This window comes from Gordionus sp. m RMFG-2023, chromosome 5 (assembly GCF_954871325.1).
Source record: "Gordionus sp. m RMFG-2023 chromosome 5, tfGorSpeb1-WG-v2, whole genome shotgun sequence".
Lineage (NCBI taxonomy): Eukaryota > Metazoa > Nematomorpha > Gordioida > Chordodea > Parachordodidae > Gordionus > Gordionus sp. m RMFG-2023.
Genome location: NC_088779.1, coordinates 30,318,665 through 30,444,248, shown reverse-complemented (window position 1 = coordinate 30,444,248; position 125,584 = coordinate 30,318,665). Strand labels below are relative to the sequence as shown.

General features: G+C 27.9%; 2 protein-coding genes across 3 annotated transcripts; one reads left to right on the top strand and one right to left on the bottom strand.

Annotated features, from left to right (window-relative positions):
• Positions 1–42,633: 42,633 nt before the first annotated feature.
• LOC135929724 (electroneutral sodium bicarbonate exchanger 1-like) lies at positions 42,634–97,508 on the bottom strand. The gene is made up of 24 exons (XM_065466428.1): positions 96,440–97,508; positions 94,174–94,334; positions 88,330–88,518; positions 85,158–85,405; positions 79,754–79,914; positions 74,391–74,478; positions 74,097–74,243; positions 70,593–70,690; positions 68,087–68,264; positions 65,447–65,580; positions 63,033–63,291; positions 62,594–62,767; positions 62,211–62,324; positions 61,828–61,992; positions 61,442–61,620; positions 59,377–59,449; positions 58,749–58,817; positions 54,377–54,553; positions 53,999–54,325; positions 53,622–53,726; positions 51,617–51,728; positions 50,590–50,833; positions 43,556–43,682; positions 42,634–43,376 (listed from the first exon to the last, which is right to left on the bottom strand). Exons 1-24 carry the CDS (start codon positions 97,045–97,047, stop codon positions 43,188–43,190), a joined length of 4,326 nt encoding a protein of 1,441 aa, XP_065322500.1. The 5' UTR covers positions 97,048–97,508; the 3' UTR covers positions 42,634–43,187.
• A 21,937-nt stretch (positions 97,509–119,445) lies between these two features.
• On the top strand, positions 119,446–120,175 carry LOC135929851 (trafficking protein particle complex subunit 6b-like). 2 transcript variants are annotated; one of them, XM_065466581.1, is made up of 5 exons: positions 119,446–119,552; positions 119,591–119,649; positions 119,692–119,809; positions 119,855–119,938; positions 119,975–120,175. In XM_065466581.1, exons 1-5 carry the CDS (start codon positions 119,472–119,474, stop codon positions 120,098–120,100), a joined length of 468 nt encoding a protein of 155 aa, XP_065322653.1. In that variant the 5' UTR covers positions 119,446–119,471; the 3' UTR covers positions 120,101–120,175. The 2 variants fall into 2 exon arrangements, with proteins under 2 accessions (XP_065322653.1, XP_065322654.1); XM_065466582.1 differs by having other exon boundaries at positions 119,896–119,938; positions 119,975–120,115.
• Positions 120,176–125,584: the final 5,409 nt, after the last annotated feature.

Sequence of the window (125,584 nt, the reverse complement as noted above, 5' to 3'; positions counted from 1 at the left end):
TTATTCAAATGCCATTAAACCGGACATATTCTTGATTTAAAAAAAAAATTATTAATAATCTTGATGAATTAATTATTATATGCATGTATAAAGTTGATATAGAGGAATATGTATAAGATCAACGTTCATATGTAACCTTTCACAAAACTTGGAATGAATAGATTTTAATGAATCTTAATCTTGCTTGCGTTTATAACATCCGACACACCAAACTTTTTAAAATATATGCAAAATTATATATTTTTTAATTTTATGATTGAAACTATAAACCTTAATTTTTATAATGATTATAATTAATTTAAGTCGATTGTGTATTTAAAAAGGAAAATCTAAAATTAACTGTTATATTTATTAGAGTAATATATATATATAAAGATGATTATTGGGGGGCCAAGTCTGCTGATGACAGAAAATGTCTTCCTTTAGCAGCACATAACAAATTTAAAAAATATTTGGCTTTTTCTTAATTCGATATTATTTGGTTGTGGTGGTATTATATCTTTCGGGTTAAAAAAATTATCTAGCTTTTATGGAGCGGAAAGGGGGGGGGGAAATATATCATTTGTATAGGACTTTTTAACCCCTACCCCCACATTAGGTATAGGGGGTAACTCGGACTATACGGTAGGTGGGGTAAAACAAAAAAAAGTTGTAGGAGATAGCCAGGGATGTGGTTATGCTCTGGCTCGCGGGCAAATAAAAGATATGAAGCAGGGTTTCGATGTTTCGAACCCGCGAAATTTATTTGACAGGTTCGGTTCCGGTTTTTTGAGCCGATTTTTTCACCCAGAAAAATATTACGCGAGCCTGAAGATCTTACTCGTAGCGTTTAACAATACTAGAAACGTCAATCAAATCTTTTAAAAAAAATGCCAATCAAAATTTAGGGGGGGGGGCTATTAAGAGTTTGAGACCCATCAAAATTTTGGAGAGCTCCCTCAAAAAATGTCTCTTCAACTTTTTTTAAAAACCCTTACCCATTGAGCCCCGCTGAAAAGTTTAATGACACCCCTGATAGTCACGTGATTATTTAAAAATTTTTTTACAAATTAAATGTCCATTATTAATTATATGTGTAAAGAAATATAAGGTTTAAAAAAAAATTTTTTTTCGCGTGAACCTCTGACCGAACTCGAAATTTTTTTACCGCGCCAAATTTTCAGCGTAGAAGTTTCCGCGCCGAATTTATTGGAAAAATCTATAAGAGAATCTCTCATAAAAATCTTTGAAAAATCTTCATTTTAAATAATCTAGAATAAAATTATTATATGTTAACAACAACGGTATCCCAATTCTAGTGTAAACATATGGTAAAAAAATATCCTTAAAAAAAATACGCTTTCTTACCAAATTCGAAGTTATTTATCCCGAATGATTAAAAGGCAATTGTCCGTTCGCTCTTGTTATCTAGCTCGCCATTTTGATCTTCGGTCTCATCCATATACATGGCAATCGCTATAATCGGGCTAACTCATCTCAAATCTCTGCAGGTGGGTGCTAAAAAACCCGCTAAGCATCGAGACTTCATCAGATTTATTTCAGCTTCCTTCTAACTAAGGTTGAGTCATATTTCCTAATACCCAAGGCTGCGATGATGATTTTAGAAACTAAGTTAGGATTGGAGACTCATAAATTCTTATAAAAGATTCGGATATTTGCATTATCCGTGATCGATTAATATTTTTCGAAACGAATAATCGTATTATTCGTATTCGTATGATTTAAATCGTATTTGTGCCGAATAGTATTATTCGATTATATTCGTCGAATATTCGGATTAGATTCGAAAATTTAATTGTTTTTATAAAAAAATATTTTCGAAAGATGAAAAAAAAATGGATTATTAAAGTTTACAAAATAATAATTTTATAAGAAGTAGAAAAAAGGTTTAAAAAAATTAAAAAATTCCTTAATTTTGAATATTTTTTGATTTTCTTTGTTTTGAATAATTTCAAATATTTACGAATAATTTCGGATATTTATGAATAGCAAATATTTACGACTAATTTCGGATATTTACGAAAAATTTTCGGATATTTACAAATAATTTAGGATAATTCGACCGAATAAATAGTTTTAAAAAATTATTCGACGGATAATATTATTTTCCTTATTTCAAATATCAAAAAATTTTGTCGTTCTTATTTTTGAATCGTGAAATACGAATAGAATCGAATAAAATCGAATATCCGGTATCAAATAACGGATAATTTGTTTTAGATACATATACCCAACTGGCACAAGTGGCGAAGGGGAGGGGGTATAATTCAGTATATTATATTTAATTATAAGAAATTGAGAGAAATGACATCGTATTTTTTTTTTTGAGAATATTTTATGACAAGGAATATTCTTAACCAAAAGCGGCAGGTACCCTTATGGACTTGCCTAATTTGATCAATTTTTTTGTATGTTTGAGCAATTAAGATTGGCTGCCACACATAAAAAAAAGGTATATACATATTTTTTTTGCTATCACCTGATTTTTTTATTGATGGCTTCTCTGTTTCAAACTTTTTTTCTGAATAATACTACATTCAAAATTTAGCGCGAACTCTAAGCGGAGTTATACAAAAAAAAAAATTAACGTAAAATTATTATATTTGAAATCATATTTTTAAAAAATATTTTACCGCGAATGTGCTGGAAAATTTTAGTCGAAAAATTCGAGTTATTCGTATTATCGGTTATATTCGATCCGAATAATTCCTTATTCGTATTCAAAAAATAAGACAAATAATTTACTTTTGATTGACATGTTGATAAGTGACAATTTTTTTCGATACAATATATAAAAATAAAGGAATGTGAATAGAGTTTTGCTTAATCAATAAAACTGGGAAATAAGTTTTACAACATGCGCCATTTATTTTAAAACCGCGGGGGAATCAGTTTTAACCCCCAAAATGGGTCCCTTAAATACTCTATCGCTATAACTACAGTTACATTACAGCTACATTACAGCGGAATACGTTTCGGAATACTTTCTAAATTTAATTATTTCGATTCTTATATGATTGTATTGCCTTTGTCCTTTCCTGTCTTTTTCTTTAAAATAAAACTATTTCTTTTCTTCTTATACCCCCTTTTATTCTTAGAAGAAGAAGAAAAAATATAAGCTATTTAAAATGCCAATCAAATGTATCCATTAATTGACGTTTTTTTATTTTAAAAAAATATAATTTTTTATAAAAAAAAATTATAAATTAAAATATTATAAAAAAAATTGAAAAATGTTTTTTATATTTTTTTTATAAAAAACAAATTTAAAAATTAAAAATAAATTAATATTTTTTTTTAAATTTATTTTTATTATTTTTTTAAAGAAATATTTTTTAAAAAAAATATATAATTAAAATCGAAAAAAATTTCAAAAAATTTTTTTTTTCAACTGATCAAATTTCCCGGACAAGGAAGGGATCATATTTTCTCAAAATCCTAAAGCTAAGGTAACAATTTTTTTTGAAAAAATAATATTTAGATTTTGATATCATTTTTTCGATGAAATATCGTATATCTAAAGTGGAATTTAATTAGGTTTTTTATTTAGTTTGTTCCCATTTAAAAAAAAAAAAAAATTAAACTACTAAACCAAAAAAAATAAAAAAATAAACAGAGTTGTTACGGGATCTAGATACAAGTATCTAGCTAGATCCTGTATCTAGATACAAAAATGTGGTGTCCGTGTCTGTAATCTAGATAGATTTTTGATTAAAATATCTGTATCTAGATACTATTTTAGACGATGTATCTGTATCTAGATTAATTTAAAAAGTTCTTTTAACAACTCTGAAAAACAAAATAATCAAATAAATTTTTTTTTTGGGATTAAAAAATATCGATTTAAATACCTATTTTTTTTGTTTTATAAAAAATGATTAATATATTTCCTTTTCTCTAAGATCTTCTTTCGTTCAAGTCTTCAAATTTCTTGATTAACTATAATTAAATGTATGAAAAGATATCGTTTTACTATATGTATATATATTTTGCAGTTTAATAAAAATTCGATATACCTCTTAAATGATTGGTGGAAAACGATATTATTTCCAATTACTAATTTTCTTAGATTTTTAAGTAGAAATATCACTTTAAAATCTATATCAAACTAACAGAAATTAAAACCCTAACCTTAAATATACGCAATAAATAAATTTAATAACGAATAAGCGAAAGACACCGGGGTTATGGTGAGCCCTACGAAGGGAAACGCTAATAAAAATGAAAGGATAATTATTCGTCATTTTTGATTTGATAAGAGAACAGCATCATTCTGTTTTCTTATTGGAGGGGAAATCGGAGCTAATCGGGTTAAGCGGCGGTATGACTGCAAATTTCGATATCTTTTTCACCCCCTAAGAGGATAGATGCCCTGAAATTTGTCCAAATTACAGATTTACATAACGATGACACGAATAAATAAATGATTGAAAGATGGGTATATTATTATGCCAATTGACAGGTTACACAGAGAGGGTGCAATTTTATTTTTAGTGCCGTTCAAATTTTTATCTTTGAAATTACAAAACTTTATATTTTTCCGTATAAGCTTCATTCTCAATAATCCTCCTATTGCATTAATAAGCAGGCTAAGATTTTATTTTTACTTTTAAAAAAAAATATATATATATACGAATAAATGATATATGCATACGTTATCTTTCGAAAAGATGTTAGAATGAGAATTTTATTTTATTCAGAAATTCATTTTTGTGACGATTTTATATAATTTTAAGGGTTAGGGGGTTTAAGGTTTATCTCCCATAAGGATAATTGAATATAAATTATAACATTTATTTTCACGGACAAATGTTTTTATTGATAATAAATATATATACCATTTACAGAAAAAAATAATGTCATATAAAAATTACAAAATATGACATTTATATTCGAATTATAATAAAAATGAAGTATAAAATTTGTAATTATATTAAAAAATTTTTCTCTTAATTCTATAGCATTCTCATCATATGGATGATTTAGATATTTAATAGTAGCTAATGAATATACTTATTTTATATATAATATATTATATAATAGAAGAATCTTCTCTTTCTTAGAAGTCAGCTTCGGTATTGCTACTACCGCTTCTCTTAGGATTAGCGTCGCCATCACTTCTCTGAACCTTAAGATTCATCCAATAGATTATCGTGAAATTATAAAAATTCCGCCAATTAAATTTGGAACTGATGTTAATTCAGTGATATTTCTGATGGGATAAACCTGCCTCGATTACATAACATAATATATCATATTTGTTTAGGCATAATTTGATTGATCCGAACTAGCCCCTGTCTCTACCAGCTCCCCCCCCCTAGTATTATAATCGATACCTTCTAAAAGAAATATTACAAACATTTTTTGTTTTTAATTGGTATACGGGGTAGGAAGGGATTAAGGGAGAGTGTAGGAGGAGGGTTATGATGAGGGTTTAGCGGGGTTAGGCGTTGATATCGTCATCGGCCTTAGGGAGCGTGGAAGTGGCGGGAAAATAATACGACTAGTAGTGTAAGAGCGGGCTTATCTTCCCAGCCATTCTTACATTATCATCGTAAATTGAACTAATAATAATAATAAGTTTAATTAACTTTTTTTTTAAAAAAAATATATATAATATATCTATCTATCAATTAATTATTTTTTTTTTACGTAAAAATATTCAAACATTCTTTTATAGCAAAAAAAATAAAGGATGGTTTAGGTTAAAAATTATACAAAAAATAAAGATTATTATTTTGTGTTTTTAAAATCTTAATCTCTTATATAACTTTATAATTACAAACATATAGATTTGTTTAAGAAAAATTTTTTATATATATAAATATACCTAAAAAAAAATTAATTTTTGATAACTTTAATCCTCTCTACCTTATAACTAACTGGCATATTTTATCATTATCATAATATAAAATATACTATATTAAAAGTTTAGGATTTTTTTTAAAAAAATACTTAATGAATTTCCCATGTTACGATGTTGTTCGATTCGAGTTTTGAGTTAGAGAGGAGGTGTGGTTGTTAATTATCCTTTAATTTATATAAAAAATTCAATTTAAAATTTTCCAATTCAATTTTGGGAAAATTTCTTGTTCATTTATATAACTTGACTTGGATGATAAGAATATTAGGAAAATATTAGTCATTTATATATATAATAATGTTCAAATTAATGGGAACAAATAATTGGTAATATACATAAAATTATAAATAGGAAAGAACATGCAAACCCGGCTCAAGGCCGGACCCGGTTTTTAATTTTTTATACCCGGACCGGACCTGAAATTTTTTCAAAATACCCGTGTCGGGCCTAAATTTTTTTAAAAAAAGCCGGGCCGGGTCGAGCCTTAAAATATAAAAACCGGGCCGGCGTGCAAATGGTACCTCAGCGGGTCTCTGAAATATGGTAATTATTTTTAATCAATTATTTTTATGACTTTGAAATTATTACAACTTCTTCCAACCATTTTTTTTTTGTCTTTACATTTTGTCGAACATAGCGTCGGCCACGTGACATTATAAGTGGCATTTGTTTCTATTTTTTTTAAAAAAAAATAAATCCTATTTTTTAAGAGGAATACAAAAAAAACGAGAAATTAAAAAAAAACTAAGAAATAATGTTATAAAAAGAAGAAAAAAAAAATGTTTTCCTGAAAGATTGTAATGGTTTTAGACAATCTTACGTGCAATATGTCTCATAATTAGAGAACTGTAAAAGTAGTCCCAGGTCCAACTTTAATATTTTTTAAGTGTCGGGCCTTATAAATTTTTCTTAAATTTATCAATTTTTATGTTGAATATTTTTTTTTTTGTAAAACTAAAAATACGTGATTTTATTTATAGAAAAAGTAGACGCCATTGCAACATACATCTTTTAATTTTGAGTAATTATAATGATTCATTTCTATATTTAAATAAATTCGGGCCGGGTCGGGCCGGTTCGGGCTAAACTTTATAAAAAACCGGGCCAGGCCGAGGCTTGAAAAATTAGGCCCAATGCAGATCACTATTCAGAATATCTATGTATCGCATTCAGGGGAGAAGGGTTAGACGATTTATTCTATCTTATAATTGAATTATTTTATATTTTTAGTTATCACGGATAGGGGCATGGGATGGATCATTGGTTGGGGGGGGGGGGTTTATGACTAAAAGAGTGCTCTGATGGTAATAAAACCCTTTACAATTTGGCGGTTTTTGCTATAAAGCTATATTTTTTTTTTAAAAAAATACTTATTTAGCGCTGAGCAAAACCCGTTTATAGTTTTAGAAAATAATTGGGGGTTATAGTTCCATCAAGAGAGTAACCGCTAAAAACTTGACCCCACCCCCACCTATTACGTAGAGCACCACCCTAACAATTTGAGACCATGTTGAAGATCTTGAACCTATAAAATATCGCTCGAGAGGGTTGCGAAGGTATATTAAGCTGACAATCCAAATATTGTCAATTATGTCTACTTCAATATGGTCGAAGATTGTATGTCAGATATATAATTGAAGAGTGTATAAAACTATATAATTCGTTATAAATATAATATTACTTTTAAAATCAATATTTTATATTTTATTTAATAAATATCATTGATTGATTGATTTATTTTGAAAATTAAAACAATTTAATAAAAAAAAAACTTTTATAAAAATTATTTTTTACAAAAATTAAAAATTTTTTTTAAAATAATTTAAATATTTTTCCTATAAAAACTCAAGTATTTTTTTGAAAAAAATATCTTTTTTATTCTCATTACGAATTATATAATTTTTAATTTTAATTTTTTTTTTCTTCATATTTTTCTTATTTTTCAGCTGTCAAAAAAAATATATATTTTTATTTAAAAAAAATCAAATCTTCTATAGTAATATATATAAAATAAATAAGAAAGGAGAATGATAGGCGCCTTTCCATATTCCATAATCATAAAAGCATTCAATACTGATCTTAGTGGAAAGGGAAAAAAATATTTTATTTTATTTAATTTTATTTAAAATAATAATAGTAATAAATATTGACTTGACATAATTAAGAAGAAAAAAAAGATTTTAAAAGATCCCGTGAGAATATTTAAAAGTTCCCAAGGAATGGAAAGATTCGATTTTAAAGGAAAGGGCCGGAAAAATATTGAACGGATATTTATTTTATAATTTATTAAGTTTTTTTTATATAAATTATGATAATATAAAAAAGTTTGTAAATTTTGTATTGTAAGATATATTATTTTATATGTTATTCAGCCTAGGACAAGGTTATATATATATAAAATATTAACACTCACTCATCATCCGTTACTATTTTTCGGAAAGTAACGGTTTTTCTTCTTCTTTGAGAAGTAGCGTTACTTTAAAAAGTAACGATAAGTAAATATATATACTAAGAATACATTCATAATATTATATCAAATGAAAAAATAGTCCTCTGTCACCAATATGAGTCTTATAATCATAATATATTGGTATTTTTTTTTAAAATAAATCTTTTATCACGACTAGGGATTATTGGGAGGGGCATGTATGACCCATTTTGATCAATTAAATACGAAAATATTTTTATCATATTCATTAAAATTTTTAGAGTTTTTAGCGTTTTTTATAAATTAATACGAGTGATAATTTTTTGTTTGTTAAAAAAATAGAATTTTTTTTATATGATCCAATATTTATATGTGGTCCCATGTAACCCCATAGTTGGTCCAAATGGACCCTGCTTTTATTTTTACTTAAAAAAATTATAAATACCATTATATACATCCAGATACATTCATTTCAGTCAGCAAACCATTTAAGGTAGTTGGCAATATTTTGTTGTTTTGATATTATCAAATTTTATAGCGTTTAAATATAAAGGGTAAAACGCTAATTTACGACCGAACCTAAACTTTTAACGAAATAAATCACAAAATTTAAAACCATTTACAGATATCTAGAAACTACAAAAAGGTTTTATTGGTGTTGTTTTAGGATATTGGTTCATTTAAATAAAATATATACATAAATATTTGAAATGATGAAATCTTTTACAAACAAATTTTTTTTTATACAAATCTAAAATGGCCGCCAATAGTTTTGAAGCTACGAAAATTTTTAATTAAATAAATATTTTACAAATTTTAAAATGGCAGCCAATATAATATTGAAGTGTTTAATTATAAAAATAAAACACAATTATTTTTTTTAACAAAGTGAATATGGTAGCTAATATATTTTTTAAGTTAAAGAATTTTTTAAAATTCTAAAGAAAGAAAGAAAGAAAGAAAGAAAGAAAGAAAGAAAGAAAGAAAGAAAGAGAGAAAAATTATAAAAATCGCAATATATGTTATTATAGATATTAATGGAATTCATTTAATGATGGTATGGTAATATTTTTACAATTGTAAAAATTCTAATAATTCTAATATAATTTAAAAAATATATATTTTTAAATTTTTTTTAATAAGCATAAGAAATAATAGATTCTTATGCTCGAGAAACGCTTAAACACTTTTATGCTCTCCAACTTGGCTGGCTAGCTCGCGTTGGCCAAATATTAACTTTAAAAAAATCTGTCGATTTAAATGAAAAGACTCTAATATAATACAGTCATTTAAGTTGATTAAATCCCTTCAATATTAAGCAAAACTTTAATAATAAATAGAATAGAGAGGGGATACATTAATCTATATTTTAAATGTATATAATATGAGCCCAGTAAAGAAAACTATCCGGGTTTGATCCGCTTAAACTCGGGTAGGTCGAAACCTACAATTTAGCGGTCTCGGTCAAAACCTTGTTTTTTTTTAAAGAAATTATTAGGATTCGAATTGGTTGGGGGACAAAGTTTTTAGTAAAAAAATTTTTTGCCGGATTTATATAAATAAATTTTTTTTGGCAGACAATATATATACCATTAACCTCATTATTAGAAAATATTTTAAGAAATAATTTTATTTATTTTTATATATATTATCATTCCCCCCCCCCTTTTACTATTGATTGCTAAATTATATATTATAAAAATTTTTTATACTTTATATATATATATCATATTTTAATTTTTTTAAATATATCGCCATTCTTAGCTATAAAAATCCAAAATAAATAAAATATATTTTAAAAAAATCCGGGCCGGGCTTGAAAATAATTTTTGAAAAAAAAACCGGACCGAAAAGTACAAATGGTACCTCTGCAGATCACTAATATATATATATATACTATTCTACAGAGTTATCCTGTATCTAGATATAAAAATGTGGTATCTGTATCTGTATCTAGATAGATTTTTGATTAAAATATCTGTATCTAGATATTATTTTAGACGATGTATCTGTATCTAGATCCATTTAAAAAGTATCTTTTAACAATTATGCTATTCTATATTAAATTAAATTCAAATTTGATCTATTAATTACGTAATATAATTTTAAAAAATAAATTAAAAATATAACAATTCATAATCATCATAAATTAAAAAAAATTAAAATTAAGTAAAGATACAATCTAACCAAGCAATTAATAATTCATTTTTTTTAATGAATTATATAAAAGAACAATTATAAACTCAAAAGAAATCTTTTTCATCTTTATTTGTTAGATCTTAAAACAAATTTAACGTTTAAATAAAGAGATATAAGATTAATCAATTTATTATACAATTAAAAGTTTTCATTTACATAATCGATTAGTTATTAAATATATATGTATATGAGTTATATAATATTATACATGATAGAGAATGTGCATGGGAGTGTGTGTGTATATGTATAATAACCTAACTTCTTTTAATAAAATTATAAACAATGTCCTTAATAATAACTAATTAAGTGGGGGACGGGATCTAATTTAAATTTATGAATGGTTATATTGCATAATCAAAATGTATAGTAAGTAGGGGCTTCGCACGAAATACCGCTATATCGCTCAAAGGGCCGCTTATATTCGCCGCTAAAACGATAAGTTATAGCTGTATGATTTATCATTTTTTCTCGATATTTTGGCTCTTACAATATAAACTGGACCTCGAGATCCGGCCAAGTTAGAAATCAGGTGAGTTTGAAACTTCTTAGTAATTTCATGATCAATAATTTATTTTAAAATCTCTAAGTAATAAATAAACGAAAGCTTTTGAAACCATCATTGATAAGCCATTTAAAAAATTTTTTTGAAGATCATATTCAACCGGAAATGAATTCCAACACGTGTAGGAGGCAATACCCAGACTGACATTTTTATTCCTTAAAATAGAATTTCGAAGTTGTTTGCATGGGGAAAGAAGAACAAATCAGCTGATTGCATTCCATTTTTGGACATGGGAACTAAAAAAGTTTTATAAAATTTTAATGCGCACGGAAAAAAAACCAAAATGGCATCTTAGCAAACAAGATTATTTTTTGCGAACCGTTTTTATATTTATTTTCTAAAATTTTATTTTTTAAAAATTTTTTATAATATTAGATGATTATAAAATTGCGAGTAAACCTTAGTAATAATAAAATAATCCCCCATTTTCATTGGTTCATCGAAATTTGACATTGATTTTTTTTAAAATATTTATTTGGGGGATATTTTAGACAACAAGTCAATCTTTTTTGTTTCGATTAACCCGTTTAACGAATCATGTGATATAATTAATACAACTTTATTCCCTTCTTATATCGATTTTACACATTTGAAAGAAAGAAAAACAAAAAATTTGAAAAAAACAGTTTTTTTTTTGAAAACCAATAAAACGTTTTGTTTCCCCCCCCCCCCCAAAATGGGCTTTTCAGAATTTCACCCACATAAAACTCTAATTTTTTTTCAATGACGATGCATTCATTTAAAGTGTGTAATATTAAAGAAAAACAGCTAGGGTTGCCATTTTTGATATTAAAAAAATTTAAACTTAGAGGGGCCAATTTATTTCCCATATCTGACGCAAACTTTATTAAAGAATTTTGCCCGATCATCGACATAATAAAGAATACAGCAGTTTTTTAAACGCCAGAATAATTTACTATCCGGGTTTTGCCCGAAATGGCGGCTCCAGCTGATCCGCATTCAACGACGCTTCTCGAATGCCTTATGTATGAATGCTTCGTAAGGTCTAGGTATTATTATTATTTTTATATGTCACTGAATTTTTTTTTTTATATAAAATGCTTTTTCCCAGTTCTTAAAACTATTTCTGTTTTTTTTGTATAAAATATTTTAAAAAAATATCAAATTACCTTTACAAATAAAAAAATTATATGCATTATATATATTTATACATTTATAAGTGTATAGTGTGGTATAAAATCTATGCTTCATTTTTATATATATATTTTGATAATAAAATATTATAAAGGCAATATATACACTCTCTATAAACTAAACCTTTTAAAACTAGTCAAAATAAATATTATATATTTTTTTAAAGTTTTAACACTGTGTAAAAAAATTCATTAAATTGTATTTATATAGTTTAAAGTAGTTTGCTATTTAAGAATACAAATAATATTTTTTATATATAATATAATATACCTTTTATATACATATAATAAAAAAAATAACTTAATTTTTTATATTATAATCATTATAAAAATAATAAATTTAAATAAAGTTTATTGTTGATAATTTGTCACATTTAAAACATTTACACTATCCTAATCACATCTTTTTTAATTCAAAATTTTAAAAATATTAATAATTTTAATAAAAGAATTTATTTTATATTTTAATAATCTCTTATTATTAAATGTATAATTTAATTGTTGTTAAGAAAAATAATGTAATTGTTTAAATAAAATAAAAATTCACTATTTGTATTTCTTAATCTCTAAACATGTTGAATGGGAATTTTTTTTTTTAAATAAAAAGCATTTTGTCAAGTTAATTATTTAAGCTCGTATTTTTAAAAAAAATAAGTGAAATATTTTTTTTATATATATACTTCAATTACTTTTTCGTTACTTTTTTAAGTTTAAGTCCATCTCTAGAGTATCTAACATGCCTATTTATAATCAAGTGACCTGTCAGGTTTTTAACCGGTTTAATAAAAAGGGATTAAATAGAGGGAACCGGTGGCACAGAAAGACTGGATTTCTAAAATTCTTATAATATTTGTAAAATATTAACAAATCAATCATAAAAAAGGACAGGGTATATTGGACAATGTACTGGGGTATAGAATCAAATCATATATTTTTATACAATGAGGTATCCATGAACCATTAGATATTATTAAACACTGAAAATAGAAAAAATTTTATGAAAATATTTTTAAAAAAAATTATGCTTAAAAAGTTATATTCAATCAAAAAATATATCTTTTTTTCTGGTTAGGTCTTACCCTACCCTACAAAATATGTCTCCAGAAAAAATTTATATTTAAAAAAGTAACTTAGATACATATTAATCATTTATAATAGTAACTTAATTATTATCTATAATACTCATTAATCTGATTTTAAGGAACATTATGTTTTAAACGTATCATTACAACCCACCCCCCTCCTTCATTTCTCAAAGCCTCCAGGTCAATTCATACTCTATGAAGTATATCTTAGAAATCTAACAAATCAAATATTTGCTTGGATTCATTTAAAAGCTTCTAGTGTTTTGAACTTAGAATCCCAGATATATTTTTTTTACTATATATTTATCTAATCAAAATTTTTTTTTTACCCCAGCTTTTGATATCTTGAAATATATAATAAATGACTTATTATTTGATATTTTGTATAACCCCTTTATAATTTACTTTTATAGTTAATAATCATTCATTATGCATAATTTTATTTTTAAATCATATTTATTAATATTATAAATAAAAAACAAAAAAAATTCTTATAAAAAAACAGAAAAATTCCTTTAAAAAACAGAAAAATTCTTATATAAAAAACATTAAATTATAGATTTATGATGAAAACTATTCTTTAAACTTCATCGCCTTTCGAAATATATAATTTGCAGAGCTTAAGTTGCATAAAATGAGCTTAAAAAAAATTGCGATTTCAAATCATGGAAGATTTTTTTCCGCATAAAAAATTACAAAAGATTTATATTTATTAGAGTTGTAAAGCGGCTTATTTTGTAATCGATTTTTAAAACGGCTAATTCAATATTTTAGCCAGAAAAATATTGCCTAAGTCTAGAGATTTCGTTGATATATGTCTTGACCTTTGTTTCCTTCTATGTGCAAAATCTTCAGTCCTGTCTATTATTTTTCTCGGTGAAATATTGAGTTAGCCATCAACACTAATATTTATAAACAATCTTTTACAAAAATTCTTAGATAATTTTAGGAAAAAATTGATCAAAATAACTTGTTCTTAGCAAATCTCAAAGAAAAAAAATCTTCAGAGATCTTAATCTTTGGAAGAGCATTTTCGAAGACATCGATATTTTTTGCTTGCCATTAGCCTTCTTTTCTCTCGCTAAAAATTCAGCCTTTCAAACAAAAAAAATTATATATTACAAAATAGAAATCACATGTTTAGTAGTTAAATTAAATTTTACAAAAAACTTAAAAAAAACAATTAGTTTAAATCTCATTACAAAAGTTATTTAATAATATAACATATTTTAAAACACAAAAAAACAAAAATAAAAATCAAAGTAAATATTTATTTTTCACATGGGGCGAAAAATTAAAAAATTTTAAAAAATTTCGAATTAACACACCTATGATAAAAGTCAAGATTTTTTTTACAAATTAATCTGAAGTGTAGTTGATAATTCTTTAATTATAATGCCTTTTTCAATATTGAATATCATTGTATTTCGATGTGTCAACAAACATTTTTTTCTAAAATCATTTATGATAAGATAATTATTAATAAACCATGTTATTACAAGGTAAGTATATAGGTATATGCAAACATACAACTCTCGATAAAGAATTAATATATAATTAATGAACTTTAAAAAATTAATTAATAATTTTAAGTTAATAAGTATAAGGGATTAAAAGGTCTTATTAACAATAACCAAAATACCCCATTTTTTGTTTAAATAAAATAGTACATGTCCTGCTGATATTTTGTATGTAATGTTTATGTTTTTCATCATGAAACAACTTACGTTTGTTTTTCTGTTTTTTTTAATAGTTTTTTTTTTGGTTTTTTAAACATAATAATCACAATTTATAACCTTTTTTTTTAAAATATTTTTTAGTTAATTCAGATATTCTAATTATTAACGAAGAGAAGAGAACAAAACAAAAGAGAAATTTTTTTTTTATTTAATTGATTTTACGAAATATTTATTATATTTTTTAATATCTTTTTTTTTTAAAATTTTTTATAAATATTTTCCCCTCAAAAAATAAATTTAAAAATCGAAAAAATTAAAAATATATAAATTATATATATAAAATATATAATAGAAAACATCTCAAATTTCACATTAACGTTTGTTGAATTATATATATTTTTGTATTATTTAGTAGAGAAATGTATTATTAAATTTTTTTTTTCCCTCTTTTTATTTAAATCGTTATTTAAAGCACTGAATAATTAAATGAATTTTTTATAAAGAAGAGAAGGTTTAAAACAGAAAACAGAGTAGAAGCAACAGTGAATGGCAAATAAATTTTTTCCATTAATTTTCAATTTTTTTCCCATTTAATTTATATACTTTATAACTAACTTATAAGTTAAGTATTGTTGTTTAAAAGTTTCGAATTTCTAGTAACTGCTAAGGCTAAAAACCGAATATTTTAGCCAAACATATCACATGCAAAACCTATTAGATTTAGCGTGATGGTGGTAGAAAGATATGGGAATCTATTAAACCAAAATCTTGTAGAATTTTTTTTAAATTAACGTATCGGGTTAGCGCCGTTTTAACAACACTAACTATAGTTAGAGTCCAAAAGACCCCGTCTCGATATACCCCGGAATTTTTTGATCCATCAAACCTCCTCAGGTTATAGTTAAATGTTGGTTCAATTGTCAAAAACCCGATGCCACTAAAAAAAAAAGAAGATTTAAAATTCTTTAATTAAATTAATGATAATGTTTTTTTTTCGTTTTTTCGCACCCTATATATAATATGGAATGTATGTATATTATTCTGACTGAAATTAATATACGTTTATTAAGTTTAAGATTTATCTACTTGTCACGGGGTCAAAAATGCTTTTGTTTTGCAAGACAATTCCATAATATTTAATCACACAAATTTTATTTTGTGCATTGTACATTTTAACCATCAATCACCCCTTTTATATAATACAAGATTTATTATAACGAGAAAGTAATATATAAATAGATCAATTGTATAATTGAAGTTTATGTGATGACATAACTAATTGTTTGTATCTGTTTTGAAGAAATACAAATAAATTACTTTTGAACAGATATATATAAAAGCTATAATTTAAAAATTTTTTTTTATTCATTAAGATATTTTTTTTATTAAATAATAATTATTATTTATTAGTATATTTAAATAATAAAGGTCCAATTATGCCTTTTGAAATTCCATTCTTTATATAATATTTATAACCTAATAAATATTATAAAATAAATACAATGATTTAAATTATTTTTATTTTTGAATGTGTCAAAAACGTCAAAACTTTTATAATAATTTTACAATAAAATGTTAAAATTTTATATATGGATATACTAAACGAATCACCCAACTGTTATATTTAAGAATGTCAGATATATATAAATGAACAATTTCATTTAAATTTCAAAAAATTATATATATAATTGATTTTAAAGATATGAAAAAGAGGCCGAGGGTGTTAGGGGGTGAGGTATTTGCCTACCTTTAGCAAGTTTTACCAATTTTTTTTGAAATATCAATTGATTAACCCTACTTATGATTTGGTTATAGCTCTAAAAGACTTCGGTTTTTTTATAAAAAAACCGTTATGACCCCCTAATATATTAGCCAAAAAAAATGCGAACATCAAAGATGCCGCTCATAGCTGGACATCGAAAAGGTTCGGATATTCTCTTAACGAAATCTCTGGGGCTTGCATTAATTACGATTGGTTTATAAAAATCTTTTTTTTTTAAATAATATGAATAATTTATATTCAACAAAATCCTTTTTTTTTTGTATTAACTACGGGTAATAAATAGTATATTGATTTTATAATTTAAAATATTTTCTAAATTTATGCAAAAGAACGAAACACCTGGGTCTGTTGGTTCTTTCTTTTCGTGTTTATTTTTGTATCCACTAAAAAAAAACATAAAAATTAGTTTATATATTAACTTTTCTTTTGACTATCTTTTTTATTTTTTTTTTAAAATGTAAATTATTTAATTTTTTATTATTATATAAGGATAAAAAAAAATATTGAAAAATCTAAAAGACTTTTTAAATTTGTGTCCAATTAAGAAATCGCATATATTATATTATTGTTATAAAAAGGACGTTATATTATTTAATAACCTCAAAAAAATAACAATTTTAATTTTTTTTTGAAGAGTTCGTTGAGCTGTTAGAGGTCTGTCCATTAGTGGTTGTTAAATGATTCAATGCTAAAATATTGCCTAAGAATCGAGATTTCGTTCCAAACAGATGTTTCAATCCTATGTGCCATCTACGAGAAAAATCTGTCACTGCTAAATATTGAGTTAGCGTTAGCCGTTTTAAAAAAAACGCTAATGTCCGGTTAGCTTTTTTCTTGCCAGTATACACTCATTATTTAGGCAATTAAAAAAAAACCAAGGGGGTTAAAAAGAGTGAGAGATAACGGGGTTCTTATTAGGAAACAATTCTGAAAAAAGGGCTAACTCAACGTTTCATCCAGATATTAATTATTACTCGAGACCCAAAGATTTTGTTTATAGAAGTAACAAATTTTGCGAAATTTCGAGGCTAAAGCTCAAAAAGAGCCGTTTAACAAACGCTAATGTATGGTTAGAGAGTTTAAGGGGAATTTTATGGTATTCCGGTATTTCCATTATATTTAGAGTGTTGTTAAACGAAGCCCGTTCTATATTCTTGGGGCTAAAAATCCTATTATATGCGTAAGCCTGGGAGATTTTTCTTATAGGTTGCGGATAAAGGGTTAGGAAACTCCATTTGACAAATCTAGGGGTTCACATAGTAGCAGGTAATAAGAACACTAATCGTTATTTCTAGCATGCGTATATCGAGTATACTACTTATTTCATTTATCTTATCATCCCCCAAAAATTTTTCAGAATATCTTACTTTTTATACTGACAAAGTTAGAGATAGAATTTAATTTTAAATCTCGATTTAAAGCCAACTCAATATTTACTTGGGTACAAAAAATTGTCGGAAATTCGTCTCATTACCCATCCACAAAAATATGAGCTCTTTCCAAAAATTTCCTAGAAAAATGTTTCGCTATAAAATATTATGAGGTATATTTTTAATCATTTAAATTTTTTTTGGTGATAAAAATTATATATATATTTTTTTTTGTATCTAAAAATATACATCTTTTAAGAAAAATTCGAAAACGTTTTTTTAGCCTGATAGTTACTTTTCCCCTTACTAGTCACGTGGTATACGAATTATGACATCGAATTCTGTGTTATTGGATATTATAACAAGTTAGATTATATTATATTTTATTTTATTTTATATGTAACGAAATTGAATAAACAACTTCTTATATATATATTTTTAAAAAACAAAAATCAAAAAAATTTAGCCAAAGATTCTAGTTTCTTCAGCAAGAACAACTTTTACAACTCGAACAAATGCCACCTGAAGGATCCTTACTATTCACCCATCAGATATTCCCTGTCATCGGCTAACATCCAATCCACCCTTAAATCCATACCGACATCTTCCCCATTCCTCCTTTCCCGCGATCTTGCAACCTTGAATGGCAATAATGGTACCATGAATATGTACAGGCAATTTATCAACGACCGCCTACTACTCAGCGACGACACCAAAGGATACCCCGTTTGTCAAAACGAACGCGACGATTTCTACCGCCACCACCACCACGTTTCGAATGAAAACGACGAAAATGGTCATCGGGAGCGGGTCAAGTTGGGAGGCGATTCGACCATAAAATACTTCCCCGTCACTCAAACGCAAACCAATTTGCCCCCTAAAAAGTCTTACCCCGGTTACAATGTTTCTAGGCTCTCCGGCACCGAGCCAGGCTTAGTATCCTGCTCAATCGATAATATCAATAATTGTAAATTTATATATTACCGATAGGATTAGGAGAATATTAATATTTAGATTAGACGGATATCATTCAAAAATGTTATTAATTGTTAAAAAAGGCTAAGATAAATATTATTATGTTAAGCATCGAGATGTAGCGAATAGATATTTTCCAAGCATTTCTGCCAGCTATGAGCGCGAAATCCTTTAGGATTACCTAATGTTATCATGGGGTTATAATCATAAACCGGACGGTTTTTCGGACCCGAGTCGGGCCTTATTAACGACACTAATTGTACGAGTGATATCGATTCATTTTAAATGAGATTCGTCTCTTGTTCTAAAAGTTCGTCCTTCATAGGGTATAGGTCGGTGATTTTTTAAAAAAATGGAAGATTTTCTGATCATCACGTGAGCATTCATGATCTATCGTCACTTCCGGAAAAATTTTAACGAACGACAAAATTTATGCCGGAATATAATAAATAACATTAGTTGTCAATTTAATTCTTCCTTAATTTTAAAATACGCACATATTTTAGCAACCTCTTCTTCGATGATTCGCAAGGCTACCGCGAATTATATACCCACGTACTTACCGGAAGACGATAACTACGCCTTTTCCGTCGGCTCGCAGACTCTCAAAGGTTTTTTTTATCGTGATACTTATAGACACCTGTCAATTCTATATTATATCAAGTATCTATTTCATAAACCAATATCTAACCCTTCCTTCGTTTTTTAACAAATAATTAAAACCCAGATTTAACATCTCCCGCCTTCCATTCAGATCCCAACAACCAAGCGTTAGTAGAGGTAATACTATTTTAATTTTAATAAATCATTAATTTAAATTATTTATTAAAATTCAACAAAGACTATCTTTAAAAAATCGATTTAATTACTATCTAAGGAAAATTATGACGTCTCGAAAGCCTTTCTCGCCGAAATAAGTTCCCCCATTTGGAATAATGGCGGAATGTACGATCTGAATAATTCGACCGTTCTTCATACGCCACCGGATTCTTCGCACATCCCTCGCGGCAAAATCGCGGAAAATAACAACGAGCGCGTATCCCCTCGTTACCACGATCTCACGAAACTTAACGGCGCGGGTAACGACTTTTTCGCGCGTAATAATACCAACGCTAAATACGATTACCTGACACCGCCGCCTAATTTTTTGGGACACATGGAGACAAGTTCCAGTTTCGACTTTGATCTTTACGAAAGCGTCGGAGCCTCCAAACCCAATTCCAGGGCCTTGTTCAACAATCATTTTTACGAGAATAATTTTACCCCCGCCGTACAGGTCAACAACGAAGAATCGCGTCATCCCAAAGAAAACGCTTTCAAATCGCGACTCGAAAATTTTTCCGCGAACCTGAACGGTTACCAAAATTCGTTGTCGTCTTCGATATCCAACTTTGACGGTAAAACACGCCTTTTATTTTAAACATTCTAATCCGCGATTAATGATATCAAGGACATTTAAGGGATGATAATTTGCGATATATAAATATATCGATATTTTTTTCTTCTCTTGGATGAAATCGTTAAAAGATTTACCTTCCGCAAAGAATCAGATATTATAGTTTAGTATGTACTCTTAGGACTAGTGTTGTTAAACGGCTCGTTTCTATATTTAGCCGGAAAAATATTGCTCTAAGCCTCAAGATTTCTATAATATATCTAATGAGCAAAATCTTCTGGCTTGGAGAATATTGCTACTATGAATGTAGTATTTAGTTAGGAACGGCACTACTTAGGACTTTAAAAATGGTTAGAATCTGTTAAAAAGGCATTCAATATAAATTAACCGATAAAACTGTCGTTTCCCCTATACCCCCACCCCATTAAGATTCTAATTCGAATCATTTTGACGCTCCCGAGAAGCTACCGGCGATACCCGCTTTACTAATGCCGAACAAGAAAGGAATAGCGCAACAGAGAAAAGGTACATTTTGTATGATAGAGAGATATTGTACATTGAACTTTCATTTATAAATTTTAAATATGGGTTTTGCGTTGAAAGCTGCCCGAAAGGCAGTGTTACCTTGAATTCATAGTAACGCGATCGCGACCGCGATTTAACAGCTGACAGTTTTTTTTTTTACACTTCTTAGATTATTATTATTATGAATTGTATTGTATTGTTGATAAAAATTGATATCAATAAATCCATCAGCTGTTAAATCGTTAAAACCTAATCGATATTTTATATGGACCGAGACCGCCATATTTGATTATTATAATGATATATATTTTTTAAAAAATTCTTAGTTTTTTTCGGGAAGGGCGTAGTAGATTAGAAAGCTTGGCTTGCCAATCCGATAGGTTAGAAATCCGGCATTTTTTTTTCTGAAACCAACTTGGTTGGTTCCTGTAGTTAGGGACGACCACGTGATTCCATGACTTAATATATATAAATAGATTTTATTTACATTTCAAAAAAAATATTTGGTAATATAGGTTTGTTTAGCAAATTAGGATTGTTTTTTTTTTTAAAATGAACATTAACTAGTGCTGTAAACTTTACTACAAAAAAGAAACGCGTTACCGTTACATCTATGGGGTTACAGTTACTCGTTACCACTTTACAAAAGGAACGCGCGTTACCGACTTCTCAAAAAAGTAACGGACTACTCGTTACTTAAAAAAAAATTAAATGCTAAATATAATGCAAAAATTTTTTTTTATTTTTTTCGGACAATATATAATAAAATACAACTATACAAAAAGAACGTATAAGATAAGATCTTTTTATAATAAAATAATTTTCATATATAATTATAATATGAATAAAATTATACAAAAAATGATATATTTTAAGATAACATCTTTACGTAACAATTTTTTATTTATTTTTAACAACAATTGATTTTCAAAATTTTGATGAGATAAACATGAGCGCTTAGTACTCAACACAGCTTTCCCCGTGGTAAACCCACGTTCAATTGGCACAGAGGATGGGAGAGTGGTGTTATGTTTAATAAACAAAAATTTCAATTCGAGGAATTTATTAAAAATATTTAAGGAAATATCTTTATTTTGAAAAAAGCTTGAAAGATCATCTTCACAGAGATCTTCATTCATTTCCTCATCAAAATTTTTATATCATTATCTAAAAATATTCTAGTGTGTGTGTGTTGAATAAAGGAATCAAGGCTGTTCTTTCTTTATCAAATTGGGGCCAGGGAAGGGTTAGATCTTCTTCACCTGAAGAAGTAAGTACTATAGACCTAAGCATTATATTTACTCTGAATTATGATTGAATACTAATTTTGGCTGATAATTTAACAACGAGAATTTAGATAAAAAAGTTGGAAGTGGTTGATATGAATAAAACTCGGCTTAAATTATTAATATTAAGAATTAAAAAATAAATAAAAGTAATTTTATAATACAATAAAATATGTTTTTCTTTTTATCGATATTTTTTAAGAAAAGATATAAAGTAACGAGTAACCGTTATTCGTTACCTTTTGATGAAGGTAACGAAGGGCGTTCCTTTTCTTCAAAAAAAGTAACGCCCTTCGTTAGTAACGACGTTACTTTTTTGACGTTTTACTTCACAGCACTAACATTAACCAATTGTAAAACGTGTGCACATAATTAAAGGAAAAAAAATTTAAAATAAATAAGCATAATTGGCTTAGTATTTTTTTTTCTCATTAATTTTTCTGATTGGGCCCCCCTCGTTTTTAATTTTTAATAATGATATGGGTAATCAAAATGGCGTCCCCAGCTGTTTTCATCAGTCTAAGTATTATAGTGTGTCATTGGGTAAATGATTTTACCGGAAATATATATTCTATTTTGTCTGGTCTGGGATACCTATCTTATGAATTGCACAGAATTTTGCTGCTAACCTTTGAGTTATTTATAAATTAATACAAAAATTTGAATATAAATTCTATCGAGTTTAGAAGTTCGTGGAAAGAATTTTTCTGGCAATTTACAGGTTAGGTATTCAAAAACATGATGGCATTACATTTCCGCTAAGATCAGATTTTTATTCAAAGTTTAATAAAAAATAACACGTTCTTGCCATAATATACAGTTTAGTAAAATCAACATCGCAATTTTGTCATTTATTGATAATAATCAAAAATATACAAAATCAGTGGTTGTTAAATTTATATCTAAAATCTATCCTTTTTTTTTAAAAAAAAATTACAGGCAAATTTAAAAATAAATGCAAGAAAAACGTCGTGACTGACACCTGTCGCGAAGTTCCGACACCCATATACGGTGTTACCAACAACAACACAGAATACATCAATAAATGCCATGATAGGAATTATAACGTTCATGGAATAGAATTAGTCTTCATATGGGATTTGGATGAAACTCTGATTATCTACAATTCCTTGCTGTCTCAAACGTACGCCTCCAAAAATTTTAAGGATCCTCAACATGGCCTCTATTTAGGTTTGAACATGGAAGAGCTTCTGTATAATTTAGCCGATTCCAGATTCTTCTACAACGAGCTAGAAGTAATTTACTTTTTTTTAATCTTTGTTCGTAATAATAATAATTTTATCAAAAAAAAAAATTAGCAATGCAATCATGTCAATATCAATGATATATCGGCGGATGAACTCGGAGAAGAATTAGTGTAAGTAAATAATAATCAAAAAATTAGTGTTGGAACATTAAGAGAATGACACTTAGGGGATAGTTACTTGGTGAAAAATTGAAATAAGGAAATAATATGCTAAATTAGGGCAAGCACGTTAAGGGAATGACTGATAGCAGCTTAGTTACTCGGTTATCTTAAGATCTTTATCATTAGACATCATCCTTCGCAGCTGTTTTAGTATACTTTGATGATGCACTTTCCTCCTTGTTTACCTTGGTTATTTGATGTAAGGAAAATATCTGAACTAGTGTAGGTACATTAAGGGATTGTATCATTTAGAAATTAAACTGTTTATTTTTTTTAACAAAAATCATAGTTTTTCGTCTCTTCCCTAGTAATTTAAATAAAAATGTTGCTAGGGTTTAAGAATCTCCTTGCTTTCACTATAGACTATGTTACGCTTATAATTATATATATAGTAGTTTCATTCCCCTGGCATGTTTTATATCAATTACACTTATGGCCAGATTTCATTTTTGAATTTTATAATTCCAGGAATTACGATTTTGAGAATGACGGATTTACTCACAACGTAAGCATTACGGACAGCCCGACTAAAAGGGGTACCTACAATCACGAACCGGATATGGGGGATTTGGGTAGCCAGAATAACGGAAGTCCCACCTTCAACACCAAATCCATTAATATCGCCAACGTTGACTGGGTAAAAAAATTAGCTATGAGATATAGGAAAATCAAGGTGACCTACGATGCTCATAAAGTCGATCTAGAAGGTATATATTTATAAGAAGATATGATTAATTTCTTCTTTAATAAATTTTTTTTATTTTTTTATTCCCAGGACTTTTAGGGAATGAGAGTCTTAATTCTCTGAATCATTTGTCGGGTGAGATCAATATATATACCGAAAATTGGATAACCATAGCTAAACAATGTTTGTCGCAAATATGTGCCAAGTTATATAATATTTTTTTTAAATGAAATTTCTTTCTTTCTCTTTCTTTCTTACTTTCTTTCTTTCTTTCTTTCTTTCTTTCTTTCTTTCTTTCTTTCTTTCTTTCTTTCTTTCTTTCTTTCTTTCTTTCTTTCTTTCTTTCTTTCTTTCTTTCTTTCTTTCTTTCTTTCTTTCTTTCTTTCTTTCTTTCTTTCTTTCTTTCTTTCTTTCTTTCTTTCTTTCTTTCTTTCTTTCTTTCTTTCTTTCTTTCTTTCTTTCTTTCTTTCTTTCTTTCTTTCTTTCTTTCTTTCTTTCTTTCTTTCTTTCTTTCTTTCTTTCTTTCTTTCTTTCTTTCTTTCTTTCTTTCTTTCTTTCTTTCTTTCTTTCTTTCTTTCTTTCTTTCTTTCTTTCTTTCTTTCTTTCTTTCTTTCTTTCTTTCTTTCTTTCTTTCTTTCTTTTCTTTTTTTCTTTCTTTCTTTCTTTCTTTCTTTCTTTCTTTCTTTCTTTCTTTCTTTCTTTCTTTCTTTCTTTCTTTCTTTCTTTCTTTCTTTCTTTCTTTCTTTCTTTCTTTCTTTCTTTCTTTCTTTCTTTCTTTCTTTCTTTCTTTCTTTCTTTCTTTCTTTCTTTCTTTCTTTCTTTCTTTCTTTCTTTCTTTCTTTCTTTCTTTCTTTCTTTCTTTCTTTCTTTCTTTCTTTCTTTCTTTCTTTCTTTCTTTCTTTCTTTCTTTTCTTTTTTTCTTTCTTTCTTTAAATAATTATTAAATTAAATAGGAAAGGATACGTAAATGTCATCACTGGAAGCTCTCAGCTGATACCAACTATTTCCAAAATATTGCTATTCAATTTGGGCACCTATTTTGACATCGATAACATATACAGCTCCGCTAAGATAGGTTTTTTTGATTTAAATCATTTTTTGATTTAAATCATTTTTTATTATTTTTTCTGATCGCGTTAATTTAAAAAAATAAAATCCGACATTTTTTTCGCACATTTTTATCGTTAACTTGAGTATTAACTAATATAAATTATAAGTCTTAGCACCCTAAGTTCTTAGCAAAGCTTTTCCTTAGAAAAAAAAACACTCATCCTGGGGTCTGATAATTTTGATTTTAAAAAAATTCTAAGGCAAACAAAAAAAAATGGCGTTTAGTCTGAAACATTACCTTGACCTTACCGTGATTTAACAGCTGATCGATTTTTATAAAAATCTAATAATATTAATTTTGTCTTTAACTAAATTCATAATAATAAATAATAATAATAATCCTAAGAAATATTGATTTTTGAAAATAGATTTTTTTTTTTAAAAATGTCAGCTATTAAATTATCGCGATTGCGCCACTATGAATTCAAGGTGCGACGCTAAAGGAAATACTATAATAGTTAGTGTCTGTTAAAAGGCTTCGAAGAGTGGATTTTTTTTTAAAAAAAACTGCTTAATTCAATATTTTATCCAGAAAAGTGTTAAAGTAAGAGTCTGAAGATTTTCCTCATAGATTGGCACAAAGGTTCTGGAACAATCTATTAGCCAAATATAAAGGGTTAGATAGATCAATATTTTTTTCCATCTAAAATATTGGGTTAGCCGTTTTCTTGAAAAAAAATATCAGCTGAGCCGTTATACAACACTAGGTTGTTGTAGTTAGTAGTAAAATATAGATTTATTTTCCAGGGTTCCCCGTTCTAAATTTTCTGAAGCAAAAAATTGGTAAACTCTAGCTTATATCTCCTAGAACATTTTTTTTTGTTTAAAGTATAAATTTTTATTAGAATGCTAAAGGAGTATAAATACTGTATTTTAAGTTAAGGATTTTTTTAAAAAAAAAAATCTCTAGAAAATGGAGGAAGTATCATTTAGTGTTGCTAAACGGGTCGATTTGAGCCGATTTTTAAAAACCGGCTAACTCGATATATTTTATCCGCAAAAATATTACGCAGGCCTGAAGATTTCACCCATAGATGACAAAAAGTCTGTTTAAAATATTAATTTAGCAGCCGTTTAACAACACTAGGATCATCCATATTCTCAGTGTAATTCCCCAAATTGGTTAATCAAATTTGGAAGCAATGGATAAATATTTTTCCACTATTCTTTTTTAGTAATTTTTTTTCAGGATAACTCGAACTTAAAAAATACAAGTGTTTACACACTTTAGCATTCTAATAATTATTTCAAAAATTTACTTTCTAAAAAAAAATTTACTTAGGAAATGTTAGAAGAAATTTTCCAATATTTTTTTTAAGCGATTTTAGAACTTATTTCCCCTTTAAAAAAAAATAAGAAAAATCACATATTTTAATAAATCAAAGATTCTTATCTTATATAAATTTCATTATTTTTTTTTAAGGCAAAGACAATTGCTTCGAAAGAATCTATAACAGGTTTGGCAAAAAATGCACCTATATTGCTGTAGGAGACGGAACAGAGGAGTCTGAGGCAGCGAAACAAGTAATTTAGCCTAAACAAATTTATAGTTCTCTTAACATTTTTTTCTGGCTATATATTTTTTTAATATTTTATAACTTCTTCTTTGTATTTCCCCTCCTTTTCTTTTCTTTTCTTTTCTTTTCTTTTCTTTTCTTTTCTTTTCTTTTCTTTTCTTTTCTTTTCTTTTCTTTTCTTTTCTTTTCTTTTCTTTTCTTTTCTTTTCTTTTCTTTTCTTTTCTTTTCTTTTCTTTTCTTTTCTTTTCTTTTCTTTTCTTTTCTTTTCCTTTCCTTTCATTTCATTTCATTTCTTTTAATTTTTTTTCTAAAATAAAATGTATATATTTCGCAAAAAATAGATGAATTTCCCGTTTTGGAAGATATCTACGTTGTCTGATCTCTTGTCATTGAAACAGGCACTTGAATTGGACTTATTATAAATAAATTATTATACCAAAAATTAAAACTCAATATATATTTTAATTTATAATTAAATCGACAAAACCCTAATAAACCAAAGTATATATATATATATATTTATCGATTTTAATATAATTTTTGAAAAAAAAAACATCCCTTTTTTCCAAATTTTCTTGGATCCCCAATGTCACCCATCTACTGCCTGACAACGATTTCCGCCGATGTTTTCCGTATTGAAAAAAATATCATAATTCCCCCCCCCCCCCAAATATAGCATATTTAATCCCTCAATATAAAAGTATCGTATCTGCCAAATACTTCTAGGGGTTTTCAGAACTTTCAGTTTTAGTTGAAGAAGAGCGCTGACCCTAAGAAGCGGTATTAAATTAGGCTCAAAGCCAAGAATTTTCAGTTGGGGAGGGGGGGGGTGGTGGTAGTGGGTTTGGGAGAATTTTTTTTTTGATATAAAATAAATAGCACCAGAGACTAGTATGAAAGATTTTTTGGCTATTTTTATCGAAAGTGATGAGTGTAGAAAATAATTCTGTTAATATATATATAATACGACTATTTTAGGTTATTTATATTTTTCATAAGCCAATCAAAAATAAACAAATTTCGCGGTTTTTTTTTTCCAAATTATATTTCATCGACTCTTCGGTGCTCGGTACCCTACTTCCTGAGCGCCTAGAATGAGGTTTCCCACCAAACACCAACTTCCGGGTTGGATTATCCCTACGAAATAGCTTGCTGAATCGCGTTTTTTCATGATTTCTTTGAGTGCTATATGATGCGTTTCTAATAGCGTAATTCAGCCTTGCGTTTTTTAAAACCGCTCATTTTGAGCCGATTTATTTTATTTTATTTTATCTTTCTTTCTTTCTTTCTTTCTTTCTTTCTTTCTTTCTTTCTTTCTTTCTTTCTTTCTTTCTTTCTTTCTTTCTTTCTTTCTTTCTTTCTTTCTTTCTTTCTTTCTTTCTTTCTTTCTTTCTTTCTTTCTTTCTTTCTTTCTTTCTTTCTTTCTTTCTTTCTTTCTTTCTTTCTTTCAAGGGCTAACTCAATATTTTAGCAAGGAAAATTAATGTTCTAAGGTCTCGAGATTTTGGGCTAATAGATACCCCAAACTGCCGCCATCTCTGAGCAAACTCTTCAGGCTTGTGAGATATTATTCTGGATAAAATATTGCCTTTTCCGTTTTTTAAAAAAAATCGCCTCATACCGAGCCGTTCGAAATTCAGCTACTTGAGCCGCTAATGATTCCTATACGATTTCCGTTCCGCCATATATAATGTTTCGAATAATTTAAGGGTTAATAAGTACGCGTTGGATGGTATATTTTATCCGAATAATATTCGCGTCAAGAGGATAGCGGGGGCGGGAGGGCTCTATAAAAAACAAGATATACTACGTTATAACGACCATTCTCAGCAAATCTTCCTAAAAAAATATAAAATTAATAAATTATTTTATAACCTAAATTATATTCTATTCTCATCTGCTGCACCAGTTACCGTAGTTGGAACCGAGCCCACGAAAAGTGAACTATCGTTTGCCGAGAAAATGTATCGAAATTAAATATCGATTTCAAATTTTATCGATTTTAAATGATATCAATTATGCTTTCGATTTGACGATTCGTTAAAATTGTCCATATTTTCTGCGCCAGATTGAATTTCTGCAATATTTTTCTAAGAATTTTTTTTACATTTTCCTTTTCATCTAGATTTAGTGGTCAATGACGTAGAGAGGGTGGAATGGAATGGGATGGATAAAAGGGGGGGGAATATAATTATTTTTTTTTAAAATAAAATGTATTCTAGGAATCATTTAAAGATTATTATTAAGTTCGATAAATTTATTTAAGACTAGTGACTATTCTAATATATATACAAAATTTTCAAATAGCTCAGATATTTAACGGGGGGGTTTTTTTTTTTACAAATCGGCTCAGTTTGGGAAAAAAATTTAATTAAATTCCTAACCTATCCATTGCTAAATAATATTTCATAATTGCAATTATCTACCTCAGAGAATGTTTTGGATACTTAAAATAGCTAGCTAACTGTTATCCTGAACATTTAACTAACTAAGATGGCTGAGATCGACAATGGTAAGAGATACAGTGTTATATAAGAAAAGTCCAAACATGAATCGAATTATTTTAGCAACATTAGATCTTAAGTATATGTTTTTTTTTTATATTCATGTTTAAAATGATAAAATGCACTTTCATTGTAACAATTGAAAAAAAAAACAGTCTTAGTGTATTGAAATTGTGTGAAGCTATAGAATTACCTTTTGATTCCATAAGTTCGCAATTCAGCTGATAATGAATGGGATAAGTTAACATCCGATACAATAGATCCTGCTAAATATTAAAATTTTTTTTTCTCTACAAGATTTTTAAACAAGATTGGAAAGTATTCTGCTGTAACAATATGAGTGCTTCCTTATTAATCAAAAACCAATTTTTTTTTTTTTTTGCTTTCACTATTTATATCTGTCAGAACTAAGATTTAATCTTCTTTTTTAAAGCATAGTTATCAAATATAGGTTGCTCTCACTCTGACTGACTCCCGCCTTACTCCGCATCTTCTGTCTAAAATATCGTCAACATCGATATTTATTCCAGTTCCAACATTTAAAACATTCATCTCTGATTTTAATATTCCCATCTTGAGATGTTTTGTATTAGATATACTTATAGAAAGAATTTTAGTTCTAAGAAAAGTTATTGTGTATATATATATATATATACTTTAAAAATAATAGTTGATTGTTCGTTCTTGACAAACACAAATCACAATATCTAATCGGAATAATTTTTTAAATTAAAATGGCCGCAAAATAATATTGAAACAATTAATTTTTTTTAAAAATAATATCAAATCTATTCTAAGATACATGATAGAATTCTAAGAGAAATCACTCGGGGAAATATCCAAAAAAATATTTTTTTGTTCAGGGATCTATCATGGAGTCAAATCAAAAAAAAAAATTCGTTCATAGTGCTAATTAAATTTATTCAGGAGTCTGAGCTCCCAGTGACGCTACTGGTATTGAGCCTTATACAAATAGGCGAGAAAGTTCTGCTGAGGCCATTTTTTGAAGAAGTTAAATATTTGTCCGATAAAAATTACTTATAATATAATAAAATATATTTAAAAAAATTTGGAACTAAAAATTAAAATTTTTTAAAAAACTATCCTTCAAACCTTTAGCTAATCTATTATCGTAAGTGCAAGGGAATAAATGTACTTTGGCCCACGTAAAGAACGAGATGCCTTATTTGGAAAACGGAATACTAATTTAATTGAAATCCGTATAGCTGCCTTTTTCCACAAAATACTTAAAAGAACATTTTTGATGATAATTCGTATTTAAAAAAAATATTTATAAAATTAATTATTCCATTACCTTCAAATGGTTGTGTTGAACGATTATTTCGTAAGGCTAAACTTATATTTAGTGATTGCCGGTTTAGTCTTTGGCAGGATCATATTTGTTACATTTATTTTAACCTTTTTATACAAATTATATATATATAATCAATAACTAATTATATTTAAATATTTTGAAAAAAATGTTGATTTTTTATGTTACAATTACATTATAACCCCCAAAAAAATAAAGTAAATTTATCTGCAATTTTTTTTTTTATAGTTTAGTCTAAAAAGTGGCCAAAGCTACTTTAGAAAATAGTAGCTAATCGCCAGCAACTTTTGATAAGTAGCAGTAGTGGTAGCGCCACACGTTTTTCATAAAGGAGTTATAGAGGTATTTCGATACTTTAAAAAATATGGTTTAACAACTCTGCCAACTCCCCCCCCCCCTACTACTTCTTCATCCCAATCTTCCACAAAAATGTATACAATAAAGCACTAAAAAGCAATAATTTTTTTTAATAATGACTACAATTCAAAATTTTTTAGAAAAAATAAAACAATTTTATTTTAAAAGTATAAATAACAACCAAAAGTCTACAATAAAGGATTTTATTTCAATATTATATCCTCCTCACTTTAACAAAATACAGTCTATAGGTCGAGCTACATCATTTAATTATTTTTTTTTAAAGATGAGAACGAAATTGCATGGACAAATGGTATAAATAATAAAAATAAAGATCAAATCCTATAACAAAAATTGGCAATTTTTCGTGACCTGAGTAGTGTTTGTTAAATTACCTAACTTTAGTCAATTATAAAACAGCGTATCTATGTATTTATCCAATTATATTCGAATCAGTCTTCGAGTTGAAACTCAACTTAGAGGCTTAATTCTATACGATAGAGATGGTCAAAGTTAGTAACAACACTAGACCTGAGAGCCAATTTCGAAAACTGTAATTTTTTTTTTAAAGATGTACTTCTATTTGTCTCACCTTATTTACGACTAAAAGATGTAATCAAAATTTTTTAAAAAAAAAGAATTGACATTTGATAACGCCATTTTAGATATAACGATTCCATTTTTTTTTTTAAAAAAGGTAGTGATAATTCATACGAGGACCAAATTCTGTCAAAATATAATATGACACTAATTCTTAATACATATTAACGAAATCAAGTGTTTGAGTCCGATCTAATATAACCTTTAAACCCCTCCATCCCCCCCTCCTCATATTGGAACCACCAAGTTGGCTTCAGAAAAATGCCCCTATAAAATTAATTATGGATAAATTTGAATTACATATTAAAATAAATCTTGTAAGGCTAATAAAAATAAATTTTACCCGTCAATTCTCAGTTTAAGTTACGCCGTAATTTTTACATATAATTTTACACGTCAGTTATATATCAATTATATTACGACAAAAATTGATATTCTCATTGTGTTTCCATTGAGACATGGCCTAAAAATTTTAAGGTTTTAAGACCTATAACATGATCTTTTAATTCACGATTTTGTCTATACCTTTATATGTTGCGTAAAAATAGGAGGCTTCAATTTTGAAATTTTTTGAGGTGTAAATAAAATAGAATAGAATATGGGAGAAAGAGTAGTCCATAAATTTTAAAATATGTATAGAACATAATATATTACAAAAAAAAAATATAACATCCAATAATAAATTTAAAAAAAACCATAAAATATAAACATCCATAATAAATGATATATTTAATTTTTTAATTAAAAAAAAAATATGAATTATAGGAGCATAATTCTTATTTTGGAGTCAAGCTATATAATCATAAAATGAAAAAAAATTATGTTTCCATCGTTATTTTTTGAGTTATGATGTCAATTCTCAGTTTAGTCAATATTTTTTAGATTTTTAGGATTGTAAAAATATTTTATTTTTCGACTCATTTTGTGTAAACTTACTGTAACATTTAGAGAATTTTTTAAGATTGAGTGATTATAACCGTTGTCAAATAAAGAATGGTTAAAACTAAAATGATACTAAATCAGACTAATATCCTCGATTATATATACTTTTCTATAATATTCGTCAAATAAAGAAAGGTTAGAACTACCGTTGTCAAATAAAGAAAGGTTAGAACTAAAATGATACTAAATCAGACTAATATCCTCGATTATATATACTTTTCTATAATATTCGTCAAATAAAGAAAAGTTAGAACTAAAATGATACTAAATCTTTATTAAATAATAAGATAAAAACATAATCCAAAATAAATTAATATAAATTAAAAAATTTAAAAAAATTAAAGATTAAAAAAATTAAGTTCGTAAAATCATAATCATAATAATAATTATTTACAAGACAAATATCCTCGATTATATATACTTTTCTATAATATTCATTTACATAATGTTTTACAAACAAAGTGAAAAAATCTTGAACTTTATTTAATTTGAATAATAAATCTTTTTTATTCATTTTTCTTTAATTAACATTTGCATAGTCTCAATTTGTATCGAAATTTAATTCTTTTTTCTTGAGTAGATTTGAATATCTTTCGGCTTCGTAATTTGGTTTAAAAGTAATTTGCCTGTCTGGCGTTTTTCTTAATCTAGTAAATTTGCAAGTTACCACAATTACAACACTTAGTCATATAAACATAAAATGAAAAAAAAAATTAAGTTTCATCATTATTTTTTGGAGTTATAATGTCAATTCTCAGTTTAAAATTTTAGATTTTTGGGGATTTTTAAAAATATTTTATTTTTTATTGACTCATAAATAAATGCAATAATTTATAGTTGTTATTGAAATCGGAAAACTAGTTTACTTCAGTTAAAATTTAGGGGCCCTTAAAAGGGCCGTTGGGTATTCTTTGGTCTTAAAAAAGACCGTAGAGTATTTATTTCATAAATAAGTCTAACAATTACGGCTTAAATGTTACCTATATCATATTCCAAACTTCTTATTCACTCATTTATTTATTATTTTGTACCTTGGGTATATTAGGATAAGAAGGATGGAACAATTCTTTTTTGTCTTCATTCCTGCAAATGTTTTTGTATGAATCTGCTTACGGTCAAATTTAATCAATAATTTAGTTTAGATTATAAACGACTTACATAATTATGTTGCATATGGTTTTTAAATAAAGTTAGTTGATAAATTAAACGGAAGTAGGACTTCAGGTACAAATTTCAAAGTTTCAAAAACATAATTATTTTTATAAAATTAGTAAATATGTAATGTATATTACATCACATAAAACGGTACTCGGAATATCTTAGATAATATTCTAAATTCTCAACCATATAAGGTAAAAAATTTTTACTAATTATGTGAGGTTGGTTCGGGCCTTGGAAATATTTTAAAATTTATCAATTTTATATACAATTTTTTACGTCAAATATTATTTATAGCAATATAAGATCTATCTTTTATTTTGAATATTAAATTAACTTTATATTTAAAAATTTGGGTCTGGCTAGCTATACTTTTTTAAAAAAATTAAGGCTAGGTTGGTTCGGGCCTTGGAAATATTTTAAAATTTATCAATTTTATATACAATTTTTTACGTCAAATATTATTTATAGCAATATAAGATCTATCTTTTATTTTGAATATTAAATTAACTTATATATATTTAAAAATTTGGGTCTGGCTAGCTATACTTTTTAAAAAAAATTAAGGCTAGGTTGGTTCGGGCCTTGGAAATATTTTAAAATTTATCAATTTTATATAAAATTTTAATAAAATATTTGTATTTGTATTCTGCACAATTTTTTTAAAGTTATTATCAATGTCTGATTTGTGTAATATATGTAATTTAATTGTTGGAATGACTGATTCTGGAATTTTTTGTGATTTTTGTCGAAGATGGATTCATGCTAAATGCATCCCTAAATTATCTACAAAAATGATGAAAGATTGGGCAAGTTGTAAAGAAAGTTTTATATGCTCATTATGTTATGTCATAGATGATGCTTTATGCCTAGACTAATTAAAAATAGCGATATCAATTTTGCTTTAAATGAGTTAAGATTAGTAGAAATATACATTATAAAGTTTCTGAAAAATATTTAAAAAATAAATTAATAGGTGATGAAGATATTATTTTATTTAAAATTGTAAAAGCTTTTCAACCCCAAATATTAACTCAATTACTCCCCAAGATTAGCTATCGGCGATGGTAACTGTTTTTATCGCTCTGTGTCTTTAGCACTTTATGGACACGAAGATGAGCATTTATACATTCATCTTCTAACAAGCATTGAAATAATAATAAATAAAAAATTTTTATGACATAATTCCAAAATTTTATAATAAAAATAAAACAGTAATTGAGGAACAAATTGTATATCTGCCAACTATATCAATATTTTAAGGGATGTTTTGAACATAAATAGATTTTCCCAGCTCTTGCATCTTTATGCAACGAGTGCAGCTTTAAAACTACCTTTCATGTCTTATTGTTAACCAGGTGTTGGGATAGGACATAGTCCATACACCAAATATATAAAAGGACATGATGTCAAGTGTCTTCTGGTATTAATATAATGTGGACTTGCATGACATACCCAAAAAATTTAGCTGCTTTTTTTCCAAATCATTTTTGCTATTTGCAAAAGAAGAAAGACATCATCATCCAAATTTGTATATGTAGATTTGGAAAGCCAATAAAATCGAAATCCATAAAACTATCTCTTTCTAGAACACCTTCTCCATCTAGAGCTTTCTAGAACACCTTCTCCATCTAGACTAATTTCTCTTTCTAGAACACCTTCTCTATCTAGAGCTTTCTAGAACACCTTCTCCATCTAGACTAATTTCTCTTTCTAGAACACCTTCTCCATCTAGAGTATTTCTACTTTCTAAAACACCTTCTCCATCTAGAGTAATTTCTCTTTATAGAACACCTTTTCCATCTAGAATAATTTCTCTTTCTAGAACACCTTCTCCATCTAGAGTATTTTCACTTTCTAGAACACCTTCTCCATCTAGAGTATTTTTTCCTACTAATTTTGTATATGGAGAGTTAAAAAATCCAATCGAAGCTCAATTTAAAAATTTTGCCGAATATTTATACATACCACTTTATCTTTCCAATCAGCCTTCGACATCTATAGCACTTTATCAGTCTAAAATAGCTTTAGACATTAAAGCTACCCCTATTGAAGAAAGTTCTATGACAGAGGAAGGTTTTAATAATTTTGGTAAATATTTAAAAACTGATGAATTAATGGCTTTATTTTTACATCCTATAAAAGTATTGAATTTCATATCCAATGGGGTAAAAAAATAATAAAGTTTTTTTAATTAATAATAAATTTAAAATATTAAATGTTAGCGAAAAATCAGTCTTAGAGGATGATTGCAGAGCCTGGACTGGAAAACCGAGAGGATCGAATATATTTTTATTTTTTAAAGAAAAGCAAATTTAAAATCATATTATTTTCGAATTACTAGAGTCTCAGCCAAATATTTACAATATGGTAATTCTTCATCGTTAATATAGTGCGTTAAGAAATTGTGAAAAATATAAGAGAAGGATTTCTTATTTGGTCATAACTCAAAAAATAATGATGGAAAACTTGAAATTTTTTTCATTTTATGCTTTAAGTTTACACAAAATGAGTCGAAAAATAAAATATTTTTACCCTTCTGCCTGTTGGATCCAAGATAAAGGACATTAACAACACTTGTCCTCCATAAAAAAGTAGCATTATCTAAGGAAAAATTATTTTTTGAGGTGTGGAAGATGATTGTGGCTTAAAAAGTAGATGACTTGAAATAAAAACAGTAAGGACTAATGAGTAGTGTTGTTAAAAGTTGTACTAGATACTAGTTACAGTTTTTTAGATGTAACTAGTTACGAATTTACACTTCTATATTTCAAAAGTAACTAGTTAATTATAAGTTACTTTATAAATCTTTTATATAGCGCATCATTTTTTATTTATAAAAAAAAATTACTATTTACGAATCTTAATCAAAGGTATTTAAAAAGAAAAAAAATCTGAAGAATATAATATATTTACACCAAATAAAATATAAGAATATCATGTATATATGCACAATATTTTTATCAAAATTCGGGCTAGAAAATTTTTATTTGCCTTTAACGATAAACCATTTTCAAAATTTCTGTCTAAAGGACACTCGTTTCTCTTCAAAAATAAGCCTCCCTAGACTGAGCAAACGTTATACTGGAGCATTTGGTGTAAGTAGGTATAACAATATATTTAATGAAAAGTAATAATTAATCTTTTTTTACTAGTTCAGATGATGACCCAGATTTATTTTGTAAATACCACAAAAGTTGACATTTTGATATGGCAATATTATATGGTTTCTTAGAATGATCATTCTCTCAAAGGCTCTTGTTGGCATCTTGTGTTTCTTACTAAGTTTTAATGTAATACAAGAACATATTCCCTTGGGAAGCAAGTCAAAGTCATTGTAACTATAAAGTTAGTTTAATTTTAATTTGATAATTTTAAATATTTAGCTAAACAAAAATCTTATTACCTGCAATACCTAATAATTAAGTATAATTATTTAAACAAGTTATCAGAAAATAATCGTACAGAGATATGTTCCCATAGCTTGGCTTTTGGATGACCAAAATGCTGCAATATTTTTTGGAAGGCATAGAAATTTTTAAAAACGGGCCGATTATGATTTTAGCAAAATAATATTATGTGGACCCTTTTTACCCAAATCGGGCCATTTAATGTAACACACTACATAAGAGGCACTTATCATTAATATTGTATGTACTAACTGTTGTAATATTCAAATTAGTTAAAGAAAAATGAATAAAAAAAGATTTATTATTCAGATTAAATAAAGTTCAAGATTATTTCAGTTTGTCTTTTAAACATTATGTAAATGAATATGATAGAAAAGTATATATATTCGAGGATATTTGTATAGTAAAAGATGATGATGTTACGAACTTAATTTTTTTATTTTAATTTTTTATTATTTTAATTTTTTTTTAATTAATTTAGTTTGATTATATTTTTAACTTATTATTTAATAAAGAGTTAGTATCATTTTAGTTCTACCTTTCTTTATTTGACAACGGTTCTAATCTCTCAATCCTTTCAAAAACTCGCAAAATGTTACACTAACCAGCCTTCTCTATGTGAAATTCAAAAAATCTTTTTAAAGCTTAGCCAAAGGTATTTTGACATTTAAGTTTTTTTGGTTTGGTAATACTTGTAGAAAGAGATGGTACAATTTCTATTTTAATATACTCATTAAATAATGAGTCAGAATTCATATTAAATTCTGCACATAGGCTTAGCTGGAGGGAGGGGGGGGGGATAAAATCCAATTATCAAATTGTCTGTTCTCACAAATATCCTAAACTAATAAACATCCCCCCCCCCCCATATACATCACCACCAGTTAATTTTTTTAAATAACGACTATATTTCAAAATTTTTTTAAAAAAAGTGAAGATCCAAAAATTATTTTTATAAAAATATAACATAGCCAACGGCCTACAATAAGAAAACTCTACATTATAGTGCTTTCCCCATAGCAAAACCAAAGCTACACCTATGATTTTGTATCTGTTTAATTTTATTTATCAATTTTTAATTGCATAAAAAGACCCACACGCATACAGAATCAGACATTTAAATCAAAATTTTAAATTAGTAAGTTTAATTTTAAAATTAAATTTATTGTAATATGACACATTAATTAATAAAATTAATTATTTGAATATATTTATAACAATACTAGCTAATAACCCGTCAAAAATGACGGGATGGTATACTAAATATGCTATATATTAAAATTTAGGAGAAAAAGAGATAAAATTGTTGCAATGTAACTCGTCGTCAGTATTAAGGGTATTTAGAAATATCCAAATTTAAATTTGTGATAGGAATCATATTGGGTAAAATTTAAAAATAGAGATGCTTCAAAATTGTTGAATTTTAAATATGGGCTAAGACATTGGTCTCAAAATTTTGTTTTGCAGACACAGCTAGGTCTGATCAAAAAACCACGTCCCATGCAACTTTCCCAAAATTTTGCCATTTATTTCTATTGTGTAATTTAATAATAATAATGTCTTAAATTTTAATTTTATATTTAGAATAAAATTTAAATTTGTGATAAAAATCATATTATTGAATAAAATTTAAAATAGAGATGCTTGGAAATTTTTTAATTATAACTATGGGGTAGATATTGGCCTGTAATTTTTTTTTGCAAACATAGCCAGGCCTGATCAAAAAACCAGGTCCCATGCAACTTTTATAAAATTTTGTCACGTTTAAAAAAAATTTCTTATGTCCTTAATTATTATTTGACTAGAATTTTGAAAAATAATAGGTAAATATTACGCCGAGGAAGACCTAAAATCGAAATTAATTGATAAAATAACTTAGTAAATGAATGGCGATAATTAACTATATATTTAAAAAGAAAGAGATGGGAATAAATATTTATTTTTGATATATATCCGGCATCTGCATTTTTTTGGCTTTGAGGAAAGAGCTTGTAACTAGGGCTGGGACCAATACCAATATAATATTGGTTTACAATACCAATACCAATATAAACCAATATATATTTAAATATTGGTATTGCTTTTACAACCAATACCAATACCAATTACCTAAATATATTGGTTTTGATATATTGTTTAAATACAATTTTAACCAATACCAATACCAATATTAAAAATAACATAATTATTTGGGTTTATCGTGGATAATTATATCGTGGTATTTTTTTTACTTTCATTGCAAAAACTGATTACATCTGTTATTTCTTCCAAATACTACTGTGATATCAATATTTCTGTTATTTATAATTATAGTTTATTTTTATTATGGTATTAAATTTTTTACATGATATCTATCAATTTTATCTATTTATTTAGGATATTATAATAAATGAAGACCAAATAGAGTTAATAAATATAGATGCTGTTGGTACTAATAATAATAGCGATAAGGAACAAGAAGAATTATCAATATCTAATAAAAGACGAAATTCAGCAAAAATGGGAATTTTATACTACTTGTGATAATAAAAAAAAAGGCAATTTGTAATAAATATTAAAAAAAAATATCACTTCCCAATTTTGGAACCTCAGGATTATGGACACATCTTAAATCCATCCACCCAACATTATATAAGAAATGTGAGCAAATAAATATTGGCAGTAAAAAAATTAAGACAATAAAATCATTTTTACTTAATAATATAAATAATAAAGCTAATTTAAATAATTTAATTATAAACTTTTTCATTCAAAATAATTTAGCCTTTTCAATAGTTGAGGATATCACTTTTAAAAATTTAATAGCATATTGTAACCCTTCACTAACATTAGTTTCTAAAAAAACACTAAAAATAGAAATTATGAAACATTATCATAGTTCTTTTATCAATTTAAAATCTGTACTTTCTAACATTACATCTAAATTTTCCTTAACAATAGACATTTGGTCCTGTCCAAATAAAATACCCTTTATGGGCATAACAATTCATTATATTGATAATGATTTTAAATTAAATAATCATTTATTAGATTTTATTCCTTTTAAATCAGCACATAATTCTATTAATATTTTTAATATTTTTAATTCTGTATTAAAAGTAAAATTTGAAATTGATTTTTTTACATTACATTAGACAATGCAAGTAATAATTTAGCATTTCTAAAAATTTTAAAACAAAAAGATAATTTTGATAATGTGTGCAAATGCTTTTGCTATATTATACATTTGGCTGTCATGGCTGCATTGGAACCTTTAAATACAACGTTAAAAAAAATAAGAAATTTTTTTAAAATTTTTAAACTTTCTATATCTAAATTTAATAAACTCGAAAAAATATATCTTGAAAAAAATCCACACTTAAAATTTCCTCACCCAATTTTGGATATACCAACACGTTGGAATTCAACATACCAAATGCTTGATAGAGCAATATTGCCCAAACCCTATTTGACAACATATACCAATCATTTACAAAATACCAATCAAGAAAATTATATTAGTGCATTAGCCTAGAATAATATAGAAATATACCGAGAATTTCTGGAATCATTTGATATTGCTACAGAGATGGCCTCATGTGCTAATACTCCAACAATTTCAACAATAATTCATTTATATTCCAGTATTTTTGAGCATGTGGAGAATTATAATAATAATCCTAATTCTATTTTAAAGACAGCTTCTTTAGATGCCTTAACAAAACTTAATAAATACTATAATTATAATAAACACCTCTTTATTATTTCAACAATGATTGACCCAAGATTTAAACTATCAAGTCATTTATTAAAGTATAATAATATGCAAACTCTTATTGGATATCTTACTAATGAATACAATATTTATAAAATAAATAATAACAATTCAGCGGAACTTACAAATGAAGCACAAAATAACAAAAAATTGTCCTTTTATGACAAAATTTATCAGGTGAAACCTCATAATAATAACAACTTAGAAATAAGTAAACACGTAGATGAAGCCACAATTTCCAATGATACAAATCCATTAGAATTAAATAAAAATAGATATCCAGTATTATCAAAAATTGCCAGAGATTATCTAGCAATTCCGGCCACCTCATCTAGCTCTGAAAGGGCTTTTTCAGAAGGACGGTATGTTATAACAGACCAACGTTGTTCACTAAATGAGCATACTATACAAGCTTGCCTGTGCCTAAAAAGTTCGATGCGCATGCAAGATTCTTCTTAAATACATAAAATTATTTCCTCTTCTTATATTAAAATTATATCATTCTTTTGCATTATATTTTGTATAAATAGACAGTTATGTTACATTTTTAGTTTACTTATTTTGCTATGTTCTTTGTGATAAATAAAATGGTTCAAAATCAATACGTTTATTATTGTTGATACAAAAAATACATGATTAAAACAAAATTTTTTATATTCACATCACCTAATAAATTCCTAGTTTAAAAAAAGAATTTGAATTCAGTAAAATTTTGAGAGTTGGTTCTTAGCCCTGATTTTATGGTATCATGATTTTTTTTCCCATGTTTATTTAAAATTAGAAATTAAGGGTTTTATAATCACTATTTCTATTCTTTTAATTAGTAATTTGAATTTAAACCAATACCAATATAAACCAATAGTTACCAATATAAACCAATACCAATAGCAATACCAATACAAGAAATAGAAAATATTGTTTAAACCAATACCAATATTTTAGACCCAATACCAATACCAATACAATATTTTGTTAATATTGGGTTTTTACTATTGGTTCCCAGCCCTACTTGTAACTACATAATCATATATATTGATAATGATGCGATAAATTTATAACAAAATATTTCATTATTTTTTTTTCTATTAGATCTGCGGAAGTGGAAAAATCAACCCTATATTAGCTTTAGTTGAAGCCTACGTTAAGATGAATATCAAATAGTGCCAGTTTTTTCAAGTTGTTCGAAAAAATAATTGTTGATTTTAGCATTTTGATCTTTATTGTTATCACTTTAAATAAAATAAAAGTTATATATATATTTTATAAAATTGAGAACCCTCTAATATTTATCCATTTTTTTTTATTGATTTTCGATACCAAATTTTTATAAATGATAAAAATACAATAACGAAGTGATTTTATATATAAGAAATTTTTTTAAAAAATATTTTTTTTTAAATATATTAATTAGAAAAATCGTTTTGATCCAATAAATTGCACGATAAATATTTTGAAAAAAACTATTGAAGAGAAGAGAAGAGAAGAGAAGAGAAGAGTTGATATCTATATAATCTAGAATCGAGGTGTGGAAAAATTGAGTGCATAAAACTTTCAATGAATTTGTTAATTTTTTTTAGAAAATATGTGGATACGCGAAAACTTATATAATATTATGTATACTTAAAAATAGATACATATTCGAAAAAATTGAATAATAATTAAAATCACATAAGATATTAAATTTTTTTATAACGCGAGTATGAAATTAAATACGAAGGAAGTATTATGTGAGGATAAAAAGAATGTAACTAAACAAACGTTAAAATCAAGTAAAATATTATTTGGACAAATGAACCGAGAGAATTCCTTTTTATTCGACAAAAAATTCGAATAGAAATTTTTAGACACAATTATGGTTCCTTTTTGGGAACTCAATTATAGAATTTTATTTTTAATTATAAAATTAATTATAAATTTATAAATTATTAATATTTTTAATTAGGTTTTATGTAAATTAAATAAGATAATATACGTTAATGAAATTAGTTAGGTAAACAAAAAAAAATAAAAATAAATAAAATTATATAAACAACGGATGCATAAGTTTTGATAGCGATAGGTACAAAATCTAATTTATAGGGCCTAGGGCAACAATGAGATATTCTTGGGGTCAGTATCCCTAGAAAGATCAAAATTTTCGTTATTTCCCCTCATCTCTGGACGTGCCCATTTTGCCATTTGCACCAATGGAGTCTGATCCGGGTATCTTTGATCATGTGAACAAGTGTCGGATTCGCATGAAATTTGATTATTGATTGATATTTTAGCGGGCTTGTAATAACGTGATACAATAAAATGATATTTTAAATAGCAAAGTAAAATATATCGTGTCTTGATGCACTGTTCTATATATTTTTTTTTATAAATTAACGCCTATTTACTTTTACCAAGCAAAGAGCATCATCGAAATTGAGAATGAATCTAAACATGACAAAATAATTATGGATTACATCCAAAATGGCTTTGTTACGATATCTTTGGCCGATCATGACAACACCATCATCCTCACCATCAGATCCTATTCTAATGCTGAATTTATCGGGTGCTTGAAAGTGGGGTTTATTTTCCGATTTAGAGCTTTGATATATTTAAACATATTTTAAAATCTTTTTAACGACTCCCTGGTAAATGTTCCTGCAATTTTTTGGGGAAAAGGCAGGGACCTGCGGAAGTACCGATTGCATGGCCCGGCCCTGTAAATTTTTTTTGCCCGGTCCAAGTTTTATATTTTCAAGCCCGGCCCGAATACTAAAAATTTTACGATCCCGGGTTTATCGTAAAAAATTGGGTCGGATTTTAAAAAATTATACGGTATTTGGCATTTTACGGTTCGTGTTTCAGCTAATATATCATTTAAATGCTATTTAAACTTTACTTTAAAACTATAAATTAATGATTATTTTTTTCAGTTATTAACAGAAAAAGTGTTGAAATAAGTAAGTGGTATACATTTGTTTATATTTTAATGCAATATAAATAAATCATTGTTATTTGTGATAATTTATGTCTAAACATTTATGTATTAAACAAATAATTAAAGTAAATTATAGCAATTGCAACCAATATATCATTTAACGACAACCCAAATATGAGAATTTTCTGATTTCCCTCGTTACTCAAATTTAAAAAGTTTTCCGTACCCTTCAGGAAGGGATGCAGCGGCGATTCAGTAGGTCCCTTGCTCTTTGTATGTATGTATTCATGATTTGATCAAAAATCTAAAGGATGATTCCAAATAGATTTTTGGGGACTCTAGTACGTTGAGATGGAAGTTTCTTAAAATTGATCTTTCCTTAAATAAAAAAAAATGCTTGAAATATCCTTCATCAACAATGAGGACATTCCCTCCCCCAGACTTTAAATTCGTTCCCCAAGAGGAACTGTTATTTAGGCTCTCCTATCTGGTTTTCAAATTCCTTTTGTCAAAATTTTTTTGATTCACTTTTTAATCGCTAAAGAAATCTTCATGACCTAAAAATGCTTTTTCTTTACCGAAATTCTTCCACATCTTTAAATCTTCCTTGGCCTTATAAGTTTTTAATAAAATTTAAACATTTCATCAAATCCTTTCTAGTAGTCCTAAAGCTTTCTTATTTTAATTGGTCCATTTTGTCAGCTTTCAAAGAGAGGTTTGGATTTTCACCTCCCCCCCCCGGAAATGGCAATTGCTTGTTTCCTTTCATCCAGCATAATTTGACTCATTTTGTCGCTTACTGAGTTAAACACGATCCACTTCTAGATACGGCTAAACTATCTTGGATTACGTTAGTTCTCCAAGGTTCCGACGACTCCGTTTCCAGCCATATAAAGAGCTTAACATCCTATGTTTCAATGTGCATTTGAAAAACTTTATTTGCCTCTCTCAAACAAAAAAACTCAAATTGAAATCTTGAAACACTTTACTTTTGTTAGGGTTTTTTTGAAGCAGGGTTTGTACTTTTCCATTTCGGCCAGACATGACGTTTGCACATCATATGCCTCGTTTATTATATTCTATGAATTGACATTTAATTCAATAAGTTGTTTTGAAATTAGTAATGATTTCAGCAGAAAGACATTGTGAATTAATGATTCCTATTAAATATTCTTGGATTTCTCTACAAAAAAAATATAATAAAAATTATGGTCATGTTTTCACAACTTGTTTTTTAAATTTGTATAAATTAAATAAATAATGTTTTCTATATTTATTTTGTTGCATTTTTACTTTTATTTTAGATTTAATCTTTAAATAAAAAGAAATATTTATTTTCAAATTTGGAGGGAAATTTTTTTTTTTGAGGGGCCTGGTTTGGAGACCAAATTATTTTGCCTCACCCGTCACCTATAAGATAAATAAATGCCCTGTATTTTTTTTAAAAACAATATGTTAGCTATGTTTAAAATTTGTTATTTAAATTTAATATTTAATCTGTAATATTTTTACTAATATTACAATGCTTTCTTATATATCACAATATTATATACAATTTATTTCTAGTTTTTCTAGACTACAATTCCTTATTATTGTTTTATAATTTACATTACATTTTTCTACTTGTAATACAATAAACATTACTACAGTTATTATGCCTATATTATATACCTATTTGCATATTTTATAAGTGTAAGTAATACATTAAAATAAAATAAATAGAGATTATTGGTAATTAAACTAAATTTTAAAATAAAAGTATAGGAAATGTATAGATTTTTCAAATAATAATACTATGCTACATAGTAATGCCGCGACTTGTTCGTTTCCCATAAACCCCAAAATAAGGGTCTTCTTGAAAACATATTAAACCATAAATTTCCCAATTCATCTTGGCTTCAAGCCATCCTTCCCAGCAAGTCTGGTGGTATTGGTATCCGATCCATGATATAACTTTCCCTCTCAGCCTTCATCTCATCTCGTCTTGCTGCTCAATTTATCATCGAAGAAAGAAAGAAAGAAAGAAAGAAAGAAAGAAAGAAAGAAAGAAAGAAAGAAAGAAAGAAAGAAAGAAAGAAAGAAAGAAAGAAAGAAAGAAAGAAAGAAAGAAAGAAAGAAAGAAAGAAAGAAAGAAAGAAATAAATAAATATAAAACTGACCTCTCGCAGGCCTTCACCTTTTGGGACAGCAACTGCTCACCCACCCTTTGTCGTCCCGCTTCCAGCATCAAAAAGACTGAGATGCTCCTCTAATTGCCCGTTCCGTTGAATACCTTATTTTGAACAGGACCTTTGAGGACAATCCCAATAATTTAGTATTATATGCAAGCTCAGGTTACGAATGGCTGGAGGCCATCCCCAGTTCCAATCTTGGCCTCCTCTTGACTAGCGAACAGCTATGCATTTTCATAGCCCTCCTCCTTGGCTGTAAAAGTGTGGTTCCCTCCATTTGCATTGACTGCGGCCATCCCATAGAATCGTAGGCTTACCATCCCTTGCACTGCAAGTTCTTCCATGGACGACAACCGCGTCATATATCTATTAACAATCTTCTCCTAGCTGCTCTTAAAAAAGTTATATTCCATCCACCCTCGAACCAGTGGGCCCCTCAAACGAAAACGCCATACGCCCTGATGGCATATCTCATTTCCTGGACCAATGGTCTCCCACTTGCTTGGGACTATACCTGTGTTGATTTTGCCGCCAAGTTCAACCTCCCATTTTCTGCCATCGAAAAGGCCGAAATTCTAAAAAAATAAAATATGCTTGCTTTACCAACAACGTGTTGATCTCAATCGTTACCAATACCCTAGGCATGTTCGGAAGTGATGCTCTCAATAGGAAAAAATATGAGACAGATCTCAGGGGACCCCAATGAAGGATTTCACAGATTTCCCTGGAAATCTGCCGTCCAAATTTTTAAGCATTCACTCTTCTCTATGGTGATTTGCACCGTTTTTTAAAAAAAAAAATTTTTTTTCCCTCAGTTCTTTTATATATATTTTTTAATTATAATTTGTAAAAGAATAATTTGTGAAAATTTGTTTTAAACAAAGTATTTATCTAATTCAAATAATCAAAAATATTTTAAAAAAGTGGGGACACGGTTTGTGAAAAATAATAAAAATAGGAACAGTAAAGATAAACTGCTTCAAAAAATTGGCTGGCATCATAAATAAATACGCATTTTAAATTCGTTCATAATAATATTATATTTAAAATTAGACGCGAAATAAAAAAAAAAATTCTGCCAATACATTTTCGTGTGTGAAATATTTTATATTTAAAAAAAAAAACGAATAATCCGAATCAAATATAAACAGAAAATTTTGTATATTCGTATCGTATGAATAATACCAATAATACACTAATCGATTCTTATAAAGTCTATCGTTCCACATTTTAAAAATCGGACCGGGCTCGAGCCTTAAGCAAGCAGGACCTTGCTTAGAACATAAAAAATTTCTAAAATTAGAAAATTAGAATAAAAAGTTGATGAACTTCACTGGTGTTAGGGTCAGGGTTCAAGGTAGAACCCGGAACTCGAATCTCAGTTTTCCACCCCAAGATCGAACCCGGTTTCAAGAATTTTGGTCATTTTACGATTAATTTCTAACAAAAGTAAAAACCGTTAGGTTACATCCAAACTTGATTTTTTTTTTATATTTTACTCCTAATGCATTATGATACATCTGATTAACTTGATTTATGGGCCCATTCCATGTCAAATCGATCAAAAAAAGGCACATTTTTGGCCGACCCCATTTAAAATTGTTTAAAAATTTCTGGAATTATTTAGATGGGTATATAAATGAGAAAGCCGTTTATTTTAGCTAGCTAGCACACCTGGTTCCGCCACTTTGGAATCTGTAAAATTTTTAAAATGCTTTATATCTCAATAACTATTTGTAGTAAAATAATGTATAATATATCATATTGTAGGTAAAAAAAAAATCCCTAAAGGGCTATCAAAAATATGATATAAATTGGTGCCAATTGGAGTCTTTAACTTCCGGTTTACCCGTCTTGCTTCACCTGTATTTTTAAGCAAAAAAGGGAGTTTGTTTTCGAAATTTTTTTTTGCTTCTTATTTAGACAAAACCATAGCGACGTTATCGACTTTTCCGAAATATACATTTTTACCAAAAATTGAAGAAAAAAGTAGATGGCGCTAATGGTTGAAAAATACTATGTGATAAAATTTTTCAGTTCTGCTCCCCCCCCCCCCCATCATCTTTAAAATGTTTTACATTTTTTAGACCTCTACTTTGATACTATAGCGAATGACTTATTAGCTCGATAATGTATAACAAAATTAGCGAACATTCCTTATACTTCAAATGACAATGTATATAGTGATTCTCCAATATCCTTACAATCAAATGAGGAATCTCTCATTAAAAGAAATAGCTTATGTGAAAAGCAATATTTGATGAAAAAAATATTTAGAGTAAAAAAAAGTTTTAACGATTAAAATTATATACCATCATCTTCATCAAAATATGAAAAATTCGATGAAATTCTAGATACCTTAAAAATTATATGAAAGATAATTATTATTGGAAATTTGTTACATTATTAAGTGTCTAATGGGCATAAGCCCACTCTACTCCTCAAGTTTAATTAGTATATTTAAAAATTCAAATTTTTTTTTAGTATAATAAGTGAAAATATCCGGTTATTGATAAGTTAGCAGCAAAAATTTTACCGATAATTTGTAATTTCATAAAGCGCCATCTATTTCTTTCATCATTTTTTGGGGATGCCAATATTTTATGGTTTATTAGTGTCTAACCACTATAGTAGCCAGCATAAATAAAAAAATTTAGTAACAAAATTTTGGACAAATTTATGATTATCCCCAAAATATTTTTAAAACTCAGCATTATTCTGAAAATTTTATCAATGTTTAGTAAATTGTAAATTAAATCAATCCATTCGATGTAGAAAGAAGAAAAAAATTGCCCCCCCCCTAAACCTCCCATTTTTTATGATCACTCAATATGTTTTATTCTATGTTAAAAAATAATTATTTTAATTAAATTTTTGCATATAAAAAAATTTTGCAGAGAATTTCGTTATAGATTTTATTTATTATTAAAATACTTTAGTTTAAATAATACACCCCTTTATTTAACTATGTATTTATATTTTAATGATAATATACATATAAAATAAATATCAAATGTATAAATTTTATACAGATTATATTAAAAATTTATTCAAAATAACTATAACTATATTTAAAAAAATTACAATAAAATAGAGTAATTCTTATATGGTATTTTAAAAAAAAATCTAATTTAACAATAATTAATACAAATGAGTATATTAATAAAACATAAATAATTCTTATTAGAGATCTGCAAAAGTAGGAAAATCAGGTTCGGCCCTAATATTTTTTTAAATATATCTAAAACGGTCTTCACCGGTGCTATTTCTTAAATAGGTTTCTAACCTTTTCAAAGTTGAAAAAAACCTTTCATTAAAGCAGGTGCTAATCGGTAAGGTAGCTAGGAATCTAAAGTGCAATTACACATGGAAAGGGTCTGAAAGCATTTTTTGGTCTTAAAGAGTACTCTATTCTGTCAAATTTATACCAAAATTCGACATCACAAAGTAACTTATCATAACGATCCTGATAATTCATCAGAATAAAACTCTGAGATTTTTTAAATATCCTCTCGCGTTTCAAGTGTATTCGACTCTAGGTTTAAAAATTTTTAATCCCAAAACATATTAGCGAATGCCTTTACTTTCTTAATTAAAATTTTTAAAACTTTCTAATTAGTTTAACAATATAAATTTTATTATTTAAATTTATAAATATCTAATTTAACTATGCCAGAAAAAATTTACAATATATTTTTATTGTTATTTAATATTTTACATAAAGTTTTTAATATAAAACCATGTAAAAACAAACTTCGTTCATGAAACGCGTTCGTTTACAAGACTATAAAATAGTTAAGTAAGGGGTCAATGAGGGTGTTTAATAAGCAAAGGAAATTAAAAAATTAGCAATTATTTTTAACTAAAAAAATTTTCAGTTAATTTAATTTTTAATTTTTTTATTTTTTTATTTCTTTAAAATTAAAATATTCCCATGATACAAATCTCATCACGTATTCAACTTTTATAGCTTGAGAAAAAGGGGAAATGTTGGAATTTATGAATGTAATTTTTGCTCAAAACATTTTTTTTTTTTCTCCAAGTAACAAGCAGTCTAAATTATCTTTAAACCGTGCAAGATGAATAAATGTTCTAGAAGATACTGACATTTTACTTCTAACATCAACATCATGAGCATGTATCGAGCCCTCACCTAAAAACCTGATTAATACTTATTTATCCCGGACCTCGAGATCGAACCCTAATCTGGATCGTGTCTGCCTGGACTCTTGGCGAAAGCTCCCATTTTAAATCATTTTAGAACCTGGACATGTACCAAATTCCTTTTTTTTTTAAATTTCGAATCCGGACCTATGCCAAACAGCTGTAAATTTTGTCGGGTCCAGAGAACCCAGATTAAGACAAAAGTGATTAAGAATATTTATGTATATTTTTTTACTCGTAATCTTGAACTGCCCATTTATCCGAATGATTTTGATGAGAATGATGTTGTTTTTGGGGGATGTTTGGATTGGTGCCCGAAACTGGGATCATTTGATTCTCCGATACGTTGATAGCGGAAGCTGACGCGTTTGTTATGAACTTTTCCTTAGCTAGTGATTTCCACACTGCCGTTCGTTCAATTTCGCGGGTAATATTCATGGTGTCGGTCAAGAATGACACCTGTGGTAATTTATTTCTGACTGTAATTTTTTTTTTTATTGAGAGGAGAAAAAATAATTTAAGAAAAAAAAAATATAGTTTTTTAAAGCAGTAGTGGTCCAAAATCGTAATTTCCTTCTGACAAAGGTAACCCTTAAATTTTAAATGGTGCTATTAGTAAAAGGATTAGGGCTGTGCCCTGGTTAGAATTATTTTTGATATTTATTGCTATTTGGGCCCAGACTAAACTGCTTTTTAACTAGGGTACCCTATATCTTTTTTTGTTAATTTTTTTAGTTATTTCCATCACTCATAGTTTCTCCTCTTACTATATTGATATATTATATATACAGTCTTTATCTATAAAATTAAATGAGTGACATAATTAAATCTAAATAGTCTTTTGACATTTTAGAACTGTTTAGAAATAAGTCGAACCAGGACACAACCTTAAGGATAAAAAAACTATAAATCAAAGTTGAAAATTTTTCTAAGCAAAAATATTTTTTATAAAAAAAATTGTGATATCACCTTGAAAGATTTTTTTATAATTTTATATCAAAATAAAGATAAAATTTAAACAAGGAAACCATCACACTAGAGAGAAGTGAATGCTTAAGAAATAGTGTAGGCAAATTTCGAGAGAAATCTGCTGACGAAGTTAGAATCCTTCGCTGTGGTTACCTGTAATAAGTCTCTTTTAGCTTTGATGGAAATTACAAAATAATTATTTATAAAAAATTTTTTTGGGAAATTTTAGGTTAAATTTGAAATTAAATATTGAAGTTTATAAATTATTTATATTCATTTTGCGAATTTTAAACCTGAGTTGACGTTTTCCAATAATGAAACTTTAACATCTATACGCGGTGTCAATAAGATTTTAGTATCACTTGATCCGCCATTTAAAGAATTCGTTACAACGTGGGTAGTGTTCTAATAATTTATGAAGATTATTTTAAAAAAAATAATGATTAATTATGTCTTTTCCTATTGTTCTAAGATTAAAAGGACAATTTTTAGATTAGTTGATGCAAAATGTTTACATAATAATACCTATGGATGGTTAAATAGTTGGTTTTAAACCACCACGACCCTGGTTTTTGGTAGAAAAAATGAACCAGAAAATACCCAACCAATTACTATCAAATTTATAAGAATTATATAAGATTTCAGAAAATCAAACTAGTATTTTGTGCATGATCTGTTCCAATTTGGTTTTAACATTTCTAATTATCTTAAAATAAATAATTGTTTTGTTTAAAAAAAATTTATTATGGTTGTCTATTGATAAGATCTATTTTTTTTTATTTTTTTTTAAATTAATGGCCAGTAAAAATTCTAATCAAAAACTATCAAAATCATAAGATTTTGGGGAAAGGTATAGTGTTTCTTATAAGGATAGGATAACAATGTTATACCTAATAATAAATTTATATTTTTTTAAAATTTCTATTTCGTCTCATGCGATCGGAGAAGTTTTTTTTTATAGATCCAAATCCAAAATAATTTATTTGGAGTGTTAAAAATTACGATATTTTCTGATTTTATCGTTATCGACATTTTGTAGCTCTCTATATTATTAGTTTTAAGCCAAAAAATATAATTATTACCGAAATGCAAGTCACATTAAAAGAATTCTTTTAAATTAAGGAGTTCGAAAAATGTCTGTCCCACCTTTTTTGATGATGTCACATCAAAATTAGTACCCCCTTAATGTAACGATTTCATTAAAAATTCATTTTAAGACTATATATAATTATTCACAAATATTAATAACGGATAAATGATCATCAAAACTCAAAGGATAACCTTGTTTAACAAATTTTTATTAAGTTTGATGATTAGAATATCGTATAAAGTATCTTTGTCTAATCGAGTTCGTAATGGGGTTACTTAATCGTAGTGCGAAGCATCTTTCCATCGATACTCGCTAGCAAGAATCGGCTTGAACTATTCGCTATTCGCTAGAGGGTATATAATACAGGTCATTGTAATTTTTTTTTGATAGCCAACATTGCAAAATATTTTGATGGGGAAGGGCAATTTTTCGTTATATAATAAGCAATTAATTTTTGTCGTAATATCCCAATAGCGAATTAGGGTTAAAAACATATAAAAATACATTTTGACTCAAAATTAAACTTGAGTCAACTAACTAGAGAAAAGTAATTAAGAAGAATCCAACTCCTGAACCGATCCGAGCCAAGGCCACCTCATCTAGTCGGCTTGAGCCTAAGCCAATATTTACGACTTTATAGGTCAGACCTCGAGAATTATTAATTAAATAAACATGTATTACTAGCATTTTTTTTTGATGATTTATGAATTATAAAATATCTAAAACCGATAAATTCCTATAATAAAATTAGCCCGGTCGAATTCGATGCAAAATATTTAAATTAATATTGAATTGAACTACTCGTCCTCTAGTTTTTAAATTCGATCAAAACTCTAGTTAACTCGAGTTCCTAAGTAAAAATTATCGAATATAGTATAAAAGAGAGAACAATTTTAAAAAAAAAATAAATAATCTTAAAGATATTTATTTCTATACTAATATTGAAAATACTCGTCCTCTATGCATAAAAATATGGTTGAGCAAAAAAAATTCACAATAAAATAGCATATTTAATAAGTTAGTTTGGGTTGGTTCTAGTTCATTTTTTCGACCAAAAATCATGGCAATTAGGCCCAACCAAGCAATCTAAACACACTACCTATAAATTAAGAAATTTTACGAAATGAGGCATCTGCGCAATATAAAAAATTGAATAAAATAATGTTTGAAATGCCATTTTATATCTTAAACAATACATAAATCTCTACTTCAGCATCACTGTCTTGATCAAAATGTTTGGTTTCTTCGTCAAAATTGTTCGATTCACTATCTAAATTCTGAGGCCTTATCGAAACTTTTACAAGGGAATTGTCCTATATATCGGTGTAATAAATAATTTTTATGGCCCAAACACCTTCTCATAATATCCAATCTCATTCAATTCAATATATGTATTAAAATATTAAGAGAAAAAAAAACAATATTATGGCTTCATATCAATCTAAACATTCTATACAAACTATTAGTTAAACTTTGTAATTAAATGTTTATGAACCATAAAAAGGTCGTTCTGAAAAAAAATACTTATCGAATAGCCCCTCCCGTTACATAAAAAGTAGAATTAGAAAAATATATATAAATTAACAGCATCGCGGTCCCCATCATGGGTAGCTGCGTTGGCTTTAACGGGCTCATATTCACAAACACCGGTTTCAGATCGGAAAAGGCTGAGAATTCTGCCCATCAACCCGCTATTTACAGATCGCCCACCTCTGTGTCTCAAACCAACTCGATTTTTGGCGGACTTTTGAGTAAACCGTGGGTCAGAAGAACCGTTATTGTCGTTTATCAAAGAAACATCCGTACTTTTCCGCTTTTTTTCTGACTCGGGCATTACGTCGTCCAAAACGCCGAGTTCTCTGGCGGTAAATATTTTCTCCATGAGCTTCCGGATGCCAATCAGCGCGACTACCTGTGTGTCATATTATTGCTTAAAAATTAGGACATATTTATGAGTATCTACCATAATGGGGAAGCATATGGAGATGGACTTGTACAATTTAATGGCCCAGAGCGCGGCTAGTGATGACAATTGTATGGCTGTAAACATGTGAACGCGATATGTTTTAACGGACCGTAAAAACATGTAGTCGGGTTGATATTTTTGAGGCATGAAGAATATCGATATCCTTTGTACGAACTGGGAAAAATACCGAGTTGGGCAAATATTTAAAAAAAAAAACTGTACTAGAATTGTAAATATAAATACAATTTCAAAAAAAAAATAATATATGAATATAACTTTTGAATACAAATACGTTTAAAAAGCATTTAGCCAGCTTTACGTTTATTTTCAAATATTATACTATATAAAATATCGATTCGATCAATTATTATTGTTTGTTTGGAAATGAAAAATTTACCGAAAACATACATGTCTTAACCGCTTTAAAAAAAACGTTGTTTGGAAAACGGCTAAATCTTAGAATAATTGTTTGTATTTGAATTTATAAAATTACCATGAGATAGCCCTAACACTTACCTAATTGATAAATTTTTTTAAAATTTATTATTTTATTTCTCAAGAGTGTGCCATGTAAAAGTAGATTTTTTGCCACAACCGGGGCTTGTAGATTCGAACGGTTTATTAAGTCTCCTATAGGATAATTAATATTATTATTCCGTTATTTTTAAGGACAATGTTTTATATACCATTCGCGTACAAATTCAGATGACCCCTCTTAATGGCGATAAAAATTTGTAGACTGGTTATATATATTCACATAAGATCATAAGCAAAACGTTAGCGTGTTAGCAACTTATCAACGGACAAATTGGGGTTAAATGGACCAAAAAATGTCTTTTTTTTCCTCTTTACTGATGTTAAATAACTAGTTTTTAATTTAAAACTAAATAAGATCGAATATTGAATCTAATATTTATTAATAGCTAAGTCAATAGTCGATAATTATGGGGATAACATTAAAACTTTTTATTTGTCATTACTATTTTTTTGATAATTTCTTTAAAAATTAGGGCGACTGGATATTTAATTTTTAAAAAAAAAATAGATGGTGCTTTATATAATAGTTTTAAGCTAATAAAAGCAGGGATTCAAAACCAAACTTAAACCAGTATTTTTTTTATCGAATCCAACATATACATATTAATTTGTAACTAAGATCATAAATTTTTTTTGAAATCTTCACGAATTTTGCCTAATTATGATAGATATAAATTTAATTAAATTTTACTTTATCACTAAAAGAATACAAAGCCTGGCTAGCTTGTGAGATTTCTTCAGGAGATAATAATATATGTTCTTCCGGAGAGAGTAGAAGGATTGATCAGCGAGATAATATGAGATTTGATCAAAACTAAAATATCATCTATGAGGAAATTTAAATAAAACTGAAAGTACACAGGGGGCGGGATTATTCCCAGTAATCAAAATAGACTTTTAAAAAAAAATACATCAACCGACATAAAATCAAGTTTCGTTTTTAAATGAGGAGGAAAGTATATTTAAAAATATTAATGGACATGTGACATGTCTATATGATGACAAATGATGGTTAATAATTTATAATTGATACAAATGAAGAAATTCAGCCTAATTTAAATTTCCTCTGGTAGATGATATTTTAGTTTTGCCCCTTAATCCCACCAGTAGAACATACATCATCTCCTCAAGAATTCTCACAAGATAGATAGGCCTTGTAATTCCTTTTATGAAATATTTTTAGGGCCAAATTCGTGAAGATTTCAAAACTTTCACGAACAATAATGCGTAGTGATTGTTTTATTATATTATATATACACTAGTGATCTGCATCGGGCCCTAATTTTTCAAGCCCGGCCCGGCCACAATACTCAGCCCAGCAAAACCCGAAATTGTTTTAAAAAAGTTTTGCCACCCGGCTCGATCTTTCTTAAAAAATAGTGAGCTCGAATAGTCCGAACCCGGTTTTTAAAAAAATATAAACGCCGAACCTACTTTTGCAGAGCTCTAATATACACACTTAAATATTTTAAAGCGATAAAATGATTGACTTTTATCCAGGTATCCGAATCGAAACGAATAACGGTTCGGTTCGAACCTCTAAAAATCGGTTTACAAACCTACAGAATTAAAAGTTCTATATGGAATATTTGATTTTATCGAGTTCTAGAGAATGGTTTAGACTTACCCCGTTATGCCCCTTCATAGTTGTGTCACAATCGGTAATATTAAATTTCGATGTAAATAATTTATATTGGAATTCAATTTATCTATAGGTTTTATCAGCGAAAAATATTGAAAATATTATCAATTAAATTGATAATAATCTTTAAAACAATTCGATGATAAATTAGAATCTTAGCAAATAAAACTAGTAATAACTTTCATACTATTTAATAAGCACCAAATCATGAGGTTCAACTCTGTCCACATACTTTGTGGTTATACAATAAAATATTTATAAGCAATATAAAAAATGACTTTTATCAGATTAAAACTATTATAATATGACCATCTATTATTCTTAAAGTATAAAAATTGCTATATTTTTAAAAATAAATATCGATTTGTTGAATCAATTATTAAATAAAATAATAAACGGATATTAATTTTTTTTTTAAATTAAAAATTAGACATCATATTCATTTCGAAATATTAATTTCAAATTAAAAAAAAAATTAATTTTGATGAATCTGGTTGATTTGACATGAAAATGAACAAAATATGATATTTTTTGAATTTTAAAATGTTAAAATGTTAAAAAATTTTTATATTTTTTTTTTATAATTCTATTAACATTATCATGTGGAATTGATTTAAATCTATCGTAGTTAGCCAAAGAATACTTATTTTATATCATTATATAAATATATCATATTTTTACATAATTTAATTAATACAAATATAAGAATTTACACAACAACGACTAAATCTAATTTAACCTACCAATATGATTAATACTCTCTAAAAATGTATTTAAACATGATTATGATTATTAAACTTTCTGAAATAGGATGAGAGAGTTTTAAATTTCATATAATGCCAATTTTATTATTTAAAAACTCTTCATATTTTTATGCCGCTTTATATTGTTGTGTAAAAACATATTAATTTTTGACTAAAAAAACACATTTTATCATAAATTTTTTTAAATAACTGAAGGTTATATATATTTTTTTGCCTCAAATATACATATTATAAAATGATATTACATAAATTAAATTTGTATTTCTAAACATTTCTGATTTTAAAATAAAATTCGTTAAAGACAAGCCCCTTGAAGGGACTAGCCCTGGTCTTTTCTATTAATTTTCTTCCCCGTTACCAAAATTTATCTCTATAACAACTTTACTATATTTATTTTACTTCTTAGATATTAAGGATTCAATTTTGTTTGAACCTTTTCGCATATAAAATTATTAGAACTATGTAAGAGAAGCATATTTTTAAAATAGTATCACTAAGAAAACAATGAGCCGTATATATAATTAAAATATTTCCAAAATTCTCTTCTGACAAATTATATATATATATATATATATATAAAGAAAGAATAGATTTTATGGTTGAGAACACATATGCTAATTTAGATATCTGCACCTTCAAATAAGCAAATATACAAGAATATCTAAAAAAATATTTACTGATATTTATCAATTAAAAGTTTATTAATAATCTTCAAGAGTTAAGATATCGAAAAGAAACCTATTTGTAAATATTTTTTGGGGGATAGGTTCAAGACAAACTTTTTAACTGTTTTAGGTTCTGAAATAATAACGTTTGATACCCGCGGTTAGGCTTAGGTCTGGATCACAAAAATTTTGTTAACAAAAAATGTAACACTGTTCCAATATTTGACAGGAGTTAGATAAAGAAAGCCCATTTAAAAGATTGAATTTAATTTTAATGAATGGTTTATTCAATTCACAAGGCTAATTATATTAGCTTCATAGGCAGTCTCTCCCCACAAGATTATCCTTCCTAACCTCAATATTTTTTTTTTTAACACCGTCACAAACATATCCTCCAATACTATATTTATTTATTTTCTTAAAATGTTTTTTTTTTATATGTATATAAATATATATACAAATATTAATTATTATATACAAATAAAAATTTATAATGTATTAATGAATGATTCTGTTTAAAATTTTTTAAAATACACGGAATGTTATTTGGCCAATGTCTATATAAATGGAAGACAACGCGATAATAGAATGCGGCCTCATGAATATTTCATAGGGGGGGGGGGAGGCTTCTAAAGGGTTAGAGAAAATATTTTGGACCAGATAAATCTTGGTATTTTCCTCCAAATTATTTTTTTCTCACGAAGACGTGGAATCGATAATTAGTTTTTAATTTAAAATTAAATATTATATATTTTTTTTACTTGAACACCTTTCAAGGAAGAAATCCCCATATATAGGAAAATGCCGTAAAGAACGGGCATAGGTATGTACTATATTCGTAATATATTTTTTTTGTTTAAAATTTGTATAATCCATGGTTTAGCTATCATAAAATTCTTAATAAAAATAGTAATGTTATGTAGCTTAATGTTTAACTTATAACCTATCACTAAAGCTTAAGATCCTGATATTTGGATAATTCAATTTTTATTATCAAGTGGTTAAAGGTCAGATCAATGATATAACTTAAATATTTTTTGAGATAACGAAGATAATTTGTGCACTTAAATTATAAAAATCGTTAAAGATATAGAAAAGAAGGAATTGTGAAGAATCGTCATAGTATTTGGATATTTGATTATCTTAATTTTTTTTACATTTATAAAATATAGGTTTTTCACATATCGTCCATTTTCAAACTTCCGAATCGGAAAAAGAGTTTCCGCCGTTAGGGGATCCATGCAGTTTTACATTAGAATTTAAGATGAAAGACTCTAATAAAGCAACTTCATTCCTAAGAAAAATTCTAAAACATCTTCTATACCAATTTATTTCCAAAAAAAAATCTGCCTCCTAAATTTCATTAAAATAAACAAAAAAAAGTTAAACTTGCAATAATTTAGTCATCGTAACGGATAAGCCAATGAACACGAATATGAGAAATCCGGTAAGTCTTTGTTCCCTGTAAAGGATAGGATACAAAAAATAAAATATACGTAATCGTATTCATATGAGATAAGCATATTTGAATGCCGTGATAACAATTTTAGTTGATTCAGATTAAAATCCCCTTGCTGCTCGGGGGCCTAGAAAAAAAAACGGGCTAAAAATTAATATTTTTATATTCTCGATTAAAATTTTGGGTTCCGGCCCTAAAAATGTATATAAATTCGTCAAAACTTACTTAAAAAATCGAGCCCGACACTAAGTCAAAATTAAATTTTTAAAAACTTTAATTTCAAAGTGAATCGATAAAATCACTGGACAACTCACTAGAAAATAGTCACACCCTCAGCAGGTTCTAATGAGATAATTACAGATATATTTTTTCTAACCAGAACAAGAAGCCGTAAAAATTTAAGAAAAATTAGAGTAAAATCTCGTATCATGTCAATTCAGCGAAACTTTGATCGGAAATGTTGTTTATCGAGAAGTAGAGCGAATGCGATATCGCGAAAACCAATTCCGCGAAACATTTTAATGCGAAGACGATATCGTGAATTGATCTGCGCGAAAAACTTTGGGAGTGAACACATTTTAGCGGAACTTTTATAGCGAAACTTATATCGCGCCTTCATAGCAGCGCGAATTTATTAACGAGAAAGCCATACCGCGAATCCACGCGTATATCGCGAACGCGTTTATTAGAAGAAAACTAACATATTTATTCAATATATATTTATAGGCCTTTTAAATAATTGCCTAAGTAAGCGAGAGTTGTCTTAAATGTGACCTTTATCTGTTGTTGCGAATTAAAAATAACTTCACAATTTCTTCCCGATCTCTCCCACTCGTGCTTCTAATAATTTGTTTCTCCTTTTATAAACCATCTACTAAAACGGATTAAAGTGATAAAATGTATTAAGTACTACAGAATAATTTGAAGTTTCAGAATCAATGTTCGCAAAATCTTGCTTCATTTCACGATTAAAACGTGACGTTATATTTAGCATTTTGTTCAAAACTCGTTTCTTCCTGGGATCGCAAAACTAGTTTAGGCAATAAATGTAAGCGTAAATAGTACATTCTCCTATATTTTCAATTCTATAGCAAGATGCCAATTTTTTCTTATTTTAAACTTTTTTTTAACAATGTCCACAAATTAAATTAAAATATAGGCTTAAAGCACAAACATTACAACAAATTTTCAGATAAAATGCTTTCAGTCACTTATCAATCATAAGGCTTACTAATAATTTTTTTTCCTTTATATTGCCTACCATATTGGGTAGAGCGTTCATAAGTACTAATAGAGCACCAAGCATCGGCATAAGCGTTAGAATTTGCGTCTCCAATTCGGTTAATTTTAAGTAAGATAATATAGATATTACATATTTAAAAAAGATGCAAATCGAAAATGACTAAGATCGTTTAAAAGGTGGGCCAAGTAAATAAGTTTTAGGGATCGAACCCGCCCCCCCCTTCCTCCTAATAAATTCCTAATCTACCGCCATGGTGCAGTTGTTATATAATTTTAAAATTGTTGGTGCAGTTATATAATTATAAAATATTGTTTACAATAAATCAACACCATAAATTTTTTTTTTATTATTGGTATATTTTGGATAGGGCATATATTCTCAAGATTTTGATAAAATAAAGTGATCCAGATTATAAAAATATGTGCATTATTCCGTGAGAGCTTTGAGTGAATGATTCTTTTGCTAAAAAAAAACTTTAATTACGGATTTTGATCTGTATTTTTAGCAAAGATCGTGATTCGAACCTTTTAAAAGGATCGATTAAAATGTCTATCTAAACTGTGATTGAAAAGTTCTAAGGGATGATGTTTATGAAATTAGTGAAAATATAAAGTGGAATATGTTTTTGAAGAATCGATAAACATTATCCTTTTAACGGTAATCAATAAATACACTCCTAGACTTTTAAAATTCTCTTATAACAAATTTTTTTCTTCTATCCTTGAATAATTTTTTTATATAAATTTAATTACTTGACACCAAGGAATTTGGGCCTCTCTCCTGGGGCCGAACATTCTGTTTCCTCCCGGAGGCTGTTGACATGTGTTATGGAGAGTACGGTGGCGGCCACAAACCAAGGAATTCCAAGCAAGGAACATATAGCCACTAATAGGGACACGAGAAGTAGATCTAGATGGTAACCACATCCTTTCTATATATAATTCATCGGGTCATATATTTAAAAAAAATAGTAAGAAGATAATTACAGAATAGATTAAATGGCGAATAAGTTTATGTTTAAAAGAGTACGTTTTTCAAAATATTTCCTCCTTAGCTATAGATTTCCTGTAACCTACCTTATCTCAATAGAAAGCAGCATAATTCTCTTAATTTAAAAAAGATAACAATAGTATAGCACCTTGAGTAAATTTTCTTTCCGGTTAACAATAACAGCTGTAATTTGTTGGTCCATAAAAATGAGGATGGTTGCCAAAAGTGCCGGGAACACTGTAACTAAGGACGTCCACCAAGGATTTTCGCTTAGAGGGTTAATAAACCACCCTTTTCTCAGAGGAGAAGTGGGCTTAAAAAAAATTTTTTAATTTCAAAATATATCAATTTTGGAAAAGTTAAATATTAATTCTTTCTATTTAAAAAATAATGAAATAGATAAATAAATAACTACAAATATCAAGAACTATATCCATAAAAGATCAAAAACTTATAATAAAATACCTATATTCAGTCAATTTAAAGAGAAAGCCAGGATGGATGATATAATACAACGTGTTAAGAAATTACCCTAAAATTGCTAGGAACCAATAACTTAGGTGTAGCCAATCCGTAATAGAAATCTAGTCCGATCATTATTAGTACCGTAAATAGGACGGAGAAATCGCTTATAGTGTACCTAACCTGTTAGGTTGTTATATAATAACGTTTAATTATCGTAAAATCATGATGTTAAGAAATAATAATTAAAATTCAATTTAAATGAAATTATGTTGACATAACAAACAGTGTAATGAAATTATGCCGATATAACCATTAACCTTATTTATATTCTCTACTTTTTACCACATCTCTATCCGGATGATTTACTCGTAGTCACAACTTTTTATACGCTCGGTTTTATATTATAGAAAAATTTAAGGGAATGTTATTTCGTTTTGAATTTCATTTACTTTCATTGAGAAATATGTAGTATTCCGAAAAGATTTAAAAACAAAGCTCAACAAAAAGGTGCCGAGGAAGAGGATGACGGACAAGAAAAAAACGTCGGAAACATGAGGATACCCGTGATCGCCGTCCGTAAAATTAGCAATGGCAATGGAATAATTCGACGTTAAAGTGGATATCTTGTGAAATTTTGGAATTTATTGGTTAAATTTAAATTATATATTTAAAAAAAAAATTAAGTAAATAGGGCTCGGACCTTTCTATCATATACATTAAACCAAAGAAATTCTTACTTTAAAAAAAATATCGAGATGTTTATTTTGTATTTTAAATATAATTCTCAAACTAAAAACCGTGTTACAAATACGAACAAAATCGCAAAAATTTAAATTTTAAGCAAGCATAGATATATTTCCTTTAAATAACAAAGATGATGTGTATTACGTTGGAAGGCGTTAGAAAAGGGTGTCCTGGAGGTAGGGGGTTCCGTCTAATGACGGGATATTCCTTGCTAATATGGTAAATGTTTTTAAAAGCTTGGTACACAAAAATGAGACTTATGAGAGAAGCGAAGAGTTCTTCCGTGAATCGAGTAACGTATTTAACCAGCACGCTAGCATCTGTAGCTACCATTACGAGTAGTATGAGGCAGGTCCATAGGCCTATACAGCAACGGAAGGATAGATAATTTAGGCCTTTATCTCTAAAAAAAAGAATTATATATTAAATTTGTAATTATTTCAGGATAATTCTCTCACATCCCAAACCATCTTTATTCACAAGTAAACAATTAAGATCCGATGGTTTGACTACCATCTCTTGGGCCCTCGCTAGATCTTAAATACGGGACTATACTTGTGTCTCTTCATTTCCCCCCCAAACACTGACAATCAATCCGCTTATCCAGGTTTAAAAAAAAAAATTAAAAAAATATAAGTACTTCAACAATTTTATTTTTCATTTCAATAGTAACATCCACTAACGGCTCGTTTTTTTTAAACATTTATGTTTTTATAAAGTCTTTGGGGGTAAGATTAGACATATCACCAAGGAAGCGAAAGAATTTTATATTTATTAGACGAAAATATAAAATTTTATTAAATATAATTACGGTTCCTTTATGATTGTTAAATCCATAATTAATTGATTTAACATTTATGCTTTTTTTTTTAATTTTCATTTTAATACAGTTTTTAGCAGAGTTGTGTATTCGACCAGCCAATTATGCTTTGGTCGATTGACCAATATTTGACCGGTCAAATTCAAATAAACGTGTTTTTAAGTCAATATATACTTTATTTTGTATATAATGGTAAAATGAAATGAGTCTATGATATTAATTTAATAATATTTTTTTAAATTCATTTGTCATTCAAAAATTGATGTTTCGCTCTCCATGGCAGAGTCTTGTTCTTATTCATTTTCCTTAATATTTTTAATCCATTTTCCTGTTGTCGAGATCTCTAATCGATTTCTGTTACAGTAAAAATATTAACCCAAATCGACCAATTTCTTTCTGAAGAAGTATAACTAAGAATTGTTAAAATGTCACTTCTCTTATAATGGGCATTGTGGGCAAAGCTCATTCCACTAACTTGAGGCCAGAATTTGATATTTCTTTTTTATAAAAGTTACTGCTTATATAACATTATTTGCTATTAAACATGCCACTTTTACCACTGAAATTTTTGATATCACTTGAAATATTTTGTTCATCCACCACCTTGTAAAACGACTAATTTTTGTATTAATATAACATATTTCATTGAATTCTATTGGTTAGATGCTCCCTCCCGATATTGAGGAACCAATAAATAAGAAGAATTGTGATCACGTGCATTTATATCGTTTATTTTATTTATTCAAACACTTTTTTTTCCCAGCTTTTTTTTTTAGAGTATTTGACCAAAATCAAATACTCCTCAGGTCGCTAACCCGGTATTTATAATGTCAAATTTTTTTTAGTCATATAAAATATAATTCGTAAAATAGGTATAAATGAAGGGTTCTTTCTAGAAGATTGAAGAGGATGATCAATACGATGATTATTTTTGGGAATTTTATTTAAACGAGATAATTAGATAGTGCATTGAAAGGTGGAATTCAAAATTTTAATCATAAAATGGTGGCCAGATTTATTGAATTGTTTACCTACGAATATTTCAATTCTAAAAAAAAAAAAAAAAAAAAATAGGGATAGCCTGTGGTAAAAAATAAATTTAAAAATCAAACTGGACCCGGTTAAAAAAACGGAAATGAATTAAATCCAGAAAGACTAGTTTAATCTCCCCAGGCTCTGATGTATATCATATTGTAAGTCTACGGTTAAGCCCGATCTTAACCTTACACAGTGGCGTAGCTAGGAATTTTTCTTAGAGGGGGTCCATACATATAAAATCCTGATAATAAATAAATGCATGAATAATATGTTATTATAATTTAGTAAATTATTTTCAATGGACTTTATAATAATACTACCCAGAATAATTTCAATGGTAATATAATACCCTTCCACAAACATCAAAACCAGAAAAATAAAAATATTAATGGTATTTATTTGATATAAAGTCACTTTTAAATCTTAAATTTGCTCTGGGAGGGGTCTAAACCCGAAAACCACGCTTGTAGCTACGCCACTGACCTTACACTATAATAATGAGTTGGATCCGAAATTCTGGATTGGGGTATGATCGATATGTAACAAGAGGGTTAGAAAAATACGTATTTAATAAAAAAAATATTTTGCAGCTATTTTATACTAATCCCGGTGAGCAAGTGGAATTTAGATAAATAAATACTACTTTGAAAAATAAAACGAAGATAATTTAGAAATCGTTTAAATTAAATTCCTGGTATACCTGCAAAAGGAAAATACGATGGATTCAAATACGAGTATAGGTCCAGTACTGCCCATTATGGTGAGAGGCTGACCAGCAAAGAGTGCCCATGTTATACCACATATGGCCCCAGATAATAAGCTTTCTATCGTAGCCTGATTGTTTTTTTTTTAAAATACAATTAATCTCTGCATGTGGTAATTGTGGTAATGTAGAAATTACACGAATAATTGCATTACAATACATATATATAGATAATATTGATATAATGGAAATACCTGTGTAAATGTATGGTATTATATTATTTATATATTATGAATTAGTATATTCGTTAATTAGATATGTTTTATATATATTGTATATGCATGATAAAATCGGGTGGTAATGTTTAACTGTCTAACATTATTGCTATGTAGAAATATCTATCATAATTATATATCTGGCCATTATTGTTATATGTCATGAATGATCATCGCTGTACGAATAAATGAATGTGTTATGAATTATCCTACGTATAATCCGTTTATTATAGCAATTATATAGGAGGGATGCATACTAGAATCCTGCAGGGCCAATCTTTGGCCCCAAGTCCGAAAAAATATTAATTTTTTAATTTTCTCGTGGTATTAAATGAATAAAAAAAAACTACATCCTGACGCAAGCGCGTAAAGAGCAAATTCGCGTGTTCTCGTAAATATCTTTTTAAACCAATTAAAAAATTTCATCCTACACACCCCGCACCCCCCTCTCTCTCCCCCAAGATGCGTGCAATATATCATTGTAAGGAAAGATTCGAAAGAAAAATTAGTAGAAGTTAGTTTAGTAACCTTTAAAACTAAACGAGCATAAACCCAAAATTATTTTTATAAAAATCTTAAATAGCTAAACGCCTACAAGAAGTGAACCTAGAAATCTCTAATAAAATTCACGGGGAAAAAATTTATCTAATTGTGCTTCCCCCACCCCTCCCACTCCTTTAGCAAAATCCTGGTTACACCTCTATGTCCCGATATATTATACTCCATTATCATTTTTACATCATACTTTGAAATTGGTTATGAATAGTTTGGTTAGATTTCTTGAATGTTTCCATTTTTCATAATAATTAATATAATAAAATAAAATAAACTTAATATCATATGATTGTCCGAGTGATGGTAATAATTTTAAAAATTTTACGCATAATATATTTATAAAATTGTATTAGCGAAAAAAAGGGTTTTTAAATAATTTATTATTAAATTACTAATATTAACGAATAAAAATATTTTTTTACACTTTTTTCCAGTACAAAGGGGGTAAAAACAATGAACACACTTATGAAATTGTATTTTTATGTTAATAGTGTTTTAAATATTATGATAGATATTTTTAATAATATTTTTTTTAAAGTATTAACTGAAGTCGGACTCAAGTCAAAAAAATATAGACATCGGGCCGAACTTAAAAAAATTATAATAAAAATCATGAATCACTTCTTTTATCAAAATAAATTACTAAAATTAGAATTTCTCTTTAATAAGGTGAGATTAGCGATTTTTACTTCATTTAACTTCATAAAAAGGAGTTTAATTTGTATATATATATATATTATATTAAAAATTTTGGGCTGCTTTGGTTTAAAAAGATAAACAACACTAAAGATTCCATAAAACAAAATAATTATCTAAAATAATAACAAAATAAATTAAATGAATACATTATCTTTTATACAATTGCATCAATTATAGTAAAGAAAGATATTAGAGAATAAAATTAAAATAATATATTCCATAATTCCATTTATATAACAGTCGAAAGTTTTATAACATCGGGCGCGTGGCGGGCTTGGGCTGAAAAAAAAAATCTAAGGAATATTGCACAATCCTTGACTATGCGTGTTTACTTATTTTCTTTCAAATTCATTCTGCCTAACATTTGTTAATCTATCATTTTCTTAGATCCTCGATTGATAACAAATGCGAAATTTAGGTTAGTAGAGAGAAAAGATAAGGTTTACATCCTCGTTAAATATAAAGTCAATTTTTTGATGTTGCTAAGACGCGCACTTATTATAACGGAATTAATATGTTTATTCTAGCCATCAGCTAAACAACTAATTTCTAGTTGGGTTAAAACGTAGTTTGGAACCAATAACAGAATAGCAAGATGATGCAGTCTTACAACGATTGCTTATTTTATCAAAATAACAAATAGTCTTAAAAATTAGATGATTATTAACTGGTTAAAGACCACGTTTTGAACAGTTTCGTTCACAATTCCTATAGAGCTTCTTTTTTTTTATAAGAAAGGCATAAAAGATAATTCTCTAATACACTTTAAAAACTCTTAAAAAAAAACAACTAAATTGACAAAACTTAGTCTCCGATTTAAAGGGTCTCCAAAAATAAGGATAGATGTAACGAAGTAGATAAAAAAAAAGAGACTAAATAAGGTTAGGGGGGGGGGGGTCATTCAACGAGGCGTAAGAATACTTTTATGCGTAAACTCTCGATAGGTTATTCTTCGCAAATAACCATGTTTGTTAACCCTTTATTTTCTTTCATTTCATATTATCTCTTCCATTATTTAATTCCTTTATTTATTATATTTGAATCATGAAAAAAATTCTCTTTGTTAGTTAAAATTAATTTAAACCAGATAGAACCATATGTTACGTACCAAATTATGTCCAGTAGCGTCACCTAGGAGGCCGCCGAAGGTCACGATGGGCGCCAAGCAAGCGAAATAGAGGAAAAAGAAGGATGCCAGACATTGCATCGAAAGTGCGTCAGTTATGTCACTCCAAAAGTACCAAGGCAGTTTGCGCTCTATGTCTTGTTTAAGGCCGCCACAGAACCTGTGTGGAAGTTGTTGGTCGTTTAATATATCCATACAAAATATGTGTATTAATATGCGAAGCATTTTAGCTTAAAAGTTATCAGTGTTATTGACCTTTTTAAAAAAAAAGAATTACATTGGTATATTTAAAATAGATTTCAAATTTTAAGGTGATCCTGGCAAGATCTAATGCAGCAGTTTTATCATGAATCGTCAGCTGTTAGGTTAACTATGTAATATTTATATGGGTAGTCCAATAATATTTTGCTCAAATTTTTAGAGCAAATTTGGAAGGTGATATTTATTTTTAAAAAAAGATTGATTACAATCAATGCTAAGAATCCAGGTAAAGGGGCCAAATATTTGAAAGTGAGTTCTTAGAACGCCTTGCTAATGCAAAAATTCTCAATCTCTTTCAAATGAAAAGATGGCAAATTAATTAAGTCACTACGCAAACGCGATAAGATATACAAAATAAAGGGGTTCCACGTCAATTCGGCGTGTAAAATTCGTCGCACAATTCAGCGCACGGCCATTCGGCGAAGCGTCAACAGGCGCGTATCTATTACAGTTGACAATTTATTATAAATTACTTAGTATAAATATATAAGGATAATTAAATAGACGTCATTTTTGAATATTGGTATATTATTAATTATTTCTTCATATTTATTTTTTACAAAAATCTCAATTTTTATTTACTAAATGTGTAATACAGAAAAAAAAAATTAACTAATATTTATACCTATTTCTTTAATGGGCCAATTTTACCACATTATAAGGTATGTTGATAAGTAGCCAATACCATGCAAGCCTGAAGATTTTGTGCAAAGAAGGAAGAAAGAAAAAGAAAGATTTGACCTCTATCTCTAATCCTATATATTATTTTGGCTACAATCTTAATCAACCGTTTTTAAAAATAGACCCCGAAATAGCCCCCTGATAAGTTCTATAATGTTAAATCTTAAATCCCCTTTTCACGGTTTAAAAAATAATATACTCCCCTGATGTCTTATATCATAAAACGATTGTACCCACAATTTTAGCGCTATTACCGAAATAGATGCCTTTACACATTCATTTTCGCCAATAACTGTAAGAGGGTGTTTTTTTTCATATAACCCAAGCGATTTGGAAACGTATACAGAGTGATGGCGAGTTATTAGCACATTATTTAGATAAAGATGAGACAAATGCTCTCTCTTGCATTTGTTCCCGTGGATGATGTAGTTGATGCTTTTTATGGACTTACACAAACACCATCCTATCAAGATAATGAAAGGGTCTTATACAATCTTATAACGTATTATGAAGCGAATTGAATTGGGAAAATTCTTCGTAATGGAGAAAGACAACCACCAAGGTTTCCAATTACCCTATGGAATCGATATGCTGCTACATTGGAGGGAATCCCAAAAACAAATAATGCAGTTGAAGGTAATTTTTTCCAAAATTTGCTATCTTTTTAATCATTATTTACACAATCATTTTTTTATAACTTTGCAATTTTTTTACTATAGGTTGGCATAGAGCATTCTCATCTCTGCTATCATCGCACCATCCCTCTATTTGGAAATTTTTTAGATGCTTACGGTTAGAACAATCGTTAAGCGAAGCAAAAATTGAACAATATATTTCTGGTACACAACCCCCGAGATCAAGAAAGAGGTATCGGGATACGGCTGAAAATATTATATTAATTGTATCTGACTATGTAAATCGCCCGATTAATGATTATTTAAGGGGGATGGCATATAATTTTAATTTACAAATATAATGTTTTTTTTAATAGCATGTTTTGTATAGTATATTTATATTTTCTATATTCATTTTATAATTTGATTTATATAATAGAAAAGATTAGCCTAAGCATAACATATTTTTTTTAAAAGGATTAATAGAAAATTTAAGGAATTTTAATAAATCTAAAAAATGAGTCAGTTTTAATTTGATTTTTTTTTGGATCATGGCTGGGTCTATTTTTAAAAACGGTCGATTCTAGCCAAAATAATATGTAAGATTCGAGATAGAGGTCCAAACCTTTCTTTCTCTTTCTTTCTTCTATGCTTAAATCTCGGCTTACTTGGCTACTAATCTACATACCTTATGTGGTAAATTGGTCAACCAAAGAAATAGGTATAAATATTGGTTGTTTTTTTTTGATATTATTACACATTTAGTAAATAAAATTGAGATTTTTGTAAAAATCAAAATGATTTCTATCTAATCATCCTTATTTTTTTTATACTAAGTAATATATAATAAATTGCAACTGTATTAGATACGCGCCGAATTGACGTGATACCAAATATAGGATATATAGTAAAATATTTGGTGTTTTCATTACTTGCCAGTCTTAACGAGAGTCTTGTCTTCGTGCTCGAGAATCTTGAATTCGTCTTTTTCAGAACCGTTTTTATCGCATTTTTTGCTAATTCGATTCAGCTTAAATAAAAAAAGGGAAATTATCATTTAAGGATATATCTTCACTGAAGTTTTATTAATACATGTTAACAATACTTATTTTAACCGATTTACGTCAAAAAAAATTAAAAAAACTTTAAAAATAACGATTATGATAATTGTCACTTTTATATGGTGCATCTTAATTAAAATTTTAATTTAACATGTTAAAAATACATATTTTACCGTAAAAAAAATCTAATATGTTTAAAGATACCGATTATAATAATTGTCATTTTTCCAAGGAACATCTTCAATACGAATATAAAAATTGTCAGATTAAATTATTATCCTTAAAAAGATCATATACATAAATAAGTTAAATAAAAATATTTTTAAAAAATATTATTTAGAAAACACACCACTTTTAATATATTTAAAAAATAGATAATTTTACAAAAATGATTATAAAAAAACTATAAAAGATTTCACCTAAAAGATTGTTTATTTATAATAAAATTCACAAAAGAATTTCTCAAAAAAGATTTAAGATTTTAAATTTGTTTAAAAATCTTTTTGAACTTCAAAAATTATTTTTGAAGGTTAAAATTTTGGGCGTGTGAAAATCACTAATAAATTGTAACAAAAATAATATTACAATAGTAGCATATCATTTTTTTAATTAAAAAAATATCAAATAAAAGAAATCCATTTTTCATTTCATAATATAATAATATAAATAAAAAATATATATCATATAATATGTTTATTTGTTGAATAAAATATTAACATTAAATATAAATAAAATAAATTATTTTAATAAAAATTAAAAAAAGTGTAACATTTTGATGTTTTTAGAAGGATTGAGAGATTAAAATCGTTGTCAAATAAGAAAGGTTAAAAGATACTAAATCTTTATTAAATCATAAGTTAAAAATATAATCAAACTAAATTAATTTAAAAAAATTAAAATAATAAAAATTAAAATAATAAAAATTAAAATAAAAAAATTAAGTTCGTAACATCATCCTCTTTTTTTTAAGTAAAATATTTCCGATTATATATACTTTTCTATCATATTCATTTACATAATGTTTAAAAGACAAACTGAAATAATCTTGAACTTTATTTAATCTGAATAATAAATCTTTTTTTTATTCATTTTTCTTTAACTAATTTGAATATTACAACACCCTTCCACTTAGATTAGCCCCCACATTCTGCGAAAGACCAATAGTCGTGGTATGTATTCGATTACTTTTTCTCACCGGTAGATTCTGTTTCTTGCCTTCGTCTGGTATTGATTGCATGCTTTTAAACGATTCACGATCCATCTTTTCTCCTGTTAAATTATTTTAATCTTTTGTGTTTCTAAGGTTCTTCTCTTTTAACTAATGATAAGTGCTTTATCTCGGTCAACGATAGGCGATGCTTGATCTGCGATTAACGATTGTTTTCACGAATTCTTGTTTCTAAGATCATCGATTTTGTATCCTATTCTAAAGTTTTGATAAGCAATTGGCGATAATTTGTCAACGATTAACGATTGCATCCTGGTCTTGATTACTTGTTCTACCTAGTCGCTTGTCCAGATATCCACTTTGCCTTATGATCTCTTATACGATATGATTTCTTCTATCTTTTGATCCAAAATAAAAATCCGATCTCTAATTGAGCTCGATTGCGGCATAAATTTTCTAATGACGAAAAGCCGTTTCTCTTTATGAAGATTTTTTGGTTAATCAACAACCTGATATTTTGCTAAATATTATCAACTTAAATAACAGTCAACCGTATATCTTTAATAAAAATTTATAACGAAATTCTTTTAGCTACATCGATCACTTGTACGTATAACGATCTCTTGTGACGCATTCTTTTTAGCTAAACGACTAATTCTCCGAAATACGACCATTAATATTGATACCATTGTTTTATTGCTCTCATTCTTTGTCTTAGTGTCGATAGTCATCTCATACATCCCCTTCCCCCTTTATTTAGAATCTCTTTTCAGAGTTAATTAGACTGACTTTTGATCTTCTAAAGCCTGGATCAATCGCTGCAAGACACCACTGAACCAATATGGTATTGATATTTATATTGCTGAGGCTAGTGGGAGAGTTAATTAGACTGAATTGTTGAAATTGCCCTGTCGCCTCCACCCTCCAACATCATTGTAACATTTTGATGTTTTTAGAAGGATTGAGAGATTAAAATCGTTGTCAAATAAGAAAGGTTAAAAGATACTAAATCTTTATTAAATCATAAGTTAAAAATATAATCAAACTAAATTAATTTAAAAAAATTAAAATAATAAAAATTAAAATAATAAAAATTAAAATAAAAATTAAGTTCGTAACATCATCCTCTTTTTTTTAAGTAAAATATTTCCGATTATATATACTTTTCTATCATATTCATTTACATAATGTTTAAAAGACAAACTGAAATAATCTTGAACTTTATTTAATCTGAATAATAAATCTTTTTTTTATTCATTTTTCTTTAACTAATTTGAATATTACAACAAAAAGTATTAGGCCGCGTTATATTTCGCGAAATAGAATTCGCTAAATTGTCTTCGCGATTTATGTTTCGCGATATTGACTTCGCTATAAAATTTTTTGCGATTATTGATTCACGATAAAAATTTCGCTCTAATGTATTCGCTTTAAAGGTTTCGCGATAAGAGTTTCGCTTATAAAAAATTCGCGATATTTGTTTCGCTATATTGTTTTCGCGGAAAAATATTCGCTAATGTGGATTCGCGATAAAAGTTTTGCTATAAAATTTATTCGCGATAAAAGTTTTTAAGAAGTGTTTCGCGATAAAAGTTTCGCTGAATTGACATGGAACCTTTTTTTAACGCGTCAATTATTAGAGCTTTTGTTTCACTGTTAATATTTTTCCCCTTGTTTTTACCATTTATTTTTTAAAACAAAAAAAAATTTCTTTTTAAAATATTTATTCATTAAATAAAATGAATGACAAAAATCACTGAAATTCTATAACATTTACCTAATTTTTATGTTTAATTATTCATAAATTAAAGATTATAGTCTTAAATAAAATTATAAAATTACTTACTTGATCAAAAGTATAAATGCGTCTTGCATAAATATTAAAATTTTAAAAATAAGAATTTTAAAATGATTATATTTTATCATTTACATATCGCTAAATATTACAGTTCAAGCTTATTTAATTTTAAAAAGGTACATAATAACCAAACGATTAATTTAATTTAGCAATTGTAATTAAATAATTTCATGTAAAAAATTGTCTGCGATCAAAAATGAGAAGAAAAAAAATTGAGAAAAGGTCAAAAAAATAAAGATTAAAAATGACTTAAATAAAGAGATTGAAAAGGTTAGAAATGTATGTAAAAGATTACAATATAAGGAGAAAAAATCATAAAAAGAATATTGTATGTATGATGGAATAAAACCTGGGGTTGGATATTCAAAGGTGGTTGTATTCTTATGGTAGGATCCCACTCTCCTGGAGGAAGGACTATGACTTGGCCTAAAAATTCGTCTACCCCCGCCAAAATATCCTGGATATTCTTGGCCTTGTAAGCCACGTCGTGGAACACCTAGATCGATTTTAAGCACCATTGAATAAAAACATTATTCAAAAACATGACAGTAATTATTATTATATCCCCTTTCTCTCTCTTTCACTCTTTAGCATTGTAAACCTTAATTAACCATTGTTTTACACAACATAATTTAAGAATAACTTCATCCGACATCAAGGTAGCCAGACATCGCCCAATTTCGTGGTACTTGTCAACGTATCCAACGGGACCGATGAGCAAAAATATAAATCTAAATAAGGTGAAGTATAACAAATTTTAAAAAAAATATTTCGCAAAATAAAATGCAATTTTAAACGCGTATATAACTTTTATCGGCAATGCGCGTAATAGGAAAATAAACGCGATTTCGCCAATTTTTATAAAAAACGGATAAATCAAAATTTTAGCCCAAAAATTAACTTTCTTTTAAATTCAGGAAAGTAATATCTTACACAAATAGTCTATAAATTTATAGAGTAGGTATTCTAGGTATGCTAAGAAACATCTCCGATATTAAATTTAAAAAAACTTGCTTCAGTATCTTAAAAAAAACGCATATACTAATTAGTTAGCGTGTCACGTCAAATATTTTTAAGTTTTAAATTAACTAATTTTTTAAATTAAAATAAAGTTTAACTAATGAATTCTTATTTATAAATTCAAATTTCGAATTTTTTTTTGCTATGATAGACCTATTTGGATCTGTGCAATATATTTAAAGAATCATATCATATATGGTGATACGATTGATTAAGCGAATATACAAGATATTGGTAATGAATTGGGTAAAGAAAAACTGATTTATAACAGGCATAACAAAGAATATAGCACGTCTGTAGGAAGGACGGTGGCCTTGGTATGCATAAACAGATTTATATGGAGGAATAGGAGTTTAATCCCGATTAAAACTATTAATATGCGTTTTCCTTAAAATAATGCCTAAAAAAAATTGATTTTAAGGCGTAAAGTAAATGGAAATCAAGGAATTTAGATTCTGTAATGGGTAATATTAATCACATGTAATATTATAACACGACACTGACAATCAAAGCTTTAAAAAAAGGATTAACCCTGTTTTTAATTTATTATATAATATAAAGTAGAGCCATCGGAATAAGATTTAGTAGTGCAGGACTCTAATAAAATTAAATTGAGCTTGGAAATCAAAAAATAAAATTTAGCTTTTTACGTTTCTAAATTTAATTTTTTATGGTCGAATCACTTTCATTAATCCTATTAAGTAAATTAAACTTGCATTCAATTAGTCCCGTCCAAAATTTCATATTTTAATCATACAATTGTCAGTCTAGTTTATTATTGTAATATAATCCTTTACCTTAGAGGCAACTGTAATATGATTAATTGTATTCTCTACCATGATTAATTGATGTATTTAAGATTTGTCAAATATGTATAAGCAGTACTGAATATATTAATGCAGTTTAAGATATAAATTGTTAAATAAGAGTCAAATATGTCGTTGGCGCAGTTTCAAATGGAGAAATCTAATATAAAATCAAAGATGGAATTCATTTTTAAAATCTCCAAAATAGGAGACAACGAATCGTTTTTTATGAGCAAATATTGGATTAGAGGTTTATTCAAAATTATTTACTTTGTGTTTTACCGAAGATGTTAGATGAAATATCATATGATGATATAATTAAACTTACTTTAAAAAATTATTACTCGAAGAAAACTAATTTTATGCTAGATATTATTTTTTTGGAAAATAAGAACAAGAAAAGGGGGGAGAAAGATTACAGAATATTTAAATAAATTAAAGATAAAAACAAATAAGTGTGATTTTAAAGAGATATATATAATGCAGTATTGAGGGAATAAATAAGTGTCGGAAATTACGAATGAAAAATATACCGAAATTAATCAACACAATCGCGACTTCAATGGAGATAACGGAAATGGAAAATTATCTGCAGGAAAGGAGATAAATAAAATCGCGAAAACAGTGACAAGAGAGCGGCACGACAAAGTGAATCCGGGAAAATAATTCCCCGGGAAAAAAAAATCTCCTTTTTTTTTTATAATAATAAAAAAAAAAATTAGAAAATTAATAAAATAGGAGAAAAAAATTCCCTATAAGAATATCGATTCCGGAGAATTATTTTCTAAGAATTATAAAATGGGGATTTTTTTTCCCCGAGGAATTATTTTCCGCTTTCCGCTTACCAATTTGAATGCAATTTACCATAATTGTCGAATAAAAAGGAGATTTAGAGGAAAATATGCGGAAAAAAATCGTGGTAATAAAGAATATGTTCAAACGATTAGATGTTCCAGAAAAGGAGCTAGAAAAGCTTTAAGGGTTTGGGGTTCTTAAGAGGAGTCGCAAAAAGGAATTTGAGGTGGATAGATAAAATATATATTAATTTTTTTTTTAATTTTGACAAAGGATCGGCAGTCTCCATTTTTGAATATAGAAGACGTGTCCCGTTTAAAAATACCGGTAACAAAAAAAGGGATATTATTTTAAAATCTTGTAATAATGTAATGATCTATTTTCTTCTCCGTTTTATGGCGCATTCCATGTTTATTCAGGTAGGCCAGTTTTCCTCAAAGAAAGAAAGGAAAGAAAGAAAGAAAGAAAGAAAGAAAGAAAGAAAGAAAGAAAGAAAGAAAGAAAGAAAGAAAGAAAGAAAGAAAGAAAGAAAGAAAGAAAGAAAGAAAGAAAGAAAGAAAGAAAGAAAGAAAGAAAGAAAGAAAGAAAGAAAGAAAGAAAGCTTTCTTTCAATTTTTAGCGGTCCTGAGCATCAATATTTGTAAGATTCATGCTTTTCGTATCCGTCGCTATCACATTTGTCCAGGTCAGCCTTCCTCTAGGTCTTGATCCTCCTACTTCCATGAAGGTGCATCTTTTGTCACACGTTCTACATGCCCAAACCATCTTAGTCTATTATCGTCGCATTATCAGTCTAATAATTTCTATACCCAATCTTGCTCGCAATTCCTTGCTAGTTTCTCTCTCTCTCTCTCTCTCTCTCTCAGAGATACCCCACACATCCATCCAATCATTCTCATCTCTGTTCTCTAACATCAAACTTCCCCTTTTCCCGTTACATCTATTACGTACCCATTTCGGGCACCTGGTGTATTGGATTGAATTGCTAGCAACTCCTTTCCATCATACACCACAAGGCCACTTACCGGATTCCTCCATCTTTCGATTTTCCCCACCAATCATCACCTTTGTCTTTGCTGCATTCATCTTCGGACCCTTTGCTTCCACAGCCATTTTCCATTTACTAATTTTATCCCTCGATTCTTCCTCACTATTCGCTAGTGTTGTAAGCCGACTCGCGAGTCGGCTTACCTACGTCAAGTTAAGTTTTGAGTCGATAAGTCGACTCATTTTTACGACTCGAGTCATGAACTGGAGTCGTGAACTCAATAAATAGTTTATTAAATTTTATGAGATACTCAATTGATTATAATGGGTTAATCGCGTAAAAGCATTGAAAAAGGGGGAACGAGTGAACGCTCAAAAAAGGGTTAGTTCTTAATAATTTGAAAGAATTATATAATCATTTTAAGGCGAGTAATTGTTTAACTAAACTCAACACCTAAACTATATTCTAATTCGCAGACATTTATTGTGGAGAATATAGTATATCCACGCGAGGATCCTTGGATCGAGGATCAATTAATCGACTAGATTAGAGGATACGTAACACGTGCATATGAAAACGATTGGTGGTTTAGGATTTGTACAAGAAGTGAATGTAATTAAGAGATGAAGTAAAAATTAATTTTCTTCACCCTAAAGGACCAGCAAATTCTTTTGTTAATCCAGCTGCACAGGATATCCTTTTTCATCCCAAAAAATAATATTTTAACAATAGTTAGTCTATCAACGGCTACATCTTTCATGAATATTTATCTATTATAATATCTATAAAATTTATAAAATTTTCGAAATTAAAATTTTTTATAAGAAAAAAATGATTATAACCTCAGCTAAATAATCTCATTTCATGATATTAATGATAGAAAATCTTGCTATTTTATGGTTTAGAAATAGAAAAAAGTTTAAAATAAATAATAATCTTAACAAAACGCGTTATTTTATAAAGGAGCGCCATCTATTTTTGAAAAAATATTTATTATTTTAATTTTTTAAATTCCAATAACTAAAAAACCCATGGTTGTACCAACCATGAAATTTTTTAATGAATAGATATAAGGTTAGAGAATAATAAAATATTAAATTCAAAAAAATTTGGAAAGCGAAACTGAAGTTTTCATGTTTAAAATTTATAACGTAAATAAAAACGGCAACAATATTATTTCAAAAAAATCCTAAATATTTAATAAAAGCCTTTAATAGATTTACAAAATGACATATAACTTATAACTTATAAAATCATTATAAAATCGTATTTTTCGAAAAAAGGCCATTTTTGGTACTTTTGACCATTGATATCCCAGGAACTATGAGTACTAGGAGGCCTAAATTTTGGATTCGATGCTTTCTAACGATATTCTCTCAGTATGCAAAATTTTATCGAAATTAAAAAGGTCGGGCCCAAAAGTTATCGATTTGGTATGGAATTACCCATATACATACCCCAGTTACCTGGTTATTTTTAATATAAATGAAAAAATATATGCAAAAGATTTAAAAAAAAGATATTCCAGGTATCATCGTTAAAGAACAGGACCAATGACATTTTTAGCTGAGACTTAGTGAGGTTTATAGAGAAGACTAATCAGTTAAAACATAGGTTCGATGAATCGATTTAAAGAATAGAGAGGAAGGAAGAGAAGGAGAAGCGATGCAAAATACACCACTAATGAATGAAATTACTCCTATAGATAGCCAAAGACATTAATCCTATTACCAAAGACATTGATTATATACACGACTTGATGACCAAAGACATTGATCCTAAGACTCAATAACATAAAAAACCATCATAAATGAAAAGATTGAAATCTACAGTACGGATCAACCAGTAGTAGAGAACGAAGGTACAAGTAGGCGTTATCCTTAAACGGACAAGAAAACAATTTATCCCGTTCCAAATCGAAAGCCTGAATAGGGGAGAATAGGTGTAATAGAATCCATTAACCTGAAAGGCAATCGATAATATGATTAATCGTATTCAAATATATTGTTAATATGTATGATGAATAATTGATATATTTATATTGATTTGTAAAAGATATATAAACTGAAGTACAAAATATATTATAAAGCAGATAAAAAATATAATAAATTATTCAATAATTAGTCAAATATACCAATTATATTTAATATATCATCGGGTAATCTATTCTTCTTGTCTATTGTTAAAATTTCGATTCGATTTGAAAAATAATTTATGTGATCACTATATTTGTATAGTAATTATGTTTTCAAGCAACGATATAATCTTAAAATAATTTATAAAACATAATGAAAAGTATAGAGTTCACTTAAATTATGAAAATTTGATAAATGTTGCTTTGTACTAAGGAAATGGAGGGCTATAAAAAAAAAACGAAAAAATAAGATGGAATGAAACCTCGAAGGAATAGGTACTTCGGTCGCGTCGGCTAAATAAACCGCGTCTCGCAAACGAACGAAGGCGATTATAGGTTTCTGCAAAAAGGGGGCTTCCCCTATCAAAACGTGAGCGGCCTCAGCCTTTTCAGGCAACTTTTTCATAAAATGGCAATTGCCAACCTTTAATTTTTTTTTTTTTTAGCAAATATAAAAACATAATAATTTTAATTTATATATATTTTTTTTGTATTTAGATTTATCGGCTCAACAAATTTATTAAGCTCACTTCGAAAATTATAATAAAAATTGTATTATCTAACTAGATAAACTAAAAATAATTTAAAAAAAAATTTTTAAATTGATAAAATGGTTAAATTATTAAGAAATGGATCTTTCATGGTATTTAAAGAAGTCTTGGGCAGTATATGAATGAGCTCAGTGGCCCCTACACTTTTTGAGCGAATGAAGCAGAATACCCCCATGAAAAGTACCCCCTTGAAAAGTATCACCCCCCCCTTCGAAAAATGATAATTATGACACCCATAAATTTCAAAAATAATTTTTATTGCATCAATTTTTAATATATAATATAAATAAAATGCAAAAAATATAACTTTATAAATATTTTAAATTAATAATTTAGATAAATTAGAAGAGAAAGCGAAAGAATTTATAATTTCATCAGTATTTAATTGTTTAAATAAAAAATTTTCCATTGATAATATAGTTAAATTATTGAGAAAAGAATCTTTCATGCTACTACGCAGTCTTGTTTTAATTAATTTAATTTTACTCATGACTCTTTCGGCAGTACATGAGGTTGTGGGAATGGTTAATAGATATTTATATAAAATTCTTAAATTAGGGAAAGCAGAAAAATTTAAAAGTAAACGATAAGGTAAAATAAATGATTAGTTTTTCCAATCTGAATCGTAAGTCCCTGAATTATCATTATCATCAGAAGAAGCTAAATAATGTATTGGTAAAAATATTTTAATTAAATAAATTTACAATTCTCAGAATCTGACAAATCTTTAGATTCTTGAACCTCTAGGTCATGAGTATTAATTACATTCCCCATTTTGTCCATCTTATAAATATTTCTAAACTTCAACATTTCTTCGAAAATTTGACTTGAATTTAAATTGTAAAATTCACAGATATCCTCGATATCTTCTTTAATAATTGATTTTTCTGCCATTCCCTTTGGCGTAAAAAATGATGTTTGATGTAAATATTTCATGGAATCATCATTAAATCTTTCGTTAAACTGCATAATAATTAAATCGAGTGCAGCATAAAACACACCTATTTTAAAGCTAAAAAAATTTCTATATTTATTTGATGATGAAAGTATATATACCATACCTCTCCTTTTTGGATTGTACTTTAAAAATCAAAAGGTAGATTTCTAACATCTTGTGCCTTTTAAAAAACATCCAAAAATTCAGTGTTACTATCTATTAGATTAAAAAATAATTAAGACAATAATTTATATTATACTTCTCAAATTAATCAAGCAATCTTTTGCCTATTGAATTTGATTTATTGAAAATCCTATATCCTTCGAAATGGTTTGCAATTTGTACAAATCAACAATATTTTATCCAAAACACAAAGTGATAAGATAAAATCAAATTTTTCTATTCTAAAGACTATAGCACTAGCCATAGTGGAAGTGGCAGGATCTTCAGATCCTTTAAATTTGTTAAAGCTGCCCTCAAGGCATCATAAAGTTGAAAAAATTTACAATAGCTTTATATGAAGATAGCCAGCTTCTTAATAAAAAAACATTTAAAATTTAAATAAATAAGGAACTATTACCGAGTGGTATTCTTGACGCGTAGAAATCGTTGCGATTTTTTCAGATCATTACACTGAAATTTTTTGAGTACCTCATATCTTTTTACACCATTAAAATAGACATAAATCTCATCTAGTATTCCTAGAACATTTCGAAGTTCTTTAATTGATTGGCATAATTGAACAACGATTAAATTTAATCGATGACAATAACACCAAATAAAAGCTGCCTTTGGCGCCTCTGCTCTAATCAAGGCTTGCACACCATTGATTCTTCCACTCATGTTTGAGGCGCCATCATAACTTTGCCCAACTAGATATTCAAGGGGTAAATTCATCGAGCCAAGTTTGGATATTATATTATGCTTTATATCGAGACCTGTGGTATTTCCCGTACAATATATGTCAATCAATCTTTCAACAGGCTTCGGCGTCTCACTATTTTCAACATATCTTACTATCAAAGCTATTGCTTCTGATTTCGAAACATCGTATGTGCCATCAACTATGATTGAAAAGCACCTGTTAAATGTAATCTCATTTTGAATTTTTTATGCCATTTATCTAGACCTTCACATGCCCATTTTGAATTTGCGTTTGGACCATCAAATAAGATACATGTTAAGCAAAAACTTTATACATTTTAATACTATAAGTAATCCAATTTCTAGGAATTTTGCTATTGTCAATATTGGTTAATATTTTTAGGCATATTTTAAAATTGGAAAAATAATTTATGACAAGAAATTTCGGATAACAAATTTACTAAACATCGACCAAAATTTCCGTCAATACATTAAATTAAATATTAAGTGGGGGGGGGGGGTCTTATTGTTACATTCATAAACCAGAAATCACATGATCATGATGGATGTAAAAAAAGTACCCCCACTTAAATTTACTGAAGCAGTTGCTTCGGACCACGCCCGTTGTAGGGGCCCTGAATGAGGTTATTAAGAATTTATCATCTCTTATATTATGCCATGTGCAATTATTAAATAATCATTTGTGATTATTTTGGTTAATATTTTTAGGGCATATTTCGAAATCGGAAAAAAATAATTTTATGACAAGAAATCCACCTAATAAGACCACCCCCCCCCTCCCCATTTATTATTTAATTTAATATGTATACCGAATCACGAGGTCGAGTCCTATATCATAAACGAGAAATCACTTGGTTATGGATGGGTTGAGTAAAACAATAAAAGAATTAAATATTAGAAGCAGTTGCTTGGAGCCTCACCGTTGTAGGTGCCACTGATGCCCGGGTAGGGTTGACTCTCGTTCCCCAAGAAAAAATTCCAGAAAAAAATAACATTTTGAAAAAAAGTAAAGATATATATTTTTTTTTTTTTAAAATTTAAAACTTCTATAAAAACTAAATAGAGCTGAACAGAATGAGATATTTTTTTTTTTATTAAAAAATGATAAAGTATACTTTTAATTTTAATAAAGGTTTTAGAAATAAATAGAATAAATTATCAAAAAAAGTTTTTAAAAAAATTATAGCGTTAAAGTTTTGAAAAATTTTTAAAAAACACCGGCAACTTTTCGGGCGTGAAATCAAAATATCGCCTTTCGTGAGCGGGCGGGTCGGGTCGGGTCGGGTCGAGTCGAAAATTTTTTAGCGGTAAGCTTGAATATTTTCATTTGCCACATTTATTTTTTTACCATTTAATTTATATAAAAACCATTTTTTTCGAGTATTATAAAGCATAAAAGTAATACATATTCAAAATATCTCTAAAAAATAAAAATTTCTGGTGCCAGCCAGTTAAAAAAAAATTATTTTTGTTATAAATATCCGAACCGTACCCGTAACCGAACCGATATAATTATTTTTTGAAGGAGTAAAAAGAACCTTTATAAAAAACTGGTTTAAACCGCTTTAAACCGGTTCAGTTTTTATATTTTAGAACTGGAAATAATTTGAATATCCAGAATCATATAAACGTGCTCTTAATAGTACTGGCGGTTCCCGCAACACAAGTTTCTGTAGAAAGGGCCTTTTTCGGGGGCTAAAATTCGTGTTATCGTCACGAACAAAGAGGAATCTATTTATACTTGAAAATATATTACTTATACATTTAAATAATATATTTAAAAATGAGTTATTTTGAATATATATAATTTCATAGATGCTTGTAATAAAAAATACATTAGAAGACGGTGTTGCTTCGATAAAAAAAAAAATTTCTAACCGTAATGAACCTTTATAAACCGAGGAGAAAGAGTAATTATATTTATTTTATATTTTTTTCAGGGGGATTCTGAATTTTTTTTCGTGGGGATTCGGAATGTGGGGATTCAAGATTTAAATCCCCACGTTTGGGATTCCGAATCCCAATACGACATATATAAACCCTTTTAAAACATTGGGAATATAATTTAAATGTGTTTAAAATGCAAAGCATCCATAGCATTTTTTGGGACTGCATCAACCATCATAGGTTAATTTTATGGACATAGTTTTTCAGCTAATAAAGCATCATAAGATACTTTAACATCTTCATGATAAAAATTTAACAAATATTTGGTAAGTCTTTCGTGGAAGTAATATCTGCAGATTGGTAAGTGCTGCATGATGAATTAAAAACCATTCATTTATTTAGCTTATAAATGTATCTAAGAGAGGAGACATTTGTTTTATAATACTCTTCTACTGAACCTATATTAATGTATTAACGATGAGCTTGCCTCGCTGCAAGTCGAAGGAGACAAATATTAAACACGTATAGCTCTGATTTTGACTCAACAATAACATATAAAATATGAAATTTTTCATCAACATTAGCTCTAATTTCCTTGAGTTCTAATAAAATGCTCTCCGCTATTCTCATCTTCTTAATCAAGTCAATATCATGTTTTTGAAAAGTATTACATAAAATAGTTGTATAATTAAATAATACATTCTAATGAGAAAAAAAATTTGGAATAAGCATTGAATCCAATAATTTTCTTGCTTCTGAGGAAATATTTCTTTCAGGCCATTGTGATATTTCAGTGATAGCAAATAATTGGCTCTTCTAACCCCATAAAAGCTGTTACTGCTTGATGGCGAAGACACTGTCTCGTTGGACAAGCTTGCAATTTCTTTCTCCCTGTTGCACAAGGAATTTCAGAAATAATTATTATTTGACTAGAAATTTGAAAATGTTAGATAAATAAAATTTGAAAATAAAAAGTAAATATCACCCCGGAAAACTTGAAATCGAAATTAAATGATAAAATAACTTAAAATATATCCTGCATCTGCATTTTTTAACTTTGTAGAGGGGATTTGTCCCCCTGCCTCCCTCCCCCCCCCTACTGCTTAGGCGCCTGCTACTAATTATTTAGAATTTTATATCAGTATGCGTAAATTTTTCTTTTATTATTTCTTGATCTTACCCATAAATGGGTGAGATAAAAATTACAAATCAATTTTTAAAAAAAATATCGGGATCGTTTTAAGTGAATACCGACAAATATCGGGTTCAAAAAAATTGGTAGATCGATCCGGTGATGCCCCTACAATGATTAGAAAACTTAATTATATTATAACATTATTATTTTTAAATGAAATAGGAGAGCAAGAAGAGTTGATAGCATCGCATTCTTCCCTCGTATATATTTACCGCGGGCGATATTTTTTTGGAGTCGTTGTCAGATGATTCAAGGTTATCCGTCAATTTGTGAGTGGGAGACAGTGGACCGGGGGAAGTCTTGCTTTTAGGCATAGAAACCTTTTTAATTCGCTTAACCTTAGTTAGCTCTCCGTTCGAAGCGAGCGCCTTGTTTGTGGGGGAAGGTTCTAACTGCGATGGTTGGTTAGAGTAATTGTTTGAAGAAGGGACGTTGCGAGACGTTACGTTGTTAAATTTGGCTGAGTATATTATACATATAATTATATATATAATGTATATATTAGAGAACTGCACGGGCTGTCCGTAGCCCGACCCGAAAATAAATAATAATATTAATATCTTAAATAGTCAGTATAATTTATAATATTAATTATAAAACCATATTATTTAATATTTATCACATTTTAGGATTAAAATGTCAATCATATTAACATGTCATGTCATTATTAATTATTATTTTATAAACCTAACAAAAACTATTTTATCACTAAATTGTGTGTTTCCCGTGAATTATAAGATAAGACATATTTTATGTACTAAGGATAAGTTTTATTTATTATTTATCTAGCCTATACATTGTCTTTTTTAACATTTGTTTCAAAAAATTTCCATATAAAATTTAAGATTGGGATTTGATTCAGGGGAACTTTTTCTATAATTTAAATTTCACTATCATAAATGTTAATCATCCTAGAAATTAAAAAATATTATATAAAATTGGTAATGATATTCTAAGTTACATTTATATATAAAATATAATCTTTACTTATTTCGTTTTGGTATTATTATTTTTTTATCTATCTACCTTAATATGAGTTGTAAATTTTCCAGCTAATTTTGGTTGTCAATATTTCAAAATATGGCAGAAAAAAATTAGGAAATTAATACAAGATTCTCAAAGAAAATAAGATGTATACCCTGATATGTAAAATTTAAAACATGAATATTAAAAAGAATCGGTATCTGTATCTTTTGTCAAGAAAATGAAAAAGATACAAGATTCTTTTCAGAATTAAGGATCTTAGATACAGATATTAGTAACTTATTAAAAATGTCAAAATATACTGAGTACAAGATATAAAGGGATCTTGTATCATGTATCTTAGATACAAGTATTCGCAGTACTGCCCAACTCTGTTTATTTCAATCTAATTGATTAAAGTCATTTTAAATATTTTTTTTAGATTTTAGACACAGCAATATTAAAAAAAGCATCTCAATGGATGCAAAATTAAAAAGAATTGGTGAAAAGATTAAGACAAAAGAATATGAAGTAAGGGAGAATCTTAATGGAAAATCCGATGTATGGAAGAAATTTTCATTTATATATGATGAAAATAAAGAAAAGCTTAATTATGTCATTTGTATTATATGCAAATTTATTTATGTATATAATTCAATAACAACAGGTTAGATATTTATACATAAAATATGATCTTATTAAATTATTTTAGGCACAAATCAACTTAAAAGACATAAATGTGTATATACAAATACAAGTACAACAGCAGAGAGTAAAAATACACAATTAACAATTGATAGTCTTTTTGGTACTGATCCGAAAAAACTCAAAAGTTGTACAAAATTGAAAAAAGAGTGCACAAAGGTGCTTACTATGTTTTGTGGACGTGATTTGAGATCATTTGATACAATTCATGGGGAAGGCTTTGTTGATTGTTGCCAATATTTTGTCAAAAGTATAGCTCTTAAATTCCTAGCTATCCCTGTTTCGTCGGCTAGCAGTGAAAGGGCGTTTTCAGCTGCTGGTAGGGCCTTTGAGGAGAGAAGGACTCGTTTAAAGCCAGATAAACTGGACGCCTCTTTATTTATATATCATAATTATTCACTTTGTGATAATTTTTATAATGATATTGATGAGGTCAATATAATATAATATGTTCATTATATTTTTTATATATTTATTAACTTTTATATCATATCTATATTCGCATAAATGATGCTTATTGTATTATATAATCGTTATAATTTTTAAATTCGCTTGTATATTAATCGTTTTATAATATAATATATATCTTGAATAGATTATGGCCGTCAAATAAACTTTTATTTAAGGTGGCTGAACTGAATAAATACACATAAATTTTTTTTGGGTTATTATAATATTAAAACTTAAATTGCAAAATTTTATTCGGGTCGGGCTCGGGTCGGGCTCGGGTCGGGCTCGGGTCGGGCTCGGGTCGGGCTCGGGTTGCGAAAAAATTACTTTGCAGTTCTCTAGTATATATACACAGAAAAAAATGATAAACTTAAGATAAAAAATCTACCAGGTTGTGAAACAAGGATTTTAATTTCAACTGCGGTATTTTTGGATATATTTTATTTATATCATCACGTAAGAATCGGTTATTTTTATCTCCACTTTTTCCAATTTTACGAGAGAAATTTATATAATTCATTATCTGTGCTCTAAATATGAAGTAGTTCTTTCCTAATTAAATTTTTTTTAATTCAAAGTTTTTTTAACACTTAATTATATAAAAAATAACCATGATATTTTGCTCAAAAGATTTTTTTTATTCTTATAAAATAAGAGATAGACAAACCACCATTTTTAGCAATTAACCTATAAGTTTTTTTAAAAATCTAGGCACGAAAATCCGTTTTACAATCAAAGCTAGAGAATTTTTATATATAGATAGAAATTTTTAGATATAATTGTGGTTACTTTTTTGGTATCGCATTTTTAAAATTGTATTTTATAGTGTTTTAAATATAATGATAAGTGTTATTATTGTTTCTTTCTTTCTTTCTTTCTTTCTTTCTTTCTTTCTTTCTTTCTTTCTTTCTTTCTTTCTTTCTTTCTTTCTTTCTTTCTTTCTTTCTTTCTTTCTTTCTTCTTCTTTCTTTCTTTCTTTCTTTCTTTCTTTCTTTCTTTCTTTCTTTCTTTCTTTCTTTCTTTCTTTCTTTCTTTCTTTCTTTCTTTCTTTCTTTCTTTCTTTCTTTCTTTCTTTCTTTCTTTCTTTCTTTAAAATATAAATAAGTTACTACTTATACGAATTTCCAAAAAAAAAAACGAAGAATGGGAAATATAAAATGAATATTTTGCAGGCTACGGGTCAGGGTATGGCCTAGTTTGCTAGCACATCCTTTTTGCATCATTCCCTTATATATGTTTCTTTTTTTCGATTAATTTTTTTAAAACCGTGCAATCGTCCGGCTCCTATAACGGGTAGCGAAGCTGTGTTAGGAAAATGACTCTTAGAAGCGACGTTCCTAAAATTAGCGTTCTTAGTGTATTGAAAAACGTGGGGTGCTTTGAGTATCCCGCGGACATCGACCTCTATTTCCGGCGTTATTTGATTGGAGGAGAGAAGAGAGCTGATAAGATTATCTTTTTAATATAAGATAGAAGCAATTATTTATTTTGGGTAAGGTGCTTTTAAATCATTGATTTTTAAAAAAATCAAGAAAATCAATTTTCTTTTTTTTAAATTCCAAATATTATAGTTGGATACCATCTCACATTCAAAGATTATTAATAAAAATTATATACTATTTACAGGGTATCTAAGATACAAAATAAATTCGAAAAGATCTTGTATCCAAGGTATAAATTTTAAAATATCTGTATTTTAAACAAAGTACTACTTTTATATTAAAATTAAAAAATGATATTATTTTAAAATTTAAATTAAAAATTTAATCCTAGTTTAGATATTTTGCGATAGGGTAAATGTTATATGACGTTTATTAAACAACTCCCATATTTCAGTAAAATCGTTGTACATACATCATTACCTTAAATATTATGAACCAAGTTATTAGAAGATATAATAACATAACCGGAAAGTGAAACAATGATGCTACACAAGGAAAATACAATTACAAATATAAAATAACCATATTTAAATGTAAAATTTTTTGGAGATGCCCAACACGAACATACCAATACAGATCATTTAAAATTACTGCATTGCAAAGAATGCCACTTATTTATAAGTGACTCCTCTATAGATGCGTCATCTAATTTCGTCAACTATCTTAAAGTGTGTATTACATAATTTTATCAAAACATTTATAATGATATAATATTATATCCTTCATTTCATAGGCGTTGACTTCATTATGGCAGCGGGGTTCTCGTTCCCATTTACATATTTTTATAGGGGGTTGTACCCTATAAAAAATTTGACGAATTATTATGTCTCATCCAAAAAATGAAACAAAGAGGGAAAAAAACTTATTTAAATACTATTATTATTTCTATATTGCATTCGAAATGCTCTTTCGCCTTTAAAAAATTAAATAAATCCGCCAGAAATTTCGTATTTAATTCTGAACTAGGATGGTATAGCTGGAAATAATTGCTCGGCTAACCAACATAATAACTCATTTTAATACTATATTTTTTGGTATTTCTAAGCCCTAAGTTGTCCCGATTAAAAAAAATTTTTTTTAACCCTAAGCTGAATTGCTGTTTCTTTAGTTTTAGTAAATATTTTTTATTTGAGCTCCGGGTTCTTGGTCATAGCCTGTGAATTTTAGGACCAAGCAAACTTAAAAAAACTATGAAAATGAGTATAAAAAAGAAATATGGAAAATATTTAATTATCGTAACACACCACCATGTTGCAAATATGATACCTAGCAAATTAATGTTTTCAAGATCAATTAGAACAAGGACTCAATAAAACCTTTGGAGAATAAAGAGAATAAATTGATTGAATGGCAAAATATCGTCAAATAGAAATATCAAATTAGGTGACAAAGTATGGCATAAAACTTCCAACGAAAACATGCGGGAACAAAGGTGTCAATTATAAAAAGGAAAAGAAGAAAATTTATCATTTCAAATAAATACTAGAAATAAGATAAAAAGACATTATGATTCAGCTAAAAAAAAAAATCATCGAACCTTTATTACAAATGAAATTATTGAAACAAACTCGAAAAATATAAATATTGATAACTTTGAACCGAGCACAATTTTATGTTAGAAGGGGAAAAGGTGATGCACAAGAGTATCAAATTGTTCAAGTTAAAGGTCAAATTATTTAAGTTCAAGATCAAACTATGCAAGTCCTATCAGAAATCAAACTTTACAGAAACTTGAGAATTACATTATGGATATGGAAAAAAAACGACTTACAACGATATAGAGAAATTCAAAAATATAAAAATTAATTAAAACGCTATAAATAAATCGACGGAGGGATAAAACGCAAAACATAAATTTAAAAAATTCTTATAAAACATAAATGCACGAAATATGGTTAAATTGACTTATCTTACATTATTTGCGAATCAAAATTCTTCTCTTCTCTTCTCTTCTCTTCTCTTCTCTTCTCTTCTCTTCTCTTCTCTTCTCTTCTCTTCTCTTCTCTTCTCTTCTCTTCTCTTCTCTTCTCTTCTCTTCTCTTCTCTTCTCTTCTCTTCTCTTCTCTTCTCTTCTCTTCTCTTCTCTTCTCTTCTCTTCTCTTCTCTTCTCTTCTCTTCTCTTCTCTTATTAATTTTGCATCAAGTTAAATATTTTTTATATATTCATAATTTTCGTATAACTAGTTTATTTTTATAATCATTTTCCTTAGCTTAAAATTTTCAGCTCATTCAAACGAAGCACAACACATTTTTATATTTTATTTAACTAGCTTTTATATTTTTTAGATAAGAATTATTCATTGTAAAACTTAAAACTATTCAAAAAATAACTTTCATTTTGTGATATATTTTATCATTTTATTTATTTATTTTTTTTATCATTTTTATAAAATGTATATATAAAGAAATGAATTTTATCAATTATATTCAGTACAAAATTTCATTATTAAAAAAAATGAAAAAATAAAAATAATTCGTCTTTTAACCAAAGATGTGATACCGAACCCTCGTATTTTGACCGTACCAGAATCCGGAACCTTCTTAAAAGTGGAGGATCCAAAGGTTCTAGGTGTCATGAAATCGTAAAATCATTTATTTTATCTTCGCGGTTTTCTTTCAATTTCTTCTTGGACTTCCATTTTATTTAGAGATTGATATCATAAATTATTTTCTAGTGTAGGTGATAATATTTTACGGTGTAAATTTATTCATAGATTTCCTCGCCAATATATATTGCATCAGATTTGCAGCCTATACTCTACAATTGGCTATTAATGATTGCCTAAAAAAAATAATCATTTAACTATCCTTGATAAAGCAAGGTATGTTGCAAAATATTTAAGAACTCCCACAATTGTAAGAATTTTAAAATCAATGAAGTGGGATTGCACAACACCTCAATTTGTATGATGCTAGAATGATTATTAAGTTTGAAAGATTTCTGTAACGATTTTATTATAGGATCATGTGAAATCATTTTGTCGAAAGATGATTGGTGCCAAATAAAGGACCTTACTAGTGTATTAGTTCCTTTAAAAATAATAACATTAAGATTACGATCAGAACAATTATGTTTATCTGATTTTTATGGCATATGGATTAGATGATTAGATTTAGAAAGATTTACTAGTCCTTTTTCATACGAAATATTAGAAGACATGAAATTCGAAAGCAATAATATTTGCAAAATAATTTTATATACGCTTCTATATATTTACTCGATATCAAGTTTTCTTGAGTATTGAGCAATAATATTTGCAAAATAATTTTATATACGCTTCTATATATTTACTCGATATCAAGTTTTCTTGAGTATTGAGCAAAAACAAATGGCTAAAGTTCGTCATAAGGATTAATGACATGCCCAAAATTCCATTATTTACAATATATTGTAGGCTACGACAATAATACCTACTGGGTTGTAGTGATGATAATGATAATGATAGCAACATTGATGATCTTGAAATTTTATTTTTAGATAGAGGAAAAAAAATATTCAACAGATAGAAAGGAGAAAATGTCTATTGCATCTTTAATAGAAGAGAATAAAGGAGGATACATATATTTTAAAATTCTGGGAAGAAAATTAAATATATCCAGAATTATATATATTGTCTAATCGTCATGACTGTACCGGCGACACAAGTAGTACAATAATTTATGAATTATAAAGATAACTATCTATTTTAGGTAACAGTAAAACGTGGATATTCATCTTTGAAATATGTATTGTCTAATTTATGCGGCTCAAAGATGATATTTAGAGCATATTATGATTGTGCGATTGAATAAAACATCTAAAATATAATTTATTTTCATTTTAAAATTTTTTTTATTTGTAAATTATGAATTGTGTATATTAAAGTTTATTACTATAAATGAATGAAAAAAATGTCTTATTTTGAGTCATTTTTTTTGTTCCAGGAACAGAACCCTGAACCCGGACATTTTTAACATTAGTAAAAATGTTGGAAGGTAAATTTAATATTATAGTTTTCTTTCCTTATCTTCTCCTGTCAATTTATTAGAACTATTATCTTGAAGATCTTTGCAAAGAAAAATATTTGAACTTGATAATTTAAAAAGAGTTATTGAAAGCTCAGACATATATGTGCACTACTGCTGATATTTAGTCTTAGTTATAGATGTCAAAAAATATTATTTTTACGAGTGATTAAGATATTATAATATTGATTAAAATAATTTCTATTTTTATAATTTTCCGATGTCCTCGCCATGTCATGTCATCGGTAAGTATTTAATTATTTTTATTTAAAAAAATAATTAAAAAAATTAATTACGACATTTAAAAATATCGAAAAAGATAATAAAAATTAATATTTTATCGTGTTTTGTATGCAGTATTTCTCCAAATCATTCTATTCTAAATTCAACCTCAAATAGTATTCAAGATTCAATTCTAATGGGTCACATAAAATATTAATTACAGTGTTGTGCAGATTCAAGTAAAATTAGAACTAATGAGTGTCACGTGAAATTTTAATAATAATGATTTGAAGTAAATTATATATATATGATATCAATTAGAAAAGACACATCTAATGATGACTTCTTTGGGGGTTCAGTGCATTATTAATTTTTTATATTTTTCCTTTGTTTTTTTTAGATAACAGGCCCTGTCTCTTAACATCTCTCAATGATTGTACAGATGTCGATTTATCTCTCATCTCCAGCGTCTACATGAGCGGGAGGGGTAGGAACAGTTTGCACCCTATTTTTTTGATCGGGGCAGGGGATAGGCTGCTTTAATGGGGGTAGGATAAATTTTTTGGGGGGTTATCTATCAAATTTTGAGATGAAATAGGACAAAATTTATTGCTGTAAAAATTAATACTTTTATTATAGAACTATTATAATACAATTCATCGACCAAATCTATATATTGCAAACAATCATACATATTGTTTTCCGAATAAAACTTTCTGCTATCCTTTTAAACGTTATTTAAAAGGTTTAGAACATTTTCAGCATGCCATAATAATCAATTCATTGTAAATAATGGAGGTTTTAAAAAATTGAATTTATTGTCTAAAAAAATAAATTCTGTATATTCACCAAATATCGATAGTTGGTAGTAGAGATATATTAATTTAAGTTACCCTAGATAAAATTCTCTGAAAAGGGTAATCAATAAAATTAAAAAAGGTGAAAATAATAATAGAAAGACACTGCGGCCGAAGTCGGTAAATTTTTTTATGGGGTAGTCAAAGGTTTCTGAAGGGGGCTTGCATCCAGTGAAAATCCTGTCCTGTCATGTAGACGCTGCTCATCTCCAAACAAAGCAAGTGACAGGTTTAATCAACAATTGACGTTCCAAAAATCGTGAAACCCAACAAATTGTACCAACCATACAAAATATTTTTCTTCTCCCCTTTTTCCTTTCCTCTTTCCCTTTCCTTTAAAATCACGTGATTCATGTAAAATATATGCGCCCAATCACGTCCGCCAAAAATTTTAAGAAGGGCAGTCACGCCTAATAATTTAAACCACCGCCCGCGCCACCCCTTTCTATTAATTAAAAAATATATAACAATATTAATAATCAGTAGATAAATTTATAGCCAACTATGACCAGATCTGTAGAATTAATGTGACGACTATGCGAGAGTTTTAATGAATGACAGATAAATAAAAGATGATGTATAACTTTGAATGTCAAGAGGGCAGGATCCCTCCATGTCCAATATGAGCATCCCGTTGAGGATGCAACTCCTGAGTTCAAGGAGAGAGTGTAAGGCTAGCGTGGCGACCCTGGGCTTGGACCACCGGTGGCTGCCTGGCTCCACGTCCTCTTCAAACTTGACCCATCTGTAGGTTAAAAAATATCCATGTTTGTTCTAAATGATTGGCATTTTAATCACGAAAATTATGATTCATTCAAGGTTATCTAAAGTGAAAAAAAAGTTTTAGATAGTTTAACAGAAAATTTAAGTCCCCCTTGACTAGAATTAAAGTTTTATTTTAATCGTTGTATTGTATATATATGTTATTGACGTAATCAGTTAATACACGTTATTGCCTAAGTCAAGTCGTTTAATATCTAACAGAATTGTTTGATGTAAAGGGGTATTTCTATACATACTAGAATTTTATTTTCACAAACACTTTATAGTAAGGTGAATAGAACAATCATTTGTTCAAAATGTTTTTTTTACATGTTAATAATCTGATTTTGCTATAATTACAATCCAGTATGTATAAAATACCTATTCTATAAAATTTCAGATAATTTTATTTATATACTGGCCGATTACTAGAATTGACTGCAATATACATGTGGTCGATTCCTGACAAATCAACAAAATAGCTCATTTACAACCCGATCCCCTTCAGATTTTTCTGAGAATTTCTATAAGAGTTTCTATATATTTTAATTTTTGAAGACAAATAAAATTTCATCCGCCATCATCGGCTGAGATATGGGCCTCTAAATGTCGACTCCATTTAATTTTAAATATCTTTGGTGGTAATTGAGCTAGAAGCCTCATTTAAATTTCTATGAGCCTAATTGTAGATCTTTAAAGTTACATGTTAAACATTGTTTAAAAAAATTTTAAAAGTGTCAAAAACCGGAAATAGAAAACCGGAAATGGTCTCAAAATCAAATCGGCTTTTTTTTCTCTCAAATTTTTTTTATGTACGGATCAACCACCAGAAACAAAACATTTTTGATAAATTTTTTAATTTAGATTTTAATATCTGATTCGAAAAATACTTCCAGTCTTTATGATATTTGCATTGGATAAAACATTCTATTTCTTGTTGAACAAATTTTTTTGCTATTCTTGCCATGGATTTTAGTCGTAGAAAATTTTACTTGTATTTAAGATCCAAGAAGTTAGTAAAACCGTCAATATTTGAAATTTTTCCATTTCGAGAATGTGTTGTTTCAAATTTATCATCGTAAATAAAAAAAAAATTCAGATAATGAAATTTTATCTTTAATGATTCATTATGGTTAATCATACAAGGAAGTACGTTTCTTAGGGCCTCCGGAACGCATACGTTTATCCGAATCGTGAAAATTTTAGGAGCAAAGTAAATATATTACATATATTAACAATCCCCTACCCCCCCTACCCCCCCCCCTTCAGCTTATTTAATCTTTATTTAAATATACATAGAATAATAAAATATTTAAAAAATTTTTAGATTAAGGTATATTACAAATTAAGGATTTATCAAATATTTATTGCGAATTTTTTATATAATTGAACTAATGATTAAAATGCCACATCTCCTAAACTTGAGCTCGGACCAATTTGAAATTATGCATTTATATTAATTAAGTCTTATATCTATATACAAATAAATTTGAGAGGAAAAAAAAATGCCGATTAGATTTTATGATCAGGTTATAAACATTTAGTTTTTAAACGATATTTAACTTTATATAACTTCCAAGGCCAACCCTTATTCTATATAAAGAAAATTAAGCCGACGTTCCTAGCTCAGAACATTTTAATCAAAATTCCCCATTATTTTGACCTTAGAGGACCGTATCTCAGCCTCTCATTAGTTGGAGGCTAAAAAAATTTATTTTTTTCTTAGTTATAATATACGCGAACTCTAATAAATTTTATAAAATCTGAGGTGGGCCAGGTTGAAATTCACACCATATACTAATAGAAATACCTGGTCAGAGAACAACAATGATATCAAGATTTTATTTCAAACTTAATGATAATGTATGTAATAATTTTATGTTTTCATTGATAAATCATACCCGTAAAAGTTTATTTTTAAAAAAAAATTGAAGATTTATAATTACTCGAATAGCCCTAAATCTTTTATTTTTATTAATACAAATACAAAAAGTGTCTCAATTCTAAGGACACCAGGATGAAAATTCATTGAGAGGACTATCATTATTACTTTCGTTAATAATGTTTAAAAAAAAGTAAAAATTAAACCTGGCGACCTCCTCCCACAAAGGTATACCATTACCGCCTATGGTCGACTGGGCATTGGAAAGATCGTTAGGAGCGCTGAAATTAACGGGAGAAATTGGAAGGGGAGAATTGACGAAACGCAGCTCGTCCATCTGGATAAACAAGCGCTCGAATTCTTGATCCGAGTTAGCCACGCCACCGCCACCCAATATCGAATGGACATGCTCAGCCGGGTCGACTATGCGGGGGTTGCGGCACAATAAATCGCGGTTAAAACGGTAATCGTAATCGTTTTCATCGCTATTACGACGCGTTAAGTAATCGTAATCGGTGTTACGAAAGAGGGCATCGTGAGGAAATCCCTGGTTGATGGTTTTATAACGAGAGGTGGTTTTATTAATGGGAGAGGGTGATCGGCCAAAAAAGTAGGTCTCGAAAAAGGGCGAAGCAAGGGAGGGAAAGGCTCGAGGGTCGGGCGGCATAGGAGGATTTCTCACGTAAGATCCGCTCCCGCCTTCAGAGCGATCACCACAAGAAAGTGTGCGATTAACGCGGATAGTGGTTTTACTAATCTTTCCATGACAAATGGAGTTTATTTTGTCGGAGATAAACGAAGGAAGTAGATGCATAATATATATATATATGAATTTCTTTTTTCTTAAAAAAAAGGTCTTCTGGGTGAAGATTAAAACAGGAAAATAAATATGAAACGATGTAATAAAAAGAAGGTCCCTTCAGAGATCGTTTTTTTTAATTTGAGATATATATAGGCGCTTTGATGCCATCATTTTAAAATCAAATGTTAGAGGTGAATCAATATTTTAATTTTTTTTAATTTCAAATGTTAAAGCATTCGGAATAGTCATTAATAAATTGAGATAATGTATGGGATAATGAGATATTTAATTGACCCTCTTGTGAATTAAGAATAATACGGCAAGCCCCAGGCCAGCAGAACATGGACCAAATTAGAATTAGAATTCTTGCGCATATTCGATATATAATATTATTATAGAGCAAACTATTTTTTTTTATATGTTGTATAAGAAATAAGGTTTCTCAATTTTAATAATTAACATAATTCGTAAAAAAAACTGCAAATATTATATAAAACAAAATATAATTTTTAGACAAAAATACTATTTTGACAAACAATCATCAAAAATAATTATACGAGATGTTTAATGATATTAATATTTTAAAAAAATTTAATTTTGTTTTGCTTATTGGAAAGATTAAAAGAAATCATTTCTTAATTTATTAGTGTCTTTTTTTTTATGTTTAAAATTTTTTTGGCATGGTACTTATAAGGTAGAGTTTATATAATCAAAATCGATGTAATTACTGAAAATAGATTTACAAGTAACCTTGAAAATTTCTTTTTAAATAGAGTAGTAAACTATTTAGGAAAGATAAACTCTAGTATCGGCTTGCAACATCAACAATCAATATTTTTATTTAAAAAAATGATTAATAAAAGGATAAAAATTTTAAAAAATCAGATGGCAAAGTTTGGAAAAATTATTTGCTATAACCGACTTCTTCGGCAAACAGTGAATAAACTTTTTCAAATGCCAACCGTATTTTTGGGAAAAAAAACGTATATCTTTTCTAAATTCTGATACACGAATTCTTAATTTATATAACGATTAGAAATTGGTTTAAAATTAGTTTCATTTTAATTCCCTAAATGTTCCATTTTATAAGAAAAAATAAATAAATACCCGATGATTGACAAATATTATAAATCAATGCATAACAATGAATATTTTCAGTTTTAGGCTTATATTTTCTAATGGGATTTATAGTAAAGTCGAGTGGCGTATCTCACCGCTTTTTACCATCGAGCTATAGGAGTGGCTAAAAATAATCGATTTTGTAGGGTTGGGCTATTGGGGTATAATAAAAATAAATAAAGGGCGCTAGTGAAGTAATTCGCTAATAGGCGAAGTCAAATTTCGCCAGCTATAACCTTTTAAAGTGATGTTATATATTAATGGCTCTTTACTATGGGATAGCGTCTGGTGGATACCTAATAATTGAAATTAGTTTATTCATCAATTATTTTCAATTAGCAATGTTTGACAATAATGATACGCAATTTATGCAAAATATATAATAATCCAACGATATAAAAACGGAGGCATAGTTCAGATCGAAAGAACGTTAATAAAATAAGTAATAAATTTAACGAAATTACTCTCTAAAATATATTCGCATTTTTACCTCCATTTTCTATGGTATGTATTTGAATATATTATTTTTTTTAAAAAAACGATATCGTATAAATTTTAAAAATAATTAGCCTCAAGTCGCGAAACGCACCTTAGTCCCGAGTTTATAAATGAAATTTTAGATATTTATTTTTTTGGCCAGAGTTGATAAAAGATGAGTGATCGAAGTGACCTTTCCTAAAATTTTTTGAGTTATCATTTGTAATAAAATATAGTCTTTTATACTTATAATTCGTTAATAATCAACGCAAAAATTTCCCGAATATTTTAGATATTTAAGTTAAGGTTTTTTGTATTGTTTGCCATATTAATGGATATCCAAAAATGTTTTTTCCATTGCCATGTTTCAAATAATCTGGGCTCTTATGTGAGGGAGGTCCTCTGCACATACTATCAAACTTCATAAATATTCGTCCCAATGATGTATATATAATGGTAGATTAGGGATTCATTAATAATGCGCAAACGCGTAGGAGTCAGTTTAGGGCCATTTTGTGGCTTGTAGGTAGGAAATATGAGTAACCAAATGGTGAGAAAGTGCCCACCCTATTAAAAAATTTGTAAAAGCAAAGGAGAAGAGGAAGGAAAACAATATCAATCATGGGATATGAAAAACACAGGAGTTTATGGCCAAGTAAAATAATAGAAAACAGTATGGTAATTCAGCAGTTAGATGGCTACGAAATGGCTGTCTTAGGAAAGGCTATATTTGAAGATCTTGTTAAAGGATCCAAACAGTTTCTCAATTTTGATATTTGATAAGTAAGTAGAAATAATTATGTAGTGTGGATGGCAGAGAAAAAAAAACTTAGAGAAATCGCATGAAAGGGTTGATTGTAAGAGTAATGATAATAATATAGTTGAATCCTATGGAAGGGTGTATTGCAAAAATAATAACGCAAATAATTCTGTTTGGCAGATGTCGCTCAAATACATCGAATAGATAAATGAATATAAATGCAATGGATTGAATAAAATAGGCCGAATTGGAAATTAAAAGAAAATTCTAGGGAAATTATAGATATATTCAATATCATAATGGTAATAAATGTAATTTAGGATAAAATAAAAGGCGAAATTGGAAATTGAAGGGAAATCTTTAACGAATATATATATATAAGTAAAATTCAAATGAGAAATCACGTGATTATTTTGGATTTTTTTGATACAAGAAATATGCAATTTTATAAGAAACATATGGTTAAAATTTGGAAAAATATACAATTAAAATAAGGCTATAATGGGCACCGTCGTATCTTCCTCCAGGATTACATATCCCCCAAGTATCCTACAAAATTTGACAACATTTTGTCGTAATATAACACGTGCATATTCCTATCCGGCGTTAAATAAATAGCGGTCATCGCTAAACAAGGAATCGAGCGGGTCCATATTTCACCGTCTTGTTGCGAAACTCAAGCCTTAATTTTAACACCCAACCAAGTCGGTCTTGGTATCGATGGGTGCTCGCGAAACAGTCACAAACACTACTCGTATACATCTCCAAAGAAATCCAAACAAAATCCTCGTCGAAACTGAATTTTTCTAATGATTCCAATTCCATTCGCCGCTCTTATTTGCTTTGCCAAAAAGTGATTGGTTGATTTGAGGTTAGTTATATTATTTTGGAAATAAATTTATAAATATTTAACGAATTAAAACCTAAAATTCTGTATGTTTTCGTATAAAATTTAAGAATCGTAAAAACAATCATTCTATAGTAAGTTTATTTTAAAGTTGAAAACAATTTATCCTACGATTGAAAACTTTAATTACCCAAATCGGCTTAGTGGCCGAGTTTCGAAACGGTCGTACGCATCAGAAGTAGCCCTACTTTTACGTCTCCGTCTTCGCGAAATCTTGCTAGCCTCGTTAGCTGATACAGGGGGCTGGAGGACTGGCAGATGAAGGAGCGGAGTTCTTGTCGTGCTCACGTTTACCGCGTTGTTTTCGACGCGGAGCGACGGCCCATCCTAGGTCTACGTAGTAGTAATGACCAGCTCAATGACCTGGTAAAATATTTATCATGTTGTATATTTTTTTTATATAAAAATAAACTATATTTTGAATTTTATTATAGAATAGGGAACCGGTGTCAGAACATTTCATAATAAACGATCATTTTAGGTAGGATTTTTCGATGTCCTTAAATTGGATACTCATCTTGTGCGAATAAAGTTAAATTTATATTAGATAAAATGATATGCAATTTATTATTTATTCAAATAATCTCCGAAAAAATTATTTTTACTTTGTTATATTTTAAAATATATAATTGATAATAATGAAATTATTTTCACAAGGGCTGCGCTTTTACTCAAGCATCCCGCCCGGAAAGGGACTGTAGCCGGTGGAGAAGAGGAGGCTTGCAGTCAGAAAGATGTGAGATACTTTGATAGGAAAACGCGGTTGATGATGATGGGGGGAAAAAGACAAGTATTATTTAAAATTTATAGAGTAGGGTAAAATTTTGTCCTTCGCAAAGGAAAGAAAAGACAATTTGACCAAATAAAGATGTAGGTCGAGGCAGTTATTATAATTGAACACGCTATTAATTGACAGAAATTTGAGTAACGATAAAAAAAAATATTGCGACTTCATATACAAAAGCGATAAAAACGCAAAAAAAACGAATATTTTTTGTAACTCTTATCTTATTCGAGTAAATTGATTACTATTATTTTTATATTATAAAAAACGAACGCGTTTAGTGAAGGTTCGTTTTTTAAAAAAACAAATGATGAACGGTGTTTTTTATTTTTGACAAACTTTGAAATGTGAACACTTTCCTATTTTTGACAAATGCACTTGTTTGTTTTTTACGTTTTTTTTCAATTTTAGAATTTTTATTTTTATTTTTATTGATTTGAAAATAAAAAATATTAATTTAATATTAGTAATCCTTTATAAAAAAATAAAGGATTATTTTTTAAACAGCCGTTTCCTTTGCCACATTTAAATTTTTAACCAACCAGTACTTCTGTCCAATAGAAGATATAATAATTCGAATTATTATTTATAAATTAGCGGAAGCATGGATGTTGTTATTTCATCATCCGATTATGAATTCATAGCCCGAATATAATAAATAGCAGTAATATCATATATTCAATAAACTAATTCAATCCTACCAAGCAAATGTAAACGTGTTCAAAAAGCATAATATCGTTTCAAAATCTTCAAGTTATAATTAAAAGAGATACTTGATTGTACAATTTATTATTATATATAATATATATAACTATAAGTGTCCTATTAATAATTTATCTTAGATTGTTGTAATTCATAGGTTATTTATTATAATAGACACATATAAAGTAATAATCATTAAATAATTATAAAATATACATAGATATGAAATAGTTCATAGCTTTTAGAATTTATTTATTTTAGTGAGATTACCTGAAATGTGCTTTTATCAAGGGTTTTGTATTTTAATAGTTCAACACAATTTAAAGTATTCTAAATTTATATATTTTATAAATAATTAAATTTTATATGATATATAAAAATTTTTATATATATTATTATCACTTAAAACTATCAATTTAAAATATGGGTGTTAAAAAATATATGGTATTTATTTCGTATCACGTCAATACCGCGAAACTTTTTACAGGATGCTTTATCGCGAAAACATTTTATAGCGAACGCATTACCGCGAAAACAGTATCGCGAATGTATTATAGCGAAAACATTATCGCGAATGCATTAAAGCGAATGTGATCGCGAACGCATCATAGCGAATGTATTAGCGCGAATGCAGATGCATTAATGCGATGCATTATCATGTACGCAATGTATGCCATGGTGATTCAACTTTAACAAATGGTTGATATAATTAATAAAAGTATTAAAATTTTTGCTACTTATCCACTTATTTTCTAACGAGGAGTTCATCATTAATGTTTTTATTTCTTGCGAAATTAAGGCTATATTTTACAAATTTTTTATTTTATGTTTGTAAGATTCTAAAGGTTTGTAGCCTATTTGATAGTTTTTCGGTATACGTAACCCGTATTTTGTCTCTTTAAAGCTTGTTTAACTGGACTATTCCCACTTTTTCGTAGAGAATTCAGGAATTACACTTCATTCCAATCTTTCTTCTCGTGGCATAATTTTATCAATATCGGATATCCTCTTGATAAAACACACTTAATTTACAAAATTATCGTATGTTTATATCGTTAGTGGCATTTAATACTGAGATTTGGTTGAAAATACAGAAATATTTTGTGTTATAGTTTATGATTTAGGACAAATTTTTTAAAAAGATGAGTGTCCCCGACTACATTTTTTTTTGTTTTAATTTTTCTGAAAACATACTTTTAAAAAAAATTTAAAATATTTTGAGAAATATTAAGACACAATAAAAATAGATTTCATAAAAAAAACGTACGTCGCGTTTCAGTTTCAAAACGCGACGTTTTTAGCCACCCGATCTAATTTTTGATCTCGTGATAAACTTTCTTCCAAGGGACAAGGGCTAGTCGGCGTTTCGGTCAAAATAATTGTTGTAATTTATAAAATACTGTGAGATAGTCCAACAAACACTTACCTAAAGTTAAAAGAGATATTTACCGCCTTTTCAAAGGTTGTACATCTACTCCTTGAAGTGAGCAATTGTTTTGCCAGAACAAAGATTGCACTCACAAGGTAAATATTTAATTACATGAAATTTTCTCATGTTCAGGAACAAAACGATGATAGTAATGCAAAATCACCATTATCGCCACTTTAAAATTTATGACATGAAATGGAAATATATTATAATTTGTTTTCAAAATAGCTAAGTTATTTTTAATTATATATATAAGGTATGTCCAATTCATTCAATTTTAGCTAAACTTATATTAAATATGTTTCTATATACAAATTAAGGAAATCATACAATTCCTGAGTCACAATAGTCATTTCATTATCAGTGATTACATGAATTAGGTTCTGAGATGTATAGCCATTCAATTCGACAATATACATATGATGCTGAATATTGTTTTATGTCTTGTTGTGATAAGCTTTGGCCTTGTCTTTTTTGAATTAGCAATAAGAGAACTTTATACAAATTTATTATCAAAAAAATGTTTATCAAGGTCAATACTAAATCCCTCACTAATCAAAACATGTTTTGTCAAAGAATAATATAAATGATTTCCGAGGACTAATTATCTATTTGGCTCAAATGTTTTAAATAAGACTTTTCTTAGCGCCTTAAAAATTTAATTTATTTCAGCCATAAGCTCCATCCAAAAATCTTTATCAACTTTTAGGCTTGTGCCTAGCCATCATTTAAAATTTTAGGCCTGAGCTTGTCCTGTCACAAATTCAATTGAAAGATATAACTAAACGCATATTTAAACGATCAATTAATATAAAAAAATTTAATTTCTTTACCCCAATCCTATAGAGATCTATTTTATTGCTTGGAATCTTTTTTTTATATCCTTTGAGTCAAAAAAAAAATCAAAAAGCCTTATCCCTATTTTCAAAAAAAAAAATTTTTTTTTTAGATCCAAGCCCGACTTTTAACTTAATTTCCAGGTTCAACTAATCCTGTCTAAAGGCCCGCTAAATTAAAATTGTAATTTTCATCACACTCAATTTGCGATACTGAAACGGATGTAATTCATTTAAGATGAATTGCATTCGCGATAATGCATTCGCGATCATACATTTGCGCTAATTCATTCGCCGTAAGTTGGCTAAAATCTCTTCAATTCTAGGCAATAGATATTTAACCTCCACAACCCGAGGATTGAAAGTAACTCCGGGAGGGGTTAAACCTTTTAAAAAAATTTCGGGCCGGGCTTGAAAAATTAGGCTCGAAGCAGATCGCTAATATTTATGTATAAAATCTTTGTTTTTCGTCATTATTTTATCTGTGAACATGGATAGAATTTTTTGTGGTGGTAAATAATATGTATGAGCTTTAGTAGTTGGGTATGTCAAATCGATCAAAAAAAAAAGAGAATTTTGAACAACCATCTCTAAAATGAATGAAACTTTTAGCGTAATAATTATTTATGCTGTATATAGTAAAATCAAAATTTTGGAAGCACTAACTCAATCAGATCCAAAGATGTACGTCTCTAAAGTCAGAATTGACCTATTGCGTTATTTCATTAAATCTTATTTTTTTTTTAAATACTTATTAGAGTTATAAATTATATATATATCATTTTATAGCCCTTAAAATTCTACATTGGAAAATATAAAAAAAATTAAAAAATTCCATATTATTTTCGGTAAAAATAAAATATTAACATTGTTGAGAAGGGTATTTTTTTGGCTAGGAATGTTTATTATCTTCTTATATAATAAGATAATATATTTAATAAAAATATGTATTTGAGATAGTAAAAAAAAAACACATTCATTAAGTATAAGTATAACCAATATGATGTCCTGGGGCTATAAGCAAGCAGCCCATGCAGATATTATTATTATCAGGACGCTAAATTGTAAAATACACATATTTTAAAATTTTATAAAAACTATTATAAAAAATCGGTCATCTATATCGCATTTCCATTTTATGCTTATTAATAGAATTTCATAAGGCCATAATTTTATAGATATATCCTGTAAGGTGTTGTGTATCTATTATCGTTATTATTTGATGTCACTTGTGGGGTAAAAGAGATGTGGGTGGTATATGGGGATTTTGGAAAAAATATATATCTACTAAATATTTACTAGGGCTTGTGCCGATATTTATCTGATCGGATTGGCACCGATATTTAGCATTTTCCAGAAATATCGGATCGGGCCGATACCAGTAAAACCCCGATCAGATCTTTTTACTTAAATTTTTTTAATTATTTTATGAATATTTATTTTACATCAATAATATTTTCTAAAGAATTTTTTTTAACAAATGCAAATGTACAACAAACCCTTAATTTTATTTAATTTTTAAATAGATTTATAGTTATTTTAAAAGTTTCTTCATAAAAAATTTTATTTATTTTTAAATCTTTTTAAATAATAACGCCAATTTTATTATTTATACTTTGAATAAAAGAATTTTTTTTTTTAAATATGGTATCTGAATTATGGAAATAATTTACAAAAGACAGAGATAATTTTTCAAAACGCGTTATCTGCGGAATTGTAATTTCACGAGGAGGAATAGTGAAAAATTCATTTTAATACTACCAATATCAAACAATTTTTTAATTAATGTAAGAAATAAAAAAAATTAAATTAAAGGCATAATTCGATTTTTTGCATAAAAAATATTGGTTTCTTAAGGCTGTGTCCTAAATATCAAAAATTGTATAAAAATTATCTCGCGCAATTTGCGCGAATCTAACGAAAAAAATAATATAAGCTATTTTTAATGGTAAATTAAAATGTTGGCCTAAATGATATTTTCGATTTTGCCATGTGATTCTTAAAAATTATACGATTCGTAAAACTTTAATCATTTTTTCCTTAAACTTTTGCGAATTGAGGGAATAAAAATGGCTAACGAATTTCAATTGATGATGCTATATCCAGAAAATCAGGTATAATTATAAATATATATAAATATTATTTTATATTTTAGGTTCAGGTGCTAATATTTTGAATAGCAAGCAACTCAAATTTATTGAGGATGATTATTGGCTAAAAGAAAATGTTGAAGATATTTGTTACATTCTGAAGCTAGTTTCAGTTTGAAACTATCTAAGGATTCTATTAATGATCAAACATCATCACATTCACAGGTATTATAACATGAAATTAGATCTATATAATAAACTATGTTTTAGAATGATGAACCTAGTGCACAATATATCTTGAATGATATAGTTAATACATTTAGTCCTATAGACATGAATATGTCTGAGAATGAGATATTAGAAGTTAAATATTTATTATATATTTTATTAATTTAATAATAGTTAGACAATTCTAATATTGAAAATGTTTATCCTTGTTCCTCTAAAAGGAAAAATTTTGAAAAATCTAAATCTAAAAGAATTAATAAAATTAAAAAATATGATACTGAGAAGATGGATATATTTAAAGGTAAATATTTATTATATTTAATATCGCCGGGGTGGCCTAATGGGTAAGATATAGGCTTGGAAACACGAGCATGAACAAGGACGCCGGTTCAATCCTGGTAAGAACCATAAAAACTTTCAAGTTTTTCTTCGATGACTGATGTGTATAACATATGGTATGATGAATTTCGGAGCTTAGAGATGAATAAACAAAATGAAGGACATAAATGAAAATATATGAAAGCTAGGGCGTTCCCTCCATGCGACGCGCAGGGTGTAGACCTCCATCCTGTGAAAAATAAAGTAAAGGTCAAAGCAAAATATTGGGACGCTTAAAGGTAAGGCGAGAGAATTGGCATCAATGTTGAACAGGAGAAAAGTTGATATAGCGTGCATACAAGAGACGAAATGGAAAGGACAGAAGACTTTGATGATTGGAGATGGGTATAAATTGTACTATAATGGACTTGTTAGCAATAGGAACGGTGTCGGCATCATCCTCATCCTCAGTTGTAGAAGTCAACAGGATCTCTGATAGACTAATGAAGATAAAACTCTGCATTGGTCACTGCTCCTCAAACGGGTTGCAAGGAAGAAGAGAAAGATGACTTTAGAGCTATCCTTGATGAAGCCGTAATGGAAATCCCTAAGGAAGACCTAGTCATAATTGGTGGTGACTTAAATGGGCATGTGGGGAAAGCAAGAGATAGCTACAAAAGGCATCATGGTGATTTTGGATACGGAGAAAGAAATGATGAAGGAGAGCACGTACTGAAATTTGCGCAAGCCTTCGACCTTGCCTTAACCAACACCTACTATAGGAAAAAAGATAGTCATTTAATAACATATGAAAGTGGTACTAGGAAAACACAGATAGATTACATGCTAATCTCTCGCAGAAGATTAAAAGATGTAATAGACTGCAAAGTCATCCCAGGAGAAGATATCGCCGCGCAACACAAGCTACTAATCATGGATTTACAAATCTCAAATAAATCCACTCAAAATAAGATAAAACTGGAACCATGCATCAAATGGGGCAAATTAAAAACAATGACAGATGCCTTTGCAATCAAGAAACAATAAATTGCTCACAAGTCAGTGAAAAAATATGGACAGACCTTTCATCCAGATTAATAGACACTGCCAAAGGCGGTGGCTAGGGCCAAATCTATGGCATACGATGACATGTACGAAGATCTACATACCAAAGAAGGGCAAAATAAAATATACAGATTAGCCAAACAGCGAGAAAAGAACTCTAGGGATATAAACGGAGCTCCGAAAGTAATCAAAAATAAAGATGGGAAATTGATAATAAAGGAAAAAGAAATAATGAATAGATGGAAAGAATATTTTCAGGAGCTTCTCAACTTTAATTCCCACATATTGCATCTCGACGGAAACATAACAGAACAAGAAATAATCACATGCCTCAAGCATATGGAAAACAACAAAGCTAGGGGTCCAGACGATATTCCAATAGAAAGCCTTAAAGCACTAGGAGATGATGGAATTCTCACAAATCTGTACAATAAAATACTTGGAAATGAAGAGGTCCCCCAAAAATGGAGGCAGAGCTATCTAGTTCCTATCTTCAAAAATAAAGGGGATCCACAATTGTCAAAATTACAGGGGCATAAAACTAATGTCACACTGTCTAAAACTATACGAAAAAATAATAGAAAAAAAGCTACACATGGTCTTTCTCGATCTAGAAAAGGCCTTCGATAGAATCCCAAGAAAACTTATCTGGTGGGCGCTACGCCACAAAAAAGTTCCCGAAAAATATATAAGAATCAATGGTCCGTAGCACAACAGGTACTTCAGCAGGCTTCACAATAGCCGAAGGAGTTCATCAAGGGTCGGCTCTCAGCCCACTTCTCCTCATTACAGTAATAGATGTATTAGCACAGTCTATATACCTCAAACAGTCCCGTGGAATATGATATTTGCAGATGATATTGTGATACTTGCCGAATCCAAGGATGAAATGAAAGAAAGGTTAGTGAATTGGATAAATATCCTAGAAACGCACGGATTAAAAGTAAATAGAGAAAAGACGGAGTATATGGTGATAGGAGGAGATGAAACGGAGAGTATTGATATAAATGATTGGCAGATATCCGCAATTGAAAGCTGCAAATATTTGGGCTCCACTATACAAACAAACGGCACAATAGAAAAAGAGATAAAGAATAAGATTAATCAAGGGTGGTTAAAGTGGAGATCTTTATCTGGAGTGCTATTTGACAAAAGAATCCCACACAAATTAAAGGGAAAAATTTACAGTTCCATAGTACAACCAACTATTCTATATAGTTCGGAAACATGGCCAACCAAAGAATCAGACGAGAGAAGTCTACAAACTATGGAGATGAGAATGCTGAGGATAATTGCTGGGGTAACAAGAAAGGATAAGGTGCGCAGTACAAGAATACTAAATAGTTTAAAGGTAGTGCCCATTAAGACTAAGTTAATGGTAAACAGACTTAGGTGGTATGGGCACACAATGAGAAGGCCTATGAACTACATAGGAAATAAAGTTGAAAGATTGGAAGTGATGGGCAAACGTAAAAGAGGAAGGCCAAAACTTCAATGGGGCCATAAAGTTAGAGCCAATATAAAGAAGTATAAAATAGATAAAAGAGATTGTACGAATAACATAAAGTGGAGAGAGATGTTGAAGGAGCTTACCACCAGAAAAGGTGAAAGCTAAAGAGAAAAAAAAAAATTTTATTATATTTAATAATAATTTATTTTTGAAATAGATTTTGCAAAAAAATGTCATGATGATGATATTCATCATGTTCAGGCATTTTTTAAATCATTCCAAACAACCTTTAATCTAATGACTGTAAAAGAAATATACCAAATGAAAATGAAATTTTTAGAAAATATATCTTTATATATGTAATCTTATACCTTTATTTTTAATACCATATTTATAATATGTTCATATTTTGTATATTTTTATAATAAAAATTATTATATTTAATGATTTATTAAAAAATGTAAATTTATTAAGCAGTCTTCCTCATTAAAATAATTAAATAACTTTATTCAATATAATCAAAACAACACTTTTTATTGCACTTTTTATTGAATATTTATAAATAAATTATATAACTTTGACAAATGAAAACATTCATAAGAGATATAAGGTTATGAGAATTAAAAAATAAATGCTATATATAAATTTTATATCAAATTATTTACAAATAAGTTAAATTTTTCTCTGATATTATTAGAGCTTTCAGTCCATCGCTGGAAATGAGATTGTGTAAAATTTGAAATTGGATATTCTTCATGTACTGTGGAACAATCATTTCCCTCAAGATCAATAATAAAATTATGCAAAAGGCAGTCAGTCTTAACTATTTGTATAGTGTTTGTAATATTTGTTTCTGAAGGTTTGTAAAGATGTCTGAATTTAGCACTCAATATGCCAAAGCATCTTTCTATTGATACTCTGGCTTTTGATAATTTGTTATTGAAATTATTTTTATTGTCATTTAAATTTGTTTTATATGGTTTCATAATAAAATCCAATAGGGGATAAGCATCATCACCTACAAATATGTAAGGTGATAATATATCTGTAGAAGGTAAGAAATTTGGATTGGGAATTTTTATAATTTTTCTGATCATCCCTTCATAAAATAGGCTTTTTGTAAATATGCTTCTATCTGATATAGAACCAGGAAACCCAACCTCAATCAACATGAATCTAGAAAAGAATTAAAATTAAAAAAATATATAATTACCTAGCTTTATCATCTGCAACACCTTGAATCAAAATGGAATTGAATTTTTTATAATTATAAAATGTGGATCCACTTTTTTTAGGTTGTTTTATTTTCACATGTTTTCCATCAATAGCACCTATTATATGAGGAAAACCTGATTTCCTGAAGTAACCTGCTGATATTTCAAGCATCTGTTGAACTGTTGGTAAACAGAGATGCTTGGGTTGAAGACCTACCCATAATAACCTACATGTTGCTGTGAAAATTGTGCATACTGATGTTTTTCCAATCTTTGCATATAATGCTATTTTTCTAAAGCTCATACCAGTTGTCAAATATCTATAAATATATACAGATTATATAAACAGATTTTAAAAATCAATCAGCTGTTAAATCGCGATCGCAATCGCGCCACTATGAATTCAAGGTAATTTTTTATTTTGGATTAATTTATTTGGTACAAGCTATATAATTATAAAATGAAAAAAAATTTCAAGTTTCCGTCATTATTTTTTGAGTTATGATGTCAATTCTCAGTTTAATCAATATTTTTTAGATTTTTAGGATGGGATGAGATAGTTGTAGCTCGCTGCGTTGAATCTCTATTATTGATTATGTTACCAACCGACACTCTAATCACTTCTTTAATTAATGGATTCGGACAGGATTTTTTAGAAGTTATTCCTTCTATTAAGCTCCAACTCCCCAACAATGAGCTTACCCATGACAGCGGAATCCGCTTCAATTGTACGATAACCTTTCCTCACATCTGCTCTGACTGCAGAAATCCTGTAGAGAGCGGGCACTATTTACACTGCAGATGGTATAATGGCCAAACCAATACACTTTCTCGATCCAATAAGCTTTAAAATCGGCCCAAATACCTGCTATTTGAATCACCAGGAGTTTTTAGTTCCAATGGAAAGCGGCGTGATGGAACTACCCTGATTCCATGATAGCATGGAAACCAATTTCCCGTTGGGATTATTCTTGATAGATCTATTAGCCCTACCCAGCTAGACTCCAACCTTACTCGGGCAAAAAGAACAGCTTAAAATTTTAAATATACTCGGAAATTTCGGATGATCATATTTTATATAAATTTCTTATTTGACCAAAAATGATCAATAATTAACAGAGTTGTTAAAGGATCTAGATACAAAAATGTGGTATCTGTATCTAGATCCATTTGAAAAGCATCTTTTAACAACTCTGATAATTAATGATATTTCATAATTTACTTATCAAAATAAATACCAAATTTTGTATTTATATTAATTTAGGAAAAATTATTAAGCTACTAAAAACCGGATCAAAATAATAAATGTTTTTATTTTTTTATTGTAAAGAGGGTGGGATCATACTAACCCCACCCCGCCTAGTTAACAAGGAATTTTAAATAACTTTTTTTTTAATTAAGAAAATTATAACGATATTCCCCGCTAAATTTATTGCACCTTCCAGGAGTTACGATCCTTCCGATCGAGTTTGCCGTTAAGCGATACGCTCACGTCAGAATAATTTATGTCAGGCGTTTTTCCGGTCAATACATTATTTAGGCTTCCAAATATCGAAAAATCCTGGCCTTTAATTTACGCTTTTTAATCTGCCATATTTTATATTTTTCAAAAATTTCGCAATTTTGGTTTTTTTTAAAAAAACTACTGGAAAATGTAGAACCCTTGTCTTAAATTCATGGCATCTGCCTGGTCATATTGACTAAATTGAGAGGAAAATAATGAAATTAGCACCCTCCTTATAGATAATTTAGGCCATATAGATTTAGAGATCTGGAAATCCCGACCTGAACCAGAGCTATTTTTAAAAATAATTTCGATTCAGGCTAGGCCTGGCCTTATTTTTTCCAAAAAATTCGAGCCATGCCACGTGGAGCTAAAAATTTTAAATTAATATCATTCAATTTTGTGTGAAATAATTGATATAAAATTCTACAAGGCGCTTAAAAATATTGAATTTTTCTATATTTAAATACATTCGGGCCGGGTCGGATAGACAAATAATTTTTATTTTGGGGTAGGATTGGTATAAGGATTAGGAAAGGGCAAATTTTTTTTTAAAAAAATAGGCCGAGCTTGGCTTGAAAAATTAGGCAATGCAGATGACTAATATAGATATTTTGGCATCACTTTTGTCTTTTTGAAATTGAAAAAGTCCCTCCTAAAATCATTTTAAATGTTATGAAAAAATTAATAACTTTCTTTCCATCAACAGTAGGTGAAGCTGGGATCAAGCGAATGACCCCTACACGCAGACATCTCTCTCCCACAAAACTATTGCAATTGGAAATCTCCCGCAAAAATCTACCGCAATTTTTTTTATAAATATTTTAACGTTTTCAAAATATAAATATAATAATTTTGAGAGATAGTTAATTGATTATTTTTATATTTTTAATTAAATATTTATTTGAAAATTATAAATTTCTTTCTATCCTGTTTTATTTTTATCCAATAATAAATCAACATCATTTTATTCATATAGGTCAGTACAGGGGGAGTATATCAACATCGATTGCAATACAAAAATATTCTCCAGAAATAATAAATAATATAGATGCAACTAATATTGCGGAAATCGTATACAATCATGTAGTTCAACAGTCACAGAGCTATATCATCACAATGTGAGTCTAATCTTTCCCATTATATTTAACGACTACAATATAAGTGCAAATCTTACTTGTGGTAGAACAAAAATGAGCAAGGCTATCACAAGTGTTTTAGTACCTGAATCCTAGAATTCAATTTTAGACGATTTGAAAGATGGGCATCCATATAATTCTAGCAGATGCATCTAATAAGGGAAATATTAAAACATTTCCTTTGATCCTTCACTATTTCAATAAGAATTAGAACATTTCAATAAAACTGTTAAAATTTTTTCACTCGGATAGTGAAAAATCTAACGATGTAGCTAACCACATAATGGTAAATATAGCTGATTCACGGTTATCAATGATTTGCATGTCAGCTTTTTGCACTTGGCAAAAACCAAAGTGTATTTACCGAATTGAGGCAGCACAATAATGAATTAATACCAATTGGCTGTATATGCTATATACTACATAATTCTTGCAAGGCAATGAAATGAATGTACTATCTGTAGATATCAAAATAATTGTGATGAAATGTTTTAACGAATTTAAAAGAGTTAGTGGAGTGGTCTGACTTGGAATGGTGTGAGTTGTTACGATATGTACCTATAATGTGGTTAACATTAATACCTGCCATCGATAGAATTTTAAAATTTTACAAACCCTTAAAAAAATACCTCTTAAATAAAGATTTTAAAAACTGTCCAAAAATTTTGAAAATTTTTTCGAGTATGAAAAGGCAGAGGCATATTTGGGATTAGTTTCACATGTTGGAAATCTACTTCATGCAGTTAATATTCTGTTGCAATCAGAATATTCTTTATTAATAAAGGTTCACAAAATAATGCTACTGCTCTGTTCATCTCTACAGTTAAAAATTGATAATAAATTTTATATGCGCTCTTGCTAAAAATATTATATTAAAATGTTCAAATAATACTCTAATTAATACATTTTAAAATGAAGCAGATATTTTTATTAAACAATTTTAGAATATTTACAATCAAAATTTGATTTTAATAACTCTATTTACAAATGTATAAATATTATGACCTTGGAACAGAAACCATCAATTGATGGTTTTTATAATAAATATATTAAAAATACCGAAAGACAATGATATCTTGCTTGAGGAGATTGTAATTCTCTCTATTTTTTATGATTCGCCAGAATACTTAAAGTTAAATGGTCTAAAAGCTGAGGAGAAATGGGTAGAATTTTTTCTTAATAACAATAAATCCCCATGCTTGGAAAAAAAATGCGACTATATCTTCTCCTTACCTAATTCTAATGCCTCATCCGAGCGCATTTTTAGCATGATGAGGACTGCCTGGAATAAGGAGAGAAATCGGATTGCTTTAACAACATTAGAGGCCGAGCTAATGGTTAAACAAATTTATTATATGTCATGCCAGGAATTTTATAAATATTTCAATAACGACGGTAAACGTTATGTTCCATTATTTAAATCTCAAATAAAATATAATTAACATTATAATTATTTAATTTTCCATATTTTTTTTATATTTTATAAAATCTTATTTATACATTCGCGTAAAATAAATATATTTTTTACATTGTAAATCAAAAATAGAGAGCATTACAAGCTCCTCAAACAAGACATCAATGTCTATCGGTATTTTTAAAATATTTGAACATTTTAAAATAGTTTTAGCAATGGCGTCAATAAAATTTATTGTCAATTTTCAACTGTAAAGATGAACACATCTGCTGCATAATTTTGTGAATTATTGTTAAGATTCTCCTGATTGCAACTGCACACATTAACAGCATGTAGTAGATTTCCTACATGTGAAATCATTCCTAAATATACCTCTGCCATTCATTATTGAAAAAAAATTACAGCTTTTATAATCTATATTTAAGAAATATTTTTTTAAAGGTTTATAAAATTTTATAATTCTATCGATGGCGGGTATTAGGAACAAATCGCAACCAACATTGTGCTGACTCAATTCTGTAAATACACTCTGGATTTATCCATATTCCCCGAAGCATTATCAGATCAGAAATCTGACATGCAATTTATTGATAATCCCAAATCTGCTATATTTACTATATGGTAAGCTATGTCTTTGAATATTTCACTATTTGAGGGGAAAAATCTTAATAGTTTAATTAAAATTCTTTAATTTTGCTGAAATAGCGGAGGATCAAGGGGAATATTTTAAAATTCCTTTATTAGATGCATCTGTTAGAATTGCATATGTATGCCCATATTTTAAATCGTCAAGAATTGATCTCCTGGATTCAGGTTCTAAAACATTGATGATATCCTTGCTCATTTTTGTTCTACAAGTAAAGTTTGCATTTATTTTGGAGTCGTTAAATTTTATGGGGAAAGATTCTACCTACATTGTAATGATAAGTAGCTCAGTAAATGTTGTACTACAAGATAATTGATTACAATTGCCGCAACTGTAGTTGCATATGTATTATTTCTTATTTATGGAGAATATTTTTGTTTTGCAATGAATGTAGATACACTCCTCTGCTCGGATTATGATAATGTGATTGAACTATAATAAATAAATTAAATATCATTGAAATGAGTACAATATTATCTTATTATGTATTTAAACTTGATACGGGATAATTAAGCGCCTATCCCAATGTTATACAGACACACGGTAGATTTTCAATTGCGGTCTTGCGAGATATTCGCATAAAATATATTTTTTTTACATTGTAAAATTAAAATCGTTTGTTTTGTTTTTGTAGAATTTTATCTTTGTTTACATTCTTTTATATTTAAAAAAGATACTTTTTTTTTTTTTATAAATTTATATATTTTAATAAATCAAAGATGTTATTTTATTTTGAAAAAATATTTACCGACTTTGCATTTATAAAAACTAATTATTAAAAATAATAGGCGGATAATTAAGTCAATTGACCCACAAATTTTTTTTTAGCAATTTTTATATTTCTACCGCAATTTTCATATTTCTCCCGCAAAATACTGAATTTCTCCCGCAATTTGAAAATTTTGACCTGGGGCAACCCTGTTCGTGACCAAATGCCTTGATTTCGTTATCAACTCGCCGCTGTCATCGAATTTGTTTTCGATAAAATATAATTAGTTAATGTTAAGGTTGATGGGTTCTAACCAATAATTAAAGAGACAATATGGACTAAAAGATAAACATAGTCGATAATGGTCACACAGAGAATAAACTTTTAAAAGAATAGGCAACTGCATTCATAAAAATATTGGTAAAATGAACTTAAAACCAGTTTTAACCGTTATTATTTAGTGAATCTTAAACCAAATAGCCTAAAAATAATTTTAACCCATCTAAAAAGGTACGTGAACAGGTTTAATATTCAACTGTTTTATAAACGTTAGTTCATGAAGAGAATCATGATAAACATGCCAATATGTAAAAATGTATCTTTTTATTATTAACTTTATTATATCTCTTTTCCATTTTACACTTCGTATATATATATATTTTACAAATCAAAATTAGAATACATTATTTAAAAAACGAAAAACAAAAATAAAATATTGCAAAATATAAAAAGTAAGGTCACGAAATACAAAAAATAAAGTTATAAAAATAAGGTTAAAAATTAGAATACAATAACATAACAGTTCATTTTATGTCTAGCTATAAGTTTTAATAAAATTTGAAAAATGTTTATACATAACATAACTAGAAAAAGTTGAAGAATACATTTGATCGGTTTATAAGGTTCAAAACTAAAGGATAATATTCTTTTTTATGATAGAGATAAGTTAAGAGTGATGCCCAACGAAACAAAGGACCAAACCAGTCAGATTGAAGATAGATGTTATGCATTAACTTAACATAGTATATAAATATTTAATTTTATTTTTAAGATTATTAGCCGTATAATTTTTTTATATTTTCGTAGTTTTAGGTTAATTCTATAACTTGAATGTACAATGGAAATTTCAGGTATATATAGTTTTGCTTTACGGAAAAAACACTTTTTATTTTATTAAAAATTCGAGTCCTGCAACTTATAACTTTACATTTTTACCACAATTACGATATACAATATGCAACAATAACGGTTTGAATCATAGAAAGGTCGTTTAAAATTATTGTACACTCCTTTATTTATATAAAAAAAATGAAAAATATATATTTTCCTTTGGCATATTAGAATTTTCAGGAAAAAAAGTGGGACGTGTTTAAGTAAAAAAATAACCACCAGATATTTAGAAATTAAAAGTTTTTATAAGTCTTAAAATTTAGTTATGTCACTTATGGTTAAAATAACCCGAATTTTACTAACGGAAAAGAGAGTACTTTAGAAAAGTGACTGATGCTATGTTATGCGACATCTGTTAATATTTTATCTGTCATCTGCTTTTGTATACGAACGACGATTTTATAGCTTTCTTCATTATTCCACTTACATTTTTCTTTGAAAACATCATTAACTCATCAAAAGCCTTTCAACGATGTCATTAGAGACCAGTTAAATGAACAAATAAGGAAATTTTATTTATGCATTTAAATAATATTAAAATAGAAAATGATTTTAAAACTTTTACTTATTTAAAAAAAATATATTAAAATAATATATATAAAAACGATAATATTATAAAAAAAACACTTAAGACGGGAAAACATACAAGACCGGAAAATCCATACAAGATGGGAAAACCCATATTAAGACGGAAGAAAAGCATAAGACGGGAAAAAACAAGAATTTAAAAAAGGAAAAAGAAGGTTCTCATTAGCAATTTGGGTTGATTGCAATTTTATAAACTAAGTATAGATTTGCTAGAATATTATACTATTAAATTTCATGCGAGTCAATTTTTTATTGAATCAAGTTCCACTTTATAATTTTGTCATCGTTCTGAAATTGGGAGTAAGAAAAATATTTTAAGATCTTTTATATATGAAAAGGTTGTATATTATGTGTTAAAAATTCATTTAAAAAAATTAACACCTTTATATATATTTATTTTTAAATAATGATCCAAGAAAAAAAATTAAGTTAGTTGTTTTTAATTGAGGCAGAGTAATATTATTAATTAAAATTTCTAAAAATTAGCATTGATAAATTTTTATTAATAATATAGAAATATGCCAACCTCCTTTTTGATTGATTTGGGACTTTCTCTTTTTGGCTAGTGCCAGAACCTTCTCGTAACGCTATTTAAGTCGATTCTTTCTATCTCTGCCTCTGAAGCTCTCCATATTCTTAAAACGTCGCTTGGGTTTGATCCTGATTCTCTTGCCATTTTTCTTCCTTTTTTTATTCGTTTTTAGTCTTCGCGCCGTTTTTTTTCCGCCTATCCTTTAAGGCTTGCAGCAAACGTATGACTTCTCCGCCTTCTTCAGCACTGTTACTACGGTCGTTATCGCCTAGAGAGTCAAGGGAAGCTGATTTACACAATGATGTGGCGAGGGGCAAGTTAGATTCGACAATAGTTTGGATGGAAAGGACTGAAAATTCAAGTTTGATTATTTTTTATTAAAAAATTTGCGGGTAGCAAGAATATTTATTTGGTATTGGCGTTGCTTTAAAATATCTATTACGCCATCTGACGGATATATATTTAAGATTTTTTTAAATTTATTATGGGTGTTTAATTTTTTGTAACATATCTGTTCTATACATATTTTAAATTTATGAACTACTCTTTCTTCCATATTCTATTTTATATATTTAGATAATCTTATGATGAATCTCAAAAAATTCAGTTATTTTATTATTACATAATTAAATTAACATTTCATTTTCAAAGTAGGTGTTTAAAAAAACCTCCAAAAGTACAAAAAATGTAAAATTATTTATTAAATAATACCAGCTAAGTTATTATAAAACTGCCCAAATGTATTTTTAGAATAACTGACCTTTAGATGGCTCTATATGCTGACTATCTATTATTTTTCCAACAATTCTTTCATTATTAGTTAAATTGCTAAAAATATTTTTAAATTAAAATATTATTAAATTATTATACTAAACTTTTTTGCTTTTTGGCATGATTTTCACCTTCAGCGTTTTTTAAAAAAAGTCTAATATCCATGACTAGAAATTTGAAAATTATAATACCGGGAAATTTAAAAATAATAGATAGATATTACGCCTCAAGGAAAACCTGAAAATGAAATTAATTGACAAAGTAAATTAGTAAATGAAAAAGGTAATAATATAAAAATTTAAAAAGAAATAGATATGAATAAATATAATAAAATATAAAAAATAATATTTTTGAAAAATATGTCCGGCATCTGCATTTTGGCTTTGGGAGGGGGGGGGGATTTGTCCCCCTGTCTCCCCCCTTCCGCTGCGTACGCCAATGTTTACATAATACAAATACATTATTTATATTTTTAAAATAAATTAATATGCCATAAATAAATTTAATTTATATCTGTCTATTCTCAGTTTACCTGTCCATTCGCAGTTTACCTGTCAATTCTCATTTTAGTTACACTCCTTAATATGAATGCACCGATGGATGTAGTATTTAATCTATTTCATGGCAATATGATTGACTATTTCATTCAAAAAAATGAAAACAAAGTATATAGTTTATACAATTGTATAAATGCTTAATTAAGGATTATCTAGATAAACTTGAGTTTATTGGCTTCAAAACAGGTCAATCTATAGTTGAAAGGTTTATATTTTTGATTTGTAATAAATTCACATATTATTAAAGGATTACTAAAGATACACCTAAATTTAAAAATGAGCTAGATATAATTAAATTTATCTGCAAAGAATTTTGGACCCAGATTTATCACAAACAAGTTGATAATCTTAAAACAAATCATCAAGTAAAAATAGCTTATTTATAATGTTTTTAATATAACTAAAACAAGGGAATTTATGTGATTCAAGATAATGATTTTATGTTTTTTAGCAAGGTATCCAAAACAAAGAAGTTTACTGAAGAGTGTGTTAAAGTAGTTTTAAAGATAATATTTTATACATTTTTTTAGTTTCTAAGTTTACCATGTGGCCTATTAAGAGGAGCACTCAGTCAATTGGGTATTAATTGCATAGTCACAGCAGAAATCGAAAACCTACCGATATGTAAATTTCAAATTGAATTACAAAAAAGCTGATGCTTTGTTAATAATGTTGTAAATATAAGTAATTGTTATATAAATATTAAATGTATTTCATATATTTATATTATAAATAAATATAATGAGTATTATTATATTATCATTTTTATTTAATATAATATGTCATATCATTAAAATATGAAATTTATAAATAACCAAGATAATTATCTCAGTTTTTATTTAAATGTTTGTATATTAGGATGCCCCAACAAACTATATTATATAAAGCAAATGATATAATTCTCATCAGTCCACATAATTTAGAGCCATGTAAGGTGGCTCTTTATTTAATAACATTATCATAACTAGAGGTGGGCACGGGCTGTGAAATTACGCATGACCCATCGTGTCACGGTGTGAGTGTGAATAAATTTTAAATTATTAGGCATGACGGGCCTTCCCAAAATTTTTCCTGGGCGTGAACATAAATTTCCCGTGAATCACGGAAATTTTAGTTTTTTTTTTTATAAATACAAATTTGCAATTTTATAATTATAATACATATTTTCTAATTTAACTTAGTTCTTTTTTAAAAAAGAAAAAATTTTGAAAACAAAAAATATTCTGCATTTTATAAACAACATCTGGTGTCACGCTTCTAGTTCTTTTCTTTTTATGATTAGGTCAAGATTTTTTACTTAAACTTTAAAATTTATTCTCAATAACCAAGGGGGTTGTTACTGCCCATTATTTCAAAAGCCTTAAGTTATTAATAGATGAAGAAAAGGAAGATATTTACAAAACAATCTTTAAAATGTGAAATGATATAAAATTAGATGATTTATATGCATAAGTCAATGCCAACTGTCAAGTCTTTGATTATTATTACTAGTGACAAAAGATATAGGGAAAAAAGAATATTATTAAATATTCAAAAACTGAAGTAGAACATTATAAATAGATATAGTGCTAAATTAAAATATAAATTCAAGGAAATTCTTGTTGCCACACTTGATTTATTAAATTTCGATTAGTCCGACATGTCAGATTTGACAGATGAACTAATGTCAATTCAGTGAAACATTTTTTTCGTAAAACTTGTATCGCGAAGGAATTCCTAGATAGAGGATAATTATCATCATAACCAATTCCGCAAATTTTTTTTTTCCGCGAAACATTTATAACGACGGCAATATCGCGAATTCATTTTCGCAAACTTTTTCCCGCGAAATCATAAATCGTAAAAATACTTTATAGCGAATACAAATTTAATGAAACTTTAATCGCGAACCCGTTATAGCGATACTTTGTTGGTCGAGCCCTTTATGGCGAATTTTCTATCGCGAATATATTTACGCAAAGTCGTTATCGCAAGCGGCGCATTACCATGCCCAAACATTAGCATTCATTTAATACTCTTATGGAGATTTATTTTAAGGTAGGTTTTTACATCGCCTCTACATTCCCCCTTATCAATGTGCTAGATCAGAGAATCTAGAGGAATAAGAAGCATTCAAAAAAAATGTCCTTGACGAAAATTTATTGTAGAAGAAATTTAAACGTTTACAAACCCTCGACCCAAGGGTCTAAATAGATTGATGGGTAATTATAATAGTACTCAAAATCATTTTTCTTGGCTTCCATTTGATACCCCCTTGTATAGATATTTTTTGGGAATAAATGTTTAACCCTACCCCTTCGTGACATATACTAGAAGACATGGAGTTAATGATTAAAAAACTCAAATAACATGCTTAAGCACTTAAAAATAAATAATTAAAAATTTCTGAGCGATTTATTATATTTTCTAAGAAATTCTAAAATTTTTACTTAGAAAAATTTTCTTTTAGGAATTCAGAGAAAAATTACTTTATTCTGAGTAAAAGGGGGGAAAAATAAAGGCACTTACCTACATGTATCGTAATTAAGCATTTTGGCTTAAGCTTCAGAATTAGTGGTTTGCCAAAGTTTGGTATAACTTTGCAGAGTTGGGCAGTACCGTGAATACTTGTATCTAAGATACAAGATACAAGATCCTTTTGTATCTTGTACTCAGCATCTTATTGACATTTTTAATAAGATACTAGTATCTGTATCTAAGATCCTTTATTTTGAAAAGAATCTTGTATCTTTTTCATTTTCTTTAAAAAGATACAGATTCTTTTTAATATTCATGTTTAAAACATTTACATATCACACAATCTAACTTTATTTTCTTCGTGAAATCTTGTATTATTTTCTTTATTTTTTCCTTCTATATTTTAAATATATTGATAACCAAAATTAGTTGGAAATTTTACAGATCACAAAGATAGACAGATTAAAAATAACAACACCAAAACTAAATAAGTAAAGGTTATATTTTATATGTAATATTTTTTAATTTGTAGAATGTTTAACATTTATAGTAGTGAAGATGAAATTATGGAGATAGGTTCTCCAGAATCAAATCCGAATCTTAAAATTCTAGATGGAAAATTTTATAAAGTAATTCATGTTAAAAAGGACAAGGTACAAGCCGAATGTCAAAATTGCACAAGTAAAAAAGTTATTAAAGGTTCAACAAACTCCTCTACAAACTTTGTTAAATATATTAAAGTATATTATACATTTTTATTTTATAATTATTAACATAATAATACCTATACTTAAGTCCCTCTTAGATAATTGTTATTAAATTTTTTTATAGAAGATGGTTGATTATCAAATTAAAATCATTTTGGATATATAATTTTTAGAGGTGTACCGATACCACTTTTTGGAGGTCGATCCGATCCGATAGTCAATTGATATCGGCCGTACCGATCCGATATCATATCTAATTTTGTATTCTGTAAAGATACCGGTTTTAATTTTTAATATACTTTTTATTAGTACAACATCTATAATTTAACTATATAATAACTTATGTCATTTAAATATATTATAATGATTACCTATAGTTTATATTCAATTCAATTGCAATTAAAAGTATATAAAATATTTTTATTGTTAAATCACTTTTATATAACAAGTAATAACATTAATCTATATACATATTAATTAATAAACAATTATATTATGAAATTTGAAATAAATATTTAAAATAATATTTAACATTAATATAGCGAAGATTTCTTTTAAGTAATACCAATATTTCCAATTTATCAGAGGCCAGCTTGCGGCGATAGTAACTGTCAATATCACCAGCTTCACTAAAAACAGATTCTGAAGAGATTATCGCACACTTTTATAAACAGAATGCGCAAAAAAATAACAATATGGTAGAATGTTTATTAATTAAATATTATTATTAAAAAAATATACATAAAAATGGATTTCGATTTTATTTATAAAAATAAATGATTTTAGATATAACTATTTTTTTAAATTTTATAACATTTTATTTTTGTTAAAGAAGCCTTTTTTATATCGGATCAAATTTTATAATATTGACCGATAATTGATATTTTAAAATGGGTGAAATATAGGTTCGATAAAAAATATCGGCACATCCCTAATATATTTTATATTTAATTATTTTAGCAAGTTCTTATTAGAGGAAATATTTAAGCTACAATTGGTATATAATATTAGATAATTTTAAAAGGCTCTTAATAAAATAATTATAATAAGGTAGAATTTAACTTTATTAGTTACTTTTATTTATTTATGATATAAGTAAAATTATATTACAGTATTTATCTACAAAATTTAATCAATTTAAAATTCATTAAAGAAAATTGTTATATATTTAATAATTAAATAATATAATGTTGTACATTATTTTCATATTTTTTATATAAAATTAATGATTTTGCAGGAAATATATTAAAAAAATTTGAAATGAGATTTAAATGATATTTATATATATATGATATTACAAATGCAAGATTTAATAAATCATACTAGAAAATAAAACTAATTTAAAAAATACATAAATATCACAAACAAAGTAATGATAAATACTTATTAAAGATAATGAATAAAAATAAAACTAGTATTATTTTTTTTAGAGATTCCATTTAGCCATATACTCCGAATATAAGCTATATTTAAAACAACACAAAAAATAACCTAGAAATTCTAATAAATCATTTGATTTAATTTTTTTTCTTATTTGCACATTTTCAACTCCCATTAAATATACTACTCTCCCTTCCCTGTTTAAGCTATTAATGGACAAAAATTAATATTAAAATCCCTGGTTATTATAATTAATTCATCAATAAATATTTTTAATTATTGCAAATATTCATTATTATATGTGTAATACTATGTTCTTCACATATAAATAATAAAAATTGTATTTTATAAACTATTCTAATTTAATTGGTAATGATAATTTAAAAGTATCTTGTATTAAAGATACTCTAATTTAGTAAAAGAGACAAGTATCTTTTATCTTGTATCTTATTGATATTTTGAACAAGATACTACAAATACCACATTTTTATATCTAGATACAAGATCTAGATACTTGTTTTAGATCCTTTAACAACTCTGAAAATTACTATTTGCCATTTGAACAGTTATAAATGTTAACTATACCAATATCACCCACTTTAACTAAATTCTTGTTTCATATATAAAAAAAAAAACTTTTTTTTCCATGTTTGAAAGATTATAATCTGTTAAATTTAAAAAAAATTATCACTTATTATCGCTTTTTTCCCAACAAATATAGTATATAGATTAAGTGATATTAAAGCGCCTGGTCTTTAATGTTATATATTTATACAAGCATCGTTTAGTTTTGTAGGACGACTTCATGGGTAACAGCGGGGCCCTCGGTCCCAAATGACAAATTTCTATGAGGCGTGCCTCCATTAAATAGATAAATCGTTACAAGTTCATATAAATTATAAAATAGGAAGAATAAAAGGATATTAATTATTATATTCTTTCAACATTACCATGCCCTTTCGTTTCTCCTCCTTGCCTATGTAACTTGCGAAAGTTGATCTACGAGAGTTTGAAATCTCTCACCATCAAAATCCTCCCTGGTGGGTTGTGAGATTTTGATATAAATGGCCCCCAATGTTTTTGAAGCGATAAATCTAAAGTAAAAATTCCCGATGACATGAATTTGAAAACTATTAATATTATATTATAGAGACAATAATAATGGTCTAAATCTCTAACTGTTTACTCATATTCTATGTTTTAGAATAATATTTTATTAATTTTTTGCAAGAGATATATTGTTTTATTTCAAGCAATGGTATCCAGGATAATACTATAAAGGAAATGGGGGGGGGGGGATATTTTTTGGGAAGCGAAGCTCTCCAAACCTCCTTTAGCTGGCTTTCGACCTTTAGCTTTACAACATAAGTAGAATAAACTTTTTTTATTGAAAATACTACTTGTAGTGTTTATAAAATAAAGATGAGGAGAAAAGGCCTTGGAGAAATGATGAATGGATGGAGGGCAGACAATATAGATGTGGATGAAGGGAAGTCCTTGTTTTGAGGTGGAAATAAGAGAGGACGAAAGGAGAAATGTTTTGGGGAAGTCTGAGTTATGCAGAAGGAGAAGATATCTAAGAGAAAAGAAACAATG

Bases quoted from the DNA above. Each gene is read 5' to 3' on its own strand.
- LOC135929724 (XM_065466428.1), bottom strand. From the start codon at position 97,047: ATGCATCTACTTCCTTCGTTTATCTCCGACAAAATAAACTCCATTTGT. The intron at 61,993-62,210 runs GTAATTTCTTAA...ATTTTTTTTAAG, and splicing joins TGGTTCCTAGCAATTTTAGG to CCCACTTCTCCTCTGAGAAA. The intron at 61,621-61,827 runs GTGCTATACTAT...AATTATATATAG, and splicing joins GGAAAGAAAATTTACTCAAG to AAAGGATGTGGTTACCATCT.
- LOC135929851 (XM_065466581.1), top strand. From the start codon at position 119,472: ATGAATGCACCGATGGATGTAGTATTTAATCTATTTCATGGCAATATG. The intron at 119,553-119,590 runs GTATATAGTTTA...TGCTTAATTAAG, and splicing joins TTCAAAAAAATGAAAACAAA to GATTATCTAGATAAACTTGA. The intron at 119,810-119,854 runs GTAAAAATAGCT...AACTAAAACAAG, and splicing joins ATCTTAAAACAAATCATCAA to GGAATTTATGTGATTCAAGA.